A 144,179-nucleotide genomic window follows, 5' to 3' on the forward strand; every position below is an offset into this window, starting at 1 on the left:
TCATACTTCCATTCATTTAAAAAAAACAGTACCGGTTATCTTCAGATGAGTCCCGTGACACTTGTTGGTTTACATTAGTTTGTAGCCCAAACTGTTTGAACGATACAAACAGAAGTTGGCACATCGATGGAACCATCCCCTAACACTTGTGCAAAACATAGACCGCCATGTTCGTGAGTCTCCCCTTTCCATATAGGGGTCATATTAGTTAGTAGGTCAAACCGTTCGGACACTACAGACGTTTTTGGACTTTGGGGCCGTCCTGTAGATGGCATCCCCATAATCCAGGATGTGGAGTAGTGTCATTTAGACCAGGAAGTGTTTAACAGAGTGTGTAAATGAAGATTTGATTTGGTAGAGAAAGCCTATTCTGGACTTGACCTTTCCTTGAAGATTATTGATTGTTTTTGTGTGTGTGTGGAATGATAGTGGCATGTCCAGCCAGAATCCCAGGTATTTGTATGCACTGACAAATTCCAGGGCAGACCCATCTATTAAGATGTTAAGGGGAACGTCGATGTGATTTTTCCTGTAGAACAGCATAGCTTTTTGTTTGTGTTGGGGAGGTGGTGCAGGTTGAGGAAGGTATGCTTGATGTGAGTGAAGGTTGATTGGAGGCTTGTTAGCACAGAGTTTGAGGGCACAGATGTATAGAGAATGGTGTCATTGGCAAAGGGGTGTATGAAGTACTCGTTAACATTTCGTGAAACGTTATTTGTCTAAATGGAGATGGTGGGGCCTAGGGTGGATCCTTGAGGGACACCCATGGTGACTGAAAGGGGTGAAGATAGCATGTTATCTGATTTTTACAATACTATAATATTTCTGGTTATTTAAAAGATATTTCAACAGTTTGGATGGTACAATGATTTTCTACATTGCTTGTTTTGAAATTGGGGAGAAAAGGGGGGTAAAATACCCCCAAAATACAAAACGATATAAAATAAAAAGTCTAAATCTGTCACTGGTCATCAAACCTTACATATGGCTTCCTATAAGAGCTTTGATGAACCCAGACCTGAAAGAGGTGCAACGTGTATAAAATAAAAGGAGGGATCTCCATCCACTGTTTAAAACCTCCCCATGAAAAGACACCTCAAGACATCACAGACTTACGCATGTTTGATCTTTTACCCTTCGTCTTAAGGATGACTGCCTGTCTTTTTCATGCTTTCAGGACTAGAAATACATCCGCCAACCCACCCCACCCCACCTTTCTTGTTCGATTGGGCAAACACAAACAAATAAACACATCAGCTCGTCGCTTTCGTTGAATCTCTGAGCAGTGTTTTATTTTGCTCTTATTTTACGGGCCATTGCCTGTCTTCCTGCCTCATTTATTTCAGTGTTCTTCTTTCCTTTTCCCAATAATGCTGTGTGGCTCCATTAGAAAGGAGGCTGTGAATTTAGCATGGCTGTGCTGCTTTCTGTCTGCCTGGGACCAGCTATTCCTCTGGGTGGCACGAGTTCTCCACTATTCTGAGGAACGTTTCTCAGCTTGGAAAGGGGAATAAGTCAGAGGCTACACGGTAAAGGATGAGACACACCGCCAACTTCTCAGCTCGTCTGGGCTGAGGTGGGAATAACGAAATGTGTCAGGGCGGTGGGGCATTGTGGGTTTTCAAGGTTTTTAGTTAGCCTATGTTATACTAGATACATATACAGACACAAACAGTAGATAGAAAACCAGAAAATCTATTTGCTATATTTGACCACTGCCTCCTCACACAAATCCAGGCAACCAGTATGGGGCATCTGTGTCCATTACTTGAAAGCACACACATCAGATAGCATCACAGCTCAGGTCAATTGCCAGCACGAGTCAGATTGCCAGTCTCGCAGGGGATTATGGGTGATATGGATATGGCTCTTTATGGATATACAGTACTCTTTATAATCCTCCAATGGAGGTGTTCTGGTTTCAGGTATTTAGCTCAGGCGACACATAACTGATGGCATCGAGCTTTCTACTCTTCTATGCTCTCCAGGCAATCTCTCATATCACATCCCCCACACTTGCAGAAGATAGTTTAATGTATTTTTTTTCTGTTATGCCTGTCAGCGGCCTGTGATCAGATTTAAATTATTGCATGCATGCAACAGACTGGAATCCAACAGACTTTCAAGACCAGGGAAAGCCATGAGAAAGCATCACCGACTTCTTGACCATTTCTGTTTTAATTCATGAGCATACTACTTCTTATTATTGATTTGTAATTATGTGAACTTCCACAGGCAATGTCCTATTATTTTAGACTGTAAAGAATGGAGCTGACCCTAACCTTGCTTGTCATTGTCTGGGCTCCCGAGTGGCGCTGTGGTCTAAGGTTCTGCAAATCAATGCTAGATGCATCGCTACAGACCCTCGTTCAATCCCGGACTGCATCACAACCTGCCGTGATCGGGAGTCCCATAGTCTGGCGCACAATTGGCACAGCGTTGTTCGGGTTAGTGGAGGGTCTGGCCGTCATTGTAAAATAAAAAATGTGTTCTTAACTGACTTGCCTAATTAAATTATAGGGTTTTTCATTATTCTTACTATTTTCTACATTCGGGTAAGGGGGATATCTAGTCAGTTGTACAACTGAATGACTTAAGACATTCAATCCGGAAAATGTCAAGAACTTTTAAAGTTTCTTCAAGTGCAGTCGCAAAAACCATCAATCGTCATGATGAAACTGGCTGTCATGAGGACTGCCAGAGGAAAGGAAGACCCAGAGTTGCCTCTGCTGCAGAGGATAAGTTCATTAGAACAACTGCACCTCAGATTGCAGCCCAAATCAATGCTTCACAGAGTTCAAGCAACAGGCACATCTCAACATCAACTGTTCAGAGGAGACTGCATGAACCAAGACATTATAGTTGAATTGCTGCAAAGAAACAACTACTAAAGGACACCAATAAGAAGAGGAGACTTGCTTGGGACGAGAAACATAAGCAAAGGACATTAGACAGGTGAAATCTGTCCTTTGGTCTGATGAGTCCAAATGTGAGATTTTTGGTTCCAACAACCGTGTCTTTGTGAGACGCAGAGTAGGTGAATGTTTGATCTCTGCATGTGTGGTTCCCAATGTGAAGATGGAGGAGGAGGTGTGATGGTGTGGGTGTGCTTTGCTGGTGATACTGTCTGTGATTTATTTAAAAATCAAGGTACACTTAACCAGCATGTCTACAACAGCATTCTGCAGCGATATGCCATCCCATCTGGTTTGCACTTAGCGCCACTATAATTTGTTTTTCAACAGAACAATGACCCAACACACCTCCAGGCTGTGTAAGGGCTATTTGACCAAGAAGGAGAGTGATGGAGTGCTGCATTAGATGACCTGGCCTCCACAATCACCCGATCTCAACCCAATTGAGATGGTTTGGGATGAGTTGGACCACAGAGTGAAGGAAAAGCAGCCAACAAGTGCTCAGCATATGTGGGAACTCCTTCAAGACTGTTGAAAAAGCATTCCTTATGAAGCTGGTTGAGAGAATGCCCAGAGTGTGCAAAGCTGTCATCAAGGCTACATTGAAGAATATGAAATATATTTTCATATTTTCAAACACTTTGTTTTTGATTACTACATGATTCTGTATTTCATAGTTTTATTATCTTGACTATTAGTCTACAATGTAGAAAATAATCAAAGAAATAAATAACCCTTGAATGAGTAGGTGTGTCCAAACTTGACTGGTACTGTGTTGTCCTTAACATTACTCCATTCAGCAGATGTGGGACACACACACACACACACACATACACACTCCCCACCCTTCCCTTCCCCCACAAACAACCACAAGCTCAGATATTCAACAGTTTGTCTTTCAACCGAGCCCAACTCAAGAAAAGACTTGATGTGGGAATGCAACATTTTGGAAGAATTCTGAGATTTGATTAACTAATGTCCTAAGCTGTAGGAGCTCAGATACACCCACTTCCCCTTAGACATACATCTCTGTGCAGGTAGACGTTTGATTTTGTGCCACCAGGGCCACAGTAATATGCCCCCTCTCTGAATGAGTATGACCCCCCCTCCCCTACCCCATGGGTTACTGCATCTAGTGTTGCCACTACCTGGGTGGGGGTACCCCACTGAAATTTGCACCGGCTAGGTACAAGGTGGTCAAGGTTCTCATTAGCAGCTATGAGACATTCCTTGCATATTATGCTCACCCATCCGGGAGCTTCGACTTTGCAAGACAAACCCTGCCAGGCAGGCTCAGAATATTGAAGGGGCGTTGCTACGTTAGAGGGTCTCTGACTGCATTTATCTTTGTCTTGGATGCATATATGCCACTTTCAGTAGGCCTATAAAATAGATAAGGACTTCTTCTTAGTGTATGGGTTGCTCAGGTGGGTTGCTAGGGTATAGGTTTGGGGACCGTTCCATCATGATTGGACAATAAATGAATATATTTATAATGTATTTTAAAATGTATATCCCATACCTCCACAAAATGGTTAGCTCTCTCTGTCACAACTCCTCGCAGACACACACACACACGCTCTGGCATTTGCAACCATTTTCCTTTTTCACTCATTTAACTCCACAGTTTTCATAGCGCAAAAACACACACCCACATACTATGTCCTCTATTTGCTGTGTTGTTATCTCTACCATGTTGATTCCTACCTAATTTCAGGCTTTTGAGTACTTTTGTTTTTCCATTTCTTTATATTTGAAGATGTATTTCATTAATCATCCTTTCTTCTAGTGCGGTTTTATTTATTTATAAAAACTATAAATAGAGAGTTGAATACTAATTATTTTACAACACTCCCTATCTTGAACAGTATAGTGTATTTGTAGTTAATTTCTTTATAAAGAAATGTATTGTTTTTCATTTTTTCCATTACCATAACCACCATGGTTAGTATTGGGTGTTTCATTATTTGACTCTTCTATGGGAACTTTGAAATATTTAGAATAGCCATGGAGTAGTATTGATGTCTCAGAACAGTTGGTTATCAATTTAAAGTTTATTGACTACGAGAGCTACACGTTTCCTTTTTAAATTACTCACCTTGGAGAGTGGGTACAGAACTTTACACTGTTCTGTAATTTCCTTCGGGAACTGGTCATTCATGCCTATTTTCGTGTCAGCGAGTCTTTAGCCAAGGCTTTTAACCATTGTTTTATCCGTAAAGAATGCAAGTTTGGCAACGATTGGGCGCTCATTTCTCTGTCAAAATTTGTGTTTAATTTTATTGAATGTATCTCCTGGGATCTGTAGAGTTTAAGAAAAAAAAAAATCACTACACCTTCAGGATTATCTTCCTAATTTTCTTAGATACTAGTAATTGCCAGATTGTCTCTCATATACCTAGTCTCTATTTCAAGTAAAGCTTCTCAGAAACATGTTATTTTTAAGCTCTTTATAATGTCCATAGTGTCCAAGCACGGGGGTGGCAGCATCATGTTGTTGGGGTGTATTGCTGCAGGAGGGACTGGTGCACTTCACAAAATAGATTGCATCATGAGGTAGAAAAAAATATATTGAAGCAACATCTCAAGACATCATTAAGGAAGTTAAAGGTTGGTGGCAAATGGTTCTTCCAAATGGACAATGACCCCAAGCATACTTCCAAAGTTGGCCTACAAACCTGACTTAGTTACACCAGCTCTGTCAGGAGGAATAGGCCAAAATTAACCCAACTTATTGTGGGAAGCTTGTGGGTGGCTACCCGAAACGTTTGACCCAAGTTAAACAATGTAAAGGCAATACTACCAAATACTAATTGGAGGTATTTAAACTTCTGACCCACTGGGAATGTGATGAAAGAAATCGGTAAATTATACATATTTATATGAACAGCATGGCTTGAAATGGAACTGTTAAATTATATACAATGTCATCTGTTTTCTCAACGTCCTCTGCATGGAGAGTCAACGTTCAGGGTGGGGACAGACAGCCTATCTCATTATGGAGCGAAGTTCACAGTGCATGTACACCTACAGTATCTCCTCATGGTAACTTTTTTTCTCGTGACAAGTAGGCCTACATTTGCTGCAGCATAGCCTATGCTACAGTAATATAAAGACCAAATGAGTCTAATTTACCCATCTGTATCTGGCTTTCAGGGATAACCTATTTTTTTATTATGAAGATTTGTATATTTTAATTGCGGCTTCAGTGTTTTAAAACAAGCCAATCACTAGAATACTGTTGCTTTAAATCAGTGCATGCACAAGCACTCTCTCGCAGTCTTTCTCTCTCTCAAATATATAGCCCTATATAGTTGTCCTAGCATACCTCTTTCAGGTTGTAACGGTTCTCTTGTGGTGAAGGAGAGTCGGACCAAAATGCAGCGTGATGATGATTCATGATATTTTAATGAAGGAAAAAACTATACATGAAGAAACTACAAAATAATGAAATGTGAAAACCGAAACAGCCCTATCTGGTGCAAACACAAAGACAGGAACAATCACCCACAAACACACAGTGAAACCCAGGCTACCTCAATATGGTTCCCAATCAGAGACAATGACTAACACCTGCCTCTGATTGAGAACCATATCAGGCCAGACATAGAAACAGACAAACAAGACATCCAACATAGAATGCCCACTCAGATCACACCCTGACCAACCAAAACATAGAAACATACAAAGTAAACTATGGTCAGGGTGTGACACAGGTAATACAATAAATGCAGCATTCGCCTTATATTTAGGTCATTAATGATGGCTTATGCATAACACCCTTCTATCTCTTGCGCAAAACTCAAGTTCCTATGCTCCGCTGGCATCTCCTTAAAAAAAATGCTCCTTAGATCTTGGAGTTCCATGCGGGAAAAGCTGGACTAGAATAGCTTGCTGGATATAATTATTTTTGCATTTATTAAACCAATAGATTATGTTGAATGATAAATACAGCAGTCAATAGAACTCAAGGGTAGTTTTTAAGAAGAGCAAACGCACAATAGCGGAATGCTATAGCAGTTACAGTATTTATTCAGAACCATAGCCATTCAATCTTCGTGAAGAGAAGTGAAAGCCTTCTGCATCTAGTTCAATATTATTCAAGGATGTCATTAGAATGATGAAGATAAGGACAATGAAACGTATTTCATTTAACTGTTGAAAATGATGGAAGGAATGAAGCAACAACGGAGAGAGAAAGAGGTAGACTAACATTATGTGAAATACTATGAAAGGTAGGCTATATATTGGTCAGTCTACTAATTACACAAATATGTCCTATTATATTTCAAAATAAACATTTGATAGCCTATGCTTGTAACTTTGTAGGGCGCATGTGCTGCACCAGAATCACATGTTCTCTTCTGCATTATCATAGTTTGAACAATGTGCATAATTCCAATCTATATCATTCAGCATAATACAATACATTACAGTAGTACAGTTCACGCTCAAATATATTACCCTACTGGAGCTAGTTTAATTTATTTATCCAAGAGACCATATAGCTAGCTACATCTATGAGCTTTTCTGTTTTTATGTCATGCATAATGTGCAGTAGCCTATATAATTTATGTGTTGGATAATTGCACAATCATTTGGGCTTTTTGGGGTTTAGGCTCATTAAATGTCGTTAATGTAAAGCTCATAAAATATATTTAATATATGGCTCATCAGGCTCAGGTAGCATCAGGTTTGAATGTTCATGCTGATCAAAGCTCTAATCAAATCCAGACGTATGTATATGCTTTATAATGCCTTTGAATGACATTTCTGGGTTTCGAGGGAAATGCCGGGTTACCCGGGAGAAAAGTTATTTATTCTCAAGATAGAACATTTCTAAAATACCGGGAGAATATTCAACACAAATGTAGGTATGCTTGTAACTGATAGTATATTACATTCAGTAGCATCTATGTGATTGAATAAATATGGTTATGAATGTCAGCATGTTCCCTTTATTTAAAACACATTATTCTGCCAGTATCTGTTTGTGCAAAATGGAGGGTCACTAGTCTTGAATATTCATAGTACTGACTTCAGGAGTAAGACCAAGGACACGGATGTGTGAAACACAGTGTGTGACTTCCTGATGTTGTGGGATTCTCTCTGATGTTTTCATAACATTGGTACTGTGAGATTAGGATATCATGGCCTGATTAGAGAACGCAATTGTAGTAGTAGAGCAAAATCTGATGATTTTCATGACTGTTTGATTTTTACCTAATGAGATACATAGAGGACGGTAGTGTTAAGGTGTCCAGATGCTTCCCATCCGAAACAGTTTGGAACAGTTTGTGCATATATTATGACAACGTTTTGGTCTTCGGCAAGGTTTTTTTGGGCTGTTCGTGCACACAAAGTTCAGTAGCTGAAGTCTACTCCCCTCCGTTGGTGATTGGTCAACTGCAGGGGTGACGCAAGTTTCTTCTTCTCGATTAAATAAATAAAAATACTTCAGTAAGTGCTTATTAAGTTTCAAATAAAGTAACAGGGTTGACTGTAACCCACAAATCTTGTGACAGGGGAAATGGAAGCTTGTTGTGACCAACATGGTGTGGCAATTGAATGCAAGCTACACACAACAACAATAAAAAATTGTAAAATAATTTCTAGCCTGTCTATCTATGGGTAACAGGGTTGACTTGTTATTTTCGACCCGCTCAGCTTTCCACCGCAAAACACCAGAAAATTTCCAAAAATAGCAGAACCAGCTCACACTATTATCTGACTATTAGATGTTAAATGTTTATTTTAAAGACAAAAAAATGTAAACGACCAGTGCAGTCAACTATGTGATTTTCCTGTTTTATATATATTTAAACACTACGATGTTGGAATAATGCTGTGAAATTGTGAAAATTATGATAATGCCCCTTTAGTGTAAGAGCTGTTTGAAAATTAGTTTCAGCCTGTTTTGGTGTGATGGAGTTAATTGGTTAATTGATCAATAAGAAAAAGAGTTCCAAACATCTCTGCCAATAACAGTTAATTTTCAGTTTTCCCCTCCCCACTCGGACCACTACAGACAGTCCTACCTAAATTCTTCCTTGAGAAATTGCTCTATGCTAAAAAGTCCATTAAAATAACATAAAATTGATCAGAAATAGTGTGTAGACATTGTTAATGACTATTCTAGCTGGAAATGGCAGATTTTTTATGGAATATCTACATAGCCTTCCGCCTGACTACTTCAACCTCGGCCAACATCCCTCATCATGCCCCCCCGCAGCTCCTTGCCCAAGCCTCTCCAGGTTCTCCTTTAACCAAATCCAGATAGCAGATGTTCTGAAAGAGCTGCAAAACCTGGACCCGTACAAATCAGCTGGGCTTGACAATCTGGCCTCCAACTGCTCTTAAACGCTAGTAAAACCAAATGCATGCTTTTCAACCGGTCGCTGCCTGCACCCGCATGCCCGACTAGCATCACCATCCTGGATGGTTCCGACCTAGAATATGTGGACGTCTATAAGTACCTAGGTGTCTGGCTAGACTGCAAACTCTCCTTCCAGACTCATATCAAACATCTCCAATCGAAAATCAAATCAAGAGTCGGCTTTCTATTCCGCAACAAAGCCTCCTTCACTCACGCCGCCAAGCTTACCCTAGTAAAACTGACTATCCTACCGATCCTCGACTTTGGCGATGTCATCTACAAAATGGCTTCCAACACTCTACTCAGCAAACTGGATGCAGTCTATCACAGTGCCATCCGTTTCGTCACTAAAGCACCTTATACCACCCACCACTGCGACTTGTATGCTCTAGTCGGCTGGCCCTCGCTACATATTCGTCGCCAGACCCACTGGCTCCAGGTCATCTACAAGTCCATGCTAGGTAAAGCTCCGCCTTATCTCAGCTCACTGGTCACGATGGCAACACCCATCCGTAGCACGCGCTCCAGCAGGTGTATCTCACCGATCATCCCTAAAGCCAATACCTCATTTGGCCGCCTTTCGTTCCAGTACTCTGCTGCCTGTGACTGGAACGAATTGCAAAAATCGCTGAAGTTGGAGACTTTTATCTCCCTCACCAACTTCAAACATCAGCTATCTGAGCAGCTAACCGATCGCTGCAGCTGTACATAGTCTATTGGTAAATAGCCCACCCTTTTTCACCTACCTCATCCCCATACTGTTTTTATTTATTTACTTTTCTGCTCTTTTGCACACCAATATCTCTACCTGTACATGACCATCTGATCATTCATCACTCCAGTGTTAATCTGCAAAATTGTAATTATTTGCCTACCTCCTCATGCCTTTTGCACACATTGTATATAGACTCCCCCTTTGGTTTCTACTGTGTTATTGACTTGTTAATTGTTTACTCCATGTGTAACTCTTTGTTGTCTGCTCACACTGCTATGCTTTATCTTGGCCAGGTCGCAGTTGCAAATGAGAACTTGTTCTCAACTAGCCTACCTGGTTAAATAAAGGTGAAATAAAAAAAATAAAAAAATACAGAGGCAACCATCACTCCTGTGTTGCAATGGCACGTTGTGTTAGCTAACCCAAGTTTATCATTTTCAAAGACTAATTGATCATTTCAAAACCCTTTTGCAATTATGTTAGCACAGTTGAAAACTGTTGTTCTGATTAAATAAGCAATAAAACTGGCCTTATTTAGACTAGTTGAGATCTGGAGCATTAGCATTTCTGCGTGCGATTACAGGCTCAAAATGGCCAGAAACAAGGATTTTTTTTTTGAAACTCATCAGTCCATTCTGGTTCTGAGAAATTAAGGCTATTACCTGTGAGCAATTGCCAAGAATCTGAACATCTCATACAACGCTGTGTACTACTTGTACTTTGGGGGGGGGGGGGGGGGGGCAATGGGAGTGATGATTATTTGAATTTGAGTGTCCAGACATGGTAGGGCAGCATTTTACAACATTACAATGTTATATTCTTGTGAATCTCGAAACAAATAGGAGAGCTGGACAAATAATGATTTCAAAACAATATGGACTACATTCTCATTCATATTATAAAGACATGAAGTGAGTATCAAAATAGTTTTTAAAAAATGCCCTTGCCTTAACGTTTAACCATGGATAGATATTTAGTATAATAGTCTATACAGTCAACTCAAAATATAGATTACGTTTTTTTTTTAAATATACTTTTTTGTGTCATAATGAGACTAAAGGAAACAACAAGCCAAATGGATTTGGAAACATTTTGATATATTAAATGGACTTATTAGACTGTTGAAATGTAGGGTAGAAGGCAGACATTTAATATAAATATTGGATTTCTGTGGTCTGAATTTTTACAGTTGGTAGGCCTACCCATGTGTCTCTCCTCACTCAGAAAGCCTGCTCACTGTTGTCAAATCAAATTGTATTTGTCACATGCGCCGAATACAGTGAAATGCTTACTTACAAGCCCTTAACCAGCAGTGCAGTTTTAAGAAACATATGTGATAAGTAAACAGTCTATGACTAGGGTGGCTGGAGTCTGACAATTTTTAGGGCCTTCCTCTGACACCGCCTGGTATAGAGATCCTGGATGGCAGGAAGCTTGTCCCCAGTGATGTACTGGGCCGTACGCAGTACCCTCTGTAGTGCCTTGCGGTCGCAGGCCGAACAGTTGCCATACCAGGCAGTGATGCAACCAATGCTCTCGATGGTGCAGCTGTAGAACTTTTGGCAATAACAAAGCTGATAATTGTGACTCAATATAATTGGAATGATGTGAATAATGATGATGGCGAGAGCTCACTATAGCCTAACCCTTAATCATAGGCCATTGTTACTTGTGTCTCTACAATCACGTTTCCATTTTTTTATTGAAACATCCAAGTGCAGGCCTTTTACCAGATCAATTTTTTTCTGCAGAAATGTCCTTGTTTTTGAAAGAAAATACAATGTCCATTTGAAATAACATCAAATTGATCAGAAATACAGTGTAGACATTATTAATGTTGTAAATGACTATTGTAGCTGGAAACGGCTGATTTCTAATGGAATATCTACATAGGCGTACAGAGGCCCATTATCAGCAACCATCACTCCTGTGTTCCAATGGCAGGTTGTGTTAGCTAACCCAAGTTTATCATTTTCAAAGGCTAATTGATCATTAGAAAACCCTTTTACGATTATGTTAGCACAGCGGAAAACTGTTGTCCTGATAAAGAATCAATAAAACTGGCCTTATTCAGACTAGTTGAGATCTGGAGCATCAACATTTCTGGGTTCGATTACAGGCTCAAAATGGCCAGAAACAAATAACTTTCTTTTGAAACTCGTCAGTCTATTCTTGTTCTGAGAATTGAAGGCTATTCCATGCGAGAAACTGACAAGAAACTGAAGATCTCGTACAACGCTCCCTTCACAGAACATCGCAACCTGTCTCTAACCAGAAAAGAAAGAGGAGTGGGAGGCCCCGGTGCACAACTGAGCCAGAGGACAAGTACATTAGAGTGTCTAGTCCTCAACTGGCAGCTTCACTAAATAGTACCCGCAAAACACCAGTCTCAACGTCAACAATGAAGAGGCAACTACGGGATGCTGGCCTTCTAGGCAGAGTTCCTCTGTCCAGTGTCTATGTTCTTTTGCCCATCTTAATCTTTTCTTTTTATTGGCCAATCTGAGATATGGCTTTTTCTTTGCAACTCTGCCTAGGAGGATTTTGAGCAGCAGTCAATTTCCTTTTCTCAGTTCCACTTTAGGGAATAATTAAAGAGGCATACTTTCTACAGTGGCTAGGGAGAGCTTGCTTAAATTGCATGGTTCCAGGCGCCACAAAGCCCTTAGTTAAGGCAGCACTTGTTGTATACACAGAGACTGAACAAACCCATCACTATGGTTGCGTCCCAAATGGCACTCTATTCCCTATATAGTGTACTACTTTTGACCAGGCCCTATACGGCTCTGGTCAAAAGTAGTGAACTATAAAGGGAAAAGGGTGGCATTTGAGATGCATCCTATATCATTAGCATAAAGATGAATTGTGATGGTGTCAGTGCAGATTGGTACTGTGTTAAGCTACTATTTCCATTGAGGTGTGAGTTTTTCAGTAGTGAAAGGGAGGGGAAGATGGAGTGTCATCGTGTTTTAAATGAGAACCAAGCTAACCTTACTCTGAGATGGCTCTCTGCTTTCTCCCTCTCTGTCTCTATCTTTCTAACACACACACACACGTGAGTGTGGAGTGGGTGGTACATTTGTGTTTGTGTTTTATATTTGTGCATGTTCATCTGATGTATAGTCAAAAGTTTGGACACACCTACTCATTCAAGGGTTTTTCTTTATTTTTACTATTTTCTACATTGTAGAATAATAGTGAAGACATCAAAACTCTAAAATATCACAAATGGAATCACGTAGTAACCAAAAAAGTGTTAAACAAATCAATATTTATTTTAGATTTTTTAAAGTAGCCACCAATTGCCTTGATGACAGCTTTGCACACTCTTGGCATTCCCTCAACCAGCTTCACCTGGAATGCTTTTCGAACAGCCTTGAAAGAGTTCCCACATATGCTGAGCATTTGTTGGTTGCTATTCCTTCAATCTGCGGTCCAACTCATCCCATCTCAATTGGGTTGAGGCCGAGTGATTGTGGGGGCCAGGTCATCTGATGAAGCACTTCATCGCTGTCCTTCTTGGTCAAATAGCCCTTACACAGCCTGGAGTTGGGTCATTGTCTTGTTAAAAAACAAATGATAGTCCCACTAAGCACAGACCAGATGGGATGGCGTATCGCTGCAGAATGCTGTGGTAGCCATGCTGGTTAAGTGTGCCTTGAATTCTAAATAAACCACAGACACTGTCACCAGCAAAGCACCACAACACCATCACACCTCCTCCATGCTTCACGGTGGGAATCGCACATGCAGAGATCATCCGTCCACCTACTCTGCATCTCACAAAGACAAGGCGAGTGGAACCAAAAATCTCACATTTTTACTCATCAGACCAAAGGACAGATTTCCACCAGTCTAATGTCCTTTGCTCGTGTTTCTTGGCACTATCAAGTCTCTTATTATTATTGTTGTCCTAAAGTAGTGGTTTCTTTGCAGCAATTCAACCATGAAGGCTTGATTCACATAGTCTGAACAGTTGATGTTGAGGTGTGTCTGTTACTAGAACTATGTGATGCATAAATTTGGGCTGCAATTTCTGAGGATGGTGACACTAATGAACGTTTCCTCTGCAGCAGAGGTAACTCTGTGTCTTCCTTTCCTGTGGCGGTCATCATGAGAGCCAGTTTCATCATAGCGCTTGATGGTTTTTGCACACATGAAGAAACTTTCAGTTTCTTGAAATGTTCCGCATTGACTGACCATGTCTTAAAGTAATGACGGACTGACTGTTTCTCTTTGCTTATTTGAGCTGTTCTTGCCATAATATGTACTTGGTCTTTTACCAAATAGGGCTACCTTCTGTATACCACCCCTACCTTGTCACAACACAACTGATTGGCTCAAACGGAAATAAATTATTTTAAGAAGGCACACCTGTTAATTGAAATACATTCCTACTACCTCGTGAAGCTGGTTGAGAGAATGTCAAGAGTGTGCAAAGCAGTCATCAAGGCAAAGGGTGGCTATTTGAATAATCTCATATAAAATATATTTTAAGAGCCATTTTCATTGTAGTTATAGCCTATTGTTAGCTACGTAGCTAACAATGAACCTATTTGGTTAGCTATCTGCGGATTTGTGCAGGGTAGTAACATTATGAGTTGGGATTATGGTTAATTGTTTAGCTAGCTAGCTAGCTACATTTCTAAACAAAATACTCCACTATGCAAGTGACCTTTTCACTAGTACCGTTTTCACCTTCTGTATCCTGTGCATGTGACAAATAATCTTAGATTTTATTTGATATAGTATGTGTTTACCAGAGAGGGTAATGTGAAGGACAACATGACCTGCACCAAAGTCAAATTAGGTTACAACGTTATTAGATTTGGATTGGAAACACTCTGAAGTTTCCAAAACTGTTAAAATAATGTCTGTGAGTATAACAGAACTGATATGGCAGGCGAAAACCCGAGGAAAATTCAACCAGGAAGTACTACTATTTTGAAATGCTGTTTTTCCATTTAAAGCCTATCCACAATACAAAGACTTTGGATCCAGTTCACGAGCTATGTGCCTTCCTCTACATGTGACCAGTATTTAGGCATTGTTTCAGGCTTTTACTCTGAAAAATGAGGGAGATACAGCACTTTCAATCAGTGGCCAGTGGAAATTTCCATTCATCAGCCATGCGCCCTGATCGTGAACGCGCCTTTCTTGTTTCTCCTTTCCTATTGACTAAGCTTTTGTCCGGTTGAAATATTATTGATAATTTATGACAAAAACAACTGGAGGATTTGTTTAAACATCGTTTGGCATGTGTCTACTAACTTTTATTGTACTTTCACGCGCCTTCTGCATTCGGATTACTGGACAAAACGCGCAAACAAAAATGATTTTTTTTGCTCATAGAGAGGGACATTTTCGAATAAAACAAACATTTATTGTCTAACATGGAGACCTGGGAGTGCCACCAGATGAAGATCATCAAAGGTATGTGATTAATTTTAATGCTATTTCTGACTTTTGAGACACTCCTTGGCTGGAAAATGGCTGAATGCGTTTCCGTGGCTAGCTAACATAATCGCAGAGTGTACTTTCGCTGTAAAGCGGTTTTGAAATTTGACACAGCGGTTGCATTAAGGAGAAGTTTATCTATATTTCCATGAAAACACGTGTATAGGTTATCAATGTTTATGATGAGTATTTCTGTCATTTTATGTGGCTCTCTGCACTTTCACCGGATGTTTGTTTGAGACAATGCATTTCTGACCACAACACACCAATGTTTTGTGTAACATGAAGTCCTATGAGTGTCATCTGATGAATATCATCAAAGGTTAGTGATTAATTGTATCTATATTTCTGCTTTTTGTGAATCCTCTCTTTGGCTGTAAAAATGTCTGTGTTATTCTGTGAATAGGCACTCACCTAACATAATCATTTGATTTGCATTCATCGGAAAGCCTTTTTGAAATCGGACACTGTGGCTGGATTTACAACAAGTGTATCTTTAAAATAGTGTACAATATATGTATGTTTGAGGAATTTTAATTATGGGATTTATTTCTGTTGTTTTGAATTTGGCGCCCTGCAGTTTCACTGGATGTTGACGAGGTGGGACGCTACCGTCCAACGTACCCTAGAGAGGTCAACTTGTAAATAATGATCATGTTGTGGGTTTATTTTCCTGTAATAATGATAACAAATCAGCTAAAGTTAAGACGTTGTCAGCTATATGATATGATACTTAACGTTAGCTAGCTAGCTAACAAGCTATAAACAAACCAAAACATTGTTTAGAAAGTTGCTTTTAGTTGCCTGGTTTGCTAGATTGACAAATACTAAGCTATTGATGTTAAAATACACCAGTTATGCCATTTTGGACCACCAAACTGCTGCTTTCATGCATGTGAATCCTTAAAGAGATGGGAGGGGCTAAGGCTTAAGAGGGATGAGAATGGGTGTTGTGAGGACAGACGTTGGAGACGAGAAGCATGTACAGGGAGTGAACATTTAATGAAACACAGACAGGAACAGAATACGTACAGCATCTGGACAGGGGAAAACAAAACAACAATAATGCTGACACAGGGATGAAACAGAGGAAATAGACAGATATAAGGAAGGCAATCAAAACGTGAAGGAGTCGAGGTGAGTCCAATGAGCACATACGCGTGTAATGATGGTGACAGGTGTGCGTAATGATGGGCAGGCTGGCGCCCTCGAGCTCCAGAGAGGGGAAACGGGAGCAGGCGAAGACAAAGCTAAGCTCTCCAGGATGTGTACCAAAACATTCAAGGGCCATTTTCTCAAAACAGAATGACTTTCCCATTGCTCCTCAACTGCAGTGTATCATATACCATTTTCTAGCTCTACTTTTATCCAACGTAAAAAACACATTTTCAAATTTTGCTACATAAGACCGAATCGAGCCGGTCAGTCACATTTTGTTGATACCAGTTTCAATCTGTCAGCTACACTGACTAACTGGCTAGCGCTTAGCAAGCCAATGTTAGCTGTCATATTTTTGCACAATTACACTGATAAGTCGCTTGCGAACTAATGATTTGCCTAAACACGTATACTTTTAGGTGTCTTTTAATACCAATATGCATGTCAATATTCAAGTGTCACAGTTCAGTAGCATATTAGCTAGCACAACAGCTAAGGTAGGTAGCTAGCTAGCTAGCAACAATATGAGCTGATCAAAGCAAAATGCCACTTTTGCAGATGGATAACCTCCTCCTACCCGTGGTGTTGGATGAGGCTGTATTGGGAGGAGGATGCATCAACAACCTGGAAATATTTTGCACTCACTCCTAACACTTTTATTGAGTGATAAATTAGTGTATTGTCTTAAAGATTGATAAGGTAAGTAAATGCATACATTCATTATTTGTAACAATTAGATCTTTCGTTGCTTTAAACTAGTAGCTAGCTCATCTTGATCATGTGTTGTTCCTTCTCTCTTTCTAGAAGCAATCAGTTACAAGGCAAACCTACAGAAAAAGGCCTTCAATTAAACTGAGGACAGAGAAATATGTGTGCACCAGACAGGTCAAGGTTTCTTGCATGCATATTACACATAAAATAGTGATTTGTTTGGATCACCCAATTGCTGGGTTGCAGGCTGTAAATACAGAAATGTTAGGTTGTTGGGGCTGGGTTATTAAGGATGGGCTATGGATATGTTACCTAGCCAGTGGGTTAATTCTCCTGCCACCAGTGCGTAAAGTCCACCAGAATACATGATTCTAGTTCTAGTGTGACTAAGTGACTGACGAGTGGAAAACGGCTAACAGACTAAGGGTGTTTTGGCTGACTGAAAACCGTAAGTAACAAATGTTACGAATTATGAATTTGATGGCCATTCAGGTTAAATAGGTTATCCTATCATGATTAGGTAGCTAGCTAGGCATTTTCTAAAATCTCTGGCTGCGGTAACTTTAGCTAGCTAGAAATCATGCTCGCAATGCTAGCTTACTGAAGTATTGTAGCAGAATATAGCTAAATGTATGTTTTTGTCTACGTTTGGGTAGCCAGCTAGTTAACTATGTCAGTATCTGTAACGGTAGCTAGCTAAAAGTAGCAAGCTAACTATCTCAGCTAGCTAAGTCTGACACTTCTTCTGGATTGAACGTTAGGCAACGTTAGCTGGCTAGCTAAGTCACCATAGCCAGATTCTCAATCTGGGTAAATTTAACCAAGCTATTTGGCAGGCTTATTTCATGCTTTCATGGTGATTGGTTGAGTTAGCTAGCATTACTGTATTGGTTTTCAATGGTTTCTGACAGTGGCAGCTTGTGAAGTTGAGGAGGATGGGATGCAAATTATGTAAGCTTGCTAACGTTAGAGTTAACCTTATATTTGATTTAGCCAAGTTAGTTTAACTAGCTAGCTAGCTATGTTAATAACATTTCTTTATTTCTGTACTTAAATGCAGATGTCAAGGCCAATGAATGAACAGCTTTGTAAAGATATGCTGAATGAGTAGAATCTGGTCTTTGATTCCAAAGTTTGAAGGTAAGTAAAACTCATAAATTCCTTTTTCAGAGTGGGGATATGGCTTTTTGGGGGACAAAACACGGATTTTCATTGACCCTGTGTAAAACAGCATTTACGTCTTCCACATTGTCATCGATAACCAATAATGGAAACTTTTAAAGCCATGCAGCCACTTTGGGAATCGATATATTACACGCAAAGCTACCATAGACAGTCTGGCCATTTTACCATACTTGCTTTATTGGTTATTTGTACAAATATTCTGTCACTGTGACCAACACATCAAAGGCTGGGAGCAGCTCATAGGTACTTAATTAAGGGTAAAGTACCTTGTTCAAGGGCACAACAGCAGTAGGTAATATACAAAGATATTATAAAAAATCTAATCAAATCAAATTTTATTGGTCACATACACATATTGAGCAGATGTTATTGCGGGTGTAACGAAATGCTTGTGTTCCTAGTTCCAACAGTGCAGTAGTTTCTAACAATTCAAAACAATACACAAATCTAAAAGTAAAAGAATGGAATTAAGAAATATATACATATTAGGATGAGCAATGTCGGAGTGGCATTGACTAAAATACAGTAGAATAGAAAGACATACTGTACATTTGGAAAGTATTCAGACTCCTTGACTTTTTCCACATTTTGTTACGTTACAGCAAACCTATCAAGGCACAAGGCGAGACCCAAATGCAGACACAGAAGGCAGATGGTTGGAGTTATACAATGTTTATTAATCCAAAGGTGTAGGCAAGAGAATGGTCGTGGACAGGCAAAAAGGTCAAAACCAGATCAGAGTCGAGGAGGTACAAAGTGGCAGGCAGGCAGAATGGTCAGGCAGGCGGGTACAAAGTCCAAAACCCGGGAGGACTAGAAAAAGGGAAAAACGCTGGTTGACTTGGAAACATATAAGACGAACTGGCACAGAGAGACAGGAAACACAGGGATAAATACACTGGGGAAAACAAGCGACACCTGGAGCGGGTGGAGACAATAACGAGGACAGGTGGAACTGATCAGGGTGTGACAGAACCACTGTATATTATTCCCATTTCTGTTCCGGCCTTAGGAACTGTGAAAGAGTTTGTTAGTTTGTGGGGCCCTTGCAAGTGAGGAGCACAGACAAGTAGGCAATAGTCCAAGCAAGGCGTCAGCCTTCTCGTAGGACGGGAAGGCCACTCCACCATGTCTTATAGGTCACAGTGATGGGTGAGTGGTATTGCATTAGTTATAAACATGGTCTTTCCTGATTGACATAGAGAAACATGATTTAGCACTTGACGCAGTGTATCATATATATTTTTTAAAGCACATACTGTAGCTAATAGAACTGTGATTTATATACCCTGGATAAGGGGAGCATCAATAAAGGGATGAGCAGCTTCATGGTAAAAAAAAACAAAGGGATAATTCAAACACCGGAAACATGAATTTAAAGCATCTAGTAAAAGCATCTAGTAAAACATCGACCAACGGTACTGGTTTATCTAAACCAGAGAGACCGAGTCTGCGAGACACATTTGTCCATTAGCCCGATTGGCAGATAAATGTACATTCAGCCATTTGCTTCATCCGACCTCCGTAGAACGCTTGCCTTTACAAAAACCAACGCCTTTTCTGGGTTTTGGAACAATTTCTCAGTGCCATTTGGAACCAGAGCAGGCTCTTCATGTCGTTAAAAGCAGCTTGGTCACAGGCAGAGCTGGGGAAATAGTTTGCTAAGATAGAGATTGGCACTCTGTTGAATCGAAGTGGGCCAAACTTAACACAGTCCTGGTAGTAGTGTAGTTTAGCCTCAATAGTTTTCTTGATTGCAGACTCCGATGTGAGAGATCCATTTTGAGGGCCTCCTTCAGTAGCTTGGAGACTGATGTGGTAGAACTCAAGCCCGGGTCTCCCGCGACTCCCATAATCCTGATATTGAATCTCCTCATACGGCTTTCCAAATTTACGTATTGATCCCTAAGGCTAGCCATATCAGTTTCGAACTCCTCTACAGAGGTTTGTAGAGTAATGACATCATCCAATGATGTTGACAGACCTTGTTCCATGTCGGTGACAGTTTTATTTATCAATTTCAGTGTGAATAGTTGCCTTATGCTTTGCAAGTCCATTCTTGACAGCTTGTATTTTTGAATACAGTTGAAGTTCTGAGTACCCCCTTGAGATGCGACTTTAGATTAGTATCCGCTCTGAGGGAAGTAAGAATCTTTAAACCCACAAAGACCATTTTTTTACAAGGGGAAGAACTCGAGCTCACCGTCTAGGGCACTTTTGTCAGTGCTTCTGCTCAACTTACACTTTCACATGTTTTGTCCCATTTACACAACAGGTGGGTCTAATCCTGAAAGCTGATTGGTTAAAAGCACATTCCTGCCAGTGTCTATTCCACAAATTACCATTTGCTAAATCTATGACTTTTAAATGCCTATTTACCCTGTTCCATTTCACTGTGCAAATCACTGTCTCATCAACCCTGCCAGGCAATTTCTAAACTTGATCTCCACCATAAAAAGCATCTAGACATTATCTCCCATTTCTTTTAGACTAGCATTTGGTTTTTAACAGCAGAGATTTGTATAAACCTTGCTGTCTGTCTCTCTTTCAATATTGAATTGCGATCTCCACCATCCCATATAAAGTCAATGTGTCTGAGACAGACAGCAAATTGAGCTGGTTGTCATAGCAACATACAAAACATTTTTTTCAGTTGACTGGCTAAATTGATACTTTTTTGCTAAAACTAAAATGGATGAGTGGAACATTTCTTTTGATCTTTTCAGGGGCATGACTATGGATGAATGGCAGAAAGAGATGGCAATAACACCCAGGCATGCAGATTTGGTCGATACTGCATTGAATTATCTAGAGAAAAACCACAACAAAGAAAACACAGTTAAGAACACAAACTGGCCTGTGCGGTTTTCGAGGTCTGGTTAACTTGTTTGGGATAGGGGGCAGCATTTTCACTTTTGGATGAATAGCGTGCCCAGTGAACTGCCTCCTACTCAGTCCCAGATTCTAATATATGCATATTATTATTAGTATTGGAAAGAAAACACTCTGAAGTTTCTAAAACTGTTCGAATGATGTCTGTGAGTATAAGAGAACTCATATGGCAGGCAAAAACCTGAGGTTTGTCGTTTTTGAACTCACCCCTATAGAATACACAGTGGGATATGGGTTATTTTGCACTTCCTAAGGCTTCCACTAGATGTCCACCGTCTTTAGAACATTGTTTCAGGCTTCTCATGTGAAGGGGGGCCAGATGTGAGCAGTTTGACTAAGGGGTCTGCCTACAGCCTCGTTCTCAGTCACGCACTTTCACTTGAGAGGTAGCCCTCAATCCATTGCTCTTCTACAGACAATGGAATTCTCCGGTTGGAACATTATTGAACTTTTATGATAAAAACATCCTAAAGATTGATTCTCTACACACCTAGCTCGACTATTTGACAAGTTTCTTCGACCTGTAATATAACTTTTTGAACGTTTCGTCCGAATGGACCAGATCTCGCTTTTGGATCTGTTTACCAAACGCCCTAACAAAAGAAGCTATTGGACATAAATGGACAAAAATGGACATTATCGAACAAAACAAGCATTTATTGTGGAACTGCGATTCCTGGGAGTGCATTCTGATGAAGACCATCAAAGGTAAGTTAATATTTATAATGCTATATTTGACTTTTGTTGACTCCACAACATGGTGAGTATCTGTATGGCTTGTTTTTGTGTCTGAGCACCGTACTAAGATTATTGCATGGTGTCCTTTTTCCATAATCGTTTGTGGAGCTTTCACTTGTATACATATCTTATCTTCTGGGCCTGAGTAGCAGGCAGTTTACTCTGGGCACCTTATTCATACAAGCTACTCAATACTACCCCCCAGCCATAAGAAGTTAACAGAGATGGGGAGGGCACGTGGGAGACCGGGCTTCAATTCTCAGAGGGGGAGGAATGCGTAGGCTGTCTTTGCAAATAAGAATTAGTTCTTAACTGATTCCATATGTGTTATTTCATAGTTGTGATGTCTTCACTATTATTCTACAAGGTTGAAATGGTAAAAAATATAGAAAAAACCTGGAATGAGTTGGTGTGTCCAAACTTTTGATTGGTACTTGCTTAATTCATTTGATTAATATTATGTTTTTTCTATTCCATGAAAAACGAAAAACACTGGGTTTCTGTTAGAATGTAATGGAAAATATAGTGCTGTACAATGTGGCGGTCGGCAGTACAGTACTGGGCTATTTAGCTAAAGATAGGGGACCGGGATTCAACTCCCTGACGGGGAGGAAGGAGTAGGCTATCCTTCTAATTAAGAATTTGTTCTTAACTGATTTCATAGTTGTGATGTCTTCACTATTATTCTACAATGTTGAAAATTTTAAAAATATTGAAAAATCCTGGAATGAGTAGGTGTGTCCAAACATTTGACTGGTATTTGCTTAATTAATTAATTTAATATTATTTCTATTCCATGAAAAAAATTCAGACCGTTTCGCTCTCGGAGCGCACACTGCACTTTCGGGCAGAGGAGTAGGGTTGATTTGATCGTTCTGGCCAACAACGGCAGTCAACCACCCACACTAGCTTTCTAGCTACTACCAGACACAAATGAGACCTCTCTGACCATTTTACTCACCATAGCAGAGCTGGTTAGGCAGTTTTCATGTTAACCAGAGCGTTGGTGACTGTAATTGTGCTGCTGGAAACAATTTAATTACGCTTTTTTTGGCCGACGTTTACTGACACCGGCCATATTCAACCGGTGTTCGTAAATTCATTATTCTGCGCTCTGGTACACTCAGACGAGACTGCTCTGAAATCGGAGTAGATAGCCAGAGCGAATTTACGAAAGCACCCGAATGTCCATTGAGAACGCTCAATGACTATACCATTTAGCTAAACTAAGAATGACGGGAATAATCAAATCAATAAATGTTTGGTAGTTAGCCTATAGTTAATGTACTGTCAAGTTTGATGTATAACTACTAACGTTAGGTAGATAGCTAACATACCGGTACATACTGTTGTAATAATATGCTATGTGGTTTGTAAGGACAGCATAGCTAACAAATTATCAGCCAACATAATGTGTAAGGTAACTTATTTGAAAAGTTATTACATTACATTGAGTAGCAAGCTACCACAATGATGCGCTCTATAGACTCTGCGGCTTGAGCATGCTTTAAATGCACTGTTGATAGCACTGGATTTCGGGCAAGAAGGTTGAGGGTTCGAAATCTGCTCCCTGCTTGTTTCATTTGAAGTCATGCACAATTATCAGATTATTATTTGGTTTATATTGCCCATGCATTGTCAGTTAGAGACACAGTAGTGCATTGTGACCTAAAAGCATAATCAGTGCTCTATTAGTGCTCCCCCTTGGTCGTTAGGGCAAATCTGCTCTGTGATAGGACGGGTTTTTTTCATTCACACCTAGCTCGACTATTAGACTATTCTTTAGTAAAGTTCTTTATTGTTCAGCTATTAGCCTCCCTCCCCAACTCACAACAAATAGATGTATTTTTGTCGAGAGCAACATTTTTTATTTCAAAGTCAAAAATAATTTTTCTGAAAGCAACTACAAGGCTTCAAAGTAAAAACATTTTTTTGCAATCAAATATTTTGTAGTAGAGCACAAAACGTTATGTATTTTATTCCCCCAAAATATTTTCTGAACAAAAAATGTATTTGAAAACAAAACTCCAATTTATTTTTGCTATCAACCATCCTCCATTTTGGCCATTTTTTGAGTGTCAGTTTGGCTACAACCAATAATGTTCACCCTTTCTTTCCGACATAAATGAAGTCATAGCGGACACCTACGAAGAAGGACTGTGTGATGATGGCATCTCAGGTAAGCAGTACTGGGCGTTCTTCTGTCCAACTTTTACATAGCTGGTAGTTAGCTCCTACGATTCAGTGTCGGATCATAACATTGTACTATTTTACATACATACTTACCGTAGAATGATAAATCATGCAATTATCATTCTCAAGCTAAAGAATTTAGCTATAAACACCTGTTCTCGTCATGTTAATTTGAATTAATCTAACTTTATTTCATGCCAACTCATTAGCAGGCCATGTCCTATTTGTTTCAGAGTAGATATATAATCATATTTCATGATAGTGTAACGGTTAACTTTTTTACCGAAGGATGAAAGAACACTGTCTGTCAGGGAACGCTATTCTGATATGTCAGATGAAGAGTTAGACCAGAAAGTCAGCACCATTAAGGCAAGGATGCCCAAGGCAGGCTTTAGAATGGTCAAAGGAAGTCTCAGAGTAATGGGCCATCGTGTACAATGGAGAAGAGTTAGGGAGTCTTTGCAGCGTGTAGATGGTGGAGGTATCATTGCCAGAATGATCCAGCTTCGTTGCATTGCTCTGCAAAAATACTCTGTTCCTGCACCCCTGTCTCTTGTCCACATTGATACAAATCATAAATTGATAAGGTACTAAGATGTATAATGTCTCCATCAAATCTAAGAAGTTATTTAAACTTTTTTATTCTTACTTATTCCTAGAAACATTTTCAACAATGTATGAAATTGGAGTTGTTCTTCAACTGATAATACTTAAACAATGAAGCAGGTTAAAACTTACATTTTTATTTCCAATGTGTTTTTCAAGATACAACAGGTAAGTATATTATTTTGTATACATTTAGCATATTTCCCATCACCTAATGAACAAGAAGTACAGAGGCGAACCTGACACCTCACCAGCTGTGGCATATCGGAATGCTCCAAACACCTGTGCACATTTTTGTTTTTGCTATAACACTACAAAGCTGATCAAGTCATCATCAACAGTATCTCTCCTTCACTTCATCCTTCTCTCCCTTCCCTAAATCCTCTAGGTAATGTTAGCTGTGTTGGTGAACCCCTCCACCCCTTTACATTTAAAAAAAAATTGAAAGTCAATATATATAAAAAATATTTAAATAAATAAAAAGAGTTCTTACTGGCTGACACAGAGGGCACAGCATGATCATAGGTGAGAGGTCACTTGGTCAGGTCAACAGGAAGTATTATTAAAGAGATGCTTTACATTGAAGTACCGATAGAGATATAGATGTCCCTGACCCAAGGTCAAGTTTACATTTCACCTCCTGATGATTATGATGACTGACCGTGTTAGAATAAAAAAAACAAGGCTTAATCATGCTCTCTCTCTATCCATCTGTCTCTCATCTGCAAGTATGTTCAGATGTGAGAGAGGAAGTCAGTCACGTCAACGCCACCTCAACCGCTCTTAACAGTTTGTGAATGACATCTCACTCCAGTGCACTGCTTATTTGTATTTTTAGTCACTGTCACCAGAGATGGGCTTTCATGTGAGAATGCATTTTCAGGCAATTTCCCTTCTATGCCCTGAGCCTTTGACAGTAAAAAGACCCTGCATATACACTACCGGTCAAAGGTTTTAGAGCACCTACTCATGTAAGGGAAGTCAGGTATGGAATCATGTAGTAACCAAAATCTAAATATTTTTATTTTTGAGATTCTTCAAATAGCCACCCTTTGCCTTCATGACAGCTTTGCAAACACACTCTTGGCATTCTCTCAACCACCTTCATGAGGTAGTCACCTGGAATGCATTTCAATTAGCAGGTGTGTCTTCTTAAAAATGTATTTGTGGAATTTATTTCCTTCTTAACCTCTCTAGGGTATGTGGGACGCTAGCGTCCCATCTGGCCATCATCCAGTGAGGTTGCAGTGCGCCAAATTCAATTACAGAAATGCTCATTATATATATTTTTTAAATATATATATTTTACATAGGTTTAAAGATTAACTTCTTGTTAAACCAACCACAGTGTCATATTTATAAAATGCTTTTCGGCGAAAGCATACCTTGCCCAGAACATACCTAGCCTAGAACATAGCCCAGTTGACAAATTATTACAAGCAGTAACCAGCCAAGCAGAAGCATTACAAAACTCAGAAATAGAGATCAAATTAATCCCTTACTTTTGATAAACTTCATATGGTGTTAATCAGAAGACATTAATTTACTCAATAAATGTTCCTTTTGTTCGATGAAGTCTCTTTATATCCAAAAACCTCTGTTTTGTTAGCGCGTTTTCTTCAGTAATCCACAGGCTCAAACTCAGTCAAAACAATCAGACAAAAAATCCTAATTGTATCCGTAAAGTTTTTACCCTAAATTATCTATAATATTTCAACCGGACAATAACGTCAATATAAAAGGTAAACAAGAAATGCACATGCGCCTGAAAAAACTATGCGTCACGTTTGGGTCCACTCGTTCAGACTGGTCTTACTCCCTCATTTATAAGAATTACAAGCCTGACATGATTTCTAAAGACTGTTGACATCTAGAGGAAGGCATAGGAACTGCACATGGAGTGCTATGTCAATGGATACTGTAATGGCATTTATTTTATTTTTTTATTTCACCTTTATTTAACCAGGTAGGCTAGTTGAGAACAAGTTCTCATTTACAACTGCGACCTGGCCAAGATAAAGCATAGCAGTGTGAACAGACAGCAACATAGAGTTACACATGTCGTAAACAATAAACAAGTCAATAACACAGAAGAATTTATTTATTTTATAAATGAATGTATTCAATATTGTGTGCAAAAGGCATGAGGAGGTAGGCGAATAATTACAATTTAGCAGATTAACACTGGAGTGATAAATGATCAGATGGTCATGTGCAGGTAGAGATACTGGTGTGCAAAAGAGCAGAAAAGTAAATAAATAAACAGTATGGGGATGAGGTAGGTAAATTGGGTGGACTATTTACCGATGGACTATGTACAGCTGCAGCGATCGGTTAGCTGCTCAGATAGCAGATGTTTAAAGTTGGTGAGGGCGATAAAAGTCTCCAACTTCAACGATTTTTGCAATTCGTTCCAGTCATAGGCAGCAGAGAACTGGAAAGAAAGGTGGCCAAATGAGGTGTTGGCTTTAGGGATGATCAGTGAGATACACCTGCTGGAGCGCGTGCTACGGGTGGGTGTTGCCATCGTGACCAGTGAACTGAGATAAGGCGGAGCTTCACCTAGCATGGACTTGTAGATGACCTGGAGCCAGTGGGTCTGGCGACGAATATGTAGCGAGGGCCAGCCGACTAGAGCATACAGGTCGCAGTGGTGGGTGGTATAAGGTGCTTTAGTAAAAAAGCGGATGGCACTGTGATAAACTGCATCCAGTCTTCTGAGTAGAGTATTGGAAGCCATTTTGTAGATGACATCGCCGAAGTCGAGGATCGGTAGGATAGTCAGTTTTACTAGGGTAAGTTTGGCGGCGTGAGTGAAGGAGGTTTTGTTGCAAAATAGAAACCCGATTCTAGATTTGATTTTGGATTGGAGATGTTTGATATGAGTCTGGAAGGAGAGTTTACAGTCTAGCCAGACACCTAGGTACTTATAGATGTCCACATATTCTAGGTCATAACCATCCAGGGTGGTGATGCTAGTTGGGCGTGCAGGTGCAGGAAGCGAACGGTTGAAAAGCATGCATTTAGTTTTACTAGCGTTTAAGAGCAGTTGGAGGCCACGGAATGAGTGTTGTATGGCGTTGAAGCTCGTTTGGAGGTTAGATAGCACAGTGTCCAAGAAGGGCTTGAAGTATACAGAATGGTGTCATCTGCGTAGAGGTCGATCAGGGAACCGCCCGCAGCAAGAGCAACATCATTGATATATACAGAGAAAAGAGTTGGCCCGAGAATTGAACCCTGTGGCACCCCCATAGAGACTGCCAGAAGACCGGACAACATGCCCTCCGATTTGACACACTGAACTCTGTCTGCAAAGTAGTTGGAGAACCAGGCAAGGCAGTCATTAGAAAAACCGAGGCTACTGAGTCTGCCGATACGAATATGGTGATTGACAGAGTCGAAAGCCTTGGCCAGGTCGATGAAGACGGTTGCACAGTACTGTCTTTTATCGATGGCGGTTATGATATCGTTTAGTACCTTTAGCGTGGCTGAGGTGCACCCGTGACCAGCTCAGAAACCAGATTGCACAGCGGAGAAGGTACAGTGGGATTCGAGATGGTCAGTGATCTGTTTGTTGACTTGGCTTTTGAAGACCTTAGATAGGCAGGGCAGGATGGATATAGGTCTGTAACAGTTTGGGTCCAGGGTGTCTCCCCCTTTGAAGAGGGGGATGACCGCGGCAGTTTTCCAGTCCTTGGGGATCTCAGACGATATGAAAGAGAGGTTGAACAGGCTGGTAATAGGGGTTGCGACAATGGTGGCGGATAGTTTCAGAAATAGAGGGTCCAGATTGTCAAGCCCAGCTGATTTGTACTGGTCCAGGTTTTGCAGCTCTTTCAGACCATCTGCTATCTGGATTTGGGTAAAGGAGAACCTGTTTGCCACAAGCCACCTGTGAGACACACCAAACATGTGGAAGAAGGTGCTCAGGTCAGATGAAACCAAAATTGAACTTTTTGGCAACAATGCAAAACGTCATTTGTCAACGGCGATGTCATTTACAAAATGGCTTCCAACACTCTACTCAGCAAACTGGATGCAGTCTATCAAAGTGCCATCCGTTTTGTCACTAAAGCACCTTATACCACCCACCACTGCGACTTGTACGCTCTAGTCGGCTGGCCCTCGCTACATATTCGTCGCCAGACCCACTGGCTCCAGGTCATCTACAAGTCCATGCTAGGTAAAGCTCCGCCTTATCTCAGTTCACTGGTCACGATGGCAACACCCATCCGTAGCACGCGCTCCAGCAGGTGTATCTCACTGATCATCCCTAAAGCCAACACCTCATTTGGCCGCCTTTCGTTCCAGTACTCTGCTGCCTGTGACTGGAACGAATTGCAAAAATCGTTGAAGTTGGAGACTTTTATCTCCCTCACCAACTTCAAACATCAGCTATCTGAGCAGCTAACCGATCGCTGCAGCTGTACATAGTCTATTGGTAAATAGCCCACCCATTTTCACCTACCTCATCCCCATACTGTTTTTATTTATTTACTTTTCTGCTCTTTTGCACACCAATATCTCTACCTGTACATGACCATCTGATCATTTATCACCCCAGTGTTAATCTGCAAAATTGTAATTATTCGCCTACCTCCTCATGCCTTTTGCACACAATGTATATAGATTCCCCCTTTCTACTGTGTTATTGACTTGTTAATTTGTTTACTCCATGTGTAACTCTGTGTTGTCTGTTCACACTGTTATGCTTTATCTTGGCCAGGTCGCAGTTGCAAATGAGAACTTGTTCTCAACTAGCCTACCTGGTTAAATAAAGGTGAAATAAAAAAAATAAAAAAAATACAAATATCTTCTGGGCCCGAGTAGCAGGCTGTTAAATTCGGGCATGCTTTTCACCCTAGAGAGGTTAATGCATTTCAGCCAATCAGATGTGTTGTGACAAGATAGGGGTGGTATACAGAAGACAGCCCTATTTGGTAAAAGACCAAGTCCATATTATGGCAAGAACAGCTCGAATAAGCAAAGTGAAATGACAGTCCATCATTACTTTAAGACATGGCCAGTCAATACGGAACATTGAAAGTTAAAGAACTTTAAAGAGAAACCCTTGAATGAGTTGGTGTTCAAAAACGTTTGACCGGTAGTGTAAATATATGCTTTGTTGACTATACACATCAACAGTTGCTCAATTCAAAGAGCTAAGTGTCAATGGGATCCCTTTTAATGACCAAAAAGTGACCTATTTCCAGCTCTGAATTAACTTAGGCATATTGCAATTTTAGTTTGCATTTAATAAGGATCAGATCATGCTTTATCTTAAGCTGCGCAATGGGAGAGGAAAGTAGGCTGCCAATAAACCAACCCTCCCGACATCTGTATAGGCTCTCAAAATGTTTTCTCTTGGTTGTGAATACCTAATCTTTCATTCTCCCTTTGAGAAACTAAATAAAGTTATAGTCTGATTAAGCATTGCTTCTTATAACCCCTGAAGGATAAACTCCAGTGAAATTGAGCACCAACATTTACAAACACAGAGCTATGAAAAAGCAGCATCACAGTTAGCCTGAATTTATTATTTGTCTCTGAGAAATGTACAATCCAAACATTGGAAATGCGAGGCCATTTACATTATTTAAAAAATATATTTTCTTCCCTTGCCAGCTGATAGATGTAGCCTTGGTGTTTGTGTGAATTTGTGGATTCCTATTGGGAAAGTTGGCATTGATTCTGTTACTCTATCCCTAATAAATCTTATGGTATATTAAATCAAATGTGCTTAAATCAGCAAGAGTTCCTATACATCATGAGAAAGCATGGCCTGTAATGGTTGTGACAGGCTGCCTGTGCTGAGAGACTGAACCCTCTACCTACCTACTTATGGAACTTTGAAGTACAATCACCCTTGAGGCTTTTGGGTTTGTAAAGGGGATAAAAATAACTCTCGCTTCTTTGCTGACAAGCCTGTCATTTCATTCCAAGATGGAGGGCACACAACAAACGCAGCATCTGTTCTCCCCCGGCTAATACACTAACACACACATGCAGAAAGACAGACAAGCACAAACACACATACACATTCATACAGTACCCCCCCCCCCACACACACACACACACACACACACACACACACACACTACCTGAACTAGTTTGTGTGAGTAAATCTGCGGAGTTGGGGCCGGAGGACAGCTCTCCTCAGAGCAGCAACCACGTGACGAATAAAACATCAGTGCCTCAACTTCCTGTGTTTTTTTTACGGACCATGGTAGACAGGGCAGGCATCCCTAATGACACCCTATTGCCAGTACCGCGGTAATATCACGGTACCAAAACATCACCATACGTATGATAACTATCAGGAATCAAGAAAAGACCCAGATGCAGACACGTTGAATAAACAATGGTTTAATAGTCAAAGGGGCAGACAAGAAATGGGTGAAGGCAGGCAGGGGTCAATAATCCAGAGATGGAGCAAGGGTACCGGTCGTCAGGCAGGCAGAGCGGTCAGGCAGGCGGGTACAGAGACAGGACAGGGTAAAAACCAGGAGGGCGAAAGAAAAAAAGAGTCTGGGAAAAAACAGGCGCTGACAAGACAAACGCTGGTAAGCTTAACAAACAAGACGAACTGGCAACAGACAATCAGAAAACAGGTATAAGTACACAGGGGATAATGGGGAAGATGGGCAACACCTGGAGGGAGGGTAGAGACAAGCACAAAGAGGTGAAACAGATCAGGGCGTGACAATAACAACATTTTGGAATAGAGTAGTACCGTTTCATATGATACTACCAAATTTTTCGGCCCTACCGATCGATATAACCCGCTGCAGCCTATTATAAAATGTTTAAAAAGTCAATTTTGTTTATAAATTCTGTTAAAATAAGCAACAGCAACTACTCTTGTAAGCGCCATTCCAATAACGTCCACTTCATTTTCATGCACATATTACATGTGGCAGCTGTAATCCACCAGCTGCATCCCCTTCCAGCCATCACTCACCTGCTTCTCTCCGTCTGCTCTTTCTGTGCATCTATTCTTCCATCAGTTTAAAAAAACGGAATAATTTAGTCATGATGGCGAAGGGGGATTGGGGGGGATGCAGACCCTGATGAGTCTTCTGCTGTTACATTTGTACATTTGATACATTGGAGCAGAGCGAGAAAAGTTAATACATTGTATATCATTCAGTGGTGTAAAGCAGTTAAGTAAAAATACTTTAAAGTACTTTAAAGTTGTTTTTTTCATGCTGCAAGGAGGCATGAGGACTGCAGATGTGGCCAGGGCAATAAATTGCCATGTCCGTAATGTGAGACGCCTAAGACAGCGCTACAGGAAGACATGACGGACAGCTGATCGTCCTCGCAGTGGCAGACCACGTGTAACAACACCTGCACAGGATCGGTACATCCGAACATTACACCTGCGGGACAGGTACAGGACAGCAACAACATATGCCCGAGTTACACCAGGAACGCACAATCCCTCCATCAGTGCTCAGACTGTATGCAATAGGCTGAGAGGCTGGACTGCGAGCCAGTAGGCCTGTTGTAAGTCAGGTCCTCACCAGACATCACCAGCAACAACGTCGCCTATGAGCACAAACCCACCGTCACTGGTCCAGACAGGACTTACAAAAACTGCTCTTTACTGACGAGTCGCGGATTTGTGTAACCAGGGATGATGGTCGGATTCGCATTTATCATGGAAGGCATGAGTGTTACACCGAGGTCTGTACTCTGGAGCGGGATCGATTTGGAGGTGGAGGGTCCGTCATGGTCTGGGGCAGTGTGTAACAGCATCATCGGACTGAGTTTGTTGTCATTGCAGGCAATCTCAACACTGTGTGTTACAGGGAAGACATCATCCTACTTCATGTGGTACTCTTCCTGCAGGCTCATCCTGACATGACCCTCCAGCATGACAACGCCACCAGCCATACTGCTCATTCTGTGCGTGATTTCCTGCAAGACAGGAATGTCAGTGTTCTGCCATGGCCAGCGAAGAGCCCGGATCTCCACGTCTGGGACCTGTTGGATCGGAGGGTGAGGGCCAGGGCCATTCCCCCCAGAAATGTCCGGGAACTTGCAGGTGCCATGGTGGAAGAGTGGGGTAACATCTCACAGCAAGAACTGGCAAATCTGGTGCAGTCAAATCAAATCAAATCAAATTGATTTATATAGCCCTTCGTACATCAGCTGATATCTCAAAGTGCTGTACAGAAACCCAGCCTAAAACCCCAAACAGCAAGCAATGCAGGTGTAGAAGCAGTCCATGAGGAGGAGATGCACTGCAGTCCTTAAATTGTCAAACAGCCAGTGAAAGTGCAGGGCGCCAAATTCAAAACAACAAAAATCTCATAATTAAAATTCCTCAAGCATATAAGTATTTTACACCATTTTAAAGATACAACTTTTGTTAATCCAGCCACAGTGTCTGATTTAAAAAAGGATTTACAGCGAAAGCACCACAAACAATTATATTAGGAATGAATCACTAACCTTTGATGATTTTCATCAGATGACACTCATAGGACTTCATGTTACACAATACATGTATGTTTTGTTTGATGAAGTTCATATTTATATCAACAAATCTGAGTTTACATCGGGGCGGCAGCACAACAGCATGTTCAATTTATTGTCAATCAGTGTTGCTTCCTACGTGGACAGTTTGATTTCACAGAAGTGTGATTGACTTGGAGTTACATTGTGTTGTTTAAGTGTTCCCTTTATTTTTTTGAGCAGTGTAATTTAATCCCTGGTATAACAAAGAGCACAGGCCAGTCTGATAGGCTTTGCAAGTTTGCTGTCATGCAGCAGTGCCAGAGAGTTTTGCAACAGTTATGCCTGAAGCTTTACAGCAAAGAAACAGGCTTGTCTGTAGCTCAAACACTTCCAAAATATGACTCATATTACCTTTTTCCATCCTGCTTGATCTGTCACGAGGGCCATTTTAAACTAATCCCGGGATGCTAATTATTGTTTTGATAACAAACAATGTTGTTCAGTCATGTTACCTAGCTAGCTAACAACCTGTTAACTTGACAGTAGGTATATACAAATTTGATTGGCACAGGAATAATGGGTCTGCTGGTCATGAGATGTGCCTCAAAAGGTAGAATTCATATAGGCCTAATGTAAGGCTAAACTATCAAAAATGTATCTCTTTCTGGTGCTCTTTACACTCTGTTTGGTGCCTTTTTAAAGTTTTTAAAGTTATGAGCAGTGTGTATGTGTTTGTGGGAGAGGGTGGTGAGTGTGTGTTTATGAGGGAGACAGAGAATGTGTGTGAGGGAGGGAGAGTGTGTGTCTGTGTGTTATCTGAAGAGTAAAGGTGTCATGTAGTGTTTTCCCCATACTGCCACAATGACATGCAGATCATTATGCATGTATATTCCTTCCTCCCATTCCTCCAACCAAATCACAGGTAGGCCTTTGCAAATATGATAATATCTGCCATTTCTATGCAGTATTCTATTATACAGTGAACAGTGTGAAGTTAAATTGAATGTGTGTTGTATTGAGTAGCAGTGTGAATATCAGTGACAGGTTTTTGTGTGGCACATGTGCATAACATTTGGGAAAACGGGAACAAGTGTTGGGGACCGGGGTAACAGGATGCTAGGCCACTCTGAATTTACCCCCTGTGGTATTGTGATACTACTCGGTATCATGATACTTGGCCGGGTATCGTATTGTTAGTAAAATGTTGGTATCATGACAACACTAGATCATGGCAAGGAAGAAAGCAGTAACTGCTGTTTAAGGGTCAATGGTCATGTCAAAGGTCAGAGGCAACATAAATAAAACATTTACTCATAGTAAGACAACAGATCACTACATCTTCAATGATCTCCCTAGAATTCATTTGGCTGGACAATTAAACGTTGAAGCAATTTTTCTCAGTTCCAGGCTATGAGCAGTTACTGCCTTTTTGCTTGGTAGGGCAGTTTTGACCAGAGCACAGATCTCATATTATTGTATTGATACAATTTTTTAATATAGATATATATTTTTTACATTGATGTCACAAATGTATCATGTTCTTTATAAAAATAATATTATTTGTCACATTTGACTGTGTAAAACCTTGCAAAGCTACTTTATACACTGACTATACCAAATATTAGGAACACCTTCCTAATATTGAGTTGCACCCTTTTCCCCTCAGAATAGCTTCAATTTGTCGGGGCATGAACTATACAAGGAGTCAGCATTTCGGAATGAAGCTCTTCATATGTAGATTCTATCCAAACCATAGTTCTGTAAAAAAAAAAAAGTTTGATCAAAATTCACCCCACAAGAATACGAGACTTCCAACTAAGTCCCTGGCTTCAGAATCGCCTACACAGAACCCCTCCCAAAAAACTAGAAGCCAGGAACATTGTGATTCGTGCTCATGAAAAAAGTCAAGCAGGGTTTTCAAAGAATAAGAGCAGGTTTCGAGCCTTGGGCCTCATTTATGTGGAATGTTAAGTACTGAGGAGCCGCCAGCAGGGGATGTATTCCCAATCCACATGCATTTGAACTATTTATGGATGCTAACACCATCCCTGCAATGCAGGAATTCGCTGTTGGGCAGACCAGGAAACAGATAGATGACAGTCTCCTACCTGTTGGAGAGCAATCCCCTGCAGTCAGTTGACAAAAAGCCTTGAATCATCTAGACAGATTGCAAGTACTTTTCGAGTAGATTTGAGCTGCAGAGTAAGTCTTATGTAGCAAACAATATGTTTCAAATATTGATTTGCAATAACGAATTGCAGTATTAAATCGCAAAACATAGAATAATGATACATATAGAATTACAATATGTATTGAATCGTAACCTAAGTATCATGATAAATTCAAAGCATGAGGTCCCTGCCAATTCCCAACCCTAGTAAGCATAGTAATATGTTTCTGGTGGTTCAATATCAAAAACCAATTACTGTAAGTACTGGGAGAGTTGAAAGTTACAAATAGATTTTTTGAAATGCAACAGCTCTGCTCTTCTTATCTGTAGGCTACACATCAAGTTTGCCATTGTTCCATTGCTTTCTCCTCCCTTCCCAAACAAGGCCAGCATGAGAACTTGGTTCAATCCACTTGCTCAGTAGAGTCAAAGGTTAGACAGAGGGGTAGGCAAGTCTATAAACCCCACTCAGAGCCAGGATTTTCACAGATTAACCAAAAACCTATTATACTGCATTGGGAGTGATTTGAGCTCTTATTGAGTGCATTGGCCCAGAATATGACATTATCCAAGCGTATTGAGACCTTGGGATAACACACTAAATGAAGTTTGACTTGACTTGAACAGTTTGAGTTTCTCTCTTTTTTCACAAACACCAGGTTGAATCAATTCTGGAGTAGTGCTGCGGTCCGGAACTTTTAAACTCCTAATCAACTTGACTGTGAAAACTCATCCAATTGGGTGTTAGTAGTGGAAGTTGGTTTGTCTCCCTGAAGACCTGTGTAAAGGCACTTAGCATTTTGAGTGGAAACCCGAGATTGGGATGGGTGACCATTGGGGAGAGGAAGCAACAGAACTCTGGCCTGCATCAAAGTCGGTCCAGGCTTGATATCCAAGGGAAAATCAATGCTCCCTTCTTCTACGGGATTCAGGAGCGAGCGACTTCACAAAGCTCTCACGTACCCCCCCCCCCCCCCCCCCCCCCCCCCCCGTCCCCCGTCTACCTCAGAAGTACTGGGAGTCCGTTGAATGTCATTTGAATGAAACAGAGCTGTGCAGATTTCTGATATTAATCAAAAACTTTGGCAATCCATTCCACAAGTTATTTTTTGTTGTTGTATTTACTATGAATAATGTTAAAATACATAACTGCTGAACTACATTGCTCTGATGATTCATTTTCTTTTTCTACCCAACGCCAATAATTGAAGGCAGTGCTCAACTGGTCCTGCAGGGCTGTAGGGACGACTGATTTCCTGCATCTCATTAACACCTGGGAGAAGTTAATGACATTACCTCGAAACCATATGCATTCATAATCTACTGTACATTGATAGATGTTTCAGGCTGTGGCACAACAGCTACACCTGTGCAGCTCATTCTGTGTTTTGATTAGAGATGTTGGTAGACAGATAGCTAGAGGGATAATGACATAAATCTTTTTTTATCACACATGCACAGCATACAGAGTAGAGGTCGACCGATTAATCGGAATGGCCGATTAATTAGGGCTGATTTCAAGTTTTCATTTTTTTTACACCTTTATTTAACTAGACAGTTAAGATCACATTCTTATTTTCAATGACGGCCTAGGAACGACGGGTTAACTGCCTTGTTCAGGGGCAGAACGACAGATTTTTACCTTGTCAGCTCTGGGATTCAATCTTGCAACCTTAGGGTTAACTAGTCCAACGCTCTAACCACCTGCCTTACATTGCACTCCACGAGGAGCCTGCCTGTTACGCGTATGCAGTAAGAAGCCAAGGTAAGTTGCTAGCTAGCATTAAACGTATCTTATAAAAAACAATCAATCAATCATAATCACTAGTTAACTACACATGGATATTACTAGTTTATCTAGCGTGTCCTGCGTTGCATATAATCGATGCAACGCAGGGGGATGATTTAACAAAAGCGCATTTGCGAAAAAAGCACAATCGTTGCACGACTGTATCTAACCATAAACACCAATGCCTTTCTTAAAATCAATACACAGAAGTATATATTTTTAAACCTGCATATTTAGCTAATAGAAAACCAGGTTAGCAGGCAATATTAACCAGGTGAAATTGTGTCACTTCTCTTGCGCTCATTGCACGCAGAGTCAGGGTGTATGCAACAGTTAGGGCAGCCTGGCTCATTGCAAACTAATTTGCCTGAATTTTACATAATTATGGCATAACATTGAAGGTTGTACAATGTAACAGGAATATTTAGACTTAGGGATGCCACCCGTTAGATAAAATACCGAACGGTTCCATATTTCACTGAAATAATAAACGTTTTGTTTTCTAAATTATAGTTTCCAGATTCTACCATATTAATGACCAAAGGCTCGTATTTCTGTATGTTATTATGTTATAATTAAGTCTATGATTTGATAGAGCAGTCTGACTGAGCGATGGTAGGCAGCAGCTGGCTCGTAAGCATTCATTCAAACAGCACTTTAGTGCGTTTTGCCAGCAGCTCTTCGCAAGCACAGCACTGTTTATGACTTCAAGCCTATCAGCCTAATGGCTGGTGTAACCGATGTGAAATGGCTAGCAAGTTAGCGGGGTGCGCGCTAATAGCGTTTCAAAAGTCACTCGCTCTGAGACTTAGAGTGGTGTGTCCCTTACGCTGCATGGGTAACGCTGCTTCGAGTGTGGCTGTTGTCGATGTGTTCCTGGTTCGAGCCCAGGTAGGGGCGAGGAGAGGGATGGAAGCTATACTGTTACACTGGCAATACTAAAGTGCCTATAAGAACATCCAATAGTCAAAGGTATATGAAATACAAATGGTATAGAGAGAAATAGTCCTATAAATAGTATATTAACTACAACCTAAAAACCTCTTACCTTGGAATATTGAAGTTGGTGTTTAAAGGACCCACCAACTTTCATATGTTCTCATGTTCTGAGCAAGGAACTCAAACGTTAGCTTTTTTACATGGCACATATTGCACTTTTATTTTCTTCTCCAACACTTTGTTTTTGCGTTATTTAAACTAAATTGAACATTTTCATTATTTATTTGAGGCTAAATGTATTTTTATTGATGTATTATATTAAGTTAAAATAAGTGTTCATTCAGCATTGTTGTAATTCTCATTATTACAAATAAAATAAATTAATTGGCCGATTAATCGGCAACTGCTTTTTTGGGGTCCTCCAATAATCGGTATCGGTTATCGGCGTTGAAAAATCATAATCGGTCGACCTCTAATACAGAGCCTAGTTTGAGGAACGGAATAACCTTTCACCTGTCAGTTAGACAGCGAGGGAACAACTCCTCAAAAAGCTGGTACTGGAGTGAAACGTGCGTTCGTAAGCCCAGTCATTGCGCATTGCGCAACAAATAATAATTCTAAATGCAATCACGTGTTAATGGCCACGGTTAAAAATACCTACTATTTTTTATTAAGTTCTAATTCAAGCGCGCCTCCCATTCGCCATTCGAGTGCATAGACTATAGTCAATGGTAGGCAGGCTATCAGCACGTTTTATTTTACTTCAAACGCTTCAAAAATCCAACCATAAAAACACAGAGGCCGTTATTATATAATGCCATAAACCATTTCTCTACTGTTCTATTGGTTTCCATATTAACTTTATTTCGTTGTCCAGAAGCCAAAGGCACAACCCTAGTCATATTATCAACCCATCCTAGTTGTTGCTTCGAGATTCACCATCTTTCTAAGTTTCTAACAGAGAATATCAAACCACTTGCATTAGGTGTGCTGTTTAGAACAGTGTTTCTCCAGAATTGCATTTTGGCAAATGTTTGAAAATGACATTTTATTGGCTGCTTCATTACAGGAGTTGCATGTTCAATAATAGGCTATAGCCTTTTGACTGTAAGACAATAGTCTTTCTATTGTTGCATGATTCCATTAAGCTCTTAATGAACAAAATGTTTTTCCTTGTGTGCATGAATAGTATTTTCTGTTGGTCACTTATTTTCTGTTTACCATTTGTTGACCAGTTAATGAGGGTTGGTTAGTCTGCAGCAAAATTAACTAAAATTTGCATCCGTAACAACCCCAAGGACCAAAACCAGAGATACGAACAACCTGTTAGAAACAGCTGGCAATGGAAACAGTGTCCAGAAGACAAGGTAAGGGTACCATATGGCAATTCATCCTGGCAGTCCTCTTCCTCCTGTCCCACATGTATTTCCCTCCAGCTCTGTCATGTATAAAGGACGTCTGAGACACTCACGTAAGCTGCTGATATCAGATACCAAAGCCTTGTGAGAAGTCTAGCGCCTAAGGGTTGCTGGCTAACTATAACACTCTCACACACACAAACACACACACATCCACACCCAGGGACGCGCACGTACAAACGCACACACCCACACACCAGAACCATTGTTGAACGCCCCTTATCTCTCAAATTAGGCCCACTTTTATCTATGCACCAAATGAGCCCGTCCTTGAAAGTGGGCTAATATGCCTCAAACCACATAACAGAGCCCAAGTTTCATTCATCTTCTTTCAATTTTGTTTGCCACAAAAGAGCATTAATACAGGTAATTCTGTCCATTCTACCTTGAAGTACGCCCTCCGATGAACAATCAAGCAGGCAAAGCATCAGTACAGGACCAAGATTGAATCCTAATACACCAGCTCTGATGCGCATTGAACGTGGCAGAGCTTACAAACTATCACGGATTACAAAGGGAAACTCAGCCGCTAGTTGTTCAGTGACGCGAGGCTACCAGAAGTGCTAAATACCTTCTATGCTCGCTTCGAGGAAAGCAACACTGAACCATGCATTAGAGCACCAGCTGTTCCAGATGACTGTGTGATCATTTGCTCCGTAGATGTGAGTAAGACCTTTAAACAGGTTAACATTAAAAAGGTTGCATACCGCCCCAACAGATCCACAGATGACGTCATCTCTATTGCACTTCACACTGCCCCTTCCTACCTGTACAAAAGGAACACCTTCATGAGAATGCTGTTCATAATGCTGCACAGCATTCAACACCATAGTGCCCTCCAAACTCATCACTAACCCTGGGATTTAACACCTCCCTCTGCAACTGGATCCTGGACTTCCTGACGGGCCAACCAGAGGTGTTCAGGGTAGGCAAGAACACATCTGCCATGCTGACCCTCAACACGGGGGTACTCCCTGTTAACCCACAACTGTGTGGCTGCTCACAACTCCAACTCCATCATTAAGTGTGCCAACGACTTGATGGTGGTAGGCCTGATCACAGACTACGATAAGACAGAGACATGGCAGTGTGGTGGAAGGACCACCACCAACAAATGAGCTAATCGTGAACTACAGGAAACAGAGATTCGAGTGCTTCTCGTTCCTTGGTGTCCACATCACTAAAGGACCTATCATGGTCCAAACACACCAACATAGTTGTGAAGAGAGCATGACAATGCCTCTTCCACCTCGGGAGGAAAAGTTTGGTATGGCAACTGCTTGGCCAGTACATCACTGGGGACGAGCTGCTCTCATTACCTTTCACTTTTACCCCTACCTAGATGAATACTGAACAAAAATAAAAATACAATATGTAAAGTGTTGGTCCCATGTTTCATGTGCTGAAATTAAGGATCCCTAAAATGTTCCATATGCACAAAAAGCTTATTTCTATCAAATGTTTTGCACACATTTCTTTTCATCCTTTGTAGTGAGCATTTCTCCTTTGCCAAGATAATCCATCCACCTGACAGGTGTGGCATATCACGAAGCTGATTAAACAGCATGATCATTACACAGGTCCACCTTGTGCTAGGGAAAATAAAATACCACTCTAAAATGTGCAGTTTATTCACACAACACAACGCCACAGATGTCGCAACGTTTGAGGGCACGTGCAATTGGCATGCTGACTGGAGGAATGTCCAACAGAGTAGTTGCCAGAGAATTGAATGTCCCTTTCTCTACCTAAGCCGGCTCTAATGTCGTTTTAGAGAATTAGGCAGTACGTCCAACCGGCCTCACAAACTCAGACCATATGTAACCACGCCAGCCCAAGACCTCCACATCCGGCTTCTTCACCTGCGGGATCGTCTGAGACCAGACACCTGGAGAGCTGATGAAACTGTGGGTTTGCACAACTGAAGAATTTCCCACAAACTGTCAGAAACATCTCAGGGAAGCTCATCTGCATGCTCATCATCCTCAGCAGGGTCTTGTCCTGACTGCAGTTTGGCATCGTAACCGGGATTCATCTGTGAAAACTTCAGTGGGCAAATGCTCACCTTTGATGGCCACTGGCACACTGAAGAAGTGTGCTCTACACGGATGAATCCCGGTTTCAACTGTACTGGGCAAATGGCAGACTGAGTTCAACGTTGTGAACAGAGTGCCCCATGGTAGAGTTAGGGTTATGGTATGGGCAGGCATAAGCTACGAACAATAAACACAATTACATTTTATCGATTACAGAGATACCTTGACGAAATCCTGAGGCTCATTTTGTGACATTGATCCACCGCCATCCACTCATGTTTCAGCGTGATAATGCATGGCCCCGTGTCGCAAGGATCTGTACACAATTCCTAGAAGCTGAAAATGTCCCAGTTCTTCCGTGGCCTGCATACTCACCAGACATGTCACCCATTGAGCATGTTTGGGATGTTCTGGCTCAACGTGTACGACAGCGTGGTTCATGTTCCCACCAATATCCAGCAACTTCTCAACATCATTGTAGATTAGTGGGACAACATTCCACAAATCAACAGCCTGCAAAACTCTATGCGAAGGAGATGTGTCATGCTGCATGAGGCAAATGGTGGACACACTAGATACTGACTGGTTTTCTGATCCACGCCCTTACCTTTTTTGTAAGGTATCTGTTGACTAACAGATGATGCATATCTGTATTCCCAGTCCTGTGAAATCCATAGTTTAGGGCTTAATTTATTCATTTCAGTTGACTGATTTCCTTATGCTAACTGTAACTTTAAAAAATATTTTAAATTGTTGCATGTTGCGTTTCTATTTTTGTTCAGTGTACATATTACCTCAACTATTTCGTACCCCTGCACATTGACTCGGTACCAATACTCCTTTTATATAGCCTCATTATTTTAAAGTGTTACTAGTTCCTTTTTGCGTGTGAAAATGTATTACATTTTGTTCTCTTTTTTCTGCATTGTTGGGTAAGAGCTCATAAATAACCATTTTAAGGTCAAGTCTACACCTGTTGTATTCAGCACATGTTAAAAAAACGATTTGATTTGAAGGACGAAAAATGTTTTGGGGTTGTACCATGAATTTACTGTCGAGCAGCATTTTGCTAAAGACTCTTTCTACTAGAACACATATATTGCCATGCATCTTGATTATAAGACCTTACTAAAACTATTACTATAGCTTTAAAATAAGCCTTGGATTACAAAGTATTATAACGGCATTATAATATACTGCTGGTCAGCCCTACATGCAGTAGGCCTAATCCATATTCTGAGGTGTTAATAGGAGTACTAATAATAGGCTTATTGAATCATACGGCGTCATATAGGGGACAATACTAACCTTTAGTTAGTTGGGAGTCAGGAGGACAGAACAGATGGTGTCAGTGTAGTGAGATATGGATAAATCCACTATGGTCAGACTGACATACTGGTCTGTTCTATCACTGGCATGGCACTGCCTAGACTGCTACATACTAACGTGTGTGTGCTTCCCCTCTCCCTACCTATGGGTCTCTCTCTCACTTGTAAATACATATTCTCAGGTGATTTGTAAATTAGATATGAAGGCCCTCTCTCCTCCTCCCTCGCTCTCTCTTGCTCTCTCCTCTACCTTCTTTCTCTCTCTTTCCTCCACCCACTCTCGCTCTCTCTCCTCCACCCTATCCCTCCCCTCTCTCTCTCTAACCTCTATCAACTTTCTCCCTCTCTCTTCTCCACTCTCTCTTCTACCCTCTCGCACTCTCTTGCTCGCAATCTCTCCTCCACCCTCTATCTATTTTTATTTAACCTTTATTTAACTAGGCAAGTCAGTTAAGAAAAAAATATTATTTACAATGACGGCCTACCCCGGCCAAACCCGGACGAAGCTGGGCAAATTATGCGCCGCCCTATGGGACGCCCAATCACGGCAGGATGTGATACAGCCTGGATCTATCACTCACACACACACACAAACACACAATGCCAGCAGCCTGTCTCAAAACCAGAGAGGTCATGATCCAGTGTGAAAACATTGTCACTCTTCCAGTTATCACCTTCATTGCTAAAGAGGTGCACTGGGGCCCAAAGGTTAGTGTTGAAAACAGGCTTGCTCCAGAGAGCTAAAATGGAGAGCTCCTTGTATCGTCACCGAGCGATAACATTCAGGCTCCACTGGGGATGTTTTCCTCTGTGAAGAACAATCTAAAGAGGGTCGGTAGCTTATCTAGTTGAGTCCATGGGCAACCGGAAAACAATCTCACTCCAAAAGAAGAAGGAATGAGTCACTTTCAGTGGTTTTCAAAGTCTAAGCACTAAAAATACTGTCTGGCTGAACGTTTTCACGCCATAGAGAGAAGTCACATTTGTTATTCATGGGGGTTTATGTTAAGACAGCGAAGAGTCACCCAAAAGGTCAATTGACGCCACACTTGGAAGGCTCTACATTTATTTTTTGGTGATGGGAACTGCCCAAGGGTTCTCACGGTTTCAGATGAGAAACATGAAATGAGATATACTGCCTGTCTTACTGTGACAAAGCTATTGGGGCTCTGTGGACGCCAGTGGAAGTGGTGAACAGTTTTCTACAGTCTAGCATGGGCCTCAGCAGCACATTGCTTGTACCATGCTGGGAAGCTGAAAATGATCAATTTCTTTATAATAAGTAAGTTTTGCACAGTCTAAAATAGACCAAAATTGGAGGGACCTTGTGGGGGCTTTGTGCCACTTGCTGAGATAAGGCCCTGTTGACATCATATGGCGTTGTTTAAAGGGAGAAACTAAGATTGCTACATACATTTTTACACATTGAAATTCATTATGTATAGCCATTGAATCTTGAAGAATATAACTTATAAATGCAACATGAGCTTAGTTCAACTGTCAAAGTTATCTCAGACACAGGAAGACACTGTAGCCTTGGGGCTCATCTTGAACTGGCAGAGCGAGAACCATAAGGCTACCAAGCTTGCTTGGATGAAAAGCGTGCCAGAGTAAACTGCCTGCTACTCAGTCCCAGTTGCTAATATATGCATATTATTAGTAGCTAATAGTAAAACTGTTTGAATGATGTCTGTGAGTATAACAGAACTCATATGGCAGGGGAAAACCTGAGAAAAATCCACCAGTAAGTGGGAAATCTGAGGTTTGTAGTTTTTCAACTCTTGGCCTATCGAATACACAGTGTCTATGGGGTCATCTTTCACTTCTAAGGCTTCCACTAGATGTCAACAGTCTTTAGAACCTTGTTTGATGCTTCTACTGTGAAGGAGGGGGGAATGAGGGCTCTTTGAGTCAGTGGTCTGGCAGAGTGCCACGAGCTGGTGCATTTCTGAAGACAAAGGAATTCTCCGGTTGGAACATTATTGAAGATTTATGTTAAAAACATCCTAAAGATTGATTCTATACATCGTTTGACATGTTACTACGGAGTGTAACGGGACTTTTTGACTTTTCGTCTGCTCCTAGTGATCGCGCGTCATGAATTTGAATTACTGGGCTGAACGCGCGAACAAAAATAAGGTATTTGGACATGAAGATGAACTTTATTGAACAAATCAAACATTTATTGTGGAACTGGGATTCCTGGGACAGCATTCTGATGAATATCATCAAAGGTAAGTGAATATTTATAATGATTTGTTATCTGAGCACCGTACTCAGATTATTGCATGGTTTGCTTTTTCCGCAAAAAAATATTGAAATCTGACACAGCGGTTGTATTAAGGAGAAGTATATCTTCAATTCTGTGAATAACACTTGTTATTTATTTTATTAATGTTTATTATGAGTATTTTTGTAAATTAATATGGCTCTCTGCAAAATCACTGGATGTTTAGGAAGCAAAACATTACTGAACGTAACGCGCCAATGTAAACTGACATGTTTGGATATAAATAGGAACTTTATCGAACAAAACATACATGTATTGTGTAACATGATGTCCTATGAGTGTCATCTGACGAAGATCATCAAAGATTAGTGATTCATTTTATCTCTATTTCTGCTTTTTGTGACTCCTCTCTTTGGCTGGAAAAATGGCTGTGTGTGTTTTTGTGACTAGGCTCTGACCGAACATAATCATATGTTGTGCTTTCGCTGTAAAGCCTTTTTGAAATCGGACACGATGGGTAGATTAACAAGAAGTTCATCTTTCATTTGGTGTATTGCACTTGTTAATGTATTAAAGTTACATAATTCCCAAAAATATTTTTGAATTTCGCTCGCTGCCTTTTCAGCGGAATGTTGTCGAGGGGTGCCGCTAGCGAAGAAAAAAGTTTTAAAGTCTCCGGCCACTAGGAGCGCCACCTCTGGGTGAGCGGTTTCCAGCTGACTGAGTGCGGCCTAGTGCCAGCATCTGTCTGTGGTGGTAAAAAAACAGCCACGAAAAGTATAACTGAAATGTCTCTAGGCAAGTAGAGTGGCCTGCAATTTGTCACAATATACTCTACTTCAGGCGAGCAAAATCTAGAGACTTCCTTCGATTTTGTGCACAAGCTGTCGTTTACAAATATGCACAGACCACAGGGGATGTCGGCCCTGTGGGGTGTTTGGAGAATGTCTTGTGTGCCCTCCTTGTTCTAGAAAAAATATTTATCTAATCCGAGGTGAGTGATCGCTGTCCTGATATCCAGAAGCTCTTTTTTGCCATAAGATATGGTTGCAGAAACATTATGCACAAAATACGTTACAAATAACACGAACCCCCCCCCCCCCCCCCCCCACACACACACACACACACATAATAGCACAATTGGTTGGGCGCCTGTAAGACTGCTGCCATTTCTTCCACTGCACTGAGTTTGAAGGTAGGCGGGGTGTCGGGGTGGCAGGTTAGTCTAGTGGATAGAGCATTGGACTAGTAACCAAAAGGTTGCAAGGTCAAATCCCCAAGCTGACAAGATACAAATCTGTTGTTCTGCCCCTAAACAGGCAGTTAACCCACTGTTCCTAGGTCATGATTGAAAATAAGAGTTTGTTCTTAACTGACTTGCCTAGTTAAATAAAGGTAAAATAGTTTTTTTTTAATACATCCACAGGCACTCCTCCAATTGACTCAAACGATGTCAGAAGCTTCTAAAGCCATGACATCATTTTCTGGAATTTTCCCAGCTGTTTAAAGGCACAGTCAACTTAGTGTATGTAAACTTCTGACCCACTGGAATTGTGATACAGTGAATTATAAGTGAAATAATCCTTCTGTAAACTATTGTCATGTACAAAGTAGATGTCCTAACCGACTTGTCAAAACTATAGTTTGGCAATAGTTTGTGAGTCGCATAACCACTGAATTCTAATTTCAAAACTGTGACAAGAGTAGCGTAGTCGTTAACAGGAGCGATATGACAATAGCCAGTGAAAGTGAAGGGCGCCAATGAGGGAGGCAAAGTCTGAAACCTTCTATCGTCTTCACTCCTTCGAGTACCAGGTTCCGGTTGCTTGGTTGGGTAGTCACGCTGTAGCGCGTGAAATAGCCAGTGAAAGTGAAGGGCGCCAACTTCAAAACATCGGAAAAACTCATAATTACAATTCCTCAAACATACATGTATCTGATACCATTTTAAAGCTAATATTGTTGTTAATCCCACCACAGTGTCCGATTTCAAATATGCTTTACAGCAAAAGCACCACAAACGATGATGTTAGGTCACCACATAGCCATTTATCCAGCAAAAGATTTTCCAGCCAGAGTCACAAAAACCACTAATAGAGATAAAATGAATCACTTCATTAGATGACACTCATAGGACTTCATGTCACACAATACATGTATGTTTTGTTTGATAAAGTTCATATTTATCAAAATATGAGTTTACATTGGCGCGTTACATTCACTAGTTCCAAAAACATTCGCTTCAACAATTAAACCCTGTCAGAACCCATAGCGTTTGAGTAGCCATTCAATGCGGACTTTTTTGATGAGTTTGTTAAGGCGTTCCACGCCAAGCGTGCGGAGAGGGTTGGATTCATCCTGTGGGGAAATTGGGGCTGAAAGGCCAAGAGGAGAAGCAAAGCTTTGGCTTTGTTGGCGAAGAGGCACCATATTACTCAGTGCCGAATGGCCAAGAGGAGAAGACTGAGGGACACATGAGGGAGGCAAAGTCTGAAACCTTCTATCGTCTTCACTCCTTCGAGTACCAGGTTCCGGTTGCTTGGTTGGGTAGTCACGCTGTAGCGCGTGACCATTCTGGAATTCCACCAGATTGTACCTAAGGGTGGTATTCCGCTGCATTGCAGAGTCCACTTGAGTACTTAAAGTATGGATTTTGGACACGTGTTGCTCTTAATCTTTTGGTCTCAAACTTATCTATCATGGTTTGCAGATAGAGGTCTTGAGTACAGAACAAGAGATTCAGTGATGAGATTTCCTCTGCTTGCTTAGAAATCAATATTTCCATCCTCATCACCTGAGTTCTCTCATCAATCATTTGGTCAGCGACTTCAATGAGTTATGCTGATTTGTCATCCAACTTAGTAATTGTGTTCATTAACTGATCATCTTCGGTCTGCGGCATTTAGAGTAGAACAGTGTTACTTTGAGTAACCTTCAACACAACTGCATGCATGTTATCAAATTGAGTGCTCCTGTTTGTAGATAACTTGTCAGATTTATCTAGCTTGGCGTGGTTATCGTCATATTTAGTTTTGGCTAAATCGAGTTGTTCCTGTAGAAGACGATTTTGTTGAAGAGTTTGTGCTTGTTCATCGTCAAGTTTTTGCAATTACATTTAATTGTTCAGTTTTCAAACGCAGTTCCATAGCTAGCAGAATTTTTCCTTCTCTGCTTTTTTCATTAGTTTCTCAGTTCTCTCCAACTGTCCCTTTATGTCTAAGGTCCTTTGCTGTTGTTTTGGGATTGATTTGCACTTTTCGCAGCAAAGTACGTTCATCTCTAGGAGACAGAACGCGTCTGTTTCCTAGAGGAATTTTCCAAGATATTTAAAGGCACAGTCAACTTACTGTATGTCAACTATTGACCCACTGGAAATGTGATACAGTGAATTATAAGTGAAATATTCTGTCTGTAAACAATTGTTGGAAAAACTACTTGTGTCATGCACACAGTAGATGTCCTTACCGACTTGCCATAACTCTAGTTTGTTAACAAGAAATTTGTGGAGTGGTTGAAAAATGAGTTTTAATGACTGCAACCTAAGTGTATGTAAACTTCCTACTTCAACTGTAGGTCTACATGCATTGTGAACTGCACTCCAAACTGACATGGGCTGTCTGTCCCCACCATGAGAGTTGATGATTGATATTGCATAGAGCAGAGAAGACCGTAGATAAGCCAGATTTAGACATTGCATATCATTTAACAGTTCCATTTCAGGTCATGCTGTTGATATAAATCAGTTATTATAATTTTCTCGTTTCTCGCAGTGATTTATCCCGGGAAAAGGGAGTGGTTTTGGGTGGGGAATATTGGTAAATCTCAGTAACCGGGTTCCTGTTTAATCCTAGTTAGAACAGGCCCGTGAGGTGCACCTCAACTTGTGTTATCATCAGGAATATTATAAACTGCCTGAGGAAGACACCTGTCAAAACACGTTGCGTGCACCATTAGTAATTGTATTCTATTGTTGTTTGTTTCTGTGCCTGGTATATTTTTTTAAGTGTATCATATTATGCAACATATCATGTGAGACAAACTTCAATGTTATTTGGAAGGATTCCCCACCCCCTATGTTTTCCTATTCCCAACCTCCTCATGCCCTCTTTGGATCCATTTATGCTACTCTACCTATCCTTCATTCACCACCATCAGGGACCACTTGTCATCATGTCATAACCAAAACAAACACACATAACAGGACTTGTATCTTTGAGGGTGTATACACAGTGTATGCAAATGACCACGGTTGAAAGTGGACTGTCATATCCATCTTTAATCATCTTCAATTGTTCTCTAATATAATTCCCCTTCTTTCTATCTTTGTTTGTTTGTCTGTCTCTTTCCCTCTCTCTGTATCCCTCTAACTCTCTTTCTTTCTTTCTCTTTATAATTTCCCACACACAAAAACAACTTTCCGTTGTTGCCTCCTGCATAGATCCAAGATATCCCTGGAGTAGCATTGGCCTACATTTCAGCACAACCCAGCATCCATGTGATGTGTCCACTGATTGTGTTTGCTTGTCATACCAGACCTATATCTCTTTCAATGATTGGCAGTGTGCACATTCAGCATTAACCCCTTGAGGGCCATTTCCTGTGCAGATGTCAGCGCTTGGCAGACACCATGTATTGGGAATGAATCGCCTGGTTCGTAACGCAAAGTGGATATCTGTAGTTTTATCCATATCAGGGTCAACAACAGTGCACATGGGCAATAGTCAATCCCCATTGTGCAGTAGTTAAATATACCATGGTAAAAATGCAGGTGTGTTTGTCTAGAGTGTCATTTTGAGAATGTGTGTGCTCAGAATTAGAAACAAATCCCTCCCCTTCACATGTGTGTGTGTGTGTGTGTGTGTGTGTGTGTGTGTGTGTGTGTGTGTGTGTGTGTGTGTGTGTGTGTGAGTGTGTGAGTGTGTGAGTGTGTGAGTGAGTGAGTGAGTGTGTGAGTGTGTGAGTGAGTGTGTGAGTGAGTGTGTGAGTGAGTGAGTGAGAGAGAGAGAGAGATTAAGAATGACAAAACAAAAAAATGGAAGAATGCCACATGCAGCTAAACAATGGGGCAGTTTGATCAAATCTCTTGGCTTGTTTGTTTTTTGAAAAGCCTTCACAACTGACACCCCACTGGGCCCAGACATCAATTTATTGTCTATTCCACATTGGTTCAACATTATTTAATTGAAATTATGGGGCAACAACGTTGATTCAACTAGTGTACTGTATGTTCCGTGGGGCGCCTTAGTATATTCACCATGTATTCATTGTGGGCTTGAGAGCCCAATATCTTTGTTCATTCTATGCCACACCAAGCACTTGAAATATTAACTCTACTTTATGTTGGAATAAGAATGTTATATCTGTTCAATCTAATCCCTATTTTGTGGGATTGACTTGAGAAAGAAAAAAACCCTGATAAAATGTAGGTCTAACCCCTCCTCTTCAGAGTGTTCAGACATTACAATTATATTTGTGTGCAAGTGCTGTTTGGATCATGCATGTAGCCTGACATGTAATTACAATCAAAAAAGGAGAATGAAGTTTAAGCAGATGTCATGAGTCTATTTTGACTCATGACATACACTGCTGCTACTGTTTATTATCTATCCTGTTGCCTAGTCACTTTACCCATACCTATATGTGACTCGTTTCAGGAAACTAGAGCTATGTTCGAATACTCATACTGACCGCACTAACCGTACTATTTGTGGCGTAAATTATATATAGTATATAGTATGCTTATTGGTCATAGTAAGGATATAGTTAGTATGCCAAAAGTTCCCAGGTGTCGTACTACATTTGCTAAAATACGAAGCATACAAGCAGTGGACACTATTTCTGTGCTTTTAGGGCCCATAATGCAATTCGTCAGAAAATGGGTGTGGCTTTACATCGTTTTCAGATTTGAAGTCCAACAAAAGCGGATACAAGTTAATTGCTTTAACTAATTATGACAAATGTTAAGAAAATGTTGATGAATGTAATAAAGTAATGACTTTTCAAATAAGTTACCTTAACGTTGGCTGACAATTTGTTAGGTATGCTATACGCTATCCTTACGAACCACATAGCATATCATTACAGCAGTATGTACAGGTATGTTAGTTAGCTACCTAATGTTAGTTGGCTACAAACAAATTAAACCAGCCAGTATATTATCTAAATGCTATCTAACTAACTACGCAACTTTTACTGACTTGATTATTTCAGTTATTCTTAGCTTGGCTAAGTGGTATAGTTGCTGTGCGTTCTCAATGGACATTTTGGTGCTTTCATGAATTCGCTCTGGCTAGCTACTCCGATTTCAGAGCACACTCGTCTGAGTGTACCAGAGCGCAGAATAACTGACAAATTTACAAACGCTCAACACCCATTGAATATGGCCGGTGTCAGTAATGTTGGTATAAAAGCATAATTTAATTGTTGCCAGCAGCACAGTTACGGTCACTAACGCGCTGGATAACATAAAACAGCCTAACCAGCTCTACTAGGGTGAGTAAAATGGTCAGAGTGAGCTGTTCTTGCAGAGCGCAGAATAACTGACAAATTTACAAATGCTCAACACCCATTAAATATGGCCGGTGTCAGTAATGTTGGTAAAAAAGCGTAATTGAATTGTTGCCAGCAGCACAGTTACGGTCACTAATGCGCTGGATAACATAAAACAGCCTAACCAGCTCTGCTAGGGTGAGTAAAATGGTCAGAGTGAGCTGTTCTCGCATTTGTGTCTGGAAGTAGCTAGCCTACACCTCGACCAGAGTGTCCAGTGTGCACTCTGAATGCACCAGAAGCTAAACACTCTGAATTTACAAAAAGACAATCTGACAACCCTCTGAGTTTAGGAATGCCCAGAGCGCACTCTGGGCAACTCTTGCACTCCAGATTGAATTTAAAAACACAACCGTAGTATAAACCAGCCTTTAGTCTTTGAAAGCTTTGGTTTTTTAGTACATGGCCTCACATGTTAATCCTTAAAGAGATGGTGGGGGTAGGGCTTAAGAGAACGATGCTGAATGGGTGTAGACAAAGACGAAATCTCCAGTAGGTGTCCCAAAAATTCAAGGGGCATTTTCTCAAGTGAGGTTACAATTTGATCAACTTTCAAATCATAATTACTTTCCTATTGTTCCTCAACTGTAGAGTATGATATGCTATTTTCTAGCTCTGTCTCTACTTTTATCCAATGTAAAAAACACCATTTCAAATGTTGCTACATAAGACAAATGGAGCTGGTCGGTCACATATTTACATACCTACCTAATCTGCATCTTACTCCTTGGTACTTGTACCCCATGTATTTAGCCAAATTATTGTTACTCATTGTGTATTTAGTCTTCATTATATTTTTTATACTATTTTTAAATTTTCCTCTCTGCATTGTTGGGAAGTAACCATTTCACTGTTAATCTACACCAGTGGCTTACAAAGCGAATTCGTATAGCACAGACAAACGCACACACTTTCTCTCCCTCTTCCGGTCTCCCCAAAAACACACGCACAACGTTTTTTCATCAGTGTCATTAAAGATGGCTATAATTATTGTGATGTCAAGTTCCTTATAGTGGAGTCATACTTTCAATTATCACATAGGCTACAATACTTAACCCCCTTGAAAAGCAACACACACCAGTCCCTACCCAAACACGGATGAAAGCAAGCACACACTTCGCCACAAAATATATGTAGGCTACATATGATGTAGGATCGACGTGATACAAATTAGAACCCCGAATTTCAATCTGTGCAAAATCTTCACATTATAAACACACATAGGCCACTTTATGTTCGCATGCTTTCGCATATAGTCTATGGCTGCCTTCTGTGGTTGAATTAACCCCTCAAACCATCCAACACACTGCAGAACTTGGAAAATGATATAGGTTCCAGATCTCGAAACAATTTTCACTGACCGTGGTTGAGTTACATTTTGGTAAACCTGTGTAGTGAAATCACATCGGTATATATTTCTGTTTTGCTCAATAAGGCGATGCAAAAATGTTGCAGGTTGCTGTATTTCTACATGTCGTCAAATAAATAGCCTACTCTGAGACGATTCGATTTCTAACCTATAAAGTGCATCTTCCAACTATCTGAAGCTTGTATAGCTGTGTGATTGTTGAAGCTAAAATGCTATATAAAAATACACTTGTTGTGAACCTTATACAATAAATCCCACACACATTATCACTCAAGTGGGTTTATCTATGTAGCCTATGTTAATTGTTTTCCATCCAGCATCATCAACTGAGGCTGTAAAACCCATAAAATACATATTTACTACTAAACCATACTCAAGAGCCTTTCAGTTGTCTGTCTTTTTTTTTATAGTGCCCTTATATCTGTTTAACAATATTTAAGAGAATGATCATCTCCGACAATGGTATAATATATTAAAAGGCGCAACCCTTACCTTTACAGCCAGATACGTATCCATAGTGTGCTATCAAATGTTATATTCTCATCGTCGTTATTTACACATACATATGTGTTTCCAGGGCATCATGTCTTATTCCAATAGACAAACTGCAAAACGAACTAAAAAGCTGCATCCTTCCCTTTCACGACTCCTCGGGAAAAATGTAACACCGATAAAGACAAGAGGCGACAACAGCTTCACAGCATACTTGTATAGTTCCCCTCAAATGTGTTAGAAAAATGCCTTAGTTGGAGCTCTGCATGCACATCTTACTGTTGGTTTTGCAAGTGCTACAGTGGCACTATAGTTTCCGCGTGTATTTCCCTACCTAATTCGTGCGTCCTCTATAACAACGTTGCATGTTTGTAGTTGTTGTTTAATTAAAGGAATCATTTAGAGCTAGACACATCCAAGTAGGCCACGAATGAAATGAAGAAACACAATAAACCAAAGTGTTGCTTCAGCCTAAAATTAGAGCATATTCAATTGTTATTTTTTCTCAGGAAAAATGTCCAAGCGCGGAGAGTCCCCGAGACCCAACACAATGGTTTACGCACAGAAAAGGCAGAAGGGGAGAAGGGAATAGTTGCATGGCAAGAACATAGCTACACATTTACATGAGTAAAGACACTTTGCCATTAGGAAGATTAAGTAAATAACACACCAAAAAGAGTAGGTTAGTTTTCAATTGTGGCGTGTTGTAATTTGCTGCTAAGGATTAAGGTTGATGATTTAACAAAGTGGATTTAGTGTGTGTAAAATGCTTGCTCAAGCAGTTACAGTGGCTGTTGGAGAAATTGCCTGCCATCTGATGGTGCAATATTTTGCCTTTGTTTATTACCAAACAATATTACCAAGAACGATTTGAATCGCAAATAATTATAACTGTAGGAGTGCCACACCCTGCAAAAAGTATACAGTAGACAACAGTATGCTTCTATTGTATGCTTTTTGCAGGTGTGGCACTCATACATATGGTGTATTTTCAACACATGTGTAAAACACAACATGACCAATGCATCATTATCAAATGCAATATAAAATAACTATTCCATACGAGGCTAGTTTTAGTAGGACAAGCTATAGAATAAAAATGTGCAATATTCCTTAATGTTTTAAACTATTCTTTATGTGCATTGTAACAAAAGTGTAATGCATTGTTACATTGTATTACTCTGGCTGATGTAGCCTACGTTTTTGGTCATATGTAAACCTGAAAAGAAGTTGTGCATATTTAACGAAAAGAAACTATAACATTAACAACCCTTACATAAGTGAGTGTTTTTAAGGGAGGTGAAAAGGTCTGTTTATTTGTTGATTTTTAAACCTGGAAGGAGACATGTTCTGATATGGCATCTGTTCTCACCTTGCTTTGAGTTCATGAAGAGGTTTGCTCTCTATTCCCTCCCCTTTCCTTCAATGCAATGCATGATCGATGTGGACAGCAGGAGACAGAGAGAGGTGCCTCCCTTTGTCTCCCTCTCCCACTGTGTCATTGATCACAGCGCCTAGCTGCAGCACTGAAATCCACTTACACTATAATTTCAAGGGGCAAACACTTAATTATTCCAATTACTTTGTATAGAATAGGGTATTTTCACATCTGAATTGTTTCAGGGTTTGCTTTGTTATTCAAAGTATACCTGTTCCCAAGATGGAGCAATCCCAAATGCTGTTACAAACATATCTTGCATAGAGGGCCATAGACACACACAAAAAATGCTGTGTTAAAAACAACCCAATTTAGGTTATTTGGTAACCCAGCGCTCTATAAATATTGGACAGAACACACGCTGGGTTATTTTGACCCAGACAGTTGGGTGGTGTGAATAACCCAACCAGTTGGGTTGTTGAAATTACCCAAACATTGGTTCATTTAACCATCAGTTGGGTATTTTTTACTCTCATGCTGGGTTGACCAAACAGCTGGGTCTTTTTTTGTGTCATTTCCAGGAGGTGTGGATTTCAGCTATATTTTATTTGCCACCCTCGAGAGTTAATATCTTTCCTGTTCATCATGTTACGTATACATACTTTAAATTCAAATGTTCCTGAATGTTTGGGTTCTATAATATTCCGATAATTTATTGCATAGGTGTACATATTAAACTGAACAAAAATGTAAATGAACAAAAATATAAATGCAATATGTGAAGTGTTGGTCCCATATTTAATGAACTGGGGGAAAATCCTTACACACACAAAAATGTATTTGTTTTACATCCCTATTGGTGAGCATTTCTCCTTTGCCAATATAATCCATCCACCTGACAACTGGTGTGGCATATCAACAAACTCATTAAACAGCATGATCACCTTGAGCTGGGGAAAATAAAAGGACACTTTAAAATTTGCAGTTTTGAATGCCACATATGTCTCAAGTTAAGGGAGCCTGCAATTGACATGCTGACTGCAGGAATGTCTGTTACCAGAGAATTGAAAACCTAACCTCCATTCACTATGTGAGTGCAGGCTATGGATGGCATATATATATTTTTCGGGGCCATTTTAAATACAAAAATTATTCCACGCATATACTGTACAGTACGTAGAATAAAGTTGACCCATTTAAATGGATCTTCTTTGGAAGGATATCACAAACAAACACACCATCAAGTACTGTGCTGTAAGTATGAATCATAGAAAATGACATGTGAATGGAAATAAGGTTTTGGGTTTTCACTTTGTTCTGTATATGTGTAACTTTTGTGACTGACAACTGCTGCTATACCTTGAAAGGTTCTCTCTTGCAAAGTAGATCTTAACCAAAACTGTATGAATATAAAATGTTAAATAAAATAAGTGTAATGGGCTTCTCCTGACCAAACCTGGCTCTTAAGGTCTGTCAGGGCCTGGGATAGTCTGAGCTCTGGCTGAGGGAAGGGTTGTGGCTTCTCACGATCCTCCGTGTCTCCACCCCTTTCCTCCTCCTGAAGAGCAGACTGCAGCAAGATGCCTGAATCAAATCAAATCAAATTTATTTATATAGCCCTTCGTACATCAGCTGATATCTCAAAGTGCTGTACAGAAACCCAGCCTAAAACCCCAAACAGCAAGCAATGCAGGTGTAGAAGCACGGTGGCTAGGAAAAACTCCCTAGAAAGGCCAAAACATAGGAAGAAACCTAGAGAGGAACCAGGCTATGTGGGGTGGCCAGTCCTCTTCTGGCTGTGCCGGGTGGAGATTATAACAGAACATGGCCAAGATGTTCAAATGTTCATAAATGACCAGCATGGTCGTATAATAATAAGGCAGAACAGTTGAAACTGGAGCAGCAGCACGGTCAGATGGACTGGGGACAGCAAGGAGTCATCATGTCAGGTAGTCCTGGGGCATGGTCCTAGGGCTCAGGTCCTCCGAGAGAGAGAAAAAAAGAGAGAATTAGAGAGAGCATATGTGGGGTGGCCAGTCCTCTTCTGGCTGTGCCGTGTGGAGATTATAACAGAACATGGCCAAGATGGTCAAATGTTCATAAATGATCAGCATGTTCGAATAATAAGAAGGCAGAACAGTTGAAACTGGAGTAGCAGCACGGCCAGGTGGACTGGGGACAGCAAGGAGTCATCATGTCAGGTAATCCTGGGGCATGGTCCTAGGGCTCAGGTCCTCCGAGAGAGAGAGAAGGAGAGAATTAGAGAACGCACACTTAGATTCACACAGGACACCGAATAGGACAGGAGAAGTACTCCAGATATAACAAACTGACCCTAGCCCCCCGACACATAAACTACTGCAGCATAAATACTGGAGGCTGAGACAGGAGGGGTCAGGAGACACAGGAGACACTGAATGACCTACACACGCATGCACACACACACACACACGCAGATACACACAGTTTAATATGCATGGAGCATAGATATAACGTTGTTACAGAAGTGACAAGTATGGACAAATATATTAATTAAGTTATGTTGTTAACACTTTATTACCGTTCATAAAGCTTTCATAACATTTGTCATAACATGTCATAAGCACTTTTAAATAGTGATGAGTAATGCCATAAGATGTTATATAACTAATTATGAATGGTGTTAAAGATGACTATTCATCCTGTTGTCATATACTCTCTCAATTTAATAAATAATACATACAATGATCAACATGACGCTCTCCTAGTGTTAACCCTGCACTAGTCAAGTGTTATCCCTCATCCTCAACCCTCATCCCTCCCCTAGTCAAGTATCACTACTCCTCCTCAACTCTCATCCCTCCCATAGTCAATGGTGTGTATTCATTGATGTGGTGTGGTATGTATTCATTGATGCTAAGGGAAGCCATGCTTCCCATAATTTTTTTAAATAATAAACGAACAGAAACACTTATCTTTTGTCTTTCTGTGTTTAATAGTTTCTTTAAATTTGTAAGAGGCTGAATGTATCTCACCGGAGAAAGCATTCGAGCAAGCGAAACAGAGCCCCTCTGACTCTGAAGCCCATCTATCTGATTCTGCCTGCCTGCCACTTTGTACCTCCTGGACTCTGATCTGGTTTTGACCTTTTTGCCTGTCCACGACCATTCTCTTGCCTACCCCTTCTGGATTAATAAACATTGTAAGACTCCAACTTTCTGTCTCCTGTGTCTGCATTTGGGTCTCGCCTTGTGCTTTGATAATAATAGTTGTTTAAGTAGTCTAAACATTTTGGAAAGATTAACTTGCTTGACCAAACTGTAGGTCATGTAGCAATTTGTTACATGCATTATGATTTGTGGACTTCACCGAACAGAGGTTGCTCTCAGCTTTCATGATGAAAATAAGGTGTGGTTGAGTTTATTCTGCCACTGTATCTTCTTGTCTCGGCCTTAGGCCTATATATCATGTTGGCAAGGTATACAGTGCATTCATAAATTATTCAGACACCTTCCCTTTTTCCTAATTTTGTTACGTTCCAGCCTTATTCTAAAACGTATTAAATAAAAACATTTCCTCATCAATCTACACACATTACTCCATAATGACAATTCGAAAACAGGTTTACAGAATTTTTTGCAAATCTATAAAAAACCTGAAATAACTTATTTAAATAAGTATCCAGACCATTTTCTATGAGACTAGAAACTGAGCTCAGATGCATCCTGTTGCATCCTGTTCTCATTAAGATGTTTCTACAACTTGATTGGAATCCACCTGTGTTAAGTTCAATGACCAAGAACCTGAAGGTAAATCTGAAAGAGCTCCAGAGTTCCTCTGTGGACATGGGAGAACCTTCCAGAAGGACAACCATCTCTGCACCTCTCCACCAATCAGGACTTTATGGTAGAGTGGCCAGACGGAAGCCACTCCTCAGTAAAAGGCACATGACAGCCCGCTTAGAGTTTGCCAATAGAAACTTAAGGGACTCTCAGTTCATGAGAAACAAGATTATCTGGTCTGATATAACCAAGATTGAACTCTTTGGCCTGAATGCCAAGCGTCACGTCTGGAGGAGACCGTGCACCATCCCTACGGTGAAACATGGTGGTGGCAGAATCATGCGGTGGAGATGTTTTTCAGCAGCAGGGACTGGGAGACTAGTCAGGATCGAGGGAAATATTAACGGAGCAAAGTAAAGAGAGATCCTTGATGAAAACCTGCTCCAGATCGCTCAGGACCTCGGACTGGGGCGAAGGTTCACCTTCCAACAGAACAACGACCCTAAGCACACAGCCGAGACAAGTCTCTGAATGTCATTGAGTGGCCCAGCAGAGAGCAGCGATGCTCCCCACCCAAACAGACAGAGCTTGAGAGGATCTGCAGAGAAGAATGGGAGAAAGTCCCCAAATACAGGTGTGCCAAGCTGGTAGCGTCATACCCAAGAAGACTCGAGGATGTAATAGCTGCCAACAAAGTACTGAGTAAAGGGTCTGAAAACGTATGTAAATGTGACATGAGTTGTTGTTTTTTAAAGCATTTGCAAAAATTTATAAAAACATGTTTTTGCGTTGTCAATTTAGAATAAGGCTGTAACGTATCAAAATGTGAAAAAGTCACAAGGTCTGAATACTTTCCGAATGCACTGTATAAACTAAAAGGTTATAGAGCAAACAACGCAAATATCACAACAATATTTGTTTTTTTGAGGGGGTTCCCCAGTGATTTTACCCACGCCCCACTACTGATCAACTCTGCTCTAGTCATGCGTGACCCCTCCGTTTTAACCCTCCTCGCCCCTGCATTGGCCAGGTATCACCCCTCTCCCTCCTTGCATTACACCACATTCTTTCTTTTTAAATCACAATGAACATGTCGATTGGCCAAAATATATGTAATTTCACAGAGCCAGCTAGCAATTATCATGATAATTAAACTAATTTCAACATTTTAGCAACAATAGCTTAGGGATATTATATATTTACTTACACAAACTAGAGGACTTTAAATGCTATGGTGACACCATTTATAGAAATGCAAGGAAACATTACTCTTAAAGCTTTGGATGCGGTCTACCATAGCGCCCTTAGCTTTATCACAGGTACACTGCATCCTGTATCAAAAGGTTGGATGGTCCTCATTAAACTCCCGTAGATCACTTCATTATGACCTTTTGTTTACAAAGCTTGACGGCACAAGCTGCTTACCTACCTGACTTCGCTGTTAAAACAAAACAATATGAGACACCAAACCTGTTCACTGGAATGGTTAACTCTTGAGTTTCCAGTAAGTACCGATCTAGTAAGTACAGATCTACACCTTTAGTTTTAGTGCCCCCATTGTTTGGAATAGGCTACAAAACTCCCTACATCTTCACTCTCTAGTGCCGTTTAGGACTTTAATGGTGAATGAATTGAATGAGAATTGAAACTGTTTGGATTGTAAATAATTGTATATGTGGTGTTTCAAGCTGTAGTGTTGACTCTGTAATTTGTGGTTAATAAAAATTATATTGATCATTTTGAATTTGGTGTCTTGTTGTACTTAGGGTGCAATTGTAATTGAGACCCTGGTCTCAATGGGTCCCCCTAAATAAATACAAGTTGAAGAAAAAAGCTAATTAGCCATGTTATTTTATTTACCACCAGTCAACACCGTTTTCTTTTGTAATTCAATTGGCCCTAATACTCTTTCATACTTTCTCTGAGCAATTGAATTGGTATAAAATAAATAATCACCTTTTCCTTTTTTTTTTGCCTTTAATATAGCTCAGCAATTGTATTATTTATTTTATACAGTCTTGTTTTGCTCATCTTTATCAAGGGTGCCAAATATTTTGGAGGTGACTGTATAACGTTTTTATACTGAAAAATCAATTTACACGGCACTACAACATATGATACAAGATTAAGGAGGCAGGAGAGTGTCATGATGCAACTCTCGTCTTGCTTGAACGGCAATAGCTCAGATAGACATGAAAACATGAAATGAACCTGGGAAACTACATAACATTCAAAATGGGTGAATCTTTCCTTCAAATTAGCAGAAGCTGCTCTTTTAAAAGAAATTGAGAACATGTTAAAGCATTAAACTGCAGTATTATGATAATTTCGTAACAATGATGGCAATGAAAAAAGCATGACTGACGGAACAATATCACTGATTGATAGTTCTACACTACATGGTATGTGGACACCTGCTTGTCGAAGATCTCAATCTAAAATCATGGGCATTAATATTGAGTTGGTCCCCCCTTTACTGCTATAACCGCCGCCCTCTTCTGTGAAGGCTTTCCACACTAGATGTTGGAACATTGCTGTGGGGACTTGCTTCCATTCAGCCACAAGCATTAGTGAAGTCGGGCACCGATGTTGGGCGATTAAGCCTGGCGCACAGTCAGCGTTTCCAATTCATCCTAAAAGTGTTTGATGGGGTTGAGGTCAGGGCTCTGTGCAGGCCAGTCAAGTTCTTCCACTTGACGAACCATTTCTGTATGGACCTTGCTTTGTGCACAGGGGTATTGTCATGCTGAAACAGGAAATGGCTTTCCCCAAACTGTTGCCACAAAGTTGGAAACACAGAATTTTATAAAATGTCATTGTATGCTGTACTGTTAAGATTTCCCTTCACTGGAACTAAGGGACCTAGCACAAACCATGAAAAACAGCCCCAGAATATTATTCCTCCTCCACCAAACTTTACAGTTGGCACTACGCATTCAGGCAGGTAGCCTTCTCCTGGCAACCGCCAAACTCAGATTTGTCCAATGGTGGTGAGCTTTACACCACTCCAGGCGATGCTTGGCATTGCGCATGTTGATCTTAGGCTTGTGTGCGGTTGCTCGGCCATGAAAACCCATTTCATGAAGCTCCCAACAAACAGGTATTGTGCTGACGTTACTTCCAGAGGCAGTTTGGGGTTCTGCAACCAACGACAGATGATTTTTACACATTACGCACTTCAGGACTTCAGGCGGTCCCGTTCTGTGAGCTTGTGTGGCCTACCACATCGCGGCTGAGCCGTTGTTGCTCCTAGACGTTTCCACATCACAATAACAGGACTTACAATTCACCGAGGCAGCTCTAGCAGGGCAGAAATTTGACTAACTGACTTGTTGGTTATTATTGTGCCACATTAAATGTCACTGAGCTCTTTAGTAAGGCCATTCTACTGCCAATGTTTGTCTATTGAGATTGCATGGATGTGTACTCGATTTTATACACCTGTCGGCAACAGGTGTAGCTGAAATAGCCAAATCCACTAGTTTGAAGGGGTTTCCACATACTTTGTATATATGTTAAATGTTATAAATAACAGGTCTTTACATCTACGTCTTTACATAAGTCTTTTGTCACCATTTATATGACATTTGCTGATAAATCAAATTAATTTTATGTAGGCCTTATGAAGGGTTTATAGGTCTACCGAAGCTGGTTCTTCTCTTGTGTAGAAATTAAATCAGCATTTAATATTGTAATTACAGCTCTTAATAATCCCACAAAGCCCTTGCAACTCTATTTCAGTGGATCACGGGGACTGCTGCCACTAGTCAAATGGCTCTGCTCCTACTTTGAATGGATTCAACATTCAACCACTTTGGGATGTCAACAGTATACCGAAACGTAAATAAGACTTTGTTATAAAAAGTAACCTCATTAGTAAAAGCCAGTCTTCTTCAAACTGCACATGTCTCTGAGCAAACATATCTCTCCCTTCTGTCAGTTATCAATTTGTCACAACCTTTGGGAGATTTGTCTCTTGTCAAAGCATCCCCCAATAGATTTCCTGTATAGATTTGTGTAGACAGCTAATGAGAACACAAGTCTATATGGCTGAATCCTTTGATCAGTGTGCAAAGATTCTGAATACATCTTTGACTTGTTGTGCTTCCCTATTGACAGTGTGTGTACACTGCATGATCATGCAGGGGAAAGATCAAAGCGAGTACACACCGGTGTACTCCAGGAAAATGTATAAAAATGGATGAATATAGTTTATACAAATATAGCCAAATTGATTTCTTGCTTCTTCAAAGAAGAACGTGTGTCACCTGACTATTTCCTTTTCCCTGAGATGGATCTCCATCTAGGGTAGCCTAGTGGTTAGAGCGTTGGACTAGTTGGACTAGTAACCGGAAGGTTGTGAGTTCAAACCCCCGAGCTGACAAGGTACAAATCTGTCGTTCTGCCCCTGAACAGGCAGTTAACCCACTGTTCCCAGGCTGTCATTGAAAATAAGAATGTGTTCTTAACTGACTTGCCTGGTTAAATAAAGGTTAAAAAATATATATATTAAAAAAAAACTGTGATCAAAGGCTATCCGGCCATGAAATAATCGCAGCTTAAGGGTTCTTTAATTCGATCCCTATCTATAATCACAGGGAAACCATGATTTATCACTGGCTTACTCTTTGTGACGCTAATGATGGATGGAAGAGGTGTATGTGTAGACACGTTTGAGTGTTCAAGATACTGGTGGAAGTATAGGCACTTTAGAGTTTTCAAGTCTGCTCGAGGAGTTGAGGTACACTGGATCGAAATGCATTAGGTGTTGTGCTTATGTCACTTACTTCCTACCAAATTGAGTCAATCATGTCTCTTGTAGAAACACTTCAGAGGGGAGAGAGATTATTTGGATCCTGTGATGCGAGGCGAGTAGATTTGTAGATCAGGGCATCATGGTGTCAAAGGGGGTCAATCTGTACAAATGTTCAGTATGTCTGCTGCATTATAGGCAAATGAATCGAAGTAGTAAGACAATTCAGACACCTGAATATGAAAGGAATTAAAGAACTGCAAAAACATAACTACAATATTTCTTTGACAAAAAATACCTTAAATGTTTTTTATTGTAATTTTATAAGATTTACATGGTCATTTCAAATAGTACATGCTATTTATATGTTTTATTCCCCAGGGAAGAGGAAACAATGACACATTTAAGAAAACTGGGCAGCACTTTTCAGTGGTAATAACATAGCAGATAGTACATTAACATTGTGCTGTAATGTAAAATGCAAATATATGTACTGCATGCATCTAGCCGATTGTAAATTATTCTGTCATTATTCCCTGTAGAAAGTTATATCAATATGTTTCAGTGTATTCCTTTTTTTCTCTATACATAGTGCAAGTCCTTGTACCTGCTAAACAAGTAAGCAACACTCCAACATACAGTACCAGTCAAAAGTTTGGACACACATTCTCATTGCAGGGTTTTTATTTATTTTTGGAGGGGGGTGGAGACAAGGACAAGGACAACACATCTGATTGGCTCAAACGCATTAAGAAGGAAAGAAATTCCACAAATTAACTTTTAACAAGGCACATCTGTTCATTAAAATGCATTCCAGGTGACTACCTCATCAAGCTGGTTGAGAGAATGCCAAGAGTGTGCAAAGCTGTCATCAAGGCAAAGTGTGGCTACTTTGAAGCAAATATATTTTGATTTGTTTAACACATTTTTGGTTTTTACATGATTCCATGTGTGTAATTTCATAGTTTTGATGTCTTCACTATGATTCTACAATGTAGAAAATAGTTTAAAAAAATTATAAATAAAAAACATTGAATGGGTAGGTGTGTCCAAACTTTTGACTGGTACTGTACATAATGGTATGTAGTAGATTCTAGTAACAGGCTATTATGCACCAGGATCTAATGTCGCTGAGTTTTACAGCCACTTCATTGAGGCCTGTTGACACATCTATACATGTTAATGTTTTTCCTGGGACGGAGACATAGAGCTCATGTGTCAGTGTGGAAAAGGTTTTATTGGTGTGTGTGGATCAAACATCTTCGTGGCTCCCCTAATGTTTGTGACACATGTGTAGCATGTTTACAGATACTGTACATATATACCATGCATTCGGAAAGTATTCACACCGCTTCCTTTCCACATTTTGTTAAGTTACATCATTAATCTAAAATTGATTAAATAAATAAAAATCCTCATCAATCTACACACAACACCCAATAATGAAAAAGTGCAAACAGGTTTTTACACAGTTTTACACATTTATAAAAAAATAGAAAAATAAATACCTTACTTACATAAGTATTCAGACCCTTTGCTCTGAGACTCGAAACGGAGTTCAGGTGCATCTTGTTTCCATTGATCATCCTTGAGATGTTTCTAGAACTTGATTGGAGCCCACCTCTGGTAAATTCAATTGATTGGACATGATTTGGAAAGGTACACACCAGTCTAAATAAGGTCCCACAGTTGGCAATGTAATTTCAGAGTAAAAATCAAGTCATGAGGTCAAAGGAATTGTCCGTAGAGCCAGGAATGTGTTGAGGCACAGATCTGGGGATGTGTACCAAAACATTTCTGCAGCATTGAAGGTCCCCTGGAAGACAGGGGCCTCGATCATTCCTAAATGGAAGAAGTTTGGATCCACCAAGACTTTTCCTAGAGCTGGCCTCCCGGCCAAACGGAGCAATTGGGGGAGAAAGGCCTTGGTCAGGGAGGTGATCAAGAACCCGATGGTCACTCTGACAGAGCTCCAGAATTCCTCTGTGGAGATGGGAGAGCCTTCCAGAAGGACAACCGTCTCTGCAACACTCTACCAATCAGGCCTTTATGGTAGAGTGGCCAGACAGAACACACTCCTCAGTAAAAGGCACATGACCGCCCATTTGGGCTGTCACCTAAAGGACTCTCAGACCATGAGAAACAAGATTCTCTGGTCTGATGAAACCAAGATTGAACTCTTTGGCCTGAATGCCAAGCGTCACGTCTGGAGAAAAACAGGCAATATCCCTACGGTATGTTTTTCAGCGGCATGGACTGGGAGTCTTGTCATGATCGAGGGAAAGATGAAAGGAGCAAAGTACAGAGATTTCCTTGATGAAAACCTGCTCCAGAGAGCTCAGGACCTCAGACTGGGGCAAAGGTTCACTGTCATAGTTTTGATGTCTTCACTATTATTCTAAAACATAGAAAATTGTAAAAAAAATAAAGAAAAACCCTGTAATAAGTAGGTGTGTCCAAACTGGTACTGGTACTGAATATTATAATTTTTTACACATCTTTAACCCCTTTTTTGGGAAGGCACAAAACCACCTTAATACTCCCTTAATTTTTTTTTACCGGTACTGGTTACCTACAGACAAATCCCGTGACACCTGTGCGGGTCGTAAAGCAAAACCATCATGTGCATCAGTCTTCCCTTCCTGTAATAGTTTGTAGGTCAAACCGTTCGGACACTACAGATGGTTTTGTGAGAAGGCTGATTTTCAGGGTGTCTTATGGCCTGACAAACACCACTCTAGCTCTTCCATCCTTTCACCGCAGATGTGAAAATGCAACATCGGCGGATGCGGTGGATTGAGATTCTTCCAATGCAAAACAGATATCTCTAGCTTAAACTGACGGATTTTGATGGGGATTATTTTATTATGTTACTTAGCTTGATCCACCGGTTTGTCAATCGCCTCTAGGGGGTTAAATTAGACAATTCAGTAGCAATCAATTAGTGAGGCACAGCTGACAATATTTTTCTATATACAATATTTACGAAGGTATACATATTAGGCAATGCATTTAGACAGAATCATAGGTCAACATGATTATAGATAGGGTACTTTTTTAAGCAATACACCCATGACAATATTGATGAAAATACATCAAAACAAAACATGGCCATAATACAGATAAAACATTTTTTAAAGCATCTGTGATCGAGTAACTCACTAAGTCCCTCAGGGGAGACAGTGTACAGTTAATGGATCCAGAAGCATTAACGTTTTAGTTGGAGATTATCAATGTCCCCACCCCTACAGGGCATGTGAACCTTCTCCATCGCAATGAACTTGAGTGTTGTAATGTCGTGATTACATTCTGTGAAGTGTTTGGTGACAGGACACTGTTGATCGTTTCTATGAATGGATGACTAATGTTCAATGATGCAGCCCATAGGTTGTCGCTTAGTTTTTTTGCCACATAGCTAAGCCCGCAAGGGCACTTTATGTGATAAAGCACAGGTGGTTCTGCTGTGGATATTGATGGCTTTCCCCGTTTTCATGTGATGGAATATTTCCATGCTAAAGGCGTTAAGACAATGGATGCAGTTGTAGCAAGGCCTTGAGATCCTATATCTACATTAAGATCCTACACCTGTATGCACAAGTTATATTGTGGCAAAAACACAAGAAGGAACAGGATAACTGAAGCCTTGAAAGTGCACTTCACATCAAGGATGATTATCCTTGGAGCGCAATCAAGTGAGATCTTATCAGTAGGCTGCTAATCAACACTTCATTGACCTAAAAGACTTCACAGAACGGTGAACATCACTTTGATCAGAGTATATAGAGAGACTAGCAATATAGAGACTACGCCACTACGCTCACAGACAAACAAGGCGTATACAAACTATTCTGTTTTTCACAGTAGATATTACACTAGTGATGGGCATTCCGTGTCTTTTCGATGAAAAGAGACATTCATTTGGCTCCCAAACGGCTTCTCGTTCAGTAGTGCTTAAAAATGTACCTGAAACCACGAACAAAATTGCTAATGGCTAATGTAAAGCTTAAAATGTTGACTGCCATTATGTCAGATTGTGACATGCACGTTAAAATACATTTTTAACTGACCAAATTATTAGATTGTCTGCAAAGAAAAATAAATAAATAATTAAACACACTGCAAAGAATGGGTGTGAATCAGAATGAGTCTCTCTCCTTACTATTAATCGCTCCTGCAGTGAGGAATTACTATCTTCAGAGAATGTTTTTATAAATGATGTAAAGATAATTGCTGTCTCTTTCTCTGAAGCGATTTGTTTTCCGACATTCACCAAAAAGAGTAGTTCAAAAAGATTAGTTTGTTCGTGAACGACCCATCACTACATTACACCAATGAGGGGAACACAGGCAAGAAACAAATCAACATGCCCGGGCATGTAGGAGAAAACATCAAGCCACATTTGTTTATTCCTACTCGTTTGGCGCAGGTCACCTGGGTAATGGGACTTAAATGTGCAGAGCCACTTGTCGGTGCATCGTGACTCTGGTGCGTCTAAAGCTCCCCGGCGCTTCGCCCATCAACTTATTGAAAATCAGGATTGCAGCTCACTATGCACAGGAAGCTTGACAAAGGCTAGAAAGAAAGACATAGGGGCCTGCTTTGAGAATGCTAATGCGCCCACACTCTAGTCGAACAGGGGTATGGCGAGGCCTACTGCCTCTTTTCTCCCTCCTTTGTTTTCCCTTTTTCATCCACATCCACTTTGTCCTTTTTGCAAGTGCCCTTTTGCCACAGCCCTGGCAAATACACTTTTCCTGCCTTCCCTTTAATAAAGCTCCTCACTGTGCCCACAATTAATCCAGTTCTGCACAAAACACTGTTGATTTATTTGAATTCTCATCTATTTGAATGGCACATACTGTACAGTTATGAAAAACTGTGCTGTGCACCTCAATTGCATTGGAGTGTGAGTCATAGGATTTTATTTATAAACCTTTATTAGAGGTTGCTATAGATTGACATGTATGGGGGAAACATCAACTGCAGCAGTTGTATGAGTCTTGGGGAAAGGGTTACATTGTCACAAAGGAATTCACATTGTCACAAAATAGTCAAAATGATCAGCTAGGGGGAATCTGATTTTCTACATTTTGATGCAATTTTTATAATTTTACAGTACTAGTCAAAAGTTTGGACAAAAGTTTTACTATTTTCTACTTAGTAGAATATTAGTGAAGATATCAACACTATGAAAGAACACACATGGAATCATGTAGTAACCAAAAAAGTGTTAAACAAATCAAAATATATTTCATATTTGAGATTCTTCAGTAGCCACCCTTTGCCTTGATGACACCTTGGCATTCTCTCAACCAGCTTCATGAGGAATGCTTAAAAGTGATAGATTCTTAAAAGTGATTATTTTCTCCTCTTCTTCATCTACAGTGATTAAAGTGGATTTAACAAGTGACATCAATAAGGTATTCATAGCTTTCAGCTGGATTCACCTGGTCAGTCTGTCATGGAAAGAGCGGGTGTTCTTAATGGTTTGTATACTCAGTGTATATTTACAGAAATCAGACAGATCCTGCTTATGCTGCCTGTTTGAGAGTTTATTTAATAGCCTACCGATTCCGTGAGCTCTAAGCCTCACACAACTGCAACATGTTGGATATAACAATTTCCCCATTTCGGCTGTTTTTAATCTTTGCTATGCTGTAATAAAGGCCTTACATTTTATTTGTTAGAGCAGGCTCTCTGGTATTTCTTATCATATATTTAGTGTTTTTTACACTGTTCCAAATGGTCAGAAATATATTATTGTAATCTAAGAGCACCTGTTTGTCACACATAATAGGCTACACACACAGCTCTAGCTCCTATACCTTCATTTCTTGATCTTTTTCTTGTTATTATTACTATTGTTATTATTAGGATCATCATTATAATAATAAGTAATGTCATGATCATTATTAGGCTTAGTATAGTAGCCTTGTGTAACCACCATCGCACTGTAGGCCTAAGATTGCATCCTGTTTAGCCGTCTTAATACCGTAACTTAGGCCTATATTTCAACATAGCCTAATAGCTACTGTGTCAATAAATCATTCATTAATTGCTTCATGTCAACACACAGCATTTGAGTCATTCATGCTCTGAAATTCCATCAAGCATTTTTGTTTTAAAATGAAATAACAAATGGTGAAATACGGTGAAATAACATGTCTGCAATTGCATACATGAATGCATGCAACTGCTTTTAGTCTTTGCAGTAGAACAGACTCTCTAGTACACTTATAATTTATTTAGTGTCATTTACACTCTTCCAAACAAATATGTTTTATGTATTGTAAGCTCCCACGACCAAGTCAAATGTCTTCCACACATCAGACTTCCCCTTTCCCTCCTGTGCAGCCAGTAAACATTCCCCTGTTGTGTCCCGTCCTCTGCATCCATTATGCTGCCACATGTTGGAGTTTGTTATAACCAATTTATTCATGTGATTATGATATGCTATAGGTTAGGCCCTATTGGTCACATAAAAGAGAGTAAGGGTTGAGGGAATAGGGAATGTTTTTCCTAACAAATGAGGAATTTCGGTAACAGAACTCGGCAAGTCCGAGCCCAAATCAATTTCCATTGTGCTCCCTCGAGACATTTGTGTCTTCATCAAACAGTGTGTTTAAATGATCAGACAAACTCAGTGCATATAGTTGATTTTATTAAAACACAGTGTTTTCTATATATGGAAAAATGCACATTAGAAAATTTGATTGGTCGAAAGAAGAGACGACTCTCTGTCGACCAAGATTTCTTTGGGACGGGGACAGCCCTATTCCCTACCTTGTAGGTTTACCCAGTATCGAAGGCTTGTCTAGGCAATCTCACAATGTCATTAAGCTGTTTGGTGTTTTGTAATAGATGTACCTGCACATTTTATCAGTAAAAAAAAAGCTAAAATAAACTAAGATCTTTTTTAAGTGACCAGGATTGCACAATAAAGTCGGGGACTTATTTCCATTGTCATTCCTATAAAAAAAAAACATAAATACAATCAATTAGGTTACATAGATACAGACACATTACAGACATAGACAAAAAATGCTCAACCTCCAGAAGAGAATGAGGGGGAGTTTAAGCACTATTCCTTCAAGCTTGTTTTGATGGTCTGTAGCTTTAGACTATTCTTTAGATGCTTGGAGCTGCTGGTGAACCATGATGTGCAGGCATATTTAAAGTTACACTGAACTATGGCACTTGCATAGTCTTTAGCTAGGTTTCCATCCAATTGGAGATAGATGTGAATGTTCAAAAATCTTTATAAAATTAAAATAAGCATTTTCAGAGTTTCCTTCAAGAAAATTTGGCGCTGGACAACGTAACCGTGAAGATTTTAATTTACCTGACATTTGAGAAATGTACCAAACATCCATTCAGATCAACCTGGCACAGCCAACACCATCAATAAAAAAGGGATATTGGCCAAATGAGCCACATTTACATGTCCTTAACAGCCTGTAACAAATTCCAAAAACACTATTCCTCGGGTTTCGATGTGTAGCATATTCAAATCTTTATAGCTTATTTTGTATTTATTTTTTGGCTACTTTCCTAAAACAATAATTGTCCACCTCATGGTTCAGTTGTTGGAGATTTGAGCACTAAATGCATCAGGGCATTGCATGTATAGGCCTATAGGCTTAGGTGTCGACTGTATGGTATTCATATAAACAATAAATAAAAAAAGCTTAGGTCTAGCACCAGAGAGATAAAAAGAGAGATAGAGATACGCTGGTGGCATGCTACAACACCAACATGCATTTCTTTATGTCAGATGGCTACTGCGTCTACTATACAGATATAGATGTATTATATAAAGATAAGCATTATATTGTTATCAGTTTTATATTTTGGGGGGGCCAAAAGCTGGCAATTAGGTCTACCAGCTAAAGGAAACCCTGGCACATTTTCCCATCAGAGTTGTGATCCATCAAATTGACTTGTTGCAGATAAAATATAGTGCACATAAAAATGACTTGTGAGGTTAAATTCCTATGTACCAAATATAAAATACAAATTAATTGGGTTTCTATCATATTGTCACGAAATGTTTTGTGTATTGGTATGCTATAGCGAATGTGCCCACTCTGGTATTGGCACGTGCACGCTAGCCAACAGTTTGCAGATACAGTGCAGGTGTAGACCACTACATGATGAGATTATTATGGATAAAAGTGTGAGATTATTTTTATTTGTCAAATGACAGCCAAGCATTGATCATCATTCACCAGAATAAGACCCTCAATATTTATTGAAAGGAGCATCAACCTCACCTCGGTGGACTTTCTCTACCCTGTGAAGTTCATCATAACTTATGGACATGCAGGCTATTTCACTCGCACAAAAGGGTTGGATGGAAACCTGGTTAATGTCAAGCCATTTCGAGGATGCTGAAATTATATTTTGGATGAATGTGCACAGGCCTAAAGTAGACTTTTGAAGTAGCCTAATCAGATTAAAACATTGTGACTGGTTGTGTTTATGCCATTTATAAAAGATAATACATTTTAAAAGATAAATGATAAATATTTAGGCTATATTGAAGCATTAGGTTCTAAGAGTGAGCGGATTCGAGAGGATGCAGAGCATGTGTTTATAAGCTTTCCTGAATAACTGGGCCTGCTGGGAGCATATGTGGCTACATTATTATAGGTCGACTTGGGAGAATGATGATCTGCAACAGTATCAGAAGTACAAATACAGCCAGACTGGCCTGCTACTGTGCCTTTCTAGACCTTAGAAACTGTCGAGTAGACCCACAACTGATCCAAATGGAATGAAACATTCAAATCACAGGGGCTTCTGTTCAGTTATTTATATGCCATATTCACTGCAGCCAAGAGTAGAATGTTGTACTCGATTGAAAACAATAATGCAATTGCATTGTAGTGTTGTAGGCTAGTCTAGGTTGGATAATTGTGTTGTCCCTAAACAAGATCAATAAGGGAGCTTTTTGAGCTGCGTGTCACGTCTTCACTGTTCTTTCATGATGCCCCTGACCTCTCCACTGCCTATCAGCTATTCCTATTTGTTCTTGTGGATTCATATTACAATTGATGCAGCTTTGAATGCATTTATGTGTAGTAAGATTGCTAGTTAGCCTATTGCAGATCTGGACAAATGAGTAAGTACATGATTGCATATTGTACAATAGTGATGCCAGGACAGGAGTTAATACATTTAATAAATGCAAATAGTTTTACACATTTAGGCACTTTCCTCTCAAGGTCTCCATTATTCCAATAATATACATGATGGCAAGCTGATTACTATAATTAGCCAGTATCTTTCACTTTACAACCAAACCACTCTGGTATGAGATGTGAACAATGCATTTACTGAATAAAAAAAACAAGAAATAACTAACTGTAATATTATACAACTAAAAATAAACAATACTTTATGTATTCTTTTCTAAACAGCATTAATTAACAGACGCCACCTGTTAAAACAGGAGTTGGTCACCCTTGTATTACGGAGGCGCAGACAGGGAAGGAGGAGGTGGTTATGGGTGCATCCCATAAATGTGCTGAGAAGGGAGTATGGGCAATACTACCACCTTGTCCAGGAGCTGCCTGACATCACTGATACTTCCGGATGAGTGCAGAAGAGATGGAGACTCTTCTGTCTTTTGTTGGCCCAGACCTCACCAAGCAGACGAACAACTACAGGACCACAATAGAGCCCAAGCAAAGACCAGCTGTCACTCTAAGGTTAGTTATTGGAAAATGTTGTATTGTGCAAGTAGGTGCATGGATGTAAAGAAACTCCAGCAAACTTGTGATCATGATACTCCACAGATGTAGGCCTGTGTTCCATTACATCTAGGAAGCAGATTACCAGTTATAGTGTCTTCATTATTATACTCAAGGTAAGTAAGACACACTGTTCTTTGTTTAGAATTTTATTTATTATTATTCAAGGTTAACAGTCACAACATGGCATGATGCACCTTTTGTAGGTGACATTCACAGTCACATCAAGGCATGGTGAACACGTTGTAGGTGACATAACAGTCACATCAAGGCATGTAAACAAATATGGCATATCCCTCCCAATAACAATATCCACTGAATAGCAATTATTTATTTTTTAAGTTAAATGCAAGGTGCAATGCATATATCACTGCACCAACAAAGTGCAAATAGTGCATACTTAAATGTTTCCCTTTTTAAAACACTAAAACAGAACAACATGGGCCTAAGTATGCGCAGGGCTGAGTTCTGCTTTTTCAGAGGTGAATATTGATGTGACTGGGAGTCTCTGTCCTAGCTCTCTTTTGAGAATGTACTGTCATCCCAGCTATGTGTTGGAGACCTAGGTTCTGGGTTGGCGCCCCCCTTGGGTTGTGCCGTGGCGGAGATCTTTGTGGGCTATACTCGGCCTTGTCTCAGGATGGTAAATTGGTGGTTGAAGATATCCCTCTAGTGGTGTGGGGGATGTGCATTGGCAAAGTGGGTGGGGTTATATCCTGCCTGTTTGGCCCTGTCTGGGTGTATCATCGGATGGGGCCACAGTGTCTCCTGACCCCTCCTGTCTCAGCCTCCAGTATTTATGCTGCAGTAGTTTTTGTGTCGGGCGGCTAGGGTCAGTCTGTTATATCTGGAGTATTTCTCCTGTCTTATCCTGTGTGTCCTGTGTGAATTTAAGTATGCTCTCTCCAATTCTCTCTTTCTCTCTTTCTTTCTCTCTCTCTCAGAGGACCTGAGCCCTAGGACAATGCCTCAGGACTACCTGGCAAGATGACTCCTTGCTGTCTCCAGTCGACCTGACCATGCTGCTGCTCCAGTTTCAACTGTTCTGCCTGCAGCTATGGAACCCTGATCTGTTCACCGGACGTGCTACCTGTCCCAGACCTGCTGTTTTCAACTCTCTAGAGACAGCAGGAGCGGAAGATACTTTCAATGATTGGATATGAAAAGCCAACTGACATTTATTCCTGAGGTGCTGACTTGTTGCACCCTCGACAACTAATGTGATTATTATTTGACCATGTTGGTCATTTATGAACATTTGAACATCTTGGCCATGTTCTGTTGTAATCTCCACCTGGCACAGCCAGAAGAGGACTGGCCATCCCTCATAGCCTGGTTCCTCTCTAGGTTTCTTCCTAGGTTTTGGCCTTTCTTGGGAGTTTTTCCTAGCCACCGTGCTTCTACACCTGCATTGCTTGCTGTTTGGGGTTTTAGGCTGGGTTTCTCTACAGCACTTTGATATATCAGCTGATGTAAGAAGTAGGGTTCGACCGATTATGATTTTTCAATAAAGTGCTGTTTGAATGAATGTTTACGAGCCTGCTGGTGCCTACCATTGCTCAGTCAGACTGCTCTATCAAATCATAGACTTAATTACAACATAGTAACACACAGAAATACGAGCCTTAGGTCATTAATATGGTCGTATCCGGAAACTATCATTTAGAAAACAAAACATTTATTATTTCAGTGAAATACGGAACCGTTCCGTATTTTATCTAACGGATGGCATCCCTAAGTCTAAATATTGCTGCTCCATTGCACAACCTTCAATGTTATGTCATAATTACATACAATTCTGGCAAATTAGTTCGCAACGAGCCAGGCGATCCAAACTGTTGCATATATCCTGACTCTGTGTGCAATGAACGCAAGAGAAGTGACACAATTTCACCTGGTTAATATTGCCTGTTAACCTTTCTTTTAACTAGATATGCAGGTTTAAAAAGATGTACTTATGTGTATTGATTTTAAGAAAGGCATTGATGTTTATGGTTAGGTACACATTGGAGCAACGACAGTCCTTTTTCGCGAATGCGCACCGTATCGATTATATGCAACGCAGGACACGCTAGTTAAACTAGTAATATCATCAACCATGTGTAGTTATAACTAGTGATTATGATTGATTGGTTGTTTTTTGTAAGTTTAATGCTAGCTAACAACCTACCTTGGCTTCTTACTCCATTCGTGTAACAGGCAGGCTCCTAGTGAGGCAGGTGGTTAGAGCGTTGGACTAGTTAACCGTAAGGTTGCAAATTGAATACCTGAGCTGACAAGGTAAAAATCTGTCGTTCTGCCCCTGAACAAGGCAGTTAACCCACCGTTCCTAGGCCGTCATTGAAAATAAGAATGTGTTCTTAAATGACTTGCCTTGTTAAATATAGTTGTAATTATTATGATAATTTTTTAAATCAGCAAAATCGGCGTCAAAAAATACAGATTTCCGATTGTTATGAAAACTTGAAATCGGCCATTCCGATTAATTGGTTGCCCCTCTAGTAAGAATGGCTATATACATACATTTGATTTGATGATTGGTGAGTATTGATCCCTTGGCTCATTGTACACGATTGCCTGCAGTCCACCTCTTCCGTGCGGATTACTTGCAGGCCATGGTGGTGTTGCCTGCTGGTCATCCCAGTTATGTGTTGGAGACCTAGATCCTGGTGAGTAGGAGTATTGATGCCTGGGCTGGCCGTACATCATACATAGGCTGCAGTCCACCTCGTCAATGTGGAGCATCACAGAGCCATTGTGGTGTGGAGGTGGTGGCATAGGTGTTGCATACTGGTCATCCCAGTTTACAATCAATGACAGTAGTTGCACTTTCAGACGTTCCTTTTTTCTTCCTATTTTCTTCAGCTCTGGCACAAGGCTGAGCACAAATTCCTCATCCTCTGATGTAACAGCAGAAGGGATTGTCTTCCTGACAAATGCAAGCAGCTCTTCATCCACATCTTGATAGTTGACTTTCTGTTTTCTTTTTCTTGGCTGCCAGTCTTGAGCTGTGCCTGTAGTGGTTGGTCTTGACTGTTGTTCAGGCATCTGAAGCACAGGGTCATGGCTCAGGGACTACACGTCGCCTTCAGCGTCATCAGGCTCCATAGGTTGTGGCTGAGGCGCATCAGCATTTTCAAGGCTGAGGTTGCCTCTTTAGCTGAAAAAAGGTCAACGTAAATTAAAAGTTTTTTAAGTAAACTTTAGAAACCTCAGCTCAGGCTCAATTAATCATATTTCTGATATCTGAGCCACAATGTTTCATCATTCCTCTGTAATAAGAGACTGATTCATAATCTATAGGCCTACATAATCACTCATTCAGAAATGGGATACCAGCTGACATGAACCAAGCACGTAGTGACTTAGCGGGTAGAAAAGCAATACTGCAATTTGTTGAGATTTAGAATTCTGTGCAATCAATTCAGATGTATATTAAAACGTACCTTCTTGGCTGGACGTAAGGTATCAAGAATGATAATATTTTCATGCATTTCCATTCTTTCTGATTGGTTCCCCCAGAACCACTGGGCTGGGCCTTTCGTAGGGGCCTTACAAAAGTGTCACAGAGGGACTTCCATCTGGTTTTGCACAATTCAACTTCTGTGAAGAGTAAAATGGAATTGTGTGTTAACCAATAACAAAGTTATTTTGTCATTACAGGTAGTTGGCATCTGGAGACTCTATTTGCAGCCTGGCCTTCACCTATTGTCTTGGATTTGAGACAGTGTCGCAGTGCATTATGGAGACCTGTGAGGCCATAGAGAGGAAGATGCTGGCGACTCATCTGCCACGACCCACTGTGGAAACCTGGAGACAAACTTCTCAAGAGTTTCAGGAAAAATGGGATTTTCCCAAATGTTTGGGATTGGTTAATGGAAAACATATTATGATTATCAAACCACCAAACTCAGGGAGACGTTTTTATTTTATTATAAAGGAACCTTCTCTGTGATGTTACTCGCCCTTGTGGATGCCAATTGCCGCTTCACAGCTATTCAAGTGGGGGATTTTGGGAGAAACAGTGACGGAGAAGTCTATGCCAACTCCCCACTTGGAAGGGCAATGGCCAAGCAAGGTTGATACCCTAGTGGTTGCAATGTGCAACTTCCTCAAAAAGCCTTGTGATGTGGAGATGTGGCGACAGCAGGGTGGTGCAGGGATGAGGCAAGGCATGAGAAGCATAGCCATCCAGGCCAACAGAGCAGGTCAGGAGGCAGTTTCTGTCAGGGAAAAGTTTACTAAGTATTTCACCTCTGTGGAAGGCAGAATTGATTGGTTGTATATAGGCCTATTTAGATGCACTGTGTGTGTGTATGTGTGTTTAGTTTATCAACATGGGACAGTAAGTTCAACTTTGACATCTTCATTTGTTTTGTGTATTCATTCTACACTTTAAAACTATTGTACAATTCCATCATTATTTCAACAATGAACAAAAAATAAACATGAACATTTGAAAAATGGAAATACTAGTAATTTTCAACAACACAAAAATCTCACGACTGTTGGCTTCAGAGGATTTCTGTATTAAAAAAAAGCATACAGCACACATGGCATTTACATTCAGCTAACGCTAGCTAGTTCGTTGGGTTGTTATACTTTACCTGAAAGGTGCATGGTCTTAGCGATCTCTCTCCAAAATTTCATCTTTTTTATTTGGATCCTTGTAGAATTTTGAAGACGGGTCTTATAAAAGTGAGTTCTTCAGCGATAAATCTTTCCTCATCCATCTTTCAAGCACCCATGATGGCTATTGTTTACAGGAATTAGGAAAAGTATGTTTGTTGTGAGAACCAATTAATTGTTGGGAGGCGGAACTTCCAGACTTGATATGGTGGTTAGCAACCAGTTTAAGGTGCTTTCCGCCACCAACTGGACTGGAGTGTGTACCTTGCAGTTCGTCTTTCAGTCACCCACGTGGTTATAACCAATGAGGAGATGGGATAGGCTTCTATAAACCAATGAGGAGATGGGAGAGACAGGACTTGCAGTTCGATCTGCGTCAGAAATAGGAATGACTTCTATTTTAGCCCTTGGTAACGCAGACGCTCGTTGGCGCGCGTGAGCAGTGTAGGTGCATTTATTGAATAACATAGATTTCTAAAATGATTTTGCAACATGAGCGGTATCGTCAGCCTGTAAGAGTTGTGCAAAGTGGTTGAATATTATTCTTAATGATTCACAGCTGTTATGAAGATTTTCTCTAACTTTCCTTCACTTTGAATATGTAGAGTAGATCTGTTGAAAAAAAATCTAATTTAATCTCTTTTCAGATTTCATTCTAAGGCAGCAAAATGTAAAGACTGTGCAAGGGGCGTGTAGACTTTCACTAGAATACAGTAAAGGTTTAAATACATGACTATTTAAACAGCAAAGAACAACAGGCAGGTACCACAAATTACTACAAGACAAAACAACTCACTCAATCAAGCCTGATGGCCTTGTAAGTATATAAGCAAAGCTTTCTTCCATATAATGAAAGGTAGTGGAATAGGTAGCTTGAAAAGGTAGTGGAATAGGTAGCTTGAAAAGGTAGTGGAATAGGTAGCTTGAAAAGGTAGTGGAATAGGAAAATGTCTGTGTGAAGAATCCAATACTTTACCTTTTATGCAGTACAAATCACACTATTGTGGAGCATCTCCTCTAAGAGTATGAATTAGGCTGTTTGAGAAGGTTTGAATCCTAAGCAACCTGCCTATACATTCTTTGAAGTACAATGGACAAATATAGCTACTGTAGTAGGTCAAAGCTGTGTGCTGGAAAACCTTGGTAGAGCATGGGTGAAGTAGGCATTGTGGTCTGCATGTCAATTTCCTTTCTTTTTTGGACAGACTAATGCCTACACCTTTAAATAAAGGTGAAATAGAAAATGGTTTTGATGTCTTCACTATTATTCTACAATGTAGAAAATAGTAAAAATAAAGAAAAACCCTTGAATGAGTAGGTGTTCTAAAACCTTTGACCGGTAGTGTATGATACTGTCAATTGTGGTCACATAAGTCAATCCCACTCCAATCCCCATGTTTGTTTAACAAGCAACCTGAGACAGGCCTGACACGTTGGGTTGGATGTGACTCACAGGCCAGTGTGTTGAAGATCGTTTGAGCTCAAACGGCTCAAAAGTCTTTGGGGGGGGGCGGCAGGTATCCTAGTGGTGGAGTGTTGGGCCAGTAACCAACCGAAAGGTTGCTGGATCAAATCCCCCAGCTGACGTGGTAAACAATATGTTGTTCTGCCCCTGTACAAGGCAGTTAACCCACTGTTCCCCGGCTGTCATTGTAACTAAGAATTTGTTCTTAACTGACTTGCCTAGTTAAATAAAGGCAAAGAGCAATCCTCCATCTTTAATGGCTACTCCTTCCTGTCTCCTCCTCCTGTCACCCATATGTGATCACGTGACATACTGTATACAAGATGGGATAGTTATTTTATAGTTTTACCTTGTTTTATATGAGGTTGGCTGAGCAACTCCAAGGAGTTACTTGACATTTGAATAGAGAAAGCCTGTCGAGAAATCTTTGGAAAGAAGCTAATGTTGTCAAATAAAAACTATTCAGTGTGTTCTCGGTCAAATGTGTGGTTTGTTTATAGTTTCCCTTCGATGTTTAACAATTCCAATTACGGTTGAGTTTGTTCTACAATGTATCCCTATCAAGCAACCCCTGGATACTGATTGCAGGTTTAAGAATATTTCTTAAGAGGAAAAAATACATTATTCAATTCGCACACCAAATCTAATTAGCTTGTGTACATCCTCATTGGATATGATACAATATTCTATAGCAATGCAAATTACCATAATATGTGGATTTAGGCACATTAGCTAAATATATAGGCTTTATCTTGTCACAGGCAGTGTTGTCTGACACTTTAGGTATGCATACATTATCTGTCCCAAGTGATTACTGTACATGTTGCCCTTATTGTGGCACCAAGAATAGGACGATGGGTACGTCCAAAATAGCACTATATTTCCTATATAGTGCACTATGTAGGGAATATGGTGCCTGTTGGGATGCAGCCGATGACTATTCTCTCAGGAAAACCCAATGTATTCTCACCTACAGTGTTCCCAAAACCATGTCATTAACAAACGCACCACTAACTCGAGATTCTCTGTGATTCGTCTGACAGAAGAACCTGCCACATGCCCTTGCATTCTACATCTCAATGAGGTGGCTTCCAACAAATGGCGGGAAACAAGGGACCTATTGCCTCGACAACAGGAGTCACAGTAGGGTCCCCCTCATTAGTGGGAATGGGGTGACACTTGAAGATCGGCATAGAGGATGACCCATATTCCTGCCTTGTTATCTCTGATTGATGCTCGGTGGCGGAGGCCTGATTAAGTGTTTCAGCATCAACGCTGCGCTTGAAGTGGAAAAAGCGAAGGGGGAACATTTGACTTTCAAGTGAGCTGGGCTGAGCTAAACTCGGTAGCCACATATAGGAGGTATGGAGACATATTCCCGCTCGCTAGATACTGTATGAGATTGAAACGAGTGGCATAAGCAATTAACAAGAAGTTTGAAGGGGAGAATACAACACTCCAACATAAATGTTGGTATTGCTGCAACTTTTCCACTTGTCGGGAGACAGTAAATGAGTGAGGTTTTACTCCTGAGGGGATTGAGCAAAGTTAGGAGTGTGAGGTACGGAGGCATCTTTGTGGAAGGTATGCATACATTTGTGGAAACTCTTGCAATAATCTGAGACGGTGCTCAGAACAATAGAAAAATTAGCCTCCATGTTGGAGTCAACAGAAACCAGAAAATACATGATAAATGTTTCCTTACTTTTGATGAACTTCATCAGAATGCAGTCCTAGGAATCCCAGGTCCACAATAAATGCATGATTTGTTCAATAATGTCCGTTATTTATGTCCAATTAGCAACTTTGGTTTCGCGTTCGGTAAACAATTCCAAAATCACAAAGCGCGTCCACTATAACGTGACGAAATGTCCAAAAGTTCCGTAACAGTCAGTAGAAACATGTCAAACAATGTACTGAATCAATCTTTAGAATGTTGTTTACATACATCTTGAATAACCTCCCAACCGGAGAATTAGAATGACTTCAAATGACCGGTGGAACGCAGGTCCTTCCCTTGTGAACGTGCATAGTGAAAGCATGGTCAACTCATGGCAGTGGTGACTATTTACTGTCTCTTTTGACCCCCCCATCACATTAGAGTCATCAGACAAAGTTATATTGACTGTTGACATCTAGTGGAAGGCGTAGGAAGTGAAAACTCATCCATATCTTGCTGTAATTTCAATGAGAGCTAGGGTGAAAATCTGCCACCACCAGAAAAAATCCAAACAGGAAGTGGAATTTCTCAGGTCTTTACCTGCATTATGAGTTCTGTTATACTCACAGACATAATTCAAACAGTTTTAGAAACTTCAGAGTGTTGTCTATCCAATACTAATAATAATATGCATATATTAGCAACTGAGACTGAGGAGCTGACCGTTTACAATGGGCACCTTTTCATCCAAGCTACTCAATACTGCCCCTGCAGCCATAAAAGGTTAAAGAAAAAAATAAGAAAAAATGTTTGGTGTTCGCCAAAAGGCACGTGGGAGACTCACCAAACATATGGAAGAAGGTACTCTGGTCAGATGAGACAAAGAAAATGCTATGTCTGGCGAAAGCCAACACCTGTTTCACCACGAAAACACCCATGTTATTCATTGGCAGGGACTGGGAAACTGGTCAGAATTGAACTAATGATGGATGGCGCTTAATACAGGCAAATTCTTGAGCGAAACCTGTTTCAGTCTTCCAGAGATTTGAGTCTGGGACTGAGGTTCACCTTCCAGCGAGACAATGACCCTAAGCATACTGCTAAAGCAACACTCGAGTGGTTTAAGGGGAAACATTGAAATGTCTTGGAATGGCCTAGTCAAAGCCCAGACCTCAATCCAATTGAGAATCTGTGGTACGACTTAAAGATAGCTGTACACCAGTGGAACTCATACAACTTGAAAGAGCTGGATCATTTTGCCTTGAAGAATGGGCAAAAATCCAAGTGGCCAGTGGCAAGCAGTTGTAATTGCTGCAAAAAGTGGCTCTACAAAGCATTGACTTGTGGCTCTATATCTTCAAAGTGGTAGGCATGTTGTGTAAATCAAATGATACAAACCCCCAAAAAGTATATTTGAATTCCAGGTTGTAAGGCAACAAAATAGGAAAAATGCCAAAGGGGGTGAATACTTTCGCAAGCCACTGTATGTGAAAGACCGCCTTGGTTCGGTCTAATGTAGCAACAGTTGAAATGGTGTTTTTTATATTGGTTAAAAGTGGAGACTACAAAATCTTGCTAAGTGGATGGGACTCTACAGAAGGTATAAACAGTATTGCGAAATGGTTAGTTGCATACTAGCAATTTCAAAAATAGTGTCAATATAAAAAGAAAATAACAAGTGTCAATGCAGTAGAGAAAGAACAAAATAATTTGCAGTATATACAATATCTATATCAATGATACTGGTGATAGATGAGGTAGTTATATGCATAAACCCAGTTGTAACATGGCTGAGCAGCACGATAAAAAAAGAAATAGTAGCAGATAGTGATCGCCCCCAGTAATGAACTGCTCCATCCGAACCACGCAGGAACAAGGGAATCTATATTCGGAGAGCTTGTTTCTGTCCTGCCCTTGACTTTGGTGCAGGGCATGTCATGTCCAAAGCCTCTTCGTCGCAAAACTTCCTGATCTTCTCAAAAATATACGTTTGTCTAGCTGTGTTCTGTCCAAGTGGTTCTTGTATGGGCATGACTGAGTCCGAACACCCCTTGGTGACAACAACACATCCTCCAGTCCAACCAGCTGTGGGATGGTGACTCATCACAGTGCTGTCTTTCACAACACCAGCATTCTCTGCCAAAATGTTCACTGTGGTCTTTCTGATGCGCTACTTGATGAGGCCGAAGCACCAGTCGGGGCAAAATTGGTGTGGCCTGTGAACAGGCACTGGTAGTACAGGTCTGTCCGGGGCTTAGTGCTTGAGATGTGGGGGAGCAATTTTCCCCACAGATTCCTGAAGGAAGACAGCCCGACTACACGTACCTCTGGAAAATACAGAAATAATGTGAGATCACCAAAAGTTGTGCCAATCATGTTGGGGGTAAATTAGATAATCAAAACATGTTGTTTATTCCCTACATACCAAGTGTTGTCATCGATTCCTTGTAGAGACGCTGCTTTTGTCACATGAGATGGCAAAAGCTTTCCACCAAAGTGTTTGTGTCCTGGGTGGCATCCTGGTAATGCTATTGCATTATCCTCTGCATAGTTGCTGATGAAGTTCACAGCACGCTGCAAGTACTCATGCTTCAGGTGTAACCTGTTCTTGCTTGGGCCTGCTCTATTTTGATGATATGCTTCTACACCTGCATTGCTTGCTGTTTGGGGTTTTAGGCTGGGTTTCTGTACAGCACTTTGAGATATCAGCTGATGTACGAAGGGCTATATAAATACATTTGATTTGATATGCATTGATGGGAGTCCGGTGTGTTCTACTGATGCTAACAGACAAATTCCAGACACAAATATTTTAGCATTATTATACAATAGATAGCCGTAATCACTGTCAGGCACACCTGGCTATATTGATGGGTCATGTAATCATCTGGCGAATTGGAATCTTTTGTTTAGACATGCATCTAGCTAGCTAGCTAAACAATGAACCATCTTCCCCATCCATAGAGTATTAGAAATACAACCCAATTCTCATAGTTAGCTTAAGTTAACCAAATAGGTTTAACGTTAGCTAGTTAACTAGCTAACATTAGGCTATAACTAGCAATGCAAACGGCTTTCTGAGATGAAATAACTATATATTACTAGATTACACTTAATGCTAATGTTAGCTAGCGAGCCAGCCACCTAACATCAGCTGGTTAGCTAAGAGTAAGCTTTAACTTGCAATGAAAACAACTTTCTGGCAAAATTAGAAGCATAAAATATCTGAAACAGTAACTAGACTCTTACCCGTATACATTGATGAACGCTTCATGGCAGACAAACCCCTTCCATTAAATAAGACATACTGTGTCATTTCCGTTTTGTTTGTACAGCTTACTTGGCCTATTGTGTCAAGAAACTCTGCCATAAGAGTCAAAATGGTACGATCGCCTTCCTGAAAGTAGTCCATCACAACTTTTTCCCACTGACCTATGTCGAAAGCACCTGATAAATTCAGGGCAGCAATTTTATTGAGAGCAGTAGCAACACATTTGCAGTTCCACATGGCTAACATTGTCTTCGGAAAAAACGGCAGTGGAAAGAATTATCAAAACATAACAAGCAGCTCACTTTATAGACAAAAGATGTTACACGGCAGACCAATCCGAAACTGTAAACTGCATGCTACTCTGTCCCAGATACTAATATTATTAGTTGTATTGGATAGAAAACACTCTGAAGTTTCTAAAACTGTTTGAATGATGTCTGTGAGTATAACATAACTCATATGGCAGGTGAAAACCTGAGACAAATCCAACCAGGAAGTAGGAAATCTGAGGTTTGTAGTTTCATTTAAGTGACTGCCTATCCGAAAAGCTGTGTCTATGGGGCCAGGTTGCACTTCCCAAGGCTTCCAGCAGATGTCAACAGTCTTTAGAAAGTTGTTTGAGGCTTCTATTGTGGAAGGGGGTCGAATAAAGGCTGTAAACAACAAGTGGACTAGGAGGTGGCCAATCAGTTGTTTACTGTGCGGACACGCGGGTTGGAATATTATGGAAGATTTATTATAAAAAGACCGTGAGAATTGATTAGAAACATGTCAAACGATGTTTACACAAACTGTCATGGAACTCTTTTGACATTTTGTCTGGATTTTGCGCTCGCACATTGTGCCTTTGGAATAGTGAACTAAATGCGCAAACAAAATGGAGGTATTTGGACATAAATATGGATGTAATCTAACATTTCTTGTGGAAGTGGAAGTCCTGGGAGTGCATTCTGATGAAGATCAGCAAAGGTAAGTGAAGATTTATAATGATATTTATGACTTTTGTTGACTCCACAATTTACGGGTAACTGTATGGCTTGCTTTTGTGGCTGAACGCTGTTCTCAGATTATTGAATATTGTGCTTTTGCCGTAAAGCTTTTTTGAAATTTGACACAGTGGTTGCATTAAGAACAAGTTTATATTTAATTATATGTAAAACATGTATCTTTCATCAAAGTTTATGAGTATTTCTGTTATTTGATGTGGCTCCCTGCAATTTCTCCAGATGTTTTGGAGGCATTTCTGAACATGGCGCCAATGTAAACTGAGGTTTTTGGATATAAATATGAACTTGATCGAACAAAACATACATGTATTGTGTAACAATGAGTTCTGGGAGTGTCATCTGATGAAGATCATCAAAGGTTAGTGGTTCATTTTACCTCAATTTCAGCTTTTTGTGACACCTCTCTTTGGAAAATGGCTGAATGCTCTCTGTGACTAGTTGCTGACCTAACATAAGGATATGTTCTGCTTTCGCCGAAAAGCCTTTTTTTAAATCAGACACGGTGGTTTGATTAACGAGAAGTGGATCTTTAAAATGGTGTAAAATACTTGTATGGTTGAGGAATTTTAATTATGAGATTTCTGTTGTTTTGAATTTGGCGCCCTGCAATTTCACTGCCTTTCACTGCCTCTTGGCGCTAGCGTCCCAAACTATCCCAGAGAGTTTTTTTTTCTATGCCTTTAGTTTTCCATGTGGACCAATTTATTGGTGAATTCTGAAAATCTATCCAAGGATTGTTCCACAGGGTTGTGATTTTAGAGAGTGATATTGGTTCTTGTAGAATACGTTTCATTTTCTTCCATATTGTTATAGTGTTCTTAACTATAACGTTGTTCATGTTTTTAGCTATATCCTTTGAAAATAGACACGTACAAATATTTTGGGGATGTTCATGCAAAAATGTATATATAAAAAATAAATATATATATATATATATATATATATCTTACAGACCCTTTTTTCCCATTTTTGCTCAGGACCTGAAGCAAGGATATGCATATTCTTGATGCCATTTGAAGTTTGTGAAATGTGAAATGAATGTAGGAGAATATAATACATTAGATCTGGTAAAAGATAATACAAAGAAAAAAAAACAGTTAATTTGTATATTGTTCCATCATCTTTGAAATGCAAGAGAAAGGCCAATATATGACTTAGGAATCTAGGCACAATTTAGATTTTTGCCACTAGATGGCAGCAGGCTATGTGCAAAGTTTTAGACTGATTCAATGAACAATTGCATTTCTGATCAAAATGTTATACCAAGACCTCCCAAATGTGCCTAATTGGTTTATTAATACATTTTCAAGTTCACAACTGTGCACTCTCCTCAAACAATAGCATGGTATTATTTCACTGTAATAGCCACTATAAATTGCACAGTGCATATAGATTAACAAGAATTTAAGCTTTCTGCCAATATCAGATATGTCTGTGCGCTGGGATATTTTCTTCTTACTTACAACCTCATGCTAATCAGGAGGATAAGTATTCAGACCCCTTGCTATGAGACTCAAAATTGAGATCAGTAGCATCACGTTTCCATTGATCATTCTTCAGATATTTATACCAATTGATTGGACGTGATTTGGAAAGACACACACATAAGGTTCTTCAGTTGACAGTGCATGTCAGAGCAAAAACCAAGCAATGAGGTTGAAGGAATTGTCCGTAGAGCTCTGACACAGGATTGCGTAGAGGCAGAGATCTGGGGAAGGGTACCCTCAAAAAATTCTGCAACATTATAGGTCACCATGAGCACAGTGGCCTCCATCATTCTTAAATGAAAGAAGTTTGGAACCACCAAGACTCTTCCAAGAACCCGATGGTCACTCTGACAGAGCTCCATTTTGTCATCTAAATAATCTTTGGGTGTGAAAAAGCAGTGAAGAAAAGATTCATAGGTGAAGGTGGTAAGCTACACAATGACAAGCTATACAATGTGATAACGTGTAGTCTTATATCTAAATCATCTAATACAAATTAATTCAACTATCCCTTTTAAGCTTCAGTCATGATTAAATTCAACTCAGCTCTTGGTCATCACCGGTCTGTGGAGATGGGAGAACCTTCCAGAAGGACAATTATCTCTGCGTCCACTCCACCATCAGGCCTTTATTGTAGAGTGGCCAGACGGAAGCCACTCCTTAGCAAAAGGCCCAATACAGCACGCTTGGAGTTAGCCAAAAGGCACGTAAAGGACTCTCAGACTATGAGAAACAAGATTCTCTGGTCTGATGAACTCTTTGACCTGAATGCTACGCGTCACATCTGGAGGAAACCTGGCAACATCCCTACGGTGAAGCGTGGTGGCAGCATCATGCTGTGGGGATGTTTTTAAGTGCAGGGATTGGAGACTAGTCAGGATCGAGGGAAAGATGAACAGAGAAAAGTACAGAGAGATCCTTGTTGCAAACCTGCTCCAGAGCACTCAGGACCTCAGACTGAGGTGAAGGTTCATCTTCCAAAAGGAAAACGATCCTAAGCACACAGCCAAAACAACCCAGGGCTTCGGGACAAGTCTCTGAATGTCCTTGAGTGGCCCAGCCAGGTTCCGTACTTGAACCCAATTGAACATCTCTGTTAATCCTTAATACTCAAAGCCGAAATTGTTTTAAAAGGCCATACCAAGGATAATTTAGCTATTTGAGTTTGAGGACCCCTTTAGGTACAAAAAATATATAAAACAATTATTTGATGAAATGTGAATTTTTGGCCTTTACTGCTATCAACCCATAGAAATGCATGGCAAATTAGATAGTCAAAACGAAATCAAAGTGCAGTTTGTTTACTAAATGTTTTACCCATGTTTAACACATTTTTGCAGGCAATAATCTACTTCCATATACAATGCATTCAGAAAGTATTTACACCACTTGACCATTTCTAGATTTTGTCATATTACAGACTGAATTTAAAATTGATTAACATTTTATTTTGTGTCACTGGCCTTCACACAATACCCCATAATGTTAAATGGAATTATGTTTTTAGAAATGTGTACTAATTAATTAAAAATTTACAAATTAATAAAAAAACTGGGTAAAATGTCTTGAGTGAATAAGTATTCAAACCTTTTGTTATGCCAAGCCTAAATAAATTCAGCAGTAAACATTTTCATAACAAGTCATATAATACGTTGCAATAATGGTGCTTAACATAATTTTTTAATGACTACCTCGTCTCTCTACCCCATTATCTGTAAGGTCCCTCAGTCGAGCAGTGAATTTCAAACCACAAAGACCAGGGAGGTTTTCCAATGCCTTGCAAATAAGGGCACACTTAAAAAAGCAGAATATCCCTTTGAGCATGATGAAGTTATTAATTACACTTTGGATGGTGTATCAATACACCTTTTCACTCATTCCTAACTCAGTGGAAGGAAACCACTCAGGGATTTCACCATGAGGGTAATGGGGACTTTAAAAAAGTTAGAGTTTAATGGCTGTGATATGGAGAAAACTGAGGATGCATCAACATTGTGGTTACTCCAATACTAACCTAAATGAAAGTGTGAAAAGAATGATACATTATGCAAATATTCCAAAACAAGCATCCTGTTTGCAACAAGGCACTAATGTAAAACTGCAAGAAATGGGGCAAAGAAATTAACTTTGTCCTGATTACAAAGCGTTATTTTGGGGGAAATCCAAAAAACACATCACTGAGAGTCACTCTTCATATTTTCAAGCATGGTGGTGGCTGCATCAGGTGTGCTTGTCACTGGCAAGGACTAGGGAGTATTTTAGGATTTTTTTTAAAGGAATCGAGCTAAGCACAAGCAAAACCCTAGAGGAAAACTTTGTGTAGTCTGTTTTTCAACAGACACTGGGGGGGACAAATTCATTAATCAAATCAAATTGTATTTTGTTGGTCACATGTGCCAAACACATCAGATGTAGAGTTTACAGTGAAATGCTTACTTACGAGCCCGTTCCCAACCAGCCCTAGATGGACCGGTATCTTTTACGTAGCTGTCAGACAGCACCGCAAGTAATTTTATTGCACAGATACAAAGATGAGCCCTCTTTCTACCTTTATGGGTGTATTTTACTAGGCATTTATTGTAGCTTCATTATTTATTTATTTAACTAGGCAAGTCAGTTAATAAGAAATCCTTATTTACAATGACAGCCTACCAAAAGGCATCCTGCGGGGACGATGCTGGGATTAAAAATATAGGACAAAACACTGGGGACCTTTTCTGATGAAAAAGCTAATGAAATTCTATCACCACATCTCCTGTGCTACAAGTGTAACACAGACCCTGGATTATTGCTGCTACTCCCTTCTGGGACAGCTACAAGGCCCTCCCCCACCCTCCCATCGGCAAATCAGATCACACCTCCATTCTGCTCCTCCCCACCAATAGGCAGAAACTTAACCTCTCTAGGGTAGGGGGCAGTATTTTCACGTCTGGATGAAAAGCATGCCCAAAGTAAACTGCCTGTTACTTAGGCCCAGAAGCTAGGATATGAATATAATTGGTCGATTTGGATAGAAAACAGTCTAAAGTTTCGATAACCTGTTAAAATAATGTCTGTGAGTATAACAGAACTGATAAGGCAAGGTGAAACTCAGAGGAAACCCCCCCCCCCAAAAAAAAAATCTGCCTACCACTGTTTTCAATGGCTGTCGCTTTTATTATAATCCTACATCCCCCCAGATTGCAGTTCCTAGGGCTTCCACTAGATGTCAACAGTCTTTAGAAAGGGTTTCATGCTGGTTTTTGGAAAAATGAGCCAGAAATTGTAGTTTTTCTAGGTGGCTCCCATTATGGCTGTAGTGTTTCCAGTGTTTCCAGTGTTTCCAAGCGCGTGGAAGAGCGCATTCTTTGGTATTTTTCTCCAGTAAAGACAATATTATTCATCTTAAATAAGTTTATTTACGTATTAGGGTACCTAAGGTTGATTATAAACGTTATTCGACTTGTCTGGAAAAGTTTATTGGTGACGTTTGGGATTCATTTTGTATGCATTTTGATGGAGGGAAATTGGGTGGATTATTGACTGAAGCGCGCCAGTTTAACTGAGTTTTATGGATATACAGGATATTATTGAACAAAAGGATCATTTGTGATGTATATGGGACCTTTTGGAGTGCCAACAGAAGATGATCATCATATCATCATATGACTTCGTGGTGCTCCGCTGTCCTCAGATAATCGCATGGTTTGCTGTTGCTTTAAGCCTTTTTGAAATCTGACACAGCGGCTGTATTAACAAGAGATTTATTTTGATGTATTACACTTGTGATTTTATGAAAGTTAAATATTTATAATTATCTAGTTTGAATTTCGTGCTCTGCAATTTCACCGGATGTTGGCCAGGTGGGACGCTACCGTCCCAGGAATCTCCATTGGTATTGATGGAAAGCTGAACGGAGCAAAGTATATTGAGATCCTTGATGAAAACCTGCTCCAGAGCGCTCAGGACTTCAGACTGGGGCAAAGGTTCACCTTCCAACAGGACAACGACCCAAAGCACATAGCCAAGACAACACAGGAGCGGCTTCGGGACAAGTCTCTGAATGTCCTTGAGTGGCCCAGCCAGACCCCGGACTTGAACCAGATCGAACATCTATGAAGAGACTGCGCAGCAATGCTCCCCATCAGACCTGAAAGAGCTTGAGAGGATCTGCAGAGAAGAATAGGAAAATAGGAAAAACTCCCCCAAAACAGGTGTGTGAAGCTTGGAGATATGGATGAGTTTTCACTTCCTACACCTTCCACAAGATGTCAGCAGTCAATATAACTTTGTCTGATGACTAATGTGAAAGGGGGTCGATTGACACAGGAAATAGTTGCGACAGCTATGAGTGGACCATGATTTCACCACGCGCAAATAAAGTCATTCAAAATCCTATGATTTTCTGGATTTTTTTTTCTAATTTTGTTTGTCATAGTTGAAGTATAACTATGATGAAAATTACAGGCCTCTCTCATATTTTTAAGTTGGAGAACTTGCACAATTGGTGGCTGACTAAAAACTTTTTTGCCCCACTGTATCTCTCCATATCCCAGTCTGTTGTCCCCACTTGCTTCAAGATGTCCCACCATTGTTCCTGTACCCCCCAAAAAGTGAAGGTAACTGAACTAAATCACTATTGACTCATAGCATTCACTTCTGTCATCATTAAGTGTTTTGAGAGGCTAGTTATTTAAAAGACCATATCACGGTTCACCTTATCCAACACCCTAGACCCACTACATTTCCCATATCGCCCAAACAAATCCACGGACAACACAATTGCCGTTGCACTGCACACTGCCCTATGCCACCTGGACAAGAGAAATATCAATTAAATAATGCTCTTCATCGACTACAGCTCAGCCTTCAACACTATAGTGCTCCCCCAAGCTCATCACCAAGCTCAGGACCCTTGGTCTGAACCCCTCCTGATCCTCATTACGGGGTGCATGCTCAGCCACCTCCTGTACTCCCTGTTCACCCATGACTGTGTCCACGCACGTCTCAAACTCAGTCATCATGTTTGCGGATGACACATCAGTGATAGGCCTGATTACCAACAAGAGACCTCCTACAGAGAGGAGGTGAAAGCCCTGGCGGAGTGGTGCCAGCAAAATAACCTCTCCCTCAACATCAACAAAATGAAGGAGCTGATCATGGACTACAGAAGACAGCAGAAATTGAGGGAGACACCCTCAAGAACTCCTACAAATGCACCATTGAGAGCATCCTGTCCTGCCTGGCTGCAACCACAGGGCTCTCCAGAGGGTAATATGGTCAGCAGCCCAATGCATCAATGGTGGCACATAGCCTGCACTCCAGGGCATCTACAGCAACCGGTGTCACAGGAAGATCATCAAGGAACTCAGCCACCTGAGTCACGCCCTGTTCCGCCGCTACCATCTAGAATGAGGAGACGGTACAGGTGCATCAAAGCTGGGACGGAGAAACTGAGAAACAGCTTCTCTATCCAGGCCATCAGACTATTAAACAGTCACCACTAGCCAGGCTCCGCCCAGTACCCTGTCCTGAACCATTGTCACTGTTCTAGCCGGCTACCACACGGTACTCTACCCTGCACCTTAGAGACTGCTGCACTATGTACAGTCACATAACACTGGCCACTTTAACTTCTTATGGCTGGGGGCAGTACTGAGTAGCTTGGATGAATAAGGAGCCCAGAGTAAACTGGCTGCTACTCAGACCCAGTTACTAATATATGCATATCATTAGCATGTTTGGATAGAAAACACTCTGAAGATTCTAAAACTGTTTGAATGATGTCTGTGAGTATAACATAACTCATATGGCAGGCAACAATCTGAAAGAATCCAACCAGGAAGTGAGAAATCCGAGGTTTGCAGTTTTTCAAGTCATTGCCTATCGAATATTGTGTCTATGGAGTCATATTGCACATCCTAAGGCTTCGGCTAGATGTCAACAGTCTTTAGAACCTTGCTTGAGGCTTCTACTGTGAAGGAAGGGGGAATGAGAGCTGATTGAGTCCGGGGTCTGGCAGAGTGCCCTGAGTTGATCACACACGCTCACGTGAGAGTTAGCTGTCTTCCATTGCATTTCTACAGACAAAGGAATTCTCCAGTTGAAACATTATTGAAGATTTATGACAAAAACATCCTAAAGATTGATTCTATACTTCGTTTGACATTTTTCTACGAACTGTAATATCTTTTTTCGTCGAACTTTCGTCTGGACTTGCCAGTCCCTCGTGAGTTTGGATTGTGTACTAAATGTGTTTTTGGACATAAATTATGGACTTTATCGAACAAATCAAACATTTATTGTGGAACTGGGAATCCTGGGGGTGCATTCTGATGAAGATCATCAAAGGTAAGTGAATATTTATAATGCTTTTTCTGACAATACTGAATGTAACGTGCCAATGTAAACTGAGATTTTTGGATATAAATATGAACTTTATCGAACAAAACATACATGTATTGTGTAACATGAAGTCCTATGAGTGTCATCTGAAGAAGATCATCAAAGGTTAGTGATTAATTTTATCTCTATTTGTGCTTTTTGTGACTCCTCTCTTTGGCTGGAAAAATGGCTGTGTTTTTCTGTGACTAGGTACAGACCTAACATGATCGTTTGATGTGCTTAAAATGGTGTGAAATACTTCGATGTTTGAGGAATTTTAATTATGAGATTTCCGTTTTGAATTTGGCACCCTGCACTTTCACTGGCTGTCATATCGATCCCGTTTGCGGGATCTAAGCCATAAGAATCAACCTCTTAGGGACCCCTTAATGCTCAAATCCTGTTAACGGGATAGATTTGACAACATCCAGAAATTGGCAGCGTGCGAAATTCCCAAAAAATATCTAAGTAATATTAACCATTCATGACGATACAAGTGTCTTACATCATTTAAAATACATTTCTTGTTAATCCAGCCGTTTTGTCAGATTAGAAAAAGGCTGTATGGCGAAAGCATACCATACGATTATTTGAGGACAGCGCTCCGCTTACAAAACCATGAAAAGCATTTTCCAACCAAACAGATAACGAAAGTCAGATATAGCAATAGAATAACTCGCTTACCTTTGAAGATCTTCATCTTTTTGCAATCCCAAATATCTCATTTACACAATGAATGGTCGTTTTGTTCCATAAAGTCCTTCTTTATGTCCCAAGAATTATCCATTTTTTTGGCGCTTTTGATTCAGAAATACACCGGTTCCAACTCACCCAACATGCCTACAAAGTATCTAAGTTACCTGTAAACTTGGTCCAAACATTTCAAACAATGTTTCTAATCCAACCTCGGGTACCCGAAAATGTAAATAATTGATAGAGTTTAAGACGGAATAATCTGTAATCTGTTTCCAATACCGGAGAAAAACAACACGGAGCGCGCTCCTGTTCACATGCACCAAAAGACTAGAGTCCTTCTGAGTGACACATGGAAAGAATAGGACTCCTTCTTCATTTCTCAAAAGAAAAACATTGAACAATTTCTAAAGACTATTGACATCTAGTGGAAGCCATAGGAACTGCAATTTGGGTCCTAACAAATCGGATTTCCCATATAAATTTTATGGAAAATCGAATGACCTCAAATGTTTTTCCCTTGGATTGATTGTCCTTGAGGTTTCACCTGCCAAATCAGTTCTGTTATACTCACTGACATTATACATTATACAGTTCTGTTATACTCACTGACAGTGTTTTCTATTCTAAGCTACAAATTATATACATATCCTAGGATCTGGGCCTGAGCAACAGGAATTTTATGTTTGGCACGCTTTTCATCTGGACGTCAAAATACTGCCCCCTAGCCTTAAGTTTTAAGTCAAAACTGTAACTTGGCCAATCAGGAACTTTCCCTGTCTTCTTGCTAAGCAGCTCCTGTGTAGATTTGGCCTTGTGTTTTAGGTTATTATCCTGCTGAATGGTGAATTCATCTCCCAGTGTCTGATGGAAAGCATACTGAACCGGGTTTTCATCTAGGACTTGGCCTGTGCCTAGCTCTATTCCGTTTCTTTTTTTATTCACCACTACTCTATGCTTGAAAATGTGTAGAGTGGTATTCGATAATGTGTTGTAATGGACTTGCCTTAAACATAGCTCTTTATATTCAGGACAAAAAGTGAATTGCTTTGTCATATTTCAACTGATCCATCCTCCGTTTCTCCTATCACAACCCTTAAACTCGAAATGTTTTAAAAAGTCACCATTGGCCTCATGGTGGAATCCCTGAGCAGTTGTATCTTTGTAATGATTGGGTGTTTTGATCCAGCATCTAAAGTGTAATTAATAACTTCACTTTTTTAATAAAGAAAATTGTCAAATGTTGCACAATTCAGGTGTGGAAAGCTCTTAGACTTACCCAGAAAGACTGACAGCTGTAATTGCTGCCAAAGGTGCTTCTACAAAGAATTGACTCAGGGGTGTGAATACATGTGTCAATGAGATACTGTATATCTGTATTTCATTTTCAATAAGTTTGCAAAAATGTCAATATTTTCACTTTGTCATTATGGGGTATTGTGTGTAAATGGGTGAGAAACAATCTATGTAATTATTATTTAATTCAGGCTGTATCACAAAACCAATTGGAATAGGTCAAGGGGTATGAATACTTTCTCAATTGTCTCAAAAGTCTTTATCTTTAAGTCTTTATCTTTTGGAGACTGGTTTTTGTTAGAAAATTTTGGATGACTGACGTGCCCAAAGTAAACTGCCTGTTACTCAGGCCCAGAATCCAGGATATGAATATTGTAATATTGGATAGAAAACACTCTGAAGTTTCTAAAACTGTTAAAATAATGTCTGTGTGTATAACAGAACTGATATGGCAGGCGAAAACCTGAGGAAAATCCATCCGGAAATCTTTTTATTTGAGGTCAGAGGCCATTTCAGGGCTAGCCTATGGGAAATACAAATAGAGAGGACCCAGATTGCAATTACTATGGCTTCCACTAGATGTCAGCAGTCTTTAAACTACTTGGCACCACAAGTCCCGCTAGGGCACCTCCCCCCACTGCTCAACTGACACAGTAGCACACAGAACGCAAAAAATATTCTTTGAAATATTTAACCTCCACACATTAACAAGTCCAATAGCTCAAATGAAAGATAAACACCTTGTTCATCTAGCCACCAAGTCAGATTTCTAAAATGTTTTACGGCGAAAACATAGCACATATTTATGTCAAACCACCACCAAAGATAGGCTAATTTACATAGCCATTTTGTAGAACAATAGATGCAATCACAAAAGCAGGATTAAAAGTAAAATAATTCACTAACCTTTTGAAAATCTTCATCAGATGACAGGGATAGGACATGTTATACAGTACATTTATGTTTTTTCAATAATATGCTAATTATATCCATAAATCACGGTTTACATAGAAGGTCATGGCTAAAAAATGCTACAACAATGCCTGGAGAAATTATGGTAACTCTGCCAGATAACAGAAATACACATCATAAACGTTGACTAAATATACATGTTCTACATATACTTAGAAAGATACACTTCTTCTTAATAAAACAGCTGTGTTACATTTATTTTTTACTTTACAGATTTCGTTCACTAGGCTATAATGTGAGTCGGCGCTCAGGAATTAGCATTTTGCTGCTGCTACGCTGTTTATTATCTATGCAGTGTCCCTTTACCCCTACCTGCATGTACAAATTACGTTGACGAACCTGTACCCCCTTTTGACTCTGTACCGGTACCCCCTGTATATAGTCAAATTATTGTTATGTTATTGTGTTACTTTTTTCCCCTTTAGTTTATTTAGTAAATCTTTTAATGACTTGGTCCCAAAATATTTTTATTAAAGAAAGAATGTTTCAGCACTTGTTTATTTTGAACCAAAGCCACGAATGAGTGACTCACTCAGTTGATGCTGACAAATATAGATTTATGCAGCAAAATTGCCTACTAAATTCCAAGCCTAAACAAAGTGAAATTGCCTAAATAAACTAGTAAATTATAAGCTGCAATATGTAACTTTTTGGGAAACCAAACCGCATTCACATAGAAATGTGAGTTATAGATCTGTCATTCTAATTTAAAGTAAGTCTAAGAAGTGGTAGATCTGTTCTGTGTGTTATTTCTATGCTTCCTGTTCTTAAGTTTCGTTTTTGCTTTACTTTTGGTTTTGTACAGCAGCTTCAAACGGTGTATAAAATATATTTCACAGCAAATTAGATTGTACAATGATTCTCTACACTATACTTGCTTGTTTTGTCACAAACTGATATTAGGCAAACTATTCTGTCACGGTTTTCTTTAGGTGAAGGAGAGTCAGACCAAAATGCGGCGTGGCTATTGCGATCCATGTTTAATGAAACAAAGTAAACACGAATCAAATACAAAAACAATAAAACCGAAACAGCCTAATACTGGTGCAAAGTACCACAGAGACAGGAACAAGGACAATCACCCACAAAACCCAACACCAAACAGGCTACCTAAATATGGTTCCCAATCAGAGACAATGACGAACACCTGCCTCTGATTGACAACCATATCAGGCCAAACATAGAACTAGACAAACTAGACATGTAACATAGAATGCCCACTCAGCTCACACCCTGACCAACCAAAACATAGAAACATACAAAGCAAACTATGGTCAGGGTGTGACATATTCACATTTTTCCAACGGGGAAAGCGATTTCTGCATAGTGCATCTTTAATAAATAAAACAAATAAATGAAATAGCTCAGATCTTGAAAAATATGGGTGACCATTTTGCCCTCAGTATCCTCGCTGGACTCGTTTTCATTCAGTTTCTTCTTCACATTAGCAAAGAAGGACTCTGTGTTTAAGAAAACTGACTTTATTTAGACTAGGGGCTATCAGCCTTTCCACACTGTGGTAAATAAAGCCAGTTTTAAATTTTAGAATAATTTATGTTTTTCAAGGGAGAGAAACCAAAAGCATAATCAGCGTTCTAACTCCCCCTTGCGATAGTGTGGCAGAATGATGCAATTTTCTTCAATCAACCATCTACAACAAACCTGCTATGGCATAAACTCTACACATTTTTGGGGAGGAACCACTGAATGGCTGCCTACAGGTTTATCAAAAGTGTCATTCTTGGTTTGAATTAGGTGGCTCGTGGCTCATGGACAGACACGTTTTATCATAATACAGATTTAGGATCTTAATTTGAGTCAGTTTGCTACAGCAGGTAACTAATCCTGAAGCAACAGGAAATGTGAATTATTATGTGGATTATAGTTAATGAACATTTTTGAAGGGGGCTGATACATTTTTCATGAGTGAAAATCAAGTCAAATTTCAAAGTGGAAATTACAAACCTCAGATACACTACAATTAAAAAATGTCCTGCAGTGCTCCTTCAACAGGGTGATCAAATTAATATCCTAATATCCTAATGCTGTCCAGCATCTTAAGAACACCATATGTTTGTGTTGGTATATTAGGCTGTCGTGGTCAGAGTTCAGGCAATTGGCCTTGTCAATGTCAGTACACACTGAGAACCTGTTGTATACTTAAATGGGTCCATATAAGTGCTAATCAACAGACAACAATCAAATCCTGTTGAAAAACATTTTGCAGCAATTATTATTCTAATTAAATACCATCTAAATTAATGAGCTTTGCACACTATGCGGTTGATTAGAGCTGTATAAAAAAACAGTCATTATGCAATGCGCTGTGGAATTATCCCTGGTGAATTGCTGAATCATCACACAGAGCACACCAGAGTTGTCAACATGATAAATTGCAATTGCAGATGTTAACTTTTTAGCGAGTAAGGATCAGTGGACATACACCTAAAAGTGTTCAATTAGATGATTTCATGGACTTAGCACTACTGGAAAACTGCATCCAGCTGCATGTATACATGCATATGCTATGTGTATTCATAAAACACTGTTTTGTGCCTGTATTTAGCAATTTGATTTTGAATATTAGGACCACTTTAGGTATCAAAAAATATATACACATACAGTACCAGCCAAAAGTTTGGAATCATGTAGTAAACAAAAAAGTCTTAAACAAATCAAAATATATTTTCGATTTGAAATTCTTCAAAGTAGCCACCCTTTGACTTGATGACAGCTTTGCACATGCTTGGCATTCTCTCAAACAGCTTAATCTGGAATGCTTTTCCAACAGTCTTGAAGGAGTTGCCACATGCTGAGTACTTGTTAGCTGCTTTTCCTTCACTCTGCGGTGATTGGGTTGAGGTCGGGTGATTGTGGAGGCCAGGTTATCTAACGCAGCACTCCATCACTCTCATTCTTGGTCAAATAGCTCTTACACAACCTGGAGGTGTGTTGGGTCATTGTCCTTTTGATAAAAAACAAATGATAGTCCCGCTAAGCGCAAACCAGATGGAATGGCGTATCGCTGCAGAATGCTGTGCTGGTTAAGTGTGCCTTGAATTCTAAAAAAATCACAGACAGTATCACCAGAAAAGCATCCCCACACCCTCACACCTCCTCCTCCATGTTTCACGGTGGGAATTACACATGCAGAGATCATCCATTCACCTACTCTGCTTCTCACAATGACACAGAACCAAAAATCTAACATTTGGACCGTTCTAATGTCCATTGCTCGTGTTTCTTGGCTGAAGCAAGTCTTTTCTTCTTATTGATGTCCTTTAGTAGTGGTTTCTTGCCCGATTCACACAGCCTCCTCTGAACAGTTGATTTTGAGAGGTCTGTTACTTGCAGTTCTTGAAATGTTCCACATTGACTGACATTCATGTCTTAAAGTAATGATGGACTGTTGTTTCTCTTTGGTTATTTGAGCAGTTTTTGCCATAATATAGACTTGGTCATTTACCAAATAGGGCTACATTCTGTATACCACCCCTACCTTGTCACAACACAACTGATTTGCTCAAACACATTAACTTCTTATTCCTGCAATCCCGTTAACGGGAGTGATATGACAACAGCCAGTCAGAACATCAAAAATCTCAATTAACATACCTCAAACATACAGTGAGGCAAAAAAATATTTAGTCAGCCACCAATTGTGCAAGTTCTCCCACTTAAAAAGATCTGAGAGGCGTGTAATTTCCACCATAGGTACACTTCAACTATGACAGACAAAATTATCATTTTTTTCTCCAGAAAATCACATTGTAAGGATTTTTAATGAATTTATTTGCAAATTATGGCTTCAATAAAGTTCCAACCAGACTATTCTTGTCTTCATGAGCCATGGAACGCAAGTGACTACCATGAGGAATAAGCATGACCAGAAAATGGCTGACTGCCAGACACCTGACTGATTCTGCTATCATTCACTCCCACGACACCATAGAAGTCTCATTATAATTTATATTGATGGTTGACATCTAGTGGAACCCCTAGGCAGTGCAACATCATTAATATCTCAAGGGGATTTCATTAGGGACTCTGGTGAATACATACAAAGCTCAGATTTCTCACTTCCTGTTTTGATTTCACCTCAGGATTTTGCTTGCCATGTGAGTTCTGTTACACTCACAGACATCCTTCAAACAGTTTTAGAAACTTTAGAGTGTTTTCTATCCAATACCAAAAATAATATACATATATTAGCAACTGAGACTGAAGAGTAGGCCATTTACTTTGGGCAACTTATTCATCCAAGCTTCTCAATACTGCCCCCCAGCCATAAGAAGTTTTAAGAAGGAAATAAAGTCCACAAATGGACTTTTAACAAGGCACACCTGTTAATTGAAATGCATTCCAAGTGACTACCTCATGAAGCTGATTGAGAGAATACCAAGAGTTTACCAAGCTGTCATCACTTCAAAGGGTGGCTAATTTGAAGAATCTCAAATCTAAAATATATATTGATTTGATGAACACTTTTTTGGTTACTACATGATTCCATACAGTATGTGTTGAATCATAGTTTTGATGTCTTCACTGTTATTCTACAATGTAGACAATAGTAAACTGAGCAAAAAAAGAAATGTCCCTTTTTCAAGACCCTGTCTTTCAAAAATAATTCGTAAAAATCCAAATAACTTCCCAGATCTTAATTGTAAAGGGTTTAAACACTGTTTCCCATGCTTGTTCAATCAACCATGAACAATTAATGAACATGCACCTGTGGAACGGTCATTAATACCTGTTATGGAGGTATGAGGGGAACTCCACCCCCACCCCCCATTCAGCTGAAAAGGTGGCACAGGGATTTCAAAAATATTCTTTAGAAATATTTAACTTTCACACATTAACTAGTCCAATACCTCAAATGAAAGATAAACATATTTTTCATCTACCCATCAGGTCAGATTTTTAAAATGTTTTACAGCGAACACACAATATATATTTACGTTAGACCACCACCAAACCAAAGGGAAAACGCAACCATTTTTTCCAGCCAAAGATAAAATCACAAAAGCAGGATTAGAGATAAAATGAATCACTAACCTTTTGAAAATCTTCATCAGATGACATGTTACACAATACATTTATGTTTTGTTCGATAATATGCATATTTATATCCACAAATCTCGGTTTACATTGACGCCATGTTCAGAAAGACTAAAGATACATGTTCTACATATAATTAAAGATACACTGGTTCTTAATGCAACCGCTGTGTCAAGATTTTTTTTAAACGTTATGGAAAAAGCCTACCATGCAATAATTTGAGACAGCACTCTCAGCACTTCTCCGCCATGTTGGAGTCAACAGAAATACGAAATTACATCGTAAATATTCTGATCTTTCATCAGAATGTAGTGCAAGGAGTCCTAGTTTCACAATACATTTTTGTTTTGTCCCATAATGTCCAATACTAGTATCCAAATAGTTGCATTTGCTACCACTTTCAGCTCACGTGCCCAAAAACTGACTGCTGGTCCAGGACAACTCGCACGAAAACTTCTAAAATATATATTCCAGGTCGATTAAACTGGTCAAACTAAGTAGAGAATCAATCTTCAGGATGTTATTTTCATATATCCAATAACGTTCCAACCGGATCATACGTTTTCATCTGCAGCCAAATGGAACGACGGTGGCACCCACAGAGAAATGCGCCACAGGAAAATGGCATTCTGTCGGGACAGTGACTATTTCCCCTCCCATTCGGTCAAGGTTCAAAGCAAAAGCTCCATTCCACTTTCTACTGAATGGGGACATCTAGTGGAAGGCGTAGGAAGTGCTACTAGATCCATATCTTGTTGGGAAAGGAGGGGGCGATGCCGTCAAAGTTGACCCACATTCAGAATTTCAATTCTTGTTTGGAAGATTGCCTGCCCTATGAGTTCTGTTATACTCACAGACATAATTCAAACATAATTTTCAATCCAATAGTAATAATAATATGCATATATTAGCAATCTAGGATATAGTAGGATGCAGTTCACTATGGGCACGCAATTAATCCAAAGTGAAAATACTGCCCCCTATCCTCAACAAGTTTTAAGACACTAACAGCTTACAGGCGGTAGGCAATTAAGGTCACAGTTATGAAAAATGAGGACACTAAAGAAGCCTTTCTACTGATTCTGAAGAACACCAAAAGAAAGATGCCCAGGATCCATGCTCATCCAAGGTGGCATAGCAGTTCAGACGTCTTTTGTCCTCGTCTTGTCGTCTTGTCGTGTCCTGTATATATATATATATGTTTACAACTTTTTCACATACATTTTATTTTAATTTTCCATCAACTCATCTTCAAAACACTCTCCTGCAACCCGCCTCACCAATGTATATTTATAAAAAAGTATTATTTACCTCAGATCTGTAATCCTCCAAGAAGCTAGCCAGAAACTCCAAGAAGCTAGCCTGAAACTAGCCAGAAGCTAATCCAGAAGCTAGTTCAGAAGCTAGTTAGCTCCTTTACTGGCAAATCGTTAGTATTCAGCTAACCACGGTTTGTGGTCATCAGCTATCCTTTAGCTCGAAAATCTATCGCCAGTTCTGTACGGCGCAGCGCGGCTCGGAACGGAACATACCGGACCAATTTTTCTCTCCATGTCCCTGGATTTCGACTGCTCTCTGGACATTCATACCCGGATCTCACAGCTAGCTAGCTGCTATCCGTGTGACTATCGGCCTTCGTCGATTCCGGAGCAAACATCAATTATTCCGGAGCTAGCAAGCTCCGTCAATCACTCCTGAGTTCCATCAATCACACCTGGGCTGCAGTCACCTATCCGGACCCGTTTTACTGCCTTCGCGGAGCCCCACCGGGCCTTCACAACTGGACTGCCGACGTTATCTACCCGAAGGAATTATTCGGCTGGCTCCTCCGTCGCGACGTTACCTGAACGCCCATCTGCGGCCTGCTAACCGTTAGCTGTCTTACCGGCTGCTATCTGAATAGAATATCTGAAAAAATAAAATAAAAAAATATTTTTATTTTTATTATTATTATTATTATTATTATGTTTTCTTCTTGGGCCTCTATAACTATATCTATTGTTTTTATTTTTGTTGTTGTTGTGTGATTTGGATTAATCCCCTCTACCACACGGAACCCCACTAATCTACTGACGGAACGCAAGAGGTGGCTAACAACAGACCTCCATCCTATGCTAGCTTGCTACCGATGCCCTGGCTAGCTGTCTAAATCACCAACCAACCTCTCCACTCACCGGACCCTTTTGATCACTCGACTAAGCATGCCTCTCCTTAATGTCAATATGTCTTGTCCATTTCTGTTCTGGTTAGTGTTTATTGGCTTATTTCACTGTAGAGCCTCTAGTCCTGCTCACTATACCTTATCCAACCTATTAGTTCCACCACCCACACATGCAATGACATCTCCTGGTTTCAACGATGTTTCTAGAGACAATATCTCTCTTCATCACTCAATACCTAGGTTTACCTCCACTGTATTCACATCCTACCATACATTTGTCTGTACATTATACCTTGATGCTATTTTATCGCCCCCAGAAACCTCCTTTTACTCTATGTTCCAGACGTTCTAGACGACCAATTCTCATAGCTTTTAGCCGTACCCTTATTCTACTCCTCCTATGTTCCTCTGGCGATGTAGAGGTGAATCCAGGCCCTGCAGTGCCTAGCTCCACTCCTATTCCCCAGGCGCTCTCTTTTGACGACTTCTGTAACCGTAATAGCCTTGGTTTCATGCATGTTAACATTAGAAGCCTCCTCCCTAAGTTTGTTCTATTCACTGCTTTAGCACACTCTGCCAACCCGGATGTTCTAGCTGTGTCTGAATCCTGGCTTAGGAAGACCACCAAAAACTCAGACATTTTAATTCCAAACTACAACATTTTCAGACAAGATAGAACTGCCAAAGGGGGCGGTGTTGCAATCTACTGCAAAGATAGCCTGCAGAGTTCTGTCCTACTATCCAGGTCTGTACCCAAACAATTTGAACTTCTACTTTTAAAAATCCACCTCTCTAAAAACAAGTCTCTCACCGTTGCCGCCTGCTATAGACCACCCTCTGCCCCCAGCTGTGCTCTGGACACCATATGTGAACTGATTGCCCCCCATCTATCTTCAGAGTTCGTGCTGCTAGGCGACCTAAACTGGAACATGCTTAACACCCCAGCCATCCTACAATCTAAACTTGATGCCCTCAATCTCACACAAATAATCAATGAACCTACCAGGTACCTCCCCAAAACCTTAAACACGGGCACCCTCATAGATATCATCCTAACCAACTTCCCCTCTAAATACACCTCTGCTGTCTTCAACCAAGATCTCAGCGATCACTGCCTCATTGCCTGCATCCGTAATGGGTCAGCGGTCAAACGACCTCCACTCATCACTGTAAAACGCTCCCTGAAACACTTCTGCGAGCATGCCTTTCTAATCGACCTGGCCGGGGTATCCTGGAAGGATATTGATCTCATCCCGTCAGTAGAGGATGCCTGGATATTTTTTTTTTAAATAAACATGCCCCATTCAAGAAATTTAGAACCAGGAACAGATATAGCCCTTGGTTCTCCCCAGACCTGACTGCCCTTAACCAACACAAAAACATCCTATGGCGTTCTGCATTAGCATCGAACAGCCCCCGTGATATGCAGCTGTTCAGGGAAGCTAGAAATCATTATACACAGGCAGTTAGAAAAGCCAAGGCTAGCTTTTTCAAGCAGAAATTTGCTTCCTGCAACACTAACTCAAAAAAAGTTCTGGGACACTGTAAAGTCCATGGAGAATAAGAACACCTCCTCCCAGCTGCCCACTGCACTGAAGATAGGAAACACTGTCACCACTGATAAATCCACCATAATTGAGAATTTCAATAAGCATTTTTCTACGGCTGGCCATGCTTTCCACCTGGCTACTCCTACCCCGGACAACAGCACTGCACCCCCAACAGCAACTCGCCCAAGCCTTCCCCATTTCTCCTTCTCCCAAATCCATTCAGCTGATGTTCTGAAAGAGCTGCAAAATCTGGACCCCTACAAATCAGCCGGGCTAGACAATCTGGACCCTTTCTTTCTAAAATTATCTGCCGAAATTGTTGCCACCCCTATTACTAGCCTGTTCAACCTCTCTTTCGTGTCGTCTGAGATTCCCAAAGATTGGAAAGCAGCTGCGGTCATCCCCCTCTTCAAAGGGGGGGACACTCTTGACCCAAACTGCTACAGACCTATATCTATCCTACCGTGCCTTTCTAAGGTCTTCGAAAGCCAAGTCAACAAACAGATTACCGACCATTTCAAATCTCACCATACCTTCTCTGCTATGCAATCTGGTTTCAGAGCTGGTCATGGGTGCACCTCAGCCACGCTCAAGGTCCTAAACGATATCTTAACCGCCATCGATAAGAAACATTACTGTGCAGCCGTATTCATTGATCTGGCCAAGGCTTTCGACTCTGTCAATCACCATATCCTCATCGGCAGACTCGACAGCCTTGGTTTCTCAAATGATTGCCTCGCCTGGTTCACCAACTACTTCTCTGATAGAGTTCAGTGTGTCAAATCGGAGGGTCTGCTGTCCGGACCTCTGGCAGTCTCTATGGGGGTGCCACAGGGTTCAATTCTTGGACCGACTCTCTTCTCTGTATACATCAATGAGGTCGCTCTTGCTGCTGATGAGTCCCTGATCCACCTCTACGCAGACGACACCATTCTGTATACTTCCGGCCCTTCTTTGGACACTGTGTTAACAACCCTCCAGGCAAGCTTCAATGCCATACAACTCTCCTTCCGTGGCCTCCAATTGCTCTTAAATACAAGTAAAACTAAATGCATGCTCTTCAACCGATCGCTACCTGCACCTACCCGCCTGTCCAACATCACTACTCTGGACGGCTCTGACTTAGAATACGTGGACAACTACAAATACTTAGGTGTCTGGTTAGACTGTAAACTCTCCTTCCAGACCCATATCAAACAACTCCAATCCAAAGTTAAATCTAGAATTGGCTTCCTATTTCGCAACAAAGCATCCTTCACTCATGCTGCCAAACATACCCTTGTAAAACTGACCATACTACCAATCCTCGACTTTGGCGATGTCATTTACAAAATAGCCTCCAATACCCTACTCAACAAATTGGATGCAGTCTATCACAGTGCAATCCGTTTTATCACCAAAGCCCCATATACTACCCACCATTGCGACCTGTACGCTCTCGTTGGCTGGCCCTCGCTTCATACTCGTCGCCAAACCCACTGGCTCCATGTCATCTACAAGACCCTGCTAGGTAAAGTCCCCCCTTATCTCAGCTCGCTGGTCACCATAGCATCTCCCACCTGTAGCACACGCTCCAGCAGGTATATCTCTCTAGTCACCCCCAAAACCAATTCTTTCTTTGGCCGCCTCTCCTTCCAGTTCTCTGCTGCCAATGACTGGAACGAACTACAAAAATCTCTGAAACTGGAAACACTTATCTCCCTCACTAGCTTTAAGCACCAACTGTCAGAGCAGCTCACAGATTACTGCATCTGTACATAGCCCACCTATAATTTAGCCCAAACAACTACCTCTTTCCCAACTGTATTTCATTTTAATTAATTAATTTATTTTGCTCCTTCTACTTTGCACATTCTTCCATTGCAAAACTACCATTCCAGTATTTTACTTGCTATATTGTATTTACTTTGCCATCATGGCCTTTTTTGCCTTTACCTCCCTTCTCACCTCATTTGCTCACATTGTATATAGACTTGTTTATACTGCATTATTGACTGTATGTTTGTTTTTACTCCATGTGTAACTCTGTGTCGTTTTATCTGTCGAACTGCTTTGCTTTATCTTGGCCAGGTCGCAATTGTAAATGAGAACTTGTTCTCAACTTGCCTACCTGGTTAAATAAAGGTAAAATAAATAAATAAAAAAAATCTGTGTGAACGTGCCTTAGGCATGCTTCATGGTGGCATGAGGACTGCTGATGTGGCCAGGGCAATAAATTGCGATGTCTGTACTGTGAGACGCCTAAGACAGCCCTACAGGGAGACAGGGCAGACAGCTGATCATCCTTGCAGTGGCAGACCACGTGTAACAACACCTGCACAGGATCGGTACATCCGAACATCACACCTGGGTGACAGGTACAAGATGGCAACAACAGCTCAAGTTACACCATGAACGCACAATCCCTCACAATTGCTCAGACTGTCCGCAATAGGCTGAGAGAGGCTGGAATGAGGGCTTGTAGGGCTGTTGTAAGGCAGGTCCTCACCAGACCTCACCGGCAACGACGTTGCCTATGGGCACAAATCCACCGTTGCTGGACCAGACAGGACTGGCAAAAAGTGCTCTTCACTGAGTCGCGGTATTGTCTCACCAGGGGTGATGGTCAGAATCGCATTTATCGTTGAAGGAATGAGCGATACACCAAGGCCTGTACTCTGGAGCGGGATCGATTTGGAGGTGGAGGGTCCGCCATGGTCTGGGGCGGTGTGTTACAGCATCATCGGACTGAGTTTATTGCCATTGCAGGCAATCTCAACGCTGTGCGTTACAGGGAAGACGTCCTCCTCCCTCATGTGGTACCCTTCCTGCAGGCTCATCCTGACATGACCCTCCAGCATGACAATGCCCCCAGCCATACTGCTCGTTCTGTGTGTGATTTCCTGCAAGACAGGAATGTCAGTGTTCTGCCATGGCCAGCGAAGAGCCTGGATCTCAATCCCATTAAGTACGTCTGGGACCTGTTGGATCGGAGGGTGAAGGCAGGGGCCATTCCCCCCAGAAATGTCTGAGAACTTGCAGGTGCCTTGGTGGAAGAGTGGGGTAACATCTCACAGCAAGATCTGGCAAATCTGGTGCAGTCTATGAGGAGGAGATGCACTGCAGTACTTAATGCAGCTGGTGGCCACACCAGATACTGACTGTTACTTTTGATTTTGAACCCCACTTTGTTCAGGGACACATTAATCTATTTATATTAGTCACATGTCTTTGAAACTTGTTCAGTTTGTCTCAGTTGTTGAATCTTGTTTTGTTCATACAAATATTTACACATGTTAAGTTTGCTGAAAATAAATGCAGTTGACAGTGAGAGGACAAAAATAAAGAAAACCTCTTGAATAAGTAGGTGTGTCCAAACTTTTGACTGGTATTGTACATGTGATAAAATATTGAAATTTGCCTTAGAAACACATTGAATAACATAAGAAAAGCAATCAAATTAAATAATTTACCTTTGAAGAACTTCGGATGTTTTCACTCAGGAGACTCCCAGTTAGATAGCAAATGTTCCTTTTTTCCAAAAATATTATTTTTGTAGGCGAAATAGCTCCCGTTTGTTCTTCACGTTTGGCTGAGAAATCGACCGGAAAATGGTCACTACAACGCCAAACTTTTTTCCAAATTAGCTCAATAATATCGACAGAAACATGGCAAACCTTGTTTAGAATCAATCCTCAAGGTGTTTTCACATATCTATTCGATAATATATCCATTGGAACAATTGGTTTCTCATTAGAAGCGATTGGAATAATGGCTACCTCAGTACTTTATGCAAGATTTTCTGCGGGAGCCATCATGTGACCACTTGCTCAATGTGGTCCCTTACGGCTATTCTTCAACATAAATGCGTAAAAAGACGTCACAATGCTGTAGACACCTTGGGGAGTACGCAGAAAGTGTAAGCTCATTCGTAGCCCATTCACAGCCATATAAGGAGTCATTGGCATTCAGGGCTTTCAAAATATGGGGCACTTCCTGGTTGGATTTTTATCTGGGTTTCGCCTGTAACATCAGTCCTGTTGCACTCACAGACAATATCTTTGCAGTTTTGGAAACGTCAGAGTGTTTTCTATCCAAAGCTGTCAATTATATGCATGGTCGAGCATCTTGTCGTGACAAAATATCCCGTTTAAAACTGGAACGTTTTTTATCCAAAAATGAAAATACTGCCCCTTGTTACAAAAGGTTAACATGTTTTTTGGTGTATGCACAAAACTAGCTACATACTTACATAATTAAAAAAAAAACGGTACAGGTTACCTTCAGATGAGACACCATTGTGTTTGTGAAAGTCTCATCTTTCCATAGAGTGGTCATATTAGTTTGTAGGCCAAACCATTCAGACTTTTTTGTGAGAAGACCAAATTTCAGGTTGTTTCATTGTCTGACAAAATACACTGTAGCTTGCAGAAGGCCGCTGTAAGAGTATGTGGTGGATTGAGACATAAAAACATATCTCTAGCTTAAACTGACAGATTTTGATGGGATTTTTTTATTTTGTTACTTAGATTGACACACTATCTAATGTAACCAGCATTTTTGTCTCATTTGAATTGATATGCTCAAAAAATTGGAACTGGATGCAGCATCCAGTTCGATAATGAAAAACATCATACGTACGTACATACAATGTGTACATACAATATATCTGCCTTAAAAATATTATCCCAGCCCAATTGTTAACCAAGAATGAATAGGAAGAGAGGAGGAAGAAAACAGCCTTCGATTATGCTAGTAAGAAAGCCCCCGAGATAGAGCCATGCACCTCTCAAGAAGATCTGACATGGAAGAGTGGGCTTGAGTGCTCTGCAGATACACTTAGGCGAGAGTGGCCCTCTTAACCACCTCTCATGTACAGTATAGCCTTGGCCCTCATCACCTTGCTGCACCTGTGTCTGAGGCCGAGCCCATCTCTAGTGAGTTATTTTAGTGGGCCCACCATATCAGTGCTGCTGATTGCAGCAGGATGAACTCTTGCTCTGCGTCCCAAATAACACCCTATTCCCTATATAGTGCACCACTTTTGACCAGAGCTCTATGGGCCCTGGTCAAAAGTGGTGCACTATATAGGGGACAGGGTGACATTTGCGATGTAACTTTGGAGATAAGAATGGGGGATGATTCTAGTCTGTGTTTTTCAGAGCCTGGAGACTGGGATAGAACTCCTGTGGTGGAGTGAGTGAAGTCCTTCAGAGTGTGAGTGCTTTTGAATCACGAGCAGTGTTTCAATCAGCAAGCTAGCAATCTTTCCAAGCTGCTGCCGGAGATCTAAAAGATCCAAAACTGACAAATGAAACTATACTCCGAAAGCTCATACAGCACTTATGGAAGATCATGCTGAATCCAGGTTGTGTCTAAGCAGGGTTGGTGAAGATACTATGGAAACATACAGTGGCTAGTAACACATCATTGCTACACATAGACAGAAACATTTAGTCCTAGGAATATTTATGGAATGAAGAAATGTTTTTAGGATGGCAGCTTAGAATTGGCCAATTAATTATTTCTGGAAAATGTAGCTACACTAGTACTTATAGTCTCGCATAACCATACCTGCAAATCACGTTGTTGTCATGCCGCTTCTTTGGAGTTTTGGAGAATTTTGTATCAGCCAAAAAGTCTAGAATGGTCCGCTGGAAGCTACATTTTGATTTGATATTTTAACAATCCTTTAAGAAACCGTATAACATCAATAATAGTGCCACTTGTGGTGAGTCACAATGATACAAAAACAGTACCTACAAGGGAGTGAAATCCAAGTAACGATTATAGATAGATTATCAAGATATGTTTTTTATGTATAGCTTTACTTTAACACAGAAGTAATTCTGGGAATAGTGTATTTTTCCTGTTTCATAGTAATCAGAACAGAATCTGTTATTTCAATATTCTAATATTTAGTCCCTTTGAGCTACCCTGGAGACCACTGATGAGGATGAAAGGAGAAAAGATAAGCAGTCTCCCGTTCTTCAAAGACCCAGGATGTTTTTGAAAAGGACCTCTCACATAAGCCTGTCTATATCTATGATAGCTGGGTTATGGTAGGCAGATACCTGGAAAAACAAGCCATCTTCTGGTGGCAAACGCAGACACACTGTTGAACGGGTCAAGAATAGCCCCACTGGATGTTTTCATTATGTGACAGAAGAGATGAAAATTATTAAACAATACCGACCTCTCCTTCTCTAGCTATGAATCCTCTGTTATGCAAAATGTTAAACTGGTCCGCTTATTTTAATCATTGTTTGGGTGCGCATTAAAACTTCTTATGACTGGGTGGCAGTATTGAGTAGCTTGGATGAATAAGGTGCCCAGAGTAAACTGCCTGCTACTCATGCACAGAAGCTAAGATATGCATATCATTAGTATATTAGGATAGAAAACACTCTGAAGTTGCTAAAACTGTTTGAATAATGTCTGTGAGTATAACAGAACTCATATGGCAGGTGAAAACCTGAGACAAAATCCAACCAGGAAGTGGGAAATCTGAGGATTGGAGTTTTTCAACTCTTTGCCTATCCAAGATACAGCGTAAATTTGGTCCGATTGCACTTCCCAAGGCTTCCACTAGATGTCAACAGTCTTTAGAACCTTGTTTGAGGCTTCTACTGTGAAGGAGGGGGGAATGAGAGCTGATTGAGTCAGGTGTCTGGTAGAGTGCCATGAGCTCATTCAGGCGCGCTCCTGTGAGAGGCTCTCAAATGTGTTCCATCACATTTCTAAAGACAAAGGAATTCTCCGGTTGAAACATTATTGAAGATATATGTTAAAAACATCAAAGATTGATTCTATACACCGTTCAACATGTTTCTACGAACTGTAATGGATTTTTAAAAACTTTTCATCTTGCCTGAGCGTCGTGAATTTGGATTTGTGAACTCAAGGCGCGAACAAAAAGGAGGTATTTGGACATAGATGATGGACTTTATCGAATAAAACAACCATTTATTGTGGAACTGGGATTGTTGGGAGTGCATTCTGATAAAGATCAAAGGTAAGTAAATGTTTATAATGCTATTTCTGACTTCTCTTGACTCCACAACATGGCGGATATATGGAATGGCTTGTTTTGTTGTCTTAGCGCTGTACTCAGATTATTGCATGGTGTGATTTTTCAGTAAAGCTTTTTTGAAATCTGACACAGCGGTTGCATTTTAAGGAGAAGTTTATCTAAAGTTCCATGCATAACACTTGTATTTTCAATTTAACAGTTGTAAAATGATGTGGCTCTCTGCAAAATCACTGGATGCTTTGGAAGCGTAACAAGCCAATGTAAACTGCGATTTTTGGATATAAATATGAACTTTATCAGACAAAACATACATTCATTGTGTAACATGAAGTCCTATGAGTGTCATCTGATGAAGATCATCAAAGGTTAGTGATTCATTTTATCTCTATTTCTGCTTTTTGTGACTCCTCTCTTTGGCTGTAAAAATGGCTGTGTTTTTCTGTGACTAGGTACTGCATTCGGGCAGCATTCGGAATTTTGGATGAAAAGCATGCCCAAATTTAATGGCCTGCTACTCGGGCCCGGAAGATATGATATGCATGTAACTGGTAGATGTGGATAGAAAACACTCTACAGTTTCCACAACTGTTAAAATAGTGTATGTGAGTATAACAGAACTGATTTAGCAGGCAAAAACCTGAGAAAAATCAGTTCAGGAAGTCGTTTTTTGGGGGGGTTTGTAGTTTTCTATTCAGTGCCATTACAGTATCCATTGACATAGGACTCCATTTGCAGTTCCTATGCCTCCCACTAGATGTCAACAGTCTTTAGAAATCGTTTCAGGCTTGTAATTCTTATAAATGAAGACCAGTCTGAACGAGAGGACCCTTACGTGATGCAGAGTTTTTTTCAGGCGCATGTGCATTTCTTGTTTACCTTTTATATTGACAACGTTATTGTCCGGTTGAAATATTATAGATCATTTAGGCTAAAAAACAACCTGAGGTATGAAAATAAACATTGTTTTACATGTTTCTATGAACTTTACAGATACAATTAGGATTTTTTTGTCTGATTGTTTTGACTGAGTTTGAGCCTGTGGATTACTGAAGAAAACGCGCTAACAAAACAGAGATTTTTGGATATAAAGAGACTTCATCGAACAAAAGGAACATTTATTGAGTAAATGAATGTCTTCTGATTAACACCATATGAAGATCATCAAAGGTAAGGGATTAATTTTATCTCTATTCCTGAGTTTTGTATCGCTTCTGCTTGGCTGGTTAATGTTTGTAATAATTTGTCAACTGGGCTATGTTCTGGGCTAGGTATGTTCTGGGCTAGGTATGCTTTCGCTGAAAAGCATTTTATAAATATGACACTGTGGTTTGTTTAACAAGAAGTTCATCTTTAAACCTATGTAAAATATGTTTTGTTTTCTGAATTTTTATAATGAGCATTTCTGTAATTGAATTTGGTGCTCTGCATCCTCACTGGATGTTGGCCAGATGACACGCTAGCGTCCCACATACCCTAGAGAGGTTAACATAATTGTTTGGTGTGCTTTCCTCGTAAAGCCGTTTTGAAATCGGACACTGTGGTGGGATTAACAACAAGTTTATCTTTAAAATGGTGTAAAAAACTTGTATATTTGAGGAATTTTAATTATGAAATTTCTGTTGTTTGAATTTGGTGCCCTTCACTTTCACTGGCTGTTTTCATATCGATCCTGTTAGCGGGATCTAAGTCATAAGAAGTTTAAAACCTCTAGAAGGGATACTTTTTAGTTGTCAAAGAACTTCTCTCAAGAAAAGAAAACAAAGATTGTGGTAAAACATGAAAAAGTAATAATTTAAGCACTACATAAAATACTGCTGTCATAATGATAACCCATGGCAACTGTTGTCATAACACAAACTGTTTAGGTCAACTAACTTACCCTGATTACAGTTTGTGTCTTGACTGTGTGAAGTCAGTTGCCAGAAGCTTCCATCACCAGTCATACATCTACTATTGCTTACTTAATTAATTAGAAAGCACAGGACAACCTAAATCTGGCACCATTATGTGATTTCCTGCTTCAGTGAGTGGCAGTTTCTCTGGTCAAAAGATGACCAAGCCTCAGGAGTGAGATGTCAATAGTGGAGTTAGCAATCCCTGAGATTGTCCGTTTTGTCATGTGTTCACGAAGGCTGATTAACTAAATAAGGCTGAAACTCTGATAGTGTTTGTTTTGGCTAAGGTAGATGGCATATCGTATTTGAAAAGAGCAACAATTTTCCACACCAAACCCTGTAGAGAATAATATTTTCGCCCCCCTTGGGAAAGGTGATCCAGTCATAGAAAGTATCCTATAATTAATTATACAATGACAAATGGTTTCTGTGGTATTGTCTTTCATACTAGCACCTAGGCAATAGTTAATCAAAGAAGTAATCAAAGAAACACCTACAGTCTCTAAATGAAAGTGATGATATTGTTTAGCAAGGCAGTATCACCCTCAGCTCAATGGATTTGTGTATTGAGCATTAGCGAACATCCTCAGTTTGAGATCCCACTCGTCCTCTGTCTGCATCCAATAAGCTTGGCAGACAAGCCCACCAGTGTACTACTTGAGATATTGTGTGGGATGTAGCCAGGGATGAAGAGCCAACAATTTGGCAGCTCTCTCACTTGGATGCGGGCACCGGGGTTTAAATAAGCAATGATATCTAGGAATGAGAGAGTGGTGTAGGAGGTTTGTTTGGATCAGTGGGTAGACAACAGTCTCAGGGACAGCCTTGGAAGTTACAGTGCCTTTATGAAAGTATTCACACTCCTTGATTTTTTTGCAGCCTGAATTTAAAATGGATGACATTGAGATTTTTTTGGTCAGCTCCCAGCTGCCCACTGCACTGAGGCTAGGTAACACGGTCACCACTGATAAATCCATGATTATCGAAAACTTCAATAAGCATTTCTCAACGGCTGGCCATGCCTTCCGCCTGGCTACTTCAACCTCGGCCAACAGCTCCGCCCCCCCCCCGCAGCTCCTCGCCCAAGCCTCTCCAGGTTCTCCTTTAACCAAATCCAGATAGCAGATGTTCTGAAAGAGCTGCAAAACCTGGACCCGTACAAATCAGCTGGGCTTGACAATCTGGACCCTCTATTTCTGAAACTATCTGCCACCATTGTCGCAACCTCTATTACCAGCCTGTTCAACCTCTCTTTCATATCGTCTGAGATCTCCAAGGATTGGAAAGCTGCCGCAGTCATCCCCCTCTTCAAAGGGGGAGACACCCTGGACCCAAACTGTTACAGACCTATATCCATCCTGCCCTGCCTATCTAAGGTCTTCGAAAGCCAAGTCAACAAACAGGTCACTGACCATCTCGAATCCCACCGCACCTTCTCCGCTGTGCAGTCTGGTTTCCGAGCCGGTCATGGGTGCACCTCAGCCACACTCAAGGTACTCAACGATATCATAACCGCCATCGATAAAAGACAGTACTGTGCAGCCGTCTTCATCGACCTTGCCAAGGCTTTCGACTCTGTCAATCACCATATTCTTATAGGCAGACTCAGGAGCCTCGGTTTTTCGGATGACTGCCTTGCCTGGTTCACCAATTACTTTGCAGACAGAGTTCAGTGCGTCAAATCGGAGGGCATGCTGTCTGGTCCTCTGGCAGTCTCTATGGGGGTGCCACAGGGTTCAATTCTCGGGCCGACTCTTTTCTCTGTGTATATCAATGATGTTGCTCTTGCTGCGGGCGATTCCCTGATCCACCTCTACGCAGACGACACCATTCTATATACTTTCGGCCCGTCTTTGGACACTGTGCTACCTCCAAACAAGCTTCAATGCCATACAACACTCTTTCCGTGGCCTCCAACTGCTCTTAAACGCTAGTAAAACCAAATGCATGCTTTTCAACCGGTCGCTGCTTGCACCCGCATGCCCGACTAGCATCACCACCCTGGATGGTTCCGACCCAGAATATGTGGACGTCTATAAGTACCTAGGTGTCTGGCTAGACTGCAAACTCTCCTTCCAGACTCATATCAAACATCTCCAATCGAAAATCAAATCAAGAGTCGGCTTTCTATTCCGCAACAAAGCCTCCTTCACTCACGCCGCCAAGCTTACGCTAGTAAAACTGACTATCCTACCGATCCTCGACTTCGGCGATGTCATCTACAAAATGGCTTCCAACACTCTACTCAGCAAACTGGATGCAGTCTATCACAGTGCCATCCGTTTTGTCACTAAAGCACCTTATACCACCCACCACTGCGACTTGTATGCTCTAGTCGGCTGGCCCTCGCTACATATTCGTCGCCAGACCCACTGGCTCCAGGTCATCTACAAGTCCATGCTAGGTAAAGCTCCGCCTTATCTCAGCTCACTGGTCACGATGGCAACACCCATCCGTAGCATGCGCTCCAGCAGGTGTATCTCACTGATCATCCCTAAAGCCAACACCTCATTTGGCCGCCTTTCGTTCCAGTACTCTGCTGCCTGTGACTGGAACGAATTGCAAAAATCGCTGAAGTTGGAGACTTTTATCTCCCTCACCAACTTCAAACATCAGCTATCTGAGCAGCTAACCGATCGCTGCAGCTGTACATAGTCTATTGGTAAATAGCCCACCCTTTTTCACCTACCTCATCCCCATACTGTTTTTATTTATTTACTTTTCTGCTCTTTTGCACACCAATATCTCTACCTGTACATGACCATCTGATCATTTATCACTCCAGTGTTAATCTGCAAAATTGTAATTATTTGCCTACCTCCTCATGCCTTTTGCACACATTGTATATAGACTCCCCCTTTGGTTTCTACTGTGTTATTGACTTGTTAATTGTTTACTCCATGTGTAACTCTTTGTTGTCTGCTCACACTGCTATGCTTTATCTTGGCCAGGTCGCAGTTGCAAATGAGAACTTGTTCTCAACTAGCCTACCTGGTTAAATAAAGGTGAAATAAAAAAATTAAACAGATGACACTCATAGGACATCATGTTACACAATACATGTATGTTTTGTTCGATAATGTGCATATTTATATCCAAAAATCTCAGTTTACATTAGCGCCTTACGTGCAGTAATGTTTTGATTCCAAAACATCCAGTGATAATAAACATTGATAAAAGAAACAAGTGTTATTCACAGAATTAAATATAGACTTCTCCTGAAGGCAACCGCTGTGTCAGATTTTTTTTTTTACTTTACAGAAAAAGCATAACCTGAGAATGGCGCTCAGAACCCAAAACAGCCAGAGGAATATCCACCATTTTGGAATCAACAAAGTTAGAAACAACACCATAAATATTCACTTACCTTTGATGATATTCATCAGAAGCTATTCCCAGGAATCCCAGTTCGACAATAAATGACTGATTTGTTCCATAAGGATCCATCATTTGTGTCCAAATAGCCACTTCTTGTTAGCGTGTTCAGCCCAGTAATCCATCTTCATGAGGCGCGAGCATTTCGTCCAGACAAAAACTTGAAAAGTTTAGAAACATGTAAAACGATGTATGTAATCAATCTTTAGGATGTTTTTAACATAAAACATCAATAATGTTCCAACCGGAGAATTCCTTTGTCTTCAGACAAGCATTGGAATGAGAAGTAAATCTGTCGGGAGCGCGCGTCATGAGATCAAGTCTCTCTGCCAGACCACTGACTCAAAGAGGTCTCATGAGCCCCTTCTTTATAGTAGAATCCTCATTCAAGTTTATAAAGATGGTTGACATCTAGTGGAATCCCTAGGAAGTGCAACCTCATCCATATCTCAATGTATATTCAGTAGGCCAAGCTTTGAAAAACTACAAACCTCAGATGTCCCACTTCCTGGTTGGATTTCTTTCAGGTTTTCACCTGCCATATGAGTCATGTTATACTCACAGACATTATTCAAACAGTTTTAGAAACTTAGTGTTTTCTATCCAACACCAATAATAATATGCATATACTAGCATGTGGGGCAGAGTAGGATGCAGTTCACTCGGGGCACGCTATTCATCCAAAAGTGAAAATGCTGCCCCCTATCCCAAAAAAGTCGCATTAAGTTGTATGGACTTACTCTGTGTTCAATAATAGTGCTTAACTCTTAGAGCTACCTCCCTACTTTTTTCAATTTTTCAAGCAAGGATATGCATATTCTTTGTACCATTTGAAAGAAAAGACTGAAGTTTGTGTAAATGTGAATTGAATGTAGAAGAATATAACACAATAGATCTGGTTTAGATAATACAATGAAAAAAAACATATGTTTTTTATTTTTATTGTTGTATCATCATCTTTAAAATGAACAAGATAAAACAAACATTCAGATAGGATGATGCGGACAATTTCGGTGACACATATAAGAGGGCAACAGTACTTGTGCAAAGTTGCAGAATGAGAACTTCCAAAATGCTACATGACATTTATCATGAAGTCACCCAAGTGGCCAAATTGGTGAAGGTATACATTTTGAAACAAATAAGTATATACAAAATGCCAAAATGGTATTCTAACACACCCCCCCCAAAAAAATTGAGAAAAAAATATGAAGAAAAAAATATATACATTTACAAAATAACATGGGTAACTATTTACACACTTTCAATATTTGGAAGACACTCAGTCCTCTATCAAATCAAATCAAAGCGAATATCTCAAAGTGCTGTACAGAAACCCAGCCTAAAACCCCAAACAGCAAGCAATGCAGGTGTAGAAGCACGGTGGCTAGGTAAAACTCCCTAGAAAGGAAAATTATTCTGCCCCTTTACTTTCAGTGCAGCAAACTCTCTCCAGAAGTTCAGTGAGGATCTCTGAATGATCCAATGTTGACCTAAATGACTAATGATGATAAATACAATCCACCTGTGTGTAATCAAGTCTCCGTATAAATGCACCTGCACTGTGATAGTCTCAGAGGTCCGTTAAAAGCGCAGAGAGCATCATGAAGAACAAGGAACACACCAGGCAGGTCCGAGATACTGTTGTGAAGAAGTTTAAAGCCGGATTTGGATACAAAAATATTTCCCAAGCTTTAAACATCCCAAGGAGCACTGTGCAAGCGATCATATTGAAATGGAAGGAGTATCAGACCACTGCAAATCTACCAAGACCTGGCCGTCCTTCTAAACTTTCAGCTCATACAAGGAGAAGACTGATCAGAGATGCAGCCAAGAGGCCCATGATCACTCTGGATGAACTGCAGAGATCTACAGCTGAGGTGGGAGACTCTGTCCATAGGACAACAATCAGTCGTATATTGCACAAATCTGGCCTTTATGGAAGAGTGGCAAGAAGAAAGCCATTTCTTAAAGATATCCATAAAAAGTGTCGTTTAAAGTTTGCCACAAGCCACCTGGGAGACACACCAAACATGTGGAAGAAGGTGCTCTGGTCAGATGAAACCAAAATTGAACTTTTTGGCAACAATGCAAAACGTTATGTTTGGCGTAAAAGCAACACAGCTCATCACCCTGAACACACCACCCCCACTGTCAAACATGGTGGTGGCAGCATCATGGTTTGGGCCTGCTTTTCTTCAGCAGGGACAGGGAAGATGGTTAAAATTGATGGGAAGATGGATGGAGCCAAATACAGGACCATTCTGGAAGAAAATCTGATGGAGTCTGCAAAAGACCTGAGACTGGGACAGAGATTTGTCTTCCAACAAGACAATGATCCAAAACATAAAGCAAAATCTACAATGGAATGGTTCAAAAATAAACATATCCAGGTGTTAGAATGACCAAGTCAAAGTCCAGACCTGAATCCAATCGAGAATCTGTTGAAAGAACTGAAAACTGCTGTTCACAAATGCTCTCCATCCAACCTCACTGAGCTCGAGCTGTTTTGCAAGGAGGAATGGGAAAAAATGTCAGTCTCTCGATGTGCAAAACTGATAGAGACATACCCCAAGCGACTTACAGCTGTAATCGCAGCAAAAGGTGGCGCTACAAAGTATTAACTTAAGGGGGCTGAATAATTTTGCACGCCCAATTTTTCCGTTTTTGATTTGTTAAAAAAGTTTGAAATATCCAATAAATGTCGTTCCACTTCATGATTGTGTCCCACTTGTTGTTGATTCTTCACAAAAAAATACAGTTTTATATCTTTATGTTTGTAGCCTGAAATGTGGCAAAAGGTCGCAAAGTTCAAGGCGGCCGAATACTTTCGCAGGCACTGTATATAGAGTACAGGGAACATAAGGTTAAATATATTATTATAGACCTGCTAGATCTACTGTCTCTTTTATATTATGAAATTTCAGCTAGATCAACTGTCTCTATTATATTATGACAGACCAGCTAGATCAACTGTCTTTATTATATTACAACAGACCAGCTGTATCTACTGTCTCCATTTCACTTTGGCCATTGTTGTGGGCCTGCCCTTCCCTCAACAGCCTCAAATAGGCTATTTTATGTGGGTTGGGGTGGGGCGTCAGACACATTTCATCACTTTTCATTACATTTCATTACATTACATTACATTAAATCACAAGTAATATTTTATATTATTCATTTCAAACAAGGGCATTAGCATGAGAAAAACTTACCAGTTCAAAACGGTGACATTGTTCCTCTTCTGCAGGCACAGTTGCAGATTATACAGTGGCTACAACGGTGTCCTATTCGTTCAAAACATATTCCCTCCACTTGGGAATCGCTAAATTAATCGTCCTACAACAATCTCTGTCTCACTTTTCCGATCAATTTCTTCTAAAATTGTGTTTACATCTGTATATCTAGACTTAGATTTAGCTTTCCCTGACTTAGTCGCCATACTGATTGATATATAAACAGCTGAATCTGTGCGTTTCCCAAAACAATGCTGTGCGTAAAATGTGTAGCACCTTCCGGAATAAAACTTCAATAGCGAATGACTCTCTTTACACCGGAGTTTATGACATGGGTTGGTCTTCAAACACACAACCATTGCATATTGCCATTTACCTCAGCTCATTGGCTATCTACCCAGCTAGATTCCAAGACGATCAGTGGTCATTGGGTTAAAATACAGTCGATCAACGAAACAATGGTCATATCATTGGTGCAAGACTTGTTGTCTTCAAATCGGTTTCTTTCAGTCAATACGTCCTGCGAAATGGCCCATCAGGTTTGGTTGTGTTACAAACAAACCAGTTGATTGCAATGAAACCAAACATTGCGTTGCAAAAATTCGAATAGTTTGCCTAATTTCAGTTTATGTGACAAATCAAGTAGTGAAAAGAATCATTGTACCATCTAAATCGTTGTATTTTCAGGTGTTTGAAGCTGGTGTTCAAAACCGAAAGTAAAAGATGCAAAATTGTAATTTAAGAACAGGATGAATAGAAACAGTGCACATAGAACATATCTACCGCTCCTTACACCTTCTGTCAATGAGAAAAACAGATCTATAACTCACATTTCTACGTGAATTTGGTTAGGTCATCCAAAAACAACGAAACAATGGTCATATCATTGGTGCAAGACTTGTTGTCTTCAAATCGGTTTCTTTCAGTCAATACGTCCTGCGAAATGGCCCATCAGGTTTGGTTGTGTTACAAACAAACCAGTTGATTGCAATGAAACCAAACATGACTGGAAAAGTCACATTTTCTGTTGGTTATTTACCTGGAATGTGTCGTCGAAAATGGAATGAGATGGAATTCACGACACAAGCGCTTCACAAAATGTTTTGTGTTAGGCTACAAAAACAGATTTTATCAAACAAAAGATCATTCATTGTGTTGGGATTGCAAACAGACGAAGATCGTCAAAGGTAAACTATTTATTTTAATGCAGTTTGTGATGTTGTGTAACATTATAATAATGTTAAATTATTAAACACGCATTACTCACCATAGTTTGTGGTTTTAGATCCAATATCTATTCAGTGACATCAAATATAACTGACAGAAAAAAAGTCCAGAAGACTTTTAAAAATGTATAGTTCACACAAACTCACTCGAGTTCAAAATTGGCAAAGAGAATGAATACACTATTTCTCCAAACAATATAACCTTAAAATCCCAAATGTCTCACTTTGGAGAGTCCACCACACACGGACTGATAAATTCTCCCTGAGTTGTAACACTCCATTTATTTTATTCCTTCTCTATGATGGAACATTTCCCAGTTGGACGGCTTGGAGACAGGCCAACATCTATCCTCAGGTTTTTCCTGTGACAGCACAGCTAGACTGGTGACCTTTTACACAAGGGACATTCTGTGAGAGTGACAAGGATGCAGTGTTGAAGCATTACTTAGAATCAATAAGTACTCCTGAAATGATGATTATGTGGAGAATGTGAGCATTTGCCAATGTATTTCTAATCTCGTCATAGAAATCAATGTACATGTAATCTGTTATAAGAGCATGGATATTGATCAGTAACACACAGTAAATCTCTCAATATCAAGAGTTCAATTAGGACATGGTTACTATCCTCCTGTAATCAGTCACAATTTGACGGTTTATTTCAGATTAACTCAGCTTCAAGTGTGAACAAGGCTGGTAAAGCAGCTACACTGCGAGATAACAATTGAGTTTGAAACTGCTTCAGTAATGGGAGCTTGAAATTATTTGCAGCGATGATGGTTTTCCTTCCCGTCATTTTAAAGGTGCAGAACGCAAAGATTGCGTTGCAAAAATTCTAATAGTTTGCCTAATTTCAGTTTATGTGACAAATCAAGTAGTGAAAAGAATCATTGTACCATCTAAATCGTTGTATTTTCAGGTGTTTGAAGCTGGTGTTCAAAACCGAAAGTAAAAGATGCAAAATTGTAATTTAAGAACAGGATGAATAGAAACAGTGCACATAGAACATATCTACTGCTCCTTACACCTTCTGTCAATGAGAAAAACAGATCTATAACTCACATATTGTTATGTGAATTTGGTTAGGTCATCCAAAAACGTACATGTTGCAGCTTTAATGAACCTTGGGCGGAATCAGGAGAGCGAGCTTGAGCCCTATAGCCACAATCTTGCTGCTATGTGATGAGCAGGGTTGGGTAGGTTACTTTATAAATGTAATCTGTTAGTTTCAGAATTGTAATCAGTAACATAATTGTTGGACTACCCAAACTCTTACAAAGTCTTACAACTTTCAGATTTTAAACCTAACCCTAACCTTAACCACACTGCTAACCCGGATGCCTACCCCCATTAAATGAAAGCACATTTTTGTTTCCATACATTCTTACAAAAAATTTTTGCAAAATGTCCACTAGATGTGCCAGCTGCACAGTCAATTTAGACTTTGTAGCTGGCCCATCTAGCTGAAATCGCTCAGTTCTTCCTCAAGAACAAGACTCATCCCAATAAACCTCAACCTGCTCAAAAAACATTGGAAGAAGACAAAATTAATATGACTAATTGAAGGACATCTATTGCAGGATAAATCAGTATTAGAGTTTACATACTGTAGCTGGCCATACATCAATGGTGCATTTTACTTTATGGGTTGGTTATATAGGCTTCTACTAGATAACAATATGAGTAGGCTATATCTTTACATAAAACAAAAAACACAATCTGTCAGATTTCCAGTCACTCTAATTAATTTTCTACCCCTTGATCTTCAAGAATAGGACTTGAAAATACAGGTTACCCAAACTGTTTTACCTGAGCATAATCCCCCCCCAAAAGGACTTATTGAGGAGAACTGATTAGGCTCATTGCTTCGAGTTGAAAAATAAATGCTTGTTTTGGAATGGCGTGCTTTGAGCACTACTATTTCCAGGTAAAAAATTCATGCCATATGCCTCATTTTTGATAGGCCTTTTGTTTACGTTTTTGTTGGTGACACTGATATCTTGATCATTTGCAGCTGTTTAAGTCTGTCAAAAGTGTGCGAGTTTGAGCATGTGTCCATTAGGCCTATGGATATTTTTTTTATCATCACAAAATAGATTGAGTAATAAAAGCCCTATTCGTGTTCTTCTTAAATTAAACACGTTTTTGACATTTTGGAGCACAACACCACGGGGGAGTTTAGAAGGGAGGAACTCCCTTAAGAACTTTTATTCCATTGCAATTTTTTACCGGTTTTCCACTGGTCTCAAAAACAATGATTGACTATTGGGTTAAAATACATATATACATTTGTGAACAGACATCAACAACAACCACAATCCGTAAGGCACAAATGACTAAATGAGACAGCAGCAGGTTGATTCATATCAATGCGCTATGTAGATATCAATAATACATTTGAAAGTAATCCTAGAAGTAATCATCTAGTTGTTCGAAACTATCTATAATCTGATTACAATATCATTGCTGGTAAAGAAACGGATTACAGTCACAGTTTTTGTTGTAATCCTCAACCCTGGTGATGAGTCCACGAGGGTACCTAGTAAAGACGACTAGCCCTGGGTGGCCGAGCTGTCCCTGTGTCTCTTGACCCTAATTGAGTCCGTGATCAACCGTTCATCTCTTCAGAATAAATTTTGGCCCAAACTAAAGCCAGCCAATTACACCACCTAGAAAAGTACAAGGGGACCATGGCTACCCCACAAGTAAAACAATGAATAGCCAGCCACCCTAGTAGTCGTCTGGTGTAGTACAATGACGTAGAGCACAGAGAGGGGAACCTTAGGGCTAGGTTATGAGAATTGAGCATTTTTCAAACACCTGAATGTTTTTTCCTGCAATATAGAGCCATAATTATTATGCCTAATTATATGTAACAAAATACTGATATATTTTTTATTTATGATGCACATTGATTATTTAAGAAATTGTATTCCTTAAGAGTGTAGTACAACTGCCACACTGGTATATTTAGTCTATTCTAAACTTTTCCAGCAGGCATGCAAGCTAAGATAGTTAGACAAGCTACTCTAACTTGATTGATAGCCTGAAATGGCTTGGTAGCTAGTTATGAGGTTGGGATTTGGGAGATTGGGAACCTACCCAACTACAAAAACAATTATAGGCGGATAGTATTATAGAGCAACAATACAAATGGTTTGCCTTATTTATTAATTGATTCATAGGTTGATCAAATTTATTTAGAAACATACTGTACCTTCAGAATCAAATCAAATGCTATGTGTGTCTCTCGACACTCTCTCTCCTCCTCCACTTATAATACTGTCCGCATGCATATCTTTGCTCTGTGGTGCACCTTGGTAGGAACCACTTACTAGAGAGAATGGGTGGGGCTACTCTTTGCCTGGTCCAGTCAGCGTTTCCCATCCGCAAAATACCGCTGACAGATCTTTTTATGAATAATTATGATGAAACGTGGGTTCAATAACTAAGTTTAGTGACCAATTTAACATCAGATGTTTTTTTAAACAGGACAATCTGAGGGGCCACATGCCCTTGTGTCCCTATGGGCATGACGCATCTGCTGCTGACCTTTATCGTTGAGGGAAACCAACACTGGCTTGTCTCCTGTGGAGATGGCACAACCATGATGAAAGGCTCAGGGAAACCTACTTGGATAAAGGTTAACACATACACAGACCTGTCATGACGTGACTTTCATTAATCTGATGACTGTTATTTTTTTAAATCCACTAACTATGTTTAATTGTTACCCAATTAAATGTAACAATGAACTCATTAGGATTCGGGGCACCACAGACGAAGTTGTTTAACTAGTTGCCATCTCCCGAATTAAACTCTAGAAGTTATATATCGATACCAGTCACTTATTAATCATTACCCCATATCAGTCTAAAAATCTGAACTGTTGCAACCTTCTTGGATCTGCAAAAACCCCAGCCTTGAGTACTACACAATTATTATTATTATTTAATTATTTATTTACTAGCTAACTAAACAATAACACAGAATATACATACACACATGAGACAGAGGTCCCTAGTGGACTGGCAAAATATGACGGCTTGTTACTAATATGGAGAGGGGGTGGGGAAAAGAGAAATACAGAAAAAGGGACATTTATCATGGATACATTCTTGGACTGTCCTCACATTAACCATACACCTTGCACACAAACCGCCACCCATTTGGAATATGAAGTAATTCATGTATTTACGTGTTGAATGCCATTCACCGTTTCTCTGTCGATACGAGCCCTCCTTCAGAAGAGTGCTGGTTTGCTGAGTCTTTCCGGTGGGCCATTTGTACATGCTCTGATTGTCCACCAGAGTTCACAATATCCTTCTTGTCCGGTTTCCAATGAGCTGTTTCCTAAGAACAGCTATTGAACTGTATCAGTGATTGTCTGAGAGGGGAGTTTTCTTCTCCTTTTCCTCAGGTTGATAGTCAAAGTTCCACACCACTTTACATGCACAGCTGCAGACTGGCGGTGTCCTGGTCTAGTCTGGTGAGTTTATTTTCTTCACCTTGTGTTTATCTTAAGTTCTAACCATTTCAAACGTGTGGACCATGTTCTCACGTCTTTCTGGTCTAAAGGTTAATTATTCAGGGTTCAGCCCCCGACCATTTTACACACTGCAGCAACTTGGCAATGTTCTGGTCTGATATGTACATTGTTAGTCTGTCCTTTTAAGGACTCTGGTTGAAAAGGGCGGTTGTGTCCCACCTCGACAACAGCCAGTGAAATTGCAGGGCGCCAAATTCAAAACAACAGAAATCCCATTATTAAAATATCTCAAACATACAAGTACTATACACCATTTTAAAGATAACTTCTTGTAAATCCAACCACAGTGTCCGATTTCAAAAAGGCTGTACGGAGAAAGCAGACCATGTGATTATGTTAGGTCAGTGCCTAGTCACAGAAAACCATACAGCCATTTTCCAGCCATGGAGAGGGCTCACAAAAGTCAGAAATAACAATTAAATTAATCACCAACCTTTGATGATCTTCATCAGATGGCACTCACAGGACTTCATGTTACACAATAAATGTGTGTTTTGTTCGATAAAGTTAATCTTTATGTTCAAAAACCTCAGTTGAAATTGACGCGTTATGTACTAGTAATCATTGTCTCAAACAAACATCCGGTAAAAATGCAGAGAGCCACATCAAATTACAGGAATACTCATCATAAACGTTGATGAAAGATACAAGTGTTTAACATACATTTAAAGATAAACTTCTCCTTAATGCAACCGCTGTGTCAGATTTCAAAAAGGCTTTTCGGCAAAAGCACACCAAGCGATTACATTACGTCAGCACCTAGCAAAATGTAGGCCTGCCTGCGCTAGAAAGGCTAATAAAAATACTTACATCGTTCTTCATTCAATCAGATTAGAAGAAAACTTGACAGCCAAAGGGGGTTTCCTTCCTTAGTTACAATATTTGGTTCATACACTTTTTAATAACATCACAAAATCACAAACAATATGACATTCGTTTTCTACATCTACCTACTGACCATTTCCCACATTCGGATGTTAGAAATATGGTTCCAATGTTCACTTTTTGGACGTTAGAGTTTTGGGCTGGCAAAAATCTCTCTAGACAAAGCTTTTCCTTTGGTTGATACTGAAGAGCAAGCGAGAGAGTCTCTGCTGCATAAAATGTACGACCGGGTGAGAGGTGTCACAAAGCGGCTCATTTCCCCCTCCCCTCTTCTGTGGGTGAGAGAGGATCTGGCCATTGTCAACCATTGCCAAACTGATCAGAGCCAATGGATCCTCACGTGTAGTCATGAGACACCTCAAACAAACACATCCTCTCAGCACACACTCAAGCAAACACAAACAGATAAAAGAGACACCATTTCAACACGCACACACTCTCTCTAGTTTTCTCAGCTAACATATCCTTTTCTGCTTTTGCAGTGTCTACACACATTTCCCATTGTGTGCATATCTTCCTCAACCACGAGGGGCCCTGAGAATATGAACAATCTTGTTTTACAGAATTAGCAAAGATATGGCAGCCCAATGACAGTCATTTATAGGTCCTGCACAATCATCCTATTTCCCAAGTAAAAATAGCCTTTGAATGAGGAAAACATCACTCATAGTATTTGTACGCTATTAACCTTTTACTGCAGTAGGCTAAACAAGGGTCACACAGGGTGTTGGGTAGTCTTACACAAATCTACTTTGAAACAAAAGTATACACCTCACACACATGGTTATTTGGAAAGAAAAGAAGACACCTGTACCATGTCAGATATAGAGTGAAAATGTATTACATTTTGAGCTTGCATCCCAATATTACTTTATATACATCACTGAAGGCTGAAATATAACAAAAGCATTTGACATTAAAACACAAAACTGAAATGTTACCTTTTTTCTCATCTTTAATTATCAGGAAGCCTGAAAGAACAGGCTAAGTGGGTTGGGAGCTAATATTCATAAGCTCGCATTGACTGACAGCTCTTTGAAACACCATTGTCATTGATAGCCAGGTAAACAATGGGCCACATGTCATTCGAGCCTAAATAGTATTCCTCATCCCATTATCTCTGCAAAATTCTCTCATGGTCAATAGAGCTGATCATGGACTGTTGTATATCAGGCAAAAAGCAGCGATACACAATTGCATTTCTATTGTTTTGTAACTAATTATGGAATCCAATTCACTGATACACTTCTTCACAATAATTAGGGAGTGATCATTATTTATATGAAGTATTCCTGGAGGTTCTCTGAAAATGCATTTCCCTCCCCCTGAAGAAAATATATTTTTGCCTGGCCCTGCTCCGAGCGTTTAAAAAAACAAACATGTAACCCTTCCCCGCCAAAATTATGCATGAAACAAAATCCCTTTTTAGTAGGCTATCAATGTTGAAGTCGCGATTTCTATCAAATCAACCCCTGGTTGAGAACCACTGCTGTATTCATTCCATATTCATGATATCCGCTAGGTGGCATACCAATTTAAGTGTTATAAAGAGCCTTCCACACAAAGGATGAGAACTGTAACGCTAAATAAAAATAACTATACAATGTTGGAGAGCATCCACACTAGAAAAACGTTTATCAATCTACAGCTTACACCTGTTCATCCACTGATCAAAGCATCTGACTGCACGCTGCAGGCCTAATTATTACAGTGGTAACACTGACCATTCATTAGTGCTTCAGGGTGTGTTCATTGTCATAGTGACAACTGCAAATATTACTTCAATGTGGTCTATGTATCCTATTGAAAAATATATTATAGAAACTCGTGTTTTAAATTAAATTCAGAAATTCAGCAACCATCACTTTTTGGCCTGCACATCTCTTACATCATGTCGTTGCTTGCCTCGTTGCTCAAGTGGTTTCCATTTTTCTAATGGATGTCAATTTGTCTTCTTTTTCTCTGGGCTCATCTCTGTCTGTCATGCGCAACAATTTAATACATAGGTGGAGCAATGTTATCATCACTGGCCAGTGATGCACTCTCTTGCCACAACTTTCCCCGCCAGTTCATTTGGCCTAGGCCTATTTTACATTCAGCAATTAGCAAGAGCAAGTCTGCTTATCTCCACAAAATGCCTATTAGACCTAGTATAACACATTTAAACAAATTAATCTCCTATACCTTTTGTTGCGTATAGATTTGAATGAAATCTGCAGCACTACAGGACCAGGATCTACTACTACTAAAATATTAGCTATTAGGCCCCTCGTTAGCTAAATATTAGGGCTATAAATATTTACCTTTCAAGTGCAAGAACAAAAAAATGAGGTCACAGTTTATGAAATGGCAGATCTGTGCATTCCTCAAGGCTGCCCTCTGCAGCAGTCGGCCACGAATAGATCCACTATTGATTTGGCCTAAGTTTTTAGACTATAAATGTATTCTACCAAGGCTACAACAACACAGTGCAATGAGGAATGTATTATTGTTATCAAGTGAATACACAATTATTGGCTAAGGCTCTAAACTGCAGTGATGTACAATAATTCAATTTTTTTGGGGGGGGAGTCCCATTAGCTGTGTCAATTGCAGCAGCTACTCTTCCTGGGGTCCACATAAACATGTAACATTACATAACACAGTACATTAATAGACAAGAACAGCTTAAGGACAGGAATAACAAGGACCGGGTTACCGAGATCTATCGAGATTTCCTGCCCAAACCAACTCCCTATTCCCGGCATAAAGGACTGCAGGAAACAGGTCAATTATGTAATATTGTTTATATGAACAGCATGACATGAAATTTAACTTTCAAACTATATGCAATGTATAAATATGTCCTCTCTACGACCTTAGCTCGCCTCTGTGCATGATCAATCATCAACGCTCAGGGTGGGGACAAACAGCCCATCTCAGTATACAGCGCAATGCATGTGTACCTATCATCTCATCAGGGTAACTTTTTTTATTGGGACAGGTAGGCCTACATTTACTGCAGCATAGCCAATGCTCAGTAATATAAGAACTGAATACGCACCTACTTTGAACATCTCCATCTGGCTTCTGGGGTTCACCTTATTTTTTAAGTGTAAAGACCATTTTTTAAATTGCAGCTGCAGAGTTTTTATACAACCTATCACTCGAATATCATTGCATTAAATCAGTGCTGACGCGAGCACTCTCTCGCAGTCTTTCTCTCCCTCCAATTCCAATCAATTATATTCAAATTGCATCCTAAAAATTATGTTCAAGATGGACATCAAATCAAACCAAAATTTATTTTTCACGTGCGCCGAATACAACAGGTGTAGAGCTTGCAGTGAAATGCTTACTTACAGGCTCTACCCAATAGTGCAAAAAAAGGTATTAATTGAAAGACAGTGAAAAACAGTAGCGAGGCTATATACAGTAGCGAGGCTATAAAAGTAGTGAGGCTACATACAGATACCGGTTAGTCAGGCTGATTGAAGTAGCATGTACATGTAGATATGGTTAAAGTGACTATGCATATATGATGAACAGAGAGTAGCAGTAGCGTAAAGAGGGGTTGGCGGGTGGTGGGTGGTGGGACACATTGCAGCCCGGTTAACCAATGTGCGGGAGCATTGGTTGGTCGGGCCAATTGAGGTAGTATGTACATATGTACATGAATGTATAGTTAAAGTGACTGTGCATATATGATAAACAGAGAGTAGCAACATCGTAAAAGAGGGGTTGGCGGACACACACACACAATGCAAATAGTCCGGGTAGCAATTTGATTACCTGTTCAGGAGTCTTATGGCTTGGGGGTAAAAACTGTTGAGAAGCCTTTTTGTCCTAGACTTGGCACTCCGGTACCGCTTGCCATGCAGTAGTAGAGAGAACAGTCTATGACTGGGGTGGCTGGGGTCTTTGATCATTTTTAGGGCCTTCCTCTGACACCGCCTGGTGTAGAGGTCCTGGATGGCAGGCAGCTTAGCCCCCGGGATGTACTGGGCTGTACACATTACCCTCTGTAGTACCTTGCGGTCAGAGGCCGAGCAATTTCCGTACCAGACAGTGATGCACCCAGTCCGAATGCTCTCGATGTTGCCGCTGTAGAACCTTTTGAGGATCTCAGGACCCATGCCAAAACTGTTCAGTTTCCTGAGGGGGAAATAGGCTTTGTTGTGCCCTCTTCACAACTGTCTTGGTGTGTTTGGACCATTCTAGTTTGTTGGTGATGTGGACACCAAGCAACATGAAACTCTCAACTTGCTACACTACAGCCCCGTACACGGTCCTCCTTATCCTGTAGTCCACAATCATCTCCTTAGTCTTGGTTACGTTGAGGGATAGATTGTTATTCTGGCACCACCCGGCAAGGTCTCTGACCCCCTCCCTATAGGCTGTCTCGTCGTTGTTGGTGATCAGGCCTACCACTGTTGTATCATCTGCAACTTAATGATGGTGTTGGAGTCATGCCTGGCCATGCAGTCTTGGGTGAACAAGGAGTACAGGAGGGGGCTGAGCACACACCACTGGGGGCTCCTGTGTTGAGGATCAGTGTGGCAGATGTGATGCTACCCACCCTCACCACCTGGGGGCGGCCCGTCAGGAAGTCCAGGATCCAGTTGCAGAGGGAGATGTTTAGTCCCAGGATCCTTAGCTTATTGATGAGCTTTGAGGGTACTATGTTGTTGAAAGCTGAGCTGTAGTCAATGAATAACGTTCTCACATAAGTGTTCCTTTTGTCCAGGTGGGAAAGAGCAGTGTGGAGTGCAATAGAGATTTGCATCATCTGTCAATCTGTTTGTGCAGTATGCACATTGGAGTGGGTTTAGGGTTTCTGGGATAATGGTGTTGATGTGAGCCATTACCAGCCTTTCAAAGCACTTCACGGCTAAGGGCGTGAGTGCTACGGGTCTGTAGTCATTTAGGCAGGTTACCTTAGTGTTCTTGGTAAATGTCTTACTCACGTCGGCTACAGAGAGCGTGATCACACAGTCGTACGGAACAGCTGATGATCTCATGCATGCCTCAGTGTTGCTTTCCTCGAAGCGAGCATAGAAGTGATTTAGCTCGTCTGGTAGGCTCATGTAACTGGGCAGCTCGCTGCTGTGCTCCCCTGTGCTACCGCTGTGTCAGATTTTTTTTAAACGTTACGGAAAAAGCCTAACATTGCAATAATCTGAGACGGCGCTCAGACGTAACCGCCATGTTGGAGTTGACAGAAATACGAAATTACAACATAAATATTCCCTTACCTTTGATGATCTTTCATCAGAATGTAGTGCAATGAGTCCTAGTTCCACAATAAATCGTTGTTTTGTTCCATAATGTCCAATACTAGTGTCCAAGTAGCTGCATTTGCTATCACTTTCAGCTCACGTGCCCAAAAACTGACTGCTGGTCCAAGAAAACTCGCACGAAAACTTCCAAAATATATATTCCAGGTCGAATAAACTGGTCAAACTAAGTAGAGAATCAATCTTCAGGATGTTATTATCATATATATCCAATAACGTTCCAACCGGATCATACGTTTTCATCTGGGGCCGAATGGAACAGCCGTAGCAGCCACAGAGAAATGCGCCACAGCAAAATGGCATTCTGTTGTGACACTGACTATTTTCCCTCCCATTAGGTCAAAGTTCACAGCAAATGCTCCATTACACTTTCTACTGAATGAGGGCATCTAGTGGAAGGCGTAGGAAGTGCTTCCAGATCTTCAGAGTGTTTTCTATCCAATAGTAATAATAATATGCATATATTAGAAATCTAGGACAGAGTTTGATGCAGTTCACTATGGGCACGCAATTCATCCAAAGTGAAAATACTGCCCCCTATCCTCATGAAGTTTTAACTAGACAAGTCAGTTCAGAACACATTCTTATTTACAATGACATCCTAGGAACAGTGGGTTAACTGCCTTGTTCAGGGGCAGAACAACATATTTTAATCTTGTCAGCTCAGGGATTTGATCTAGCAACCTTTTGGTTACAGGTCCAACACTCTAACCACTAGGCTACCTGCCGATGATCTTTGAAATATCAAAGGAGATGGAGAATCAAATAATAATACCCCCCTAATCATCATGATTAGCCCCAATGATGAAGGCTACATCAACTGTAAGACAGCAACCCACACAATGGAATTGCAAAAATGATTTTCAACTGTAACTTACAAATACTATACACTATACACATACTATACACATCTCCTTTTCTGGACAACATTATTTTGTGTCAGCTGTGTACTGGTAGTTCTCAGACTCAATGTAGGGGGCTTAGGGATGGAAGAACAAAAATACAGTGACTATCAGGTGTGTTACAGAAAATATACCGTTCACAAGTCAAAGCAGCCACAATTACAGCCACAGTGTCAGACTCAAGACCCTGGCAAGGCCCATCAAATGTTCTCCACAATTGATAAAGGAACTTGTCCATTGCATACGCTTGACATGATCGTAATTTTCGGTGCAGTCTGTCCACCCAAAATTAAAAGCAATCTCTTCTGTCGAACGTCTTCATTCTTCGGAAAATAGTGTAACATTAAATGAACACTATGGCATCAAGTCATAACACTGTGTGCTTTATCCGGCATGCCGGTAAGTAGGGTTAAGTCCGGGCATTAACTCCAAATTCTTAAGGTCAGGCATTAACTCCGAATGGTTAAGGCAAGGGTTAAGGTTTGGGATAGGCTTAAAATGAAAATATCAAAAACAACTTTTTAACGCTGGATTTGAACTTGCAAACTTTGGAATCCGAGGCAGATGCTTACACCCATCCACCATGCTTCAGTAAAACCGAAACATAGTGAAAGGTAACAGCGCTCACTATTGCCCCTAGAGGCCGGTTTTCATGTAATCTCCTGACATCCTCAGACATGGATGGACATCGAATACTGACTTGTATCACGGGTGACCTTGCTGGGGAGGGGACCAGTAATTTTAAAAGCACCTTTGTCAATGTACCAGCTACAGTCGTTTTTTCATACTTGGTTCAACCTACTATGACCTGGTTTCAACCATATACCATCTAACTTGATGAAAAACATGATTTTCAATGTTCGGGACCTTGAAATAGCTGAAGCATGTTTAATATGAGAAAAGAGATTCAGTTGTCACTATTGCTCCTTTAGTTAAGAAGTTATAACCACCCTGTGCCTTAAAACAGCTAACCAATGCAAAGACCTATTCTTGAAGACATACACCCCTTGCATCATCCAACATCAAATGGACAGGACTGTAGTTGAGGGTTCAGGTGTCTATATTAGGACAGCCTCAAGTCTGAAACAAGTCCTGCTTAGATTGAGGCTGTCCTAATATGGACACCGTAGAGGGGTGTTAAATGAAAGCCAGTGATAGGTGATGTCTCTAGCTCAACTTGAGTTGCGGGCTTTTAATAAACATCTATGTTTTATTCTGCATCTGTGACAGTAGAACTACAAGGACTCTGATTAATCCAACAGTGTGTTTAGTGACATTGAGTAGCTCACAAGGCTTTACTAAGTAATTGATTTACAACGTGAGTCAGTTCTAACATGACAGAGCATGGTCAGTTTCTTTATTATTGGCGAAGCAAGGCAGATCAGATTGGATACAAATAGAAGTTACTCATGTTACAGTGTCGGCAGCAGGTGATGTGGTGTGAGTGTGTGTGTGTGTGGGGGTCTGTCTGTTTTCTGTCTGCCTGTGTTTGGGTGACTGTGTATCCCTATGCGTTTGACACCTCTTTTCACCTCTCAGAGTGTTGTAGTTTAAATTCCAACACATGAAGTTGAAAACAGCTCCCACGAAATCCAGCTGGACCACTGAAATAGTTGTCACAAGCAATTTAAGAAAATTGGTAAGGGGCACAAGTTTGCCATTGGTTAATTAATCACACCTCGGTTTGGATTAGTTCTGCTAGATTGTTTCGTTTGCAAAGTTAGCTGATTAAAACCCAGGCACCTCTGCAAAAAAAGCATCAGAGAGGAGAGGGGACTCAGTAACTTTGTTCACATATTTACATGGTTCCTGAAGGCATGCACAAGACATCAGGGTTTGAATCACAGTGAGGTTTGTGGGGGCTGGGTACACCCATTACAGGGCCTGTCATGCCAAATAGTGTCCAGTTGACAAAAAGTTCCCCCGTCACAATGGGATTAGAGAAAATATTAGCCTGTGTTATAATTCCTCGAATTTTGGAGATCATTACAGCCAAAATGACATTATTTTCATCCCTGCTATGTAAACAAAGATGATTTCGCAAACATTTCACTGCATAAACAAGTTTTGTTTAGCTAATAAGATAAAAAATGTTTTCAACTACTACTGGGTATCTTGTTAACATTTCAACATGAAAAGTCATGTCTTAAACGGTTCTACGTGTTCAAATTATTATTGAAAAAATGTTCACCTTTATTTTTCGAGGCAACTCAGTTACGAACAATTTCGTATTTTCAATGACGGCCTTGAAACAGTGGGTTAAGTGCCTTGTTCAGGGGCAGAACGACAGATTTGACAACCTTTTTGGTTACTAGTCCAACACTAACCACCGGCTTTCACTGAAAACATGTAAACTGCACATTAACTTACCTTTCAGATCGCAAGAGTGAACTCCCATGCAGCTATTATCACTTCATTAATGGGCAAATCAGTTGAATTCATACACTGGCTTGTCTGGCTGACGTGTTTTTATTTTCAGCTCGTCTTACTAAAGTATGCTTTCATTAGTCCTATTATATTTTCTTCCCATCTTCCTTCCTCCAACACATGGCATATAGGCATAGCTCAGTAATACAGCAAGGCCCTTGTGGTTGAATATAATGCAGGACAACTGAATAATGTTGAACTCACAAATACCAAAAAGCAATTAACAACAATTAATTAAATGAACACCCTATGAAAACAACAACTACCTGGCAATATTTAAGATTGAAATATGAAAATGTTGCTCTTTTTGTGAAACAGTTGTGGCATGAACTTGTTTATTTTATTCAATATACCCACATGGCAGTTATAGACTGGAATACATGACTATCAACACATCATCAGTAATATACCATTTAGTTTAGAAAAAATAAGTTTGAATGACAAGTAAAGTACATAATATAAGAGGGGATGTTCAAAAGAGTCTTAGCAGAAGTAGGGTATGGATAAAAAAATGTATCTCTCAATTCTGGAATAGAGAGGAGGTGGGTGCTACGGGTTTTGCCCTTCACTTTCCCTCCACAGGCATGCAATCTCGAAAGTGGGACTTAAAGATGGTGATTGCAAAGTCCAGGCACAGCTGCTCTCTTCGCTCTTGGAGTGTTTGCAGTGCTAGTGTACGTAGTTCATCTGTGTATCTCACTGTGCCTAGTATGATATGGCAAGCACAGTTTCTTAGCAGATTAGATTAAACATGACAATGACAGTAGCTGTAGATAATGTAATGAAAAGTGGGATCTTGGAGGGTGGTTGGTCACGGAGGACATCAAATGGATCCAGGTCTGGGGAAGAGATACGGTAGTCTTCTCTGAGCATTGCAGAACACCTAGAACCTGGAGAACAGGAGCAGAATAAAAGGGAAAGCAGAGGAGACAGAAGCATATAACGATGTAGAAAAGCACACAGGTTATAGGTGAAGTAGGGACGTGCGACATATGCCTAGCGTCCTGGAACAGGTCACATATTGCTTACACCTATCCAACCCGCTCAGGGATTCAGGGATAGGCTCTTTCTCAATTTGTCTTTCTTCGATTCCTCACATTCTCTCTCTTCGCCTCCTTTCAACACGAATTGGAGGAGAATATCTGAGGAAGAAAAATCTTTAAAAAAAGAGCCACAACCAAATAATTAATGACTGCTGTCACACAACTATCATGTTGCAGGAAAATGAGGAAAAACTAATGTGCACATGCACAGATGCTTACCATTAAATGTATGGGTACAGACAAGTGCAGCCATTTGCTTTGCCCTCACTTTGCAATATCTCACACTACTGCTTGTGTTCACATCATGTCACTGCGTTTAAGTAAAAAAATCAAATTTGAATTGTCACATGCTTCGTAAACAACAGGTGCTGACTAACAGTGACATGCTTACTGTTACATAAACACATGCCCTTACTCACTCATTTATCATGAGATGACTGCATTACTTTTATATTGCATGTTAAATTAAGAGCATGAGTAAATGTCTAGAGAAATAAGGAAGGGAAGTTCTGCTGGGTTAGAACAGCAGAGCTTTGTAGGTAAAAGGTGCTCTTTGGGAAAATAGTTAAATGGACATCAATAGAGGGTGTGTTTGTAAATTCAGAGAGTTGTCAGATTGTCCCTTTGTAAATTCGTAGCATTTTACTCTTGGGGCATTCAGAGCGCACACTGGACACTGACGAAGGAGTAGGGTTGATCTGAGCATTCTGACCTCACAACGGCAACCAAGCTAACTGGTTAAAGTTGGCTAGCTTGCTAGCTACTTCCAGACACAAATGAGAGAACACCTCACTGACCATTTTACTCACCCTAGCAGAGCTGGTTAAGCTGTTTTCATGTTATCTAGAGCGTTGGTGACTGTAACTGTGCTGCTGGCAACATTTTAATAATGTTTTTTTGTCTACATTTACTGACACTGGTCATATTCAATGAGTGTTGAGCATTCAAAAATTAATCAGTTACTCTGCACTCTGGCACACTCAGACTAGAGTGCTCTGAAATTGGAGTAGATAGCCAGAGCGAATTTACAAAGCAGCCTTAATATATATTTTGGATAGGGTGGGACCTAATACAATTTCCAAAGTAACATGCTTCGGCACCATCTTAGGCTTGACCAACTAATAATTACTAACTCTCTTAACAGGCCAAATACACTGAAAAGGCATATGCATACACAAATAATACACAGTGTAAGAGCTCCCTTCTAACCGAAATGACTGGTAATGGACAGGCCGCACATGTTACAAACCCACTGCAGTAATGACCAAACAAAACCGTGTGTGTACGTGCTTAAAGGAATTATGAGTCACACCAAGAGAAGCAACCTTTCATACAAACCCACTGACTTATTTACCGATAGACAATCACAATCAGATCATTAATTGTGCAATGTAAACATGGGAAAATATTTGGTTGCCTTACCACCTGATATGATTTTTGAAAGCTCAGCTTGCTAGGCCCACACCATGGCAGCCTGGTATGGAACAAGAAAAACAAGGATAAACTACCTATCATGAATGTAGTAATTAACCAATAAATCAATTAATTTAGACACATACTGTACATAGGTATTCAATAGGTACTGTTATTGCTACAATAATCTGCAACAGGGTTTCCTATGATCTACTAATACCCGTCCCCTTATGCATTTCCCTGGTATAGGCCACAGCATGTCCTATACTTCTAGTCTGAAACCAGCCTCTCTAATGGGGGACCCAGGTACAATCTGATAACTTATGATGGCCAAAGATTGATTAAAGGGAGTTCACATTTTCCCCATAACCTTTTACAGCTGATATACGTAGTGTATCACTTGCCATAACACTTGCCATAGGCTATTTAGTATAATATATTTAAATCAACTGATTTTCTACAAACAAATATTACAATACAAAACAAAGTTTACAATAAAGTTTAGCAAGAAAGACATCATTGACCACGTATGGATCATGTTTTGTACTTTATCCACCAATAAATTGGTGAGATTTCAAACAAAAATAGCATAAATAACCTGTATCTGATATAACAGTTTCCCATGTATTTTTACTGCCAGCACCCCTATCTCCAAGCGCCTCTCTCTCTCTCTCAGCACGCCTCAGAACAATCAAAACATAGCAACCAGTATAGCAACGAACTCTATTTTTTCTTTCATTACATAGCCCGGGCAGAATTTTGCAAGTTTTATCAATGGCCCTATCAGCGGATGCGAATAGCTTATCAAATTTCATTGTGACACAGGGGGGGAGGGGGGGGGGGGTTTGTCAAGTGGACACCTTTTGAAATAACAGACCCCCAATAAGAATTGAAATATAAATGTGGTCACCACCATAAGTGTCAAAGTTATCCACTTCAGGCAATGCCAAGAGATGCCGGACAGCCGCAAGAGATACCGGACATCCCTAGGAGTCAATGTGTAATTTGAACCTTGGTGAGTTTTCTGAGAAGAAAACACTCTTTGGCTGAAAGTTCTCGTTTGACAGCAGAAATATAAAGAACTCAACAATCAATTGCTATCTGATCAATTCAATATATCCTTACTCTCAGGGAGAAAATTGAATTTTTCTGTAGTCTTATGCTAGTTGTCTGTAGTCTTATGCTAGTTGTCTGTCTTGGCCCAAAGAAATCATAGACGTCACATACAGAATCTATTACAACAAGCTTTGACAGTCCAAAATCGTTTAAGTATAGACTGACATTAATAGAGAGACATTTTGCGTGTCTGGTATGTGAACACTGTGAAGCATTTATTTGTGCTGCAATTTCTTAGGCTGGTAACTTAAATTTACTTATCCTCTGCAGCAGAGATAACTCTGGGTCTTCCTTTCTTGTGGCGGTCCTCAAGAGAGCCAGTTTCATCATAGCGCTTGATGGTTTTTGCGACTGCACCTGAAGAACCTTCAGTTCTTGACATTTGCCGGATTGACTTACCGTCATGTCTTGAAGTAATTATGGACTGTCGTTTCTCTTTACTTATTTGAGATGTTCTTGCCATAATATGAACTTGGACTTTTACCAAATAGGGCTGTCACAACCCAACTGATTGGCTCAAATGCATTAAGGAAATAAATTCCACCAATGATCTTTTAACAAGGCACACCTGCTAATTGAAATGCATTCCAGGTGACTAACTAATGACACTGGTATATTTTAATTTGTTTAACATCTTTTTGGGCTACTACATGATTCCATATGTCTTATTTCATTATTCATTTTGATGTCTTCGCTATTCTTCTACAATGTAGAACATTGTAAAAATAAATAAAAATGCTGGAAAGAGTAGGTGTGTCCAAACGTTTGAAAGGTACTGTATGTTAGTCATAGACATTAAGTGGCTCAGTCAAGGCTGGTAACTGAATACACATGGAAATATTGTTGAGGCCCTAGTTGTATTGAAGTCATGTTAGAAAATCAAACTTGCAAATACCATACACTGACACAAACATATCAACGGATTACAATTTGTTACAGCACAATCCTTAAACCGTCAAACCTTAAAGGGTTCAGATATGCTGCTTTTGTGTACCTTTGGGTTGTCATTGGGTAAAAAACAGTGACTTGTATTCATAATTTCTATTTACTATAGAGGAGGCATTATTGAATTTAGGCCCCAATCGAATTCATTGTGGATAAAGTCAAATGTGCTGCGGGTTCAATTCATATTTTTGAAGACGGATTTTCAAATATGTTTCATAAAAAAAAAATGTAAATGAATGAGTAAGGTGATCTACTCTTAATCCTCCAGTTTAAGCAAGTAAGAGCTTTTGAGGTGAGTGGGAAATATAGCTAGCTCCTGTGTATTGTCATGTATTCCGTCCAGGGTAGGTTGTGGCTGTGTTTCAAATCAAAATCGTATTTGTCCCTTGCGTCGAATACAACAGGTTACAACCTTACCGTGAAATGCTCACTTTAACCAACAATGCCGTTTTAAGAAAATAGAGTTAAAACCTCTTAAGGATCTCTACAGATCTTTACATTTAACCCAACCCCTCTGAATCAGAGTGGTGCGGGGGGCTGACTTAAAATCGTCATCCACGTCTTCGGTGCCCGAAGGTTAACTGCCTTGCTCAGGGGTAGAACGACAGATTTTTACCTTGTCAACTCGGGGATTCAATCTAGCAACCTTCCGGTTACTTGCCCAACCACCTGTTACAACATTTTGAATAGATGTATAATAGTTAATTGGATCAGTCTAAAACTTTGCACCTACTCTGCTGCCAACTAGTGGCCAAAGTCTAAATTGCGCCTGGGATAGAATAATTCATTATGGCCTTTCTCTTGCATTTCAAAGATGGTACAAAAAATATACAAAAAAATTAATGTTATTTTCTTTGTATTATATTTTTCCCGATCTAATGGGTTGTAATTCTCCTACATTAAATTCATAATTCCACAACCTTCAAAGTGTTTCCTTTCAAATGGTATCAAGATATGCATATCCTTGCATATGGTCCTGAGCTTCTAGCAGTTAGATTTCATTTTACCTTTATTTTGAAAATGTAGAAAAGTGGCGGATCCTTAAGAGGTGTTTAACAAACTTGACAAGTTAAATAATGTTTAAATAAAAAATAAAATATTTAGCAGGCAAGATTTGCTTAGGAATCTTTGGGCAGTCCATGTAGGTGTAGCCAGATGGAGTGCATTGGTTGAGGATATGTACTCATTGGGCTGATGCCAAGTCTCAGTGAGGCAGAGAAAGTCTAGACCTCTATCAGTGATGTCATTAAGTAGTAAACCTTTGCCGTTTATGGATCTTGCATTTAAAAGCCTAAGTTGAATGACTCTAGAAGTTGCCTGAGGTGCAGCTTGCAGAAGTGGCCAGTGTCCTTTATCATCCACCTCCGGTGTGCATGATGACATGCTAGCCTTTCGAGGGCACACAATAGATTTCAGTTTGTTCATTAGTTTGTACTTACATTCAGTAATCTTGCTCTGATTTGTCATCCTGAGGGACCCACAGATAAAATGTAGCTTGGTTTGTTTGATAAAATCAATTTTTATGTTCAAATGTAGGAACTGGGTTCTAAAGTTTGAGCCCCTGCTGTGTCAGGGATTTCCTCCTCTTCTTCCGAAGAGGAGAGGCGAAAAGGATCAGAGGACCAATATGCGGCGTTGTAAGTGTCCATGGTTCTTTTAATAAGTAAACTTACGCATGAACAACTGATACAACAAAACAAGAAACGTGTGAAACCCTATCTGGTGCAACACACAAAGACAGGAACAATCACCCACAAACACACAGTGACACCCAGGCTACCTAAGTATGATTCTCAATCAGAGACAACTAATGACACCTGCCTCTGATTGAGAACCATACTAGGCCGAAACATAGAAAACCCCAAATCATAGAAAATTAAACAGACTGCCCACCCAACTCACGCCCTGACCATACTAACTAAATACAAAACACAGGAAATAAAAGGTCAGAACGTGACAGTACCCCCCCCCCCAAAGGTGCGGACTCCGGCCGCAAAACCTTGACCTATAGGGGAGGGTCTGGGTGGGCACCTGTCCGCGGTGGCGGCTCTGGCGCAGGACGCGGACCCCACTTCACCATTGTCTGAGTCCGCCTTATTGTCCGCCTCCGTGGCTTTCTCACCATGGCCACCCCTCTCAATGACCCCACTGGACAGAGGGGCAGCTCGGGACAGAGGGGCGGAAGCTCTGGACAGAGGGGCAGAAGCTCCGGCGCCTCTGGGCTGAGGGACTCTGGCACCTCAGACTCCGGCAGCGGCGCCGGACAGGCGGGAGGCTCCGGCAGCGGCGCCGGACAGGCGGGAGGCTCCGGCAGCGGCGCCGGACAGGCGGGAGGCTCCGGCAGCGGCGCCGGACAGGCGGGAGGCTCCGGCAGCGGCGCCGGACAGGCGGGAGGCTCCGGACAGGCGGGAGGCTCCGGCAGCGGCGCCGGACAGGCGGGAGGCTCCGGCAGCGGCGCCGGACAGGCGGGAGGCTCCGGCAGCGGCGCCGGACAGGCGGGAGGCTCCGGCAGCGGCGCCGGACAGGCGGGAGGCTCCGGCAGCAGCGCCGGACAGGCGGGAGGCTCCGGACAGGCGGGAGGCTCCGGCAGCGGCGCCGGACAGGCGGGAGGCTCCGGCAGCGGCGCCGGACAGGCGGGAGGCTCCGGCAGCGGCGCCGGACAGGCGGGAGACTCCGGCAGCGGCGCCGGACAGGCGGGAGGCTCCGGACAGGCAGGAGGCTCCGGCAGCGGCGCCGGACAGGCGGGAGACTCCGGCAGCGGCGCCGGACAGGCGGGAGGCTCCGGCAGCGGCGCCGGACAGGCGGGAGGCTCCGGACAGGCGGGAGGCTCCGGCAGTGGCGCCGGACAGGCGGGAGGCTCCGGACAGGCGGGAGGCTCCGGCGGGAGGCTCCGGACAGGCGGGAGGCTCCGGCGGGAGGCTCCGGACAGGCGGGAGGCTCCGGCAGCGGCGCCGGACAGGCGGGAGGCTCCGGCAGCAGTGCCGGACAGGCGGGAGGCTCCGGCAGCGGAATGGTCCCGGTCGCCCTGCCAGTGCGGCGAGGTGGAATAGCCCGCACTGGGCTATGCAGGTGAACCGGGGACACCGTGCGCAAGGTTGGTGCCATGTAAGCCGGCCCAAGGAGACGCACTGGAGACCAGATGCGTAGAGCCGGCTTCATGGCACTTGGCTCGATGCCCACTCTAGCCCGGCCGATACGCGGAGCTGGAATGTACCGCACCGGGCTGTGCACCCGCACTGGGGACACCGTGCGCTCCACCGCATAACACGGTGCCTGCCCGGTCTCTCTTGCCCCCCGGTAACCACAGGGAGTTTGCCCAGGTCTCCTACCTGGCATAGCCATACTCCCTGTGAGCCCCCACCCAATACATTTTTGGGGCTGACTCTCGGGCTTCCATCCGCTCTGCCGTGCTAGTTCCTCATAATGCCGCCTCTCTGCTTTTGCTGCCTCCAGCTCGGCCTTGGGGAGGCAATATTCTCCTGGCTCTGCCCAGGGTCCTTTACCGTCTAGAATCTCCTCCCAAGTCCATCTCTCCAAATAGTGCAGCCTCTCCCACTGCTGCTGCTGCTGCTCCTGCTGCTGCTGCCTCTGTTGCTTCTCCTGCTGCTGCTTTTGCCATTGCCCGTTACCACGCCGCTTGGTCCTTGGTTGGTGGGTGATTCTGTCAGGGATTTCCTCCTCTTCTTCCGAAGAGGAGAGGCGAAAAGGATCAGAGGACCAATATGCGGCGTGGTAAGTGTCCATGGTTCTTTTAATAAGTAAACTTACGCATGAACAACTGATACAACAAAACAAGAAACGTGTGAAACCCTAAACAGCCCTATCTGGTGCAAAACACAAAGACAGGAACAATCACCCACAAACACACAGTGACACCCAGGCTACCTA

This window comes from Oncorhynchus kisutch, linkage group LG14, assembly GCF_002021735.2.
Source record: "Oncorhynchus kisutch isolate 150728-3 linkage group LG14, Okis_V2, whole genome shotgun sequence".
NCBI lineage: Eukaryota > Metazoa > Chordata > Actinopteri > Salmoniformes > Salmonidae > Oncorhynchus > Oncorhynchus kisutch.